This window comes from Castor canadensis, chromosome X (genome assembly GCF_047511655.1).
Source record: "Castor canadensis chromosome X, mCasCan1.hap1v2, whole genome shotgun sequence".
Taxonomy (NCBI): Eukaryota; Metazoa; Chordata; class Mammalia; order Rodentia; family Castoridae; genus Castor; species Castor canadensis.
The window spans coordinates 121,747,963-121,892,141 of NC_133405.1; the positions used below are offsets into that span (position 1 = coordinate 121,747,963).

The following is a 144,179-nucleotide window of genomic DNA, read 5'->3' on the forward strand; positions in this document are numbered from 1 at the left end:
CATTATAAAAGCTATATATGACAAACCTACAGCCAGCATTATACTTAATGGAGAAAAATTAAAACCATTCCCTCTAAAATCAGGAACCAGACAAGGATGCCCACTATCTCCACTCCTATTCAACATAGTACTGGAATTCCTAGCCAGAGCAATTAGGCAAGAAGAAGGAATAAAAGGAATACAAATAGGTAAAGAAACTGTCAAAATATCCCTATTTGCAGACGACATGATCCTATACCTTAAAGACCCAAAAAACTCTACTCAGAAGCTTCTAGACATCATCAATAGCTATAGCAAGGTAGCAGGATATAAAATCAACATAGAAAAATCATTAGCATTTCTATACACTAACAATGAGCAAACGGAAAAAGAATGTATGAAAACGATTCCATTTACAATAGCCTCAAAAAAAATCAAATACCTAGGTGTAAACCTAACAAAAGATGTGAAAGACCTCTACAAGGAAAACTATACACTTCTGAAGAAAGAGATTGAGGAAGACTATAGAAAGTGGAGAGATCTCCCATGCTCATGGATTGGTAGAATCAACATAGTAAAAATGTCGATACTCCCCAAAGTAATCTACATGTTTAATGCAATTCCCATCAAAATTCCAATGACATTCATTAAAGAGATTGAAAAATCTACTGTTAAATTTATATGGAAACACAAGAGGCCACGAATAGCCAAGGCAATACTCAGTCAAAAGAACAATGCAGGAGGTATCACAATACCTGACTTCAAACTATATTACAAAGCAATAACAATAAAAACAGCATGGTACTGGCACAAAAACAGACATGAAGACCAGTAGAACAGAATAGAGGATCCAGATATGAAGCCACACAACTATGAGCAACTTATCTTTGACAAAGGAGCTAAAAATATACGATGGAGAACTAGCAGCCTCTTCAACAAAAACTGCTGGGAAAACTGGTTAGCAGTCTGCAAAAAACTGAAACTAGATCCATGTATATCACCCTATACCAAGATTAACTCAAAATGGATCAAGGATCTTAATATCAGACCCCAAACTCTTAAGTTGATACAAGAAAGAGTAGGAAATACTCTGGAGTTAGTAGGTATAGGTAAGAACTTTCTCAATGAAACCCCAGCAGCACAGCAACTAAGAGATAGCATAGATAAATGGGACCTCATAAAACTAAAAAGCTTCTGTTCATCAAAAGAAATGGTCTCTAAACTGAAGAGAACACCCACAGAGTGGGAGAAAATATTTGCCAACTATACATCAGACAAAGGACTGATAACCAGAATATACAGGGAACTTAAAAAACTAAATTCTCCCAAAACTAATGAACCAATAAAGAAATGGGCACGTGAACTAAACAGAACTTTCTCAAAAGAAGAAATTCAAATGGCCAGAAAACACATGAAAAAATGCTCACCATCTCTAGCAATAAAGGAAATGCAAATTAAAACCACGCTAAGATTCCACCTCACCCCTGTTAGAATAGCCATCATCAGCAACACCACCAACAACAGGTGTTGGCGAGGATGCGGGGAAAAAGGAACCCTCTTACACTGTTGGTGGGAATGTAGACTAGTACAACCACTCTGGAAAAAAATTTGGAGGCTACTTAAAAAGCTGGATATCGATCTACCATTTGATCCAGCAATACCACTCTTGGGGATATACCCAAAAGACTGTTACTCCAGAGGCACCTGCACATCCATGTTTATTGCGGCACTATTCACAATAGCCAAGTTATGGAAACAGCCAAGATGCCCCAGCACTGACGAATGGATTAAGAAAATGTGGTATCTATACACAATGGAATTTTATGCAGCCATGAAGAAGAACGAAATGTTATCATTCGCTGGTAAATGGATGGAATTGGAGAACATCATTCTGAGTGAGGTTAGTCTGGCCCAAAAGACCAAAAATCGTATGTTCTCCCTCATATGTGGACATTAGATCAAGGGCAAACAACAAGGGGATTGGACTATGAGCACATGATAAAAGCGAGAGCACACAAGGGAGGGGTGAGGATAGGTAAGACACTTAAAAAACTAGCTAGCATTTGTTGCCCTTAATGCAGAGAAACTAAAGCAGATACCTTAAAGCAACTGAGGCCAATAGGAAAAGGGGACCAGGAACTAGAGAAAAGGTTAGATCAAAAAGAATTAACCTAGAAGGTAACACCCATGCACAGGAAATCAATGTGAGTCAATGCCCTGTATAGCTATCCTTATCTCAACCAGCAAAACCCCTTGTTCCTTCCTATTATTGCTTATACTCTCTCTACAACAAAATTAGAGATAAGGGTAAAATAGTTTCTGCTGGGTATTGAGGGGGTGGGGGGGAGAGGGAGGGGGCTGGAGTGGGTGGTAAGGGAGGGGGTGGGGGCAGGGGGGAGAAATGAACCAAGCCTTGTATGCACATATGAATAATAAAAGAAAAAAAAAAACCAGAAGTGGTAGTACATGCCTGAAATCTCAGCTACGTGTAAGGCATAACTAGGAAGATTGTGATCTGAGATTGCCCTATACAAAAGTGAGACCTTATCTGGAAAAATAACTGAAGCTAAAAAAAGAGACAGAGGCATGACTCAAGTGGTAGAGTGCCTGCTAATAAATGTGAGACCTTTGAGTTCAAACCCCAGTGCTGCCTGCCCCTTCCCCGAAGAGGAAGCTACAAATTAGCATGGTAAGCATCTGATGCCCCGAGTACATTTGTCAACACTAGGAACCTAAAGTTTGGAGTACTAATGACCTTATATATGTGGAGACAAGATCTTGGGCTTTGGGAAAGGAGTTGGAACTGAGACATCTGTATAAAGTCAGACTCTCAAAGGACAGACAGTAAGGTCAAGAGAAATGGAAATCGAGAGCTAGGGTATAGCTTAGTGGTAGAGCACTTGCCCAGCATGCACAAAGCTCTGGGTTCAACCACAAAAAAAGAAGGAAGAAAGAAAAAACAAATAGAACTAGAAACTAGAGAATGTGGGACAATCAATGTTCTTCAGAATAATCAAAGAACAGAAAATAGAAAATCAGAGAGAAAAGAGACATCAACTAAAAGCAATAACAATTACACTGGCAGCAGCAGCCAGAAGACAGTGGAACAATAACTTCAGATTGCTGAGAGAAAACTACTGTCAATGGAAACTTTGGTGCCTACCTAAGTTTTGTATTTAAGAAAAGGATGATGCTGGGCATGGTGGTACATGTCTATAGTCCCAGCATTCAGGAGGCAGAGGCAGGAGGATTATGAGTTCAAGGCCAGCCCGGGCTACACGGCAAGATCCTGGAAGGAAAGAAGGAAGCGAGGGAGGAAGGGAGGAAGGAAGGAATGGATACTTTCAGAAAATCCAAAACTGAAAGGGTTAGCCCAACAGATGCTCATTAAAGGAGCTTTTAAGAATACACATCAGGATAAAAAATGATCCCAGAAGGAAAGTCTGAGATTTATAAAACAGTAATAATGCCCAACTTAACAAGATAGTGCTCAAGTGTTGGCTATAATCATAACTTGTAACACAAGAGGATGGTGGTTAGCACTCTAAGTTTGGGAGGAGAGGGAACTATTGATTAACTTTAGACTTTAAATACACATACTAAAATTTAAGATTAACTAACTAGAATTGGAAGTAGAGTGAATTTCCTCCAAAACAGTAAGGAGAAAGGTGGAATGAAATGAACAATCTGAAAAAAAAAAGGAATGGAGGAAAGGCAGAAAATGTAGGATGTGTAGCACAGAATAAAATAGTAAAAATAACCCCAAATATATTAACAATAAAATAAAATCACAAGAAAGAATAAATGGACTAAACTCACCACTTAAAAGAAGAGTATCCCCAGAATGGATTAAAACAAAGCAAAACAATCCAGATATTTGCTGTACCAAAGAGGAAACCTAAAACATAAAGACATGGTGTATTGGAATAATTAATGTTAGCTGTTGAAAGAAGTAACCCCTAAGATTAATAGAGGTTAATACAATAAAGTTTCTTTCTTTTTTTTTTAAGCACTGAGCTTAAACCCAAGGCCTCCCACATCCTAGGCAAGCGATCTACTGCTTGAGTCCTCTCAAAGTTTATTTCTTTTTTTCTTTTTCATTATGATCTGATAAGATACAAGAAGCTATTTTGATTTTCTTGTGTTTGCTAAGATCTGCTTGATGGTCTAAAATGTAACCTATGGAGAAAGTTTATTTCTTGTTCACATCACAGTTCATCAAGTCAGGCTGCTGCTCTATCTGTTGCTCCTTCAATCAGTGACATAGGAATCAGAGATCCTTCAATTCTACTTCTACCACTTTGGAGTTCTTCACTTCGGTCCATGTGAAGTGGGGAGGGGGAAAGTAAAGAGCATATACTCTACAGCATTTTAGTAGCCACGCCTAGGAAGTGGTACATACATCACTTCTGCCTACATTTCCTCTGGCCAGAACTCAGCTTACATGGTCCCAACATAACTGGGGGAAAAAAAGCTGGGAAATGTAGTCCTGTGTTCTCAGGAAGAGGAAATGGAATTTGTGAACATTTAACCAGTCTCTAGCACTTGAAAATAAAAACTTAAAAAAAGGATATGCCAGGCAGACACTAACCTAGAAGAAAGCTAAATTAGCTTGTTTATATTGGACAAAATGGTCTTCAAAGAATCATGCAGTATTAGGAATAAAGATAGTAACTACATAATGACAGTAGATTTAATTTACGGGAAGATTTGAATTCTGAAATTATGCATGTACCTAATGATATCTTCAAATAACATCAAGCAAAATTGATAGTGACAAAAAGTCAGCTTTTTGTCACTATAACAAATATTTGAGATAATCAACTTATCAAGAGAAAAGGTTGGCAGTGCTAAGTCTGTGGAGGTGGGCTTTAGGTGCAGGGAAGGAGTTTAAAGAAGCCATCAACAAATAGCACACTTTCCTCACTGCCCGGCATGGGTTTCCCTCTGCTCCTGTGCCTGCTGCCACTCCTGTTCCATCCTTGGTTCCAGCTAGCCTACGTGTAACATTCCCACCTTCATGTTGAATGGAGAAACCAGGAAGGTTCTCATGCTGCCACCAGATGGCAGCACCCAGATGGCTTGGGAAGATGCGGACCACAAGGTGAGCTAAGCGGCACTCGGTACTCCCACAGACAATCCTGGGCCAGATCAGCATAGCCCCCTGGACAGACCGACCCCCACCCAGGGAAAAAAGAGAAAAAAACCCTGAATAATAAGCAATAACAACAAAAAAGACACGTAGCAAAGAGGGCAGGGCGCCCTGAGCACCGAAGAGGTGGGGAGGGGAAATCCCTCACGACAAGCCAGCTGGAGAAGGCAGGAGTGGTGGCACACACCCAGCAACCAGGAGGGGGAAAGCTTGTAAAAGTGGCGGTGGGAGGAAAACTCCACAGGAGAGGGGGGAAAACGCACTTCCCATATGAACTGTAAATAAACATGCCGGCCTGAGAAAGCTGGTGTCACCTCCCCCAGTGTGCTTGGAAAGGGGAAAGCTTGTAGCAGTGGCGATGGTGCTCAGGAGAACTCTAAATAAACAAAGCCTGCGGGGCTAGGTGAGTGTTAAGTTCACTCCTGAGATCTGCATAAATAAAGCCTCCAGCAACAGCAGGCTGACAGCAGCGGGCAGGTGAGCCACAGCCTCAGATAGCCATTCACAGAACTGTCTCCAGACTTTTTTCTCTCTTCTTTTGATGAGACAACAAACGAACTACACCTGCATGCTGAAAAACTTACTGAAACTATATTCCATTTGAACTTGGTAAACTTTGTGGTGTTTTGTTTTGTTTTGTTTGGATTTTTCCCCTTTAATGAGACAACTACAGAACTTCTGAGACACCATCTCCAGGATTGGAGGCTGAGGGACTAACCCCAAAATTATTAAGACTGAAACTTTATTGCATTTGAACTTGGAGATTTTTAAATTTATTTTTGTTTTTTCTTTTTTAAATTTAAAAAAAAATTTATTTATTTATTTATTTTTATTTTTTTCCTCAATCCTCTCTCTGTCTCTCTAATGTCTGTTCAGCTTACTGTTGATTAGTACACTATCTCTCCCTGTTTATATCTTTGAAACTTATTTTGTTTGTTTGTTTCTTTTGGGTTTTTTGTTTGTTCACTTCTTTTTCCCTCTTTCTTTAACTTCTTTGCTTTCCCTCTCCTCTCACCCTTCCATTCTAAATATCACCATTGTTATTATTACAAGCTAGAAAATACTTAATTGCACACAGTACAGGGACAATAACAACACCAAGGTCAATGATGGGAAGACAGAAAAAACAGGGAAACCAGTTTCCCCACAGCAAAAAATTAGTACAGGAACCAGAGGGAAATAAAGAAAACAGATACTCAGATCCAGACTCCAACAAAATGAAGATAACTATGCCAAAGAACCCAATGAAGCCCACAAGAATAATCTAAAAGAAGAAATACTACAGGTACTCAATGAGAATTTTATAGAGATGATACTGGATATGGTCAACCAAAATGTACAGGAGACACTCAAGAAATTCCAAGACAACAAAAATACAGAATTTGAAAAAGCACAAGAAGAAATAAAAGAAACCATAAAAGCATTGTATAAACACCAAAGTGAAACAAAGAACACGATTAACAAAGGGATAAATGAACTCAGGACGAAAATAGACAACATTAAAGAGGAAATGACTCAGGATATGGAAAACCTCAGAAAAAAGAACGAAACAGAACTGCAAAACAAAATGGAAGGCTAATCCAGCAGAATAGAACAAATAGAAGACAGAATCTCAGAACTCGAAGATGAAACGGTAATTAAAGGAAAAACCGAAGAACTATTAGTTAAACAACTCAAGACCTGTGAAAAGAAAATGCAAGAACCTATATTTAAATAAATTCGAAAATCTTAAAGAAATGGACAGATTTCTAGATACATATGATCATCCAAAACTGAACCAAGAGGATATTAATCTCCTGAATAGATCTATAACACAAAATGAAATTGAAGCAGCAATCAAGAGTCTCCCCAAAATGAAAAGTCCAGGACCTGATGGATTCTCTGCTGAATTCTATCAGACCTTTAAAGAAGAACTGATACCAATCCTCCTTAAACTGTTCCATGAAATAGAAAGAGAAGGAAAACTGCCAAACACATTTTATGAAGCCAGTATTACACTTATCCCAAAACCAGGCAGAGACACCTCCAAAAAGGAGAACTATAGGCCAATCTCCTTAATGAACATTGATGCAAAAATCCTCAATAAAATAATGGCAAATCGAATTCAGCAACACATCAAAAAGATCATTCACCACGACCAGGTAGGCTTCCTCCCAGGAATGCAGGGGTGGTTCAACATACGAAAATCAATAAACGTAATAAACCACATTGACAGAAGCAAAGACAAAAACCATTTGATCATCTCAATAGATGCAGAAAAAGCCTCTGATAAGATCCAACACCATTTCATGATAAAAGCTCTAAGAAAACTAGCAATAGAAGGAAAGTACCTCAACATTATAAAAAGCTATATATGACAAACCTACAGCCAGCATTATACTTAATGGAGAAAAACTGAAACCATTCTCTCTAAAATCAGGAACCAGACAAGGATGCCCACTATCTCCACTCTTATTCAACATAGTACTGGAATTCCTAGCCAGAGCAATTAGTCAAGAAGAAGGAATAAAAGGAATACAAATAGGTAAAGAAACTGTCAAAATATCCCTATTTGCAGACGATATGATCCTATACCTTAAAGACCCAAAAAACTCTACCCCAAAGCTCTTAGACAACATCAATAGCTATAGCAAGGTAGCAGGATATAAAATCAACATAGAAAAACCATTAGCATTTCTATACACTAATAATGTACAAACTGAGAAAGAATATATGAAAACAATTCCATTTACAATAGCCTCAAAAAAAATCAAATACCTAGGTGTAAACCTAACAAAGGATGTGAACAACCTCTACAAGGAAAACTATAAACTTCTGAAGAAAGAGATTGAGGAAGACTATAGAAAGTGGAGAGATCTCCCATGCTCATGGATTGGTAGAATCAACATAGTAAAAATGTCTATACTTCCAAAAGTAATCTACATGTTTAATGCAATTCCCATCAAAATTCCAATGACATTCATTAAAGACATTGAAAAATCTATCATTAAATTTATATGGAAACACAAGAGGCAATGAATAGCCAAGGCAATACTCAGTCAAAAGAACAATGCTGGAGGTATCACAATACCCAACTTCAAACTATAGTACAAAGCAATAACAATAAAAACAGCATGGTACTTGCACAAAAACAGACATGAAGACCAGTGGAACAGAATAGAGGACCCAGATATGAAGCCACACAACTATAACCAACTTGTCTTTGACAAAGGAGCTAAAAATATACAACAGAGAAAAGACAGCCTCTTCAACAAAAACTGCTGGGCAAACTGGTTAGCAGTCTGCAAAAAACTGAAACTAGATCCATGTATGTCACCCTATATCAATATTAACTCAAAATGGATCAAGGATCTTAATATCAGACCCCAAACTCTAAAGTTGGTAGAGGAAAGAGTAGGAAATACTTTGGAATTAATAGGTATAGGCAAGAACTTTCTCAATGGAACCCCATCAGCACAGCAACTAAGAGATATCATAGATAAATGGGACTTCATAAAACTAAAAAGCTTCTGCTCAACAAAATAAATGGTCTCTAAACTGAAGAGACCACCTACAGAGTGTGAGAAAATATTTGCCAGCTACACATCAGACAAAAGACTGATAACCAGAATATATAGGGAACTTAAAAAACTAAATTCTCCCAAAATTAATGAACCAATAAAGAAATGGGTAAGGGAACTAAACAGAACTTTCTCAAAAGAAGAAATTCAAATGGCCAAAAAACAGAAGAAAAAATGCTCATCATCTCTAGCAATAAAGGAAATGCAAATTAAAACCACACTAAGATTCCACCTCACCCCGTTAGAAAAGCCATCATTAGCAACACCACTAACAAGAGGTATTGTCGAGGATGTGGGGAAAAAGGAACCCTCTTACACAGCTGGTGGGAATGCAAACTAGTACAACCACTCTGGAAAAAAATATGGAGGCTACTTAAAAAGCTAAACATTGATCTACCAATTGATCCAGCAATACTACTCTTGGGGATATACCCCAAAGAATGTGACTCAGGTTACTCCAGAGGCACCTGTACACCCATGTTTATTGCAGCACTATTCACAATAGCCAAATTATGGAAACAGCCAAGATGCTCCACTACTGATGAATGGATTAAGAAAATGTGGTATTTATACACAATGGAATTTTATGCAGCCACGAAGAAGAATGAAATGGTAAATGGTAAATGGATGGAATTGGAGAACATTATTCTGAGTGAGGTTAGCCTGGCCCAAAAGACCAAAAATCGTATGTTCTCCCTCATATGTGGACATTAGATCAAGGGCAAACACAACAAGGGGATTGGACTTTGATCACATGATAAAGCAAGAGTACACAAGGGAGGTATGAGGATAGGTAAGACACCCAAAAAACTAGACAGCATTTGTTGCCCTCAATGTAGAGAAACTAAAGCAGATATTTTAAAGCAACTGAGGCCAATAGGAGAAGGGGACCAGGAACTAGAGAAAAGGTTAGATCAAAAAGAAATAACCTAGAAGGTAACACACACCCACAGGAAATCAATGTGAGTCAACTCCCTGTATAGCTATCCTTATCTCAACTACCAAAAACCCTTGGTCCTTCCTATTATTGCTTATACTATCTCTTCAACAAAATTATAGATAAGGGCAACATAGTTTCTGCCAGGTAGCGAGGGGGTAGGGGGGAAGAGGGAGGGGGTTGGGGGGTAAGAGAGGGGGCGGGGGAAGGGGGGAGAAATGACCCAAACATCATATGCACATATGAGTAAAATAAAAAAAAAAAGAGAAAAGGTTTATGTTGGCTCACCATTTTGGAGGTTTCTGCCCATGATTCATTGGCCCCATGGTTTGGGGCCTTTGGCAGCACATCATGGCAGCAGCACACAGTAAAGAAAAACAATTACCTTATGGTCCAGAAGCAAAAAAGAGAAGAAGGGGCTGGGGACCCACTATCCACTTCAAGAGCATAGTCTCCAATGACCTGAAGACTTGGCACTGCCCTCACCTCGTTTCGGTTTTTGAGAGAGGGTATCACAATGTAGCCCAGACAGGCCTCAACTTCAGCGTCTCAAATGCTGGGATTATAGTTATGAGCCACCATGCCTAGCTTGGGCCTCACCTCTTAAAGATTCTACCACCTCTTAATAGCACCAAGCTGGGGACCAGGTCTTTATACATAAGCCTTTGGAAGAACTTAAGATCCAATGTACAGCACAAAATTATGAGGAGAACTGACAAGTCCACACCATAGTAGGATATATAGACTATACACCTTTCTCAGTAATTGATGTCACCTAGACCAAAAATTAGTAGTATATAGAAAACACAAACAATACAATTAACAAACTTGATCAAAAGGACATGTGTAGAACTTTTGTTTCCAACTGCAAAGAATGTATCCTTTTCTTTTTTCTTTTATTTTTTTTTTGGCTTTTGTGGTGCTGGGGTTTGAACTCAGGGCCTCACACTTGCTAGCCAGGTACTCTACCACTTGAGCCACTCCACCAGTCCAACTTTTCTTAAGAGTAATAAGAAACATTTATGAAAACTGGTTGTGTACTTGGGTATAAAGGAAGTCTCAACAACTTTCCCAGAATCAGTATCATACAAATCATGTTCACTGATAACAGTGCAATTAGGTTAAAATAAATAAAGAAAAAATTAAAATAGACAACAGATAACCAAAAGAAAGACGTGTATGAAGATGTCTGTTCAGTACTGAAAAATCAGAACCTGAAATAGCCAATGATACAGGTATGGCTAGTTAAATTATGCCTTATTGATCCAGTGGGAAAGCATGTGATCACTAAAATTATTTTTTAAATGGACTATGTTTAAGATATGCTATTAGATGAAAAGTTTAAATCTATGCGTTATCTATGACTACAACCATGTGAAAAATATGTGAGCATTTAGATGGATAAGAAAGGAATAAAAGCTAGGCCTGGTGGTACATACCTGCAATCCCAGCACTTGGAAGCTGAGGCAGGAGGATTTTGAGTTCAATGCTAGCCTGAGCTACATATTAAAGTCCCTGTCTCAAAACAACAACAAAGAAAGGCGTAAGTAAGTGAAAACAGTTGTTATATTATGGTGATAGGACATGTAGAATTCTGCTTTTAAAGGGATTTTCTGTGATGTGTAACTTGTGAGGACAAACAGGTGTTTTTCTGTTCAACCAATGTCTAGTACAAGCTCTGAACACAAGGGGATTACCCTTCTTTTTTTGGATATCAAATGGGACTATACTTATACTAAAGAGTACATGTTTATATTAAATATATTCTAGTGGGAATCAAACACATTTACTTCAATATTCTCTATCATTTAAAAGAATATTTTAGTAGAGGATAAGATCCTTTTATAGGTTACCATGCCTGAGTTGGATTAGCAATCAACCTTATGCATTTTAAATGTTAAGTGAAATAAAAATTACATTTTAAAATTCAATAAATAATTACACTTCGTTTAATTATCACAGCCTCTGGTAAGGTTTGGTATAATTCAGTAGTCTGGATCACAGAAGAAACCAGTAATTTTTACTACATCAGGAATGTGAATTTATCAATTCAAAATGAAATTGATAAATACTCAAAACAGTCAACATACTTGAATAATATCCACAGTACAACATATAAACAGATGCAACACTCTGCCCCAGGAGCTTTCAATGCTCAATAATGATTAGGTATGCTATGCCATGCTTCCTGTAGCAACAAACCCATTATCATTTTATTATAATTCAGAATAGGTCATTCACGAGCTGCTCTGTAAAAACAGTATGCAACAACAACAACAAAAAGAAAAGACACTGGAGACTGACCCACGAGCACCATTTTATCCAGTGAATTCAAATATTTACGCTAAGCATGGTCTGTTCACACACACATACACACACACACACACACACACACACACACACACACACAGGAGGTACTGGGGTTTGAACTCATGTTCTACCACATGAGTCATACCTCCAGTTCCTGTTCAGACATTTTTTAAAGTGGAAAAAAATAAAAATTGAATGAAAATCCCAGGGATTAATTTACTTATCATTTCTTGATCAAAACAGTATAGTGTTAGTTTGAGGACATCTAATAGAAGTAACTGATTCAGGTTAAACTCTGTTAGTAAAAGATATTTGCTTCCATGGAAATAACAAGGGGCTTTTTATATGTCATGCATTTGGTTAAGAGAGAAGACTGAGGATTTATTTTTATTTGATTAGTCTTTATTTATAGATAAACAGGCATATTGTTAAACAACTTTGATTTTCTCTCAATTAGCATGTATCAAGTAATGAAGAATAATCAACATACAAGTCTTGATACCAGGCAAATAATTCCTTCTCTTCTTTTTCAAATTCACTATCTGATGTGGAATCTTTGACTTTCACAATGTCAAGAGATGAGGTAGAGATGACAATCATCTCTTGCTTCTTTGTACTCTGTGTGTCTTTTTGTGGTTCCTAGGCAGAATTATATATAAAAGCACAAAGTGTTTTATATTTGGCTTTTATGACTTTATATTTTATATCTTATTCTTAGTCTCAGTCCCTCTAAATTTATAGTTTTTAAAGTTATAAAGTAATAATACATCAACACATGCTCATTGTAAATATTCCTACAATATGAAAGTACACCCGGAGCAGACTTTACGTAGAACAACTTTTAGTAAGTTTAGATAGAGCCTCACTGGCCTGTAATCTAGTCTCAGCTACTCAGGGGGCTGAGGTGGGAGGATCACTTGCGCCCAGGAGTTTGAGGCCAGTCTGAGTAACACAATGAGACCCCATCTCTCAAAAGCAACATGGTTGGGGATATAGCTCACTGGTAGAAGGCTTGCCTAGCAAGTGCAATGCCCTGAGTTCCATCCCTAGCACCACACAACAAAATTTTAGACAGATGACTTCCATTCTAAAAAAAGCACCATCAGAGAGGTGCTAAATTCAACAGTGTCAACATACAAAGACAATAAGGTGTTTTTTGTTTGTTTGAGGTTTTTTTGTTGTTGTTTTTTTGCCAACTCATGGTTGTGTGGAGCCAAAATAGCTGTTTATCAGAATAGCTACTAATTTTGTTTAAGAATTTTTTTTAGCAGTACTGGGGTTTTGAACTCAGGGCTGCATGCTTATTAGGCAGGTGCTCTACCACTTGAGCCACACCAGCCCTTTTTTGCTTTTTTAGTTATTTTTTTGGATAGGATCTTGCATTTTTTCCTGGGAATGGTCTCTGACTATGATCCTTCTACCTCTGCCTTCCAAGTAGCTGGGACTACAGGGTGCCCAGCCCCTTGTTTAAGAATTTTAAAAATATGTGTTACCAAGATAAAAGTAGCTTTATACCATCAAAGGTGTGGTATGCCAAAGGTGTTTCAGCTTTGAATTTGTAAATTAGGAAAATCTTATTATGCAAGGAGAATTACTTACAGGCAATTTGTCCAAAATAATGAATTCAGTACAAGTTAAACTTACAGTAGTAGCCTTTGAAGCCTTTGGTTCTTTAGGTGTCATATAAGCGTTTTTCATTTTTTCAACTTTCATTTGAGCCTGCTTGGATCGACGACCCAGATGTTTCATTTTATTTTGCTGTTTGTAGGGCCGATACACAGGATGGAAGGATGGATACCTTTAGGATGTTTGTATTATAGACAGAAAAAGCACACGCAGTAAAGTATGAATGAAAGCAAGGTCCAAATGTATTAAAATACTCTCTAGCAAAAATATTTAGACTTCTGTATGTGGAACAAAACTGCATGTAAACTTTAAAGTTACCACTTTAACTGCATAGTATTGTTTTTATCTGGCACTTACAGAGGTGTAAACATGATGATGTTGACAATTATGATGATGATGAAAATAATAAAACCTGGTATCGATTTAAAATAAGCTTTCCTGAGATGGGCACTGGTGGCTTATGCCTGCAATCCTAGCTAGTTGGAAGGCTGAGATCAGGAGGAGCAAAATGGACTGGAGGTGTGGCTCAAGTGGCAGAGCATCTGCTTTGCAAGCATGAAACCTTGAGTTTAAACTCCAGTCCCACCAAAAAATACTGTGTAGTGACAATCTTTTTTAACACCACACATCAACATTAAAAAGTATTGTATTTCATAACAGTTGCAAAAACAAAGCTTTAAAATCAGTGTTGGGATCAGACACAGTTGGTGCCATGCCCACAGTCCTCTTGGCCTTACCACTGCAGGGTACATAAGCCCAATTTCCACTTGCTAACATCTGTATTGCTCAGCCTGAATGCTGTCTTTAAAAACAAAGAAAGGTTGAAACTGCCCAAGAAGTAATACTGACCCTCCTAAGCAACCTTTAACCAATGCATCAATACCCAACTCGTTTAGCCCCTGTTGGGATAACTGAGTTGCATGTTCTATACTGGCTCTGGCATTCCCAGAAGGGATTAAGCTCCAGGTACCTACAGTATAATTTGCTTGCTAACACACACTGTTTTGGCTGCCTCTCCTTTATTTCACTGCTCTACTCCCTCTTATCACTGGTTCTTAAATAAAGTACTCCAACTCAAATCCTGTCTCAGGGTTTGCTTCCGGGAGATTCTAAATAAAGACCACATTTAAAGATGCCTTTATGAAAGTAATTTTCCCTCTTCAACTGATTTAGAAATTGACTACTTTATTTGGCTCTTAAGTGACTCATTCTTGGATAAACAATACCATGAGTCCAAATAGCAAGGAGTCCAGAGTTATATATGGTGGCAAAGAAAATTACATCATTTGTTTGACCTTGGCAGTAATAGGGTTAAGTTCTATATTCAGTGCTCATATGGATGAGTTAGAGAAAATATATTTCATGATAACAGACTATGCCTATCTGTCTGGCAAATATATAGCCTTGATCATAAAATAAATAGGTTAAATTATGTTATTATGTCAGTACTTCTCATTTCTACTCCCGAAAAACCCTAGTATGTTTGCTTGACAGTGGGTATCTTCTTCATGGCCTAAAAAGTCTGAAGGAGTATTTTTCATTTCAAATACGTGTATGAAAAATAAGTCCTCTTAAGTCTTATCATTGCTTCTTCTTAAGGAAGCCAGTATACTTTGTAAATAAGATGGGCTACATGAGTCTTATTAATGAAAAGAAAAAGGAATATCACTGGAGTAGTCACATTCTGTCTGTGTTGTTTCAGATCATAATACATCTATTTTGCTACAACATGCATTTCCAAAATGTGAGTTGGTTCACATGCTATTGGTAAAGAAGGGAATAATGTCAGTGTAATTTATATGCAATTTGTCCTAGGCAAGGAGAGCCAGAATAGCAAGAATACAATCATAGCCTTCAGCAGAAAAGGATAAAGCCCTCAGCTTTGTGCTGCATGGGCAATGGGAGCCCTTTCAGCTGTATTTATGAAAACAAAAATTGGCACCTGCACCTAAGCCTCCACCCCTGTACTCTCCTCCCTGCATTAGATCAGGTTCTTAGTTGCGCTGCCTCTCATGTCTACTTAAAAGGCAGTCATGCTAGCTCAAGGTTCCACTTCCATCTGCACTGTCTCTGCATCCACTACCTGCTCTAATTAAAGAGTTGCCAGCATTTTCCCTCTATTGCTGTACAGTTTCTATATTTACTGTGGCAGCCTCCAGCCACCTTGAGCTGCCCGTCTGTTGGTACAAGTTCTCCCCAGGTACCAAATTGTTCTTTTTGTTAGTGCTCTGTTTATGAAGTTGCAAACATTTTGGGCAATCTGCCCCAATCTTATTTTCCCCGTATGCCCTATTATTATCTTTAGTAAGCTCTTTGGAAAAATATGAACATTTTCAGAACTGCTTTTAGTATTGTAAACCTCAAAGAAAGATCTCTTTTACCTAATTTCAGAAACAATCTGTAGCTGGTGCTGACGCATCTCTACTGTTCGTGGTTTCTGTAACAGATACTTCATTTCTTCTTGTAATCGCTTTGAGATTGCCCCAGTCTCTGCATAATGAACTATGTCATATATCATCATTGTCTTGGGAATGTTTCTGAGGTTTAATTTTCGCCACTGGTTATTTCTGCCACCAGATGATGCAGGGGTCTCATCCATAAGACTGCTATACTGTATGGAAAAAACAATTTGGAATGATTGGTTGTGGGTGCTCTATCATGGTTTTAAACACATTCTCCAAGTTTCCACTTAAATGTCACTTCATCCAAAATGTATTCCTTGGTCTCATCTCTGAACTCTGTCGACCTCTCTCTTCTATGACTCTTTTTGCCAACTAAATGTTTCAGTTACCTGTGTATGTCTTAGCTCCCTTATTGGAAGGCAGAATCCATGTCATACAGTTTCATGCACATAGGACCATAATCACTAAATGTTTATTTAATGTGGATACATTTTAATAACACACATAACTTGGATAAATTAAACTCAGGAAGAGCTGAAAAATTAGTAATAGTTACATGTTCACGTATCTGGTTGTGCCCATTTATGACATGCTTAGGTTAAGAGGACACTGACACAAAACCTTTTAGAAATAATGAGTCCATCTCTGATGTTAAATATAGAATTTCACTGTTTTTATTTGGTGTATTTGTAGAAAACACCCTTTTTCCATTTGGTCTATTTTTTTGTTGGTGGGACTGGGATTTGAACTCAGAGCTTTACACTTGCTAAGCAGGTGCTCTACCACTTGAGCCATGCCTCCAGTCCTCTTTTTTTCAATTTAAAACAATATCAAGTTAGGAACTTAAAAGATAAATGTGTGCTTAAGAGACAGGTATAGGGCAGGAGGAGCTTCAATGCTAGGAAATGTAGGAAATGGAGTAACAATGAGGCCTTTAGGGTAAACTACACACACACACACACACACACACACACACACACACACACACACACTGTCATGTACATACATATATATACACCCACCCTACAAACAGTCCTCCTTTTGTACCATTTTGTCATGCACAAATCTCAATCACCACCATTTCACTGAATAATACCAGCCCCCCCAACAATACAGTGCCAATTTCAACTACCACAGTATAACCATGAGTACTTGCATAAAGTACAAACTTTTCTGCTAGCTCTTTAGTTCATAGGCCAGTACATAAATGACAAATGTGCAGCATGATTAATGACAAATCATGTCACTTGTTTAAAAAAATCTGTCAGCAATTGGTTGGTCACTGTGGATCTGTTATCCAGTTCATTTACAGACAGCAAAGTATGTAGTTGTGTTGTCTTCTTTGTCTCATAGTGATAAACCCACATGACATTTTACAAAACTAGATAATCAAAGGAGGGAATTATCCAGCAAAGAAAAAGTGTTAACACTGGAAGTGAATTGGAATCAAATGTAAATTGAGTTCTAGAAAGAGACAGGTGATCTGAGAGATAGCTGACACTGCTATCATTTATGAGACTATAGATGTGCAGCTAGAGGAACTTGATAAAAGTGAACTTACCAACATAAGTGGCTGTGATGAAAAGGATGAAGTTGTCCCAGAGGAAGTGATGCTGGCCCAAAAAAGCTTTACCTTAAAGGAACGCTAGCATATTTTGCAACATTTAAAATGCAAAGAATAAAATGTTGGCAGCTGATCTAAACTTAGGAGTGTGACAACTCACCAAGGCATAGAGAAATGTTTGCTTCCTACTGTAATTCACATGAGAAGAACAAGAAAGTCAGCACTCTTCAAATTACTCTTAATAAGTTTTTTTTGGTTTTTTTGCTGTGTTAGGGATTGAGCTCTTGGCCCCATGCATGCTAGACAAGCACTCTACCACTGAGCTACATCCACAGTCTGTTTTTTTCACAATTTTATTCAAGGTGTACAATTCAATGTTGCATATTCACAGTTGATACGTTTTTACAAAAAAATAAAACTTTCATTCTCAATGCTTTTAATGTTTTTAAATTATAGCATACTAAATGTGTTGGATTTTCCCATATATTTAAACAGGCAATAGGAGAGTCTTTAATGATTGCTTTTTTTTTTTTTTTTTTGAAACAGGGTCTCACTGTGTATCCCAGATTGCCCTTGAACTCACGATCCTCCTTTCTGAGCCTCCCGAGCGCCACCATATCCAGCTGTTTTTAACGTGCCAACAAAAATAAAGATCATGGGACAATTATAATCTTCCCTGTTGATTATTAAGTTTTTTTTGCATGATTTCAGCTTGTATGGCCATATAGTCCCTCACTTCTGTGCACAGTAAGAATGCCTGTATATTTTATTTTTCAAGGGTCAAGTAGTAAAATGAGTAAACATCTCAGGCATGTCAACAATCTACTTTGCCACTTATTCACTGTGTGACCATGGGCAAATTTTTGGACCGTGTTAAACTTTATTTAACAAGGTTAAATCTGTTAAAAGGTTCACATGATTTACAAACTTGAAGGTTCAAAGAGGTAATATGCCTGTAAAGAGATAAAAGTAGTGCCATGCATGGGCTGAATAAGTATCTACCATCATCTTATCTCTCTCTTCCAATATGTCTATTTGGGTAACCCTCTCTTATGACACCAACTCTTGATATATTCACAATCTGCAAGTATGGGACCCATGTCCTTAGCAAAGATAGTTGGCATCCCCAACACTATTTATTTCCTGATCCAATTCCCTAATTTCATAGGGTAAGTCTGTGAAAGAAAGAAAACGCAACCAGGAGTCCTCAAGACACTGCATTAATTTCATGTGTTATGCTGAAACAACTGAGTGAAAAACTAAGATCGCATATATTACCATTTTGCACCAGAATTTTGGGATTCCTTGTTCCTCTAGAATTGAAAAATGAGGGTAATAACACTACTCACCCACTTTGGATTCTTATGAGAATAAAAGAAATTAGTGTTACAGAAGCATTTGCTATTATTATTATTCAGGTATCTAGTTTAAGGGCCCTGATTCAGCACTGCTATCCATCCAGTTATGCAAACCAAAAACCTAGGAGCCATACCAGACACCTTTCTTTAGCTTTCCTCCCTGTCTGTCACTCAGGCCCACTGTTTTTGCTCTAATTATGTCTTGCATCTAAACCAAGCCCTAACCCAAGCTACCACCACTTCTCCTAGAATACTCAGGAATCTCCAAACAGGGAGGGCACTTTCTAACCCATTCTCTACCCTGCAGCAAGAGGGACCTCTTCACCCTTTAGATTTGATCACCTTATTTCTTGAAGCAATGCAGAAGCTTCTCATTGCATGATCTCTTACCAGCTCTGCAGTCTGGCTGCATATCATGCCTTCTGTGTGCTCTCTTCCACTGACCTGCTTTCAGGCTCCACAGCTCTTCCTGCCATAGTGCCACTTGCTCACCACTAGACTGACATGCATAATCAATTGCCTGCAGTTCTCCCTTGCTCATAGAGTCTGGACATTGTTTTTTCAAGTATGGAACAGGAGTATTCTCAGGGAAGGAGGGCCTCTGCACATAAACGACGATTGTTCTTAATCAATTGTGGGAAAGGATGCTATTTCTCTTTTTTGGTGATTGGTTTAGGGGGAGCATGTGATCCAGTTCTGACCAATGGGGCCTGGACAGAAGTCTGTGAAAGGCTTCTGAGAAAGATTTTTCCTTCTTGAGATGAAGAAAGAAGGTTGAGAGGAGTCCCTGTCTTCTTATCTTTGAATGGAGCTGAAGTCACATGGTAGCAAGTCATCTTGTTACCATGTGAAAGAAGCCAGGTGGACTGGAGAGAAGCTGACTCAGAACCCCACTGTCCCTGAGCTGTTGAATTAGCTACCCAGGAACCACTTATCCAGGGACTTCTTTCACAGGACAATAAATGGTCTGTATTGTTTAAGCCTCTTGTGGTTGGAAATATTCTGTTACTTGTACCAGAAAGAACCCGAACAGTAAGAAAACCCTTCCTTACTAGGTCAAATCCTCATTATGCACTATTTTAGCACCATGCAGTTATTTTTTATTTTGTATTCAGATGAAATTCACATAATATAAAATTAACCATTTAAACCATTATAAAGTATGCAATTCAGTGGTTTTTAGTATATTCACAATGTTATGCGACCATCACCACTACCTAATTCCAGAACATTTTCATCACCCCAAAAAGAAACCCCATATTCCTTTAGCTATCACCTTACCCCAGACACAAAAAGCCATATAAGATATGATTCCATTTATATGAAATATCTAGACTAGGCAAATCCATAGAGGCATAAAGCAGATTGGTGGTTGGCAGGGGCTGGAATGATGGAGGAATGGGGAATGACTGCTTACTCGATATCAGGTTTCCTTTTGAGGTAATGAAAATGTTTTAGAATTAGATGGTGGTGATGGCTATATAACACTGTGAATGCACTGTACTGTGCACCTGAAATTTGTCAAAATGGTGAATTTTATGTTGTATTTAACCATAATAAAAAATGTAAGACTCTTACTTCTTGGAGGACAGAATCAGGAAGCCTTTTTTGTTTGTTTTTCAACATCTAAATTTAAATTCCTTACTTGCAGGTAATCTTGCATGGTGACAATATCTATCTGATCAGCTATTTTGGACTCCTGGAAAAGACGATCATCTTCCATAATTTGCTGATGAAATTTCCTTTTCCCCATGATGTTGCAAGCATCGAGCACTGCCTATAAAGAGAATAAGAACAGGTTTTAAAAACAGTAGCAAAATACTTTTAATGATCAGCATGTACTTTACGTATATTTTTGGACAAATGCATCAAATATTGTTCCTTTCTCTTAGCAGCTTGCTATTTAATAGAAAGGCTGCATTTGCGAAGATGAGATTATATAGAGATTTTTAAACCACTTAAATTTGTTACAATAGTCATAGCTACATAGTTTTAAAATGCAGCTAGAGGAGTTGAGCTCACAACCCTCAAAGGATCAGAGTTTTGTTTTTTCCCTTTAAAATATTCTTTCCCTTTAAAAGCTAAAGAAGCCTATAACCTCATTTGTGCTGTCAATGCAAGGAAAACTGATCTGGTGATTAAACAGGTTGCCCTAGGAACTGCAATGAAAGGTGACTCTCTTTTCTGTGTTAATACATTACCCCCAAATGGAAAAAGTACAGTTCAGGTTGCTTAGGACTCCTTCCTCTTCAGACATCATTCTCAGTAGCCAAAGAGAAGCAAATAAAAGATTTTTCTTTCTCTCTTAAATGTCAACAGTTTATATTCAAGGAAAGCATCTGAGAGGTCAGAGACAAAAGAATCAAAGAAAATACGAGACTCAAATGCTATCTGGCTCTCTTAGTGCCATACCCATCCACATATACCTATCCTTGTGCTAAAAGCTATACGTTAGTACTCTCCACCCTCGCATAAGTATGCTAACTCTTCTAATACATGTTTCTATTATGGATCTGTGCTTTTGGCCACAAAGGGTCTGTTTATGTGGAGGGAGGCTGGCATAGAAGAAAATTAAAATATCTTTTGTTTCCAGACCAGTTTTTTTTCCCCCTTTGCAGCTCAGAATGTAGGGTGATAAGAGGCTGTAAAAGAGTGGTTGGGGGCTGGTGGTGTGGCACAAGTGGCAGTGCGCTTGCCTATCAAGCACAAGGACCTGAGTTCAAACCCCAGTACCACAAAAAAAGGTGGTTGGACCAAGATCAAAACTCAGAATTTCTATTTTTTTTACTTAATATTCAACACAACAGCTAGCCTTTATGTATTTTCTACTTCAATTCTCACTTTTGTTTCCAGAATATTCTTTAATTTCTAAATTCCAAAATATTCTTTGTTTCCAGAATATTCTTTAATTTTCTAAATTCCAAAGCTCTGAAGACACGTATGGAAAATGAAAAAGAAAAAAAATATTCCAGTGGTTGTTTTATTCCTAATGCAGTACATTGAAGGGGCAGAAACAGTTTGCTGAAAATATGAGGAGGAGCCTTCCTATTGGTAGATCATTTTTGCTTTCCATTTCATTAATTTCCTTATATATTATGCATCTAAAGAAAAGATAGTATTGGCACATCTCTCCATTATGCCTTCTTACAATTGATTTCTTATGTGTTCTAACTAACCAGACCTGCAGTGACATTAAAGGTAAAAACAAATTATTGTATACTGCATAGGTATGAAAATCATGTAATTTCTGCTTTAGGAATTTTTTAGGGATAATTATATTTTATTTTAGCTCAAATTACTTAGAAAAGATACCCATTGTCAGTTCCTCCCTCTAGCCCCACTCAGCCACCACTACCAATCTCTCCAAGACCCAGTTTCCTTATTTGTATAGTGCCTAAGTTGTGTAGGGCCCATTCCAGTCCCTTAGCCAAAGAAAACCATACTTGGCAGCATAGGGCAAGCTTTCCGCCCATTTGTAAGAGGGGTTTGAAAAAAGTTTGCTGTCCAATGGCCAGATGTTCTTGTCAGAAATCTGCCATATACGTCCAGATTCAGGGAAGTACTTCTCCATAGGAAGCAATGGGAAGGAAGAGTCCGCCTCAGGAGAAAAGGGTGGGTAAAAACTAGGGAGGATTCCCAGGATGCCAACCAAGGAGAGTAGGATTCAAGGAGCAGGTTTGGTTCTTAGTGGCTGACTCAAAGGCTGGAGTGAGAGCAGCTCTAAGCCTGACACGCCGCATACTAAGCATCACTGTGGCCCAGAAACCCGCACAGCCCTGTTGCTGTTTGCTAGCCAAGATCCACACTTGGGCTTATAAAATTACTCTAATATTTCAAGTCACTTCCCTATTGCTGCTGGATATTTTCACTCATGAAGGTAAGTGATAACTGGTACTGCACTGGAAATTTCTTGCTTTAGAACAATTAAATTCAGGCTCAGAATAAAAGCCCCATTACTGTTGTTTCAACCTTGAAATTGTACACAGCACAACAGAAACAGGAAGAAGTATTTAAGTCTCAGCTAGGCCCTTGACAAGTCTCTCCAAGTTGCAGCTTGTGCATAAGCAAAATGGGAATAATACGTCCCTCACCAAAGTGAATGGAGGGCCGTGATTGAACATGTATGACATAGTTCCTGACCTCAGGAGTGGTTAAGAACATGGGCTTTGGTCTTAGTGCCTTCACCTTCTAGTTGTGAGACCTTAAGCAAGTTACTTGATCTTTTTATAATAACAGAATATACAATATAGTGTTCATGCAAGTTAAATGAAATAATGCACATAAAATGTTTAAGATGACAATTGATAGAAAGTGATTAAGTAACATGGGTAGCTATTGTTACTTTTTCTTATTTATATAAGTAAGCCTCAAAAGGACTGGGATTTAAATGTAAAATAACAGTTGCTGGATGTTAATGGTTAAAAATTATCAACTGGCATCTTTCACGGTTCATAAGTGTGATGATTGGGGTTTCCGCACCATTTCGTGAGATGTGCTTCCTTCAAACATTGCTACCATGTAGACATGTTACGTCTGATGTGGAAAAGAAATGGTCAGTTACCCAGAATGTTTCAGGCCATAGAATGGGAGGCACTTTTAGGATAGCGCTTTCAAACTGTATGGTGCCTAGAATTACCTGGGGACCTTGTTAAAATGCAGATGCTCATTCAGGGATCTGGGGTGGGGCCTGAGACTCTGAATTTCTAACAAGGTCCAGTGGATGCCAGTGTAGGGAACTTTCAGATCACTCTTGGTAGCAAGACTTTAGAAAATTCTCTGGTGGAACAACAATAATGATGACCCTCTATAAATAAGCATTGTTCAGAAAATAGATCATCAAAGCAGGCAAGTGAAATGAGACTTAAATATATATATGACTATCCAACTGTTCTAGTACCATTTGAATAGCTTTGGCACCTTTGAAGAAAATCAATTGATCATCTACGTGTGGGTCTATCTCTGAATTTTCTATTTTCCCCTGTTTATCAATGTGTCAAAGTTTTTTATCTTTTTAAGACAGGGTCTCACTATGTAGCCCAGTCTGTCTTCAAACTTTCCATCTTCCCAAGTGCTGGGATTACAGGCATGTACCACCATGCCTGGCTTGTGTGCCTATCTTCATGCCACCTTTACACTGTCTTGATTATTATAGATTTCAAGTCTTCATATCAGGTAGTTTTTCTCGAAAGCTGTTTAGACTATTCTATATCCTTTCATTTATTTTGCCCTTTATTTTTTGTGAATACATGAGAAATTCAGTTGGAAAATGATAAAGAAATGAAAGTAGAACTGGAAATAAGTTGGGAAAAGATGAAACAACAAAAAAATCTGTGAAACTCCCCCTCCTTTGTTAAGTGAAATTAGACCTAACATTGGACTAGACTAAAACTTACTAATTTATTTCAAATTAAGGAATAAGTAAACTTAGAAAAGTTGGATTGGTTTGCTAAAGACACAATACCTTTGTTCAATGACAAAGGAGTTGAGTAAACTTAGAGTGAGAAAAATTCCACTTTTGCAAGTCTTCTATCAACCATGAATCTACATGTTAGCAGAGCTTGTTCTGAAGCTCAACAAAAGAGATGAAGGAAGCCCAAGCTGTTCCCTTAAGCTGGGTATGTTCTCATCGTTTAAAACACATTATAATGTTCAGTGAAAAGCTCAAGCTGAATAGTATGATCATATTTTTATAATAAGAACAAACAAAATTATAAAATTTCTTTGCATATTTTCATGTGAAAAATGAAGGATACATAACAAACAATTAGCACTGATTACTCCAAGAGAGTGATGCATAAAGGCATATTTTCTATTTATATTTCCTGGTTATTTCCATACTTTTCCAACAATTACTATATAATTTAAAGAAAAAATTTTGCTTCCTTGTCAGGGAACTAAAAACCCCAACAAAAATAAAACAAAAATTTAATGAAGTTATACGCCATTTCAAAGAGTTTAAATGTATACACAGTGAGTTTCTGCCTCTAAGGTTCTCGATATCTCAAGCCTGGGCACAGCTAGGGCTGACAGGCACTTACCCAGGAGAACTTTAGTTCCTGGAAAAGCCCCATTATATAACCTCAGAAAAAGAATCAATAGATGATATTTTATAGGGACAACTACTGGCTTATTCCATGGATGGATGTGGCATGAATTTATCCTTCAAATGTAAGGAAAATATATCCTTACCCATCTGAAGTTAAGCTACATAATGAACAAATATTAATGTTTTTGAAAAAGTGTATTTCATAGTGAAAAATGTAGGTCATTTGATACATGTCTGAAGCAGGATTGATTGTTCTCTGATACTGCCTGTAAATATAAAGCAAAGCAGCCCCTTTTCTTTTTCTGCTACTCTTCAGAGAGTTGTCAGTGCTGCACTTGTGGGATCTGATCAGAAGCTACCAAGCTGTGCAGTATTCTGTCCTCAACACAGGCTAGAACTCATGATTTCAGATGGGCCATACTTTTTGTGAAAAATATTTCCAGAAAGGGATTTTTTTTATATTGCTGAGGAATCAAACCTAGGCCCTTGAACATGCTAGGAAAGTGTTCTATCACTGAGCTACACTCCAGAACAGGAAAATAACCTTTCATGTACAGTTTATTAAAGGCTAAGTATGAGAATGTCCACCTTTTTTTTACTCAATTACAGTCAGGTATAGGTCAAAGGAGTAAAACCTCTGCTGTAGATCCTTGCTATGAAGAGTGTGGTCTATAGATGAGTACTCGTGGCAGCAGTTTAACAAGATCCCCACGTGATTCCTATGCTAGACACAATTATGGTGACTATGATAAGAATTCATGTAAAAAAAGATAAATATTTTAAAAGTACATTTTCAATATATTTTGGCATATTTATTTCTAAATGTTACTAGAATCAAAGAAACAATAAAATTCTATTAAAACAAAGTTGCATCAAATGTTCTGCGTAATTTTAAAGCCCTGACCAATAGGCCACTCTAGTCATTGTTAAAAACCCAAAAATTTAATACAAGAAAACTGATGGATATTTTCTGGAGCCCCTTATATAAGTACTTCATTCTAATTTTTTTAGCTGTTAAGTAGAGACACTTTGAAACATGGTGCTTAAAAAAAAAAAGCTACATTCCTGATCTGTTTAATGGAGAAATAACTTAGCCTGCACACTTTGAATGCAATTCAGATACCACATAGGTGTTATGAAGCTAAATTAACATAAAATGTACATCATGAAACATCACCTTACTCGATGGCTTTAATAAATTTTTCCCACTGAAATACTTGTTATTAGAGCCGTCACCATGTAGAAAGATTTTAAACACAATGAAAGGTGGAAATGTTTCACCATTAAATCTGAAATAAAGACCAAAAATTAGTTACGTGGCATCAGTTTTTGGGCTTCGTTAACTTCTTCCCCTTGTATTTAAGATAGCTCATACAGTTTCTTGAATACAGGGCAAGAGCTATGCCAAGAGCACATAAAGATCTAATAATGGAATGGATCACAGAAGATGAAAGATCCACACTTTGGTGTACTCACAATTATTTTCTACTTGTGTAAAACTGGACATAGAATAGGAGATGAGACCTACTCTCGTGACAATCTTTATTTATTTCTTTATTTTTTAGCAGTACTGGAGTTTGAATTCAGGGTCTCACACTTACTTGGAAGGTGCTCTACCATTTGAGTTACACCCCAATCCCTTTTTTCACTTCAGTTATTTTTGTGATAGGGTCTTGTACTTTTTAACCAGGGCTTCCTGTGTAACTGTAATTGTAGATGTGAGCTACTGTGTCTAGCTAGTTTGTTGAGATGGGGGTCTTGCTAACTTTGTCCCCTGGAACTGTTATCTTCCTGATCTTCCTGATCTCTGCCTCCCTAGGAGCTGGAATTTTAGGTGTGTGCCACCATACCCAGCCCTTTCATGCAACTTTTAGCCAAAGAGTCATGCCTTATATTCTTCATATAACAAACATAAACAAGGACAACACATTTACTTTATAATTATATACTGAGATGTTATGAGGATTTAAAATAATTTCTAAGATGTCTCCTTATTAACTACAAAGTCCTTGAAATAAATCAGCATAGGTATATTACCTGAATCTGACTTTACACTTCATGCTAGGATCTTTGACAAGTTTAGCCTCAATGGGGCTCACTGTCTTCAGTATTTCATGTGCCACAAACTGTTCCTGAAATAAATAATGGTGCTGTAAACAGAAAGTTCCTAGACTTAATTTGCTGACTATAACAGAGGAAGCATGGTCAAGTGATCAGTCCACTGGGCTTGGAGTTCTGAAGAGGCAGGTTTCTATCTTGGCTCCTCCATTTATCATCTATGTAGCCTTGAGTCAGTTATTTAATCTTTTGGCTCTCCAAATTTGGGTGTCTATGTCCCTTTTAGAGATTGCAGGCATTGTTCTTTCCCTATGACAACACTTTTCACAATCTATTGTAATTATTTATAAACTTGTCTGTGTTTTCTACTAGACTTATAAGCATCATGAAAGGAGGGACGTCTCTTCTTTATCACTTTATTCCTAGTATCTAGTATAGTGCCTGGAATACACCAGATACTTTAACAGGTATGTGATATTGAATGAATCATTGTAACATGAGAATGATAATAGTGATAAGTTACTTTTAAGCATCTTTTATATGCCACATACTAGGTTAGCTGCCTTATATACATAACTCATTTAATCTTAACAACAATAATACTATGAGACTACTATCACCCCATTTTACAAATGAGAAAGCTGAGGCACAGGGAGTTTTTGTAACTTACACAACAGCATACAGGTAGTAAATGGGGGAAGTTAGGAATCAAACTAAGATCTCTTTGACTCTAAAACTTCCGCTCTTTCTCCCGCATGACCCCATTTGACCTCATGCCTATGATAATCACATATAATACAGGATAAAGGGCTTTTTTTTTCCTACAAGACCAAGCATTGTTTTTTATCTGGTGGTACTGGGGCTTGAATTCAGGGCCTCATGCTTGCTAGTCATGTACTCTACCACTTGAGCCATGCTCCCAGACCTTTTTGGCTTTTAGTTATTTTTCAGGTAGGGGCTCATGTTTTTGCCTGGGGGCTGGCCTTAGACTGTGATCTTCCTATCTCTAGACTCCTGAGTAGCTGGGAGAGGAGCATGTCACCACACCCAGAAGACAAATCATTATTAATAAGGTGTTACACTTAAAGCATTAAAATAACACATGAAAAGAATTGGTTTCCTTCTTTCTGTTATTAAGAGTCTAAAATTATGAGGAAACCAGGAAGATGATAATTAAAAATGAGCTCTGTATGCAAAAACAATGGATAATGGACCTGAAATGTCAAGAGTTTACCTGGGTCGGTTTTTTCCTGTGGTAGTATACTTTTACTAACATCACAAATAGGGCTGTGGGTCAGATGATGAAGAACACAATGCTCAGACTTTATAACTTTTCAGGACTGCTAAAATTTCCTTAATGTGACTATCGCTAATAATATGCTACTAGAATTCTGAGATATTTTACTGGGAGAATACTTGGACTATACCAAGGAAGGCTTAATAAGTCTGCTGGAATTACCAGAGTTGTTTTAGGGGGAGGGAGGAAGTGCATTTGTTTTTGTTTTTTACTCAAATAGGATTATACTCTTCATACTGTTCTGACTTGCCTTTTTCACTAACAAGCTATCTTGGTTTTCTTCCTATCACAGAATCATGTTAATGCTATGAGGTTTAACACTATGAAGACAGTAATATTTACTTGCTCTTGCAATCAATGCTACAATGAAATTCTATATATTAAAGAATGGACTCTTAGAAGTGAAATTGCTGGGTGGAAGGCAAGGGCACTGTTAATTCAGAGATTTGTTTTTAGTGTTGAGAATCGAATACAGAGCCTCACACATGGTAAACACATGCTCTACCACTGAGCTCCACCCCTAGCCCCTAATTCAGAGATTTTTATTGTTAGAAGATCACTGCTTTATATCTTCAAGTAAGGAATAAATTCAAAAGCAAAAAATGGTATGTTAATTTCAGAAAAAGAAATTAACAGAATTAAAAAGAAATTATTAATTATTTTAAAATAAATCCAGAAATATTCATTTAGGGTTAACAGAAGCAGCAATTTCAGAACCTTATATAATATTATTATATCCAAATAGAAGAGGTAAAGAGGGTTATCTATTCTACCTTTAATTAACAGATCTTTTAACTTGATAAGTAATTAAATCTGGTAGAGAAAACAAAAAGAAATATACATACCGCTGCACAAATTGTATGTTTTAGGAGTTGAAATATTGTTTTGTCCACATGAATGAACCAAGCTCTCTGTATCATTAGAGCTGAAACTTCTCTATTAATTATGAGAGGAAAAAAAGAAGTTAATATTTATGAAGTAGTTATCATTTTCCTAAAATCTTGGAAAACTCTCAATTTATGCTTCCTCTTCCTATACCTTTCCATTTCCCACGTTAAGACTGACCTAATAAGGAACATTTGGATATAGTAATTGGAACTGGTCATTTACAGAATCTAGTCAGAGTGAGGAAATTACTTAAGAATTTTTCCCTTAAGATTATAAAATCCTGGCTACTCATCAAGAGGCATGCAATAAATAGGGCTAGGGTGTAGCTCAGTGGTAGAGCACTTGCCTAGTATGTTCAAGACCCTGGATTTGATTCCCAGTACCTCAAAAAAGAAAGCATATAATAATAAAAAGCGTTAGGACACAAGCATGCTTTCTAAAACATCTATGATCTAAAATGATTTTGGTTACATTAGTTCTTACAAACACTATCCAATTAGTTCAAGTGCAATGAAAATGCTGTGTCTAAGAACTGAAGTTACAAGAGGCCCAGTTTTCTTCTGATGACTATGACCTAGAAAAAAGAAATTCCTTTCTCTGATTTTTGCTTGAACCAGAATCATCTCTGTCAAGTCAGAGAATTATTCTACTTTTGATCATGTCCAAGCAATGGCAGATTGCAAGGGTCTCCTTCTCCCAAACTCTCACACCCTGCCATTATCTCTTATAGTGCTGCGTGCACAGAAAAGGACACCTGCACAATGTCACCCCTAGCTGGAAAAATGCTGATTATAAGGTGTAGAGAAGAAAAGGCCTGACAGCTGGGTGCTGGTGGCTCACATCTGCAATCCTAACTACTCAGGAGGCAGAGATCAAGAGCACTGCAGCTCAAAGCCAACCCCAGGCAAACAGTCTGAGAGACTCTATCTTGAAAATACCCAAAATAAAAATGGGCTGGTGGAGTGGCTTAAGTGGTAGAGCGCATACTAGTAAGTGTGAGGCCCTGGTTCAAAACCCAGTACTGCCAAAAAACAAATAAATAAAGTCCTGACATATGGAAACAAACCTTTGAATACTAACTGATGTCATTTATTAGCTGGTTTAATGTTCTACAAGTCACTTACCTTCTCTCAGTTGCTTCTTTCTCATTTATAAAATGTAATAAAACTGTTTCACAAGGTTGTATCAGGATCAAATAGATGTGTGTTACCATGCTTTGTAAATTACAAAATATTAAAATTATAATAGTTATTTATTTGAAGGTAATTTTAAAGTACAACAAACTTTCAATTTACACGAGAAGTGATTGAAGTTATCTGGGTAAATTTGGGTAAGTTTAGAAACTGTCCAGTGTGGAAAATGACAAAAGGCAAAAGATGGGTACTTACAGTTTTTTTGCCTCCAGCTTTTCAATAGTTGTCATACGTGGCTTTTGGTCTTTTTCTGGCAGTTGCTTATCTGATTTTGGAACATCAGTACCTGTTGCTTTTGAGGGATTATTCATTTTTCCCTACAGCAAAGTAATCTGAAAGTACATAAATTAAGTCTTTAAGGTCATAATCTTTTATTACACCATTTGGACTAGACTCAAATGCCATATTATTTTGCTAATTTTAGAACCCTTTAAAAAGAAAGGCACTGTGGAGCTCTTAATGTTGCTTAAAGCTTACATTCTTTGTGTACCAAAAATAATTGTGTTGTATGTGTGAAAGACAAGTGGATCTACCCATAGCCTTCTAATTGTCTCTCTGTCTCCGATTTTTCCTCCTCCTAGTCATCTTCCACACTACAGCTGGGGTTAACTTTTTAGAACAATAATTCAATCTTGCCGGGCACCGGTGGCTCAAGCCTGTAATCCAAGCTACTCATGAGGATTGTGGTTTAAAGCCAGCCCAGGCGAATAGTTCTGCGAGACCTATCTCGAAAAAACCCTTCGCAAATAAAAGGGCTGGTGGAGTAGCTCAAGGTGTAGGCCCTGAGTTCAAGCCCCAGTACCAGAAAAAAAAGTTCAATCTTATTACTCTCCTATTATTACCCTGATAAACTCACTGAAGGCAGGAGACACCTTGCTAACTATGGAATCTCCAATGCCTTAGCAGAGTGGTGGGTTTTACATACTTGTCTGAAAACTTTTCACCCCAGTTTTATCAAATAGCTGTGAAACTTTGGGCAAATCACTTAACCTGTGCATGGTTTAGTTCCCTCCTTGGTAAAGTGAGAGGGGATGTAGTAAGTTACCTGATTCAGCCTCTAATTTTTTTAATAATGCTTTGAAGCATTACTCTAAATTGGATGCAGATCCCAAATTCTTAGTCATATTATCAAAATCTTAAAAAAAACAAAATTATAGTAATATGTGTCTTCTTTATGCATGAAATAAAATAATAAATCTAGTAACTACTTTACTTTTGAAGTAGTAATGAACATAAATGATATTTTGAGTGATCTGTCATGACTGTAATATGGTATGAAAATATCTGTACTTTCTATTAATGATAAAGTCACAGATACTGCTAATACTACTGTGGTTTGTTGCCTACACTATAATTCAAAGAAGTGCTAAGTTCAGTTAGAGGTTAGTGAAAATGAAGTTGTCATATTCCTCCCATGTGGGTTCATGTACCCTCTGAATTAAGAACTCTGGCTCAAATTTATCACTGTTTCCTAGTTTTATATATGTAAGCCATTTCATTACTGATGAAGGCCTTCAGAGGGTATTAACTATCTCTCCTTGGGGATGGGGATGGCCTGGAATACACGATTCTCCTGAGGAGGAAAGCAGCCCTTAATATCTGGGAGCTGGCCTGGCACTAAGCTGGGCCTTGGTGTTATCACCACATCCTAACAACAACCAGTCCAAAGCAAAATCCTGCTTCCTTGAATTGGTTCCCAAATCACCCAACCAAAGCCCAATCTTATGATAAATCTGACACTCTAAGGGTTGGTGGAGTAGCTCAAGTGGTAGAGCGCTTACCCAGCAAGCCTGAGGCCCAGAGTTCAAACCCTAGTAAAAAAAAAAATCTAACAGTCTCTTACTGAAATGTCCGTTTCCCCTAGGTGTGTTTTTCTTGCAGCAAGAAGAAACCCAACTTCTTCAGTGACAGGTGTGTTCCTAGTAGTCTTTGACCAGAGGACGGTGATACACCACTGCACAAATCCCAAAATGTTCTGTTTTCTTTTTTCTCTTTTGGCAGTACTGGGGTTTGAACTCAAGGCCTCACGCTTGCTAGGCAGGCACTCTACTACTTGAGCCATGTCACCAGCCCCATAAATCTTCTGGATGCCTGTCTGAATGGGACTTCTACTTTCTATGGGATTAGGATGGAAATACAGAATAAAACATGAAATACGCTTTTTGAGACAGGCTAACAATTGTTTAGGCTAGAGCACAGACTTCAAAGGCAGACTACCTGGGTTTGAATCCTGGCTTCCGTCTTTGTGTGGCTTTGTACAAATTACTTAAATTTTTCTATGCCTCAGCTTCTTCCTCTACAGGATGGGAATGAAAATCATGCCCACCCACGTGGTTTAGATGAATAATAATGAGCTTAGAGAAGAGCTGTGCACATAGTCCTCTGTTAGTGCTTGTTATTCATATTAATAGATAATTACTGCCATTATTGTTTAGTTCTGAAAGTATTAAGGGACAAATATTTGATTCCCAGTGAAGGACTTACTCTTAAGCATATTAAAGAGAAAAAAACAACAGAGCCTTTCGTGACTAAACGATGTGGTAAATTAGTTTAAATTTAAAATTGAGAAACGTCCAACAAGATACAAAATCTAAAAACCTTTTGTGAGGTAAATCCAAACACCCGTTAGGCAGCTTCTGGCTGCGAGGCTTTCCAAGCCTTTCTAGGTCCCCCGAGCGCCCCCGCCCGGCCGCCTCTGTGGGCAGAACTCGTGGCCCACGCCACCCGACGTCCAATAGCAGCGGCGAAGGCGAAGGCCAACTTCCCGGGCCTCCGAGCGCCCGGCGAGTCCCTCCTCTCACCCTCGCGTGCAGCCCATGCAGAACCGGCACTTTCTGCCACCTAGCAACAGCCGACGCGGGGGCGGAGCCTCCAGGTGGGCGTGGCTTGCGTTAGCCCGCCATCCGGGCGTGACACGCTGCTGCTCAGCAATGATGTTGCTTCCAGCCCAGGTTGCCTGAAGTAAGACTTTGCTGCATTGAGTCGGCTGTACCGCCGTCATCCGCACCGCAGCCAGCTAGCAGTCGAGAGAATCAGGGCCCTACCGGGCCTCCGTAGTCGCCTTTCTACAGTGGGCGGGGCCGAGGCCGGGGTGACCCTGCCGGAACCGCCGCTGCCAGCGACATGTTCAAGGTGAGAACGTGGAGCTGGGTCACAGCTGTCATCGCCCCCTCCCGGCCACCCGAAGCCCTCCCCACACTCTCGTGGGTCCTCTCCGGGGACCAGGCCTGGCTCGCCCCAAGGCCGTTCCCGCCTCCGGGTCTGCTGCGTCCCGGCCCCGCGGTTCATTCACCGGTCTGCTTCGGGCGAGAGTTGCCGGGCGGAGGCGTGACACCCCGACGGTCCTTGGGGTCGTGGTTTCGTGAATAAAACACTTTGAAAAGTTAAAGTGCCTTCCTCCAAAGAACCCACCTCCCTGGCTGGTGCCCTTTTGGGATCGTGGGTGAGGCCAGCTCAGGATATTGAGGGTTCATGGCTTTGGTTGCTTGGCAGGGTCTGGTTTCAGAACCTGGAATGTGGGTGGGGGAGGGTCACCTTCCGAGTAGCTGCAGAAGGGTGTAGGAGAGGCTGGCATGGGAATGGCTGCATAGTTGGGGTGGCTGGAGCCAGTCGACCACCTTACGGTTTTTGAACTCGTGTCCATCGAAACAAATCGACTTTTACAGTGAAGACTGTTTCAAAAACCTGCATTTTAACATAAAGCCATCATTTTACTTTCAAAAAAGGAATTATTTTCAGTCATAAAAAGGAAAATTTCAGACTACTAGAAATCTACAAAATTGAGTCTTCAAAAAATCCATAAAATAGTGCTAATGGAATCTCAAAATTGTACTATTATTTAAGAGTTTCATTGGGCACATTGTAAGGGCTACAAAATCAGATCATGACCTTCCAATCCTGGTATTGCCACTTTCTAGCTCTAGTGACCTTAGGTAAGTCACTTAACCTCTCTTTGCCTATTTTCCTATTGGTGAAATTAGGCGATAACTCCCATGTTAAAGGGTTGTTAGAAGGAGTAAGTTGGTATATGTAAAATCCTTGGAAAAGGCTTTGGCATATAGAAGAACCATGTAAGTATTTGTTTTTATTTGTTTTCAGGCAGCTCACAGTTCAGTCAGAAACACAGGTTGTTTGCAGCTTGCATTCATTTGATCAAGTTTGTGTTGAACACCTATTATGTGCCAGTAGTGCAGCAGTGTTTTAGGGTTACCAGGATGAAGATGTGCTCTGATCAGTTTACCTGTTTGGGTACCAATTATGTAGTATGGCTATGGCTGAATCTACTTACTCTGACCAGGGGTCCTTAACATCGGGGCCCTTTAAAGGGTCTGTAGATAGAGCTCAGGGGGATCCCTAAACTTTTAGGGGAAAATCTTGATATTTCATCAATCTCCAACTGAAATTAAACATTTCCTTCAGTTATGAATGTGGGTAACGAATCATTGCAAACCATTGTCATAAAACAGTAATATTATCTCACCCTCTGTGAGTTGGTTGGGCAGTTATGTTGTTGTCCCTCAGTGGCTGAACTCAGCTGGTGTCTTGACTGAAAGGTGGCCTCATTCCCATGTAGGGGGCTTTGCACCCTCCATACGCCTAGCTTGGGCTTCTTCACGTGGTTACTGGATTCCGGGAGGGCAGGTACCAGGGCACATGCACTTATCTGCGTTACATTTACTGATGGCAAGCCAAATCTATATAGTTGATATAGTAGGGGACTGAGTATAAAGGGTCATGGATATGAAGAGATGTGGTTAATTGGGGGGACATTAACAAGCTTCTACAGCAAGAAATCACAGTAGTATTAGCAATACGTGTCACCAATAGAAGTGACAGTACCAATGCAAGTCATAGGCATTTTCATATCATGTTGTTACAGATCTCAAAATACCATTTATGCTCACCACTATTTCAAAATTAGGGAAGTTATAAGGCCCACTGCTAGATCTTTTTATTTATTTAATTTTAATTTATTTTTTTGGTAGGACTGGGGTTTGAAAACAGTTGCTCTGCCACTTGAGCCACACCTCCAGTTTAGTTTGCTCTGCTTATTTTGGAGATGAGGTCTGGGAAACTATTTGTCCGGACTGGCCTGAAACCGTGATTCCTCCCACAATCTCAGTCTCTCAAGTAGCTAGGATTATAGGCATGAACCATCAGCGCCTGGCTAGATCTTTTTATTTTATAGGCTAATAAAGAAGCATAAGGGCTGACAAAGTGACTCAAGCCATAGAGAGCTTACCTAGGCAGCATGAGGCCCTGAGTTCAAATCCCAGTCTCCCCCCCCCCAAAAAAAAGTGTAAATTACTGCATCAGAAGTTTGGGTTTTAAAAATATACTTATTATTTTAATATAATTGTTATTTTATGCAATTAGAAGCATTATTTTGAGAAGGGATCCATAGGGCTCACCAAAGAGGTTTATGTCACAAAAGAGGCAGGAGACCTCTAAGGACTTCAGAGAAGGCTTCACAGAGAGGACATTTAAATTTAGTTCTGAAATATAGTAGGAATTCATCAGGTGGATGAGCCTGGGGGTACATCAGCAGTGGTACTCCATTAAAGGAAGTGCTGGTAACTCAGTTTGATGTGTTAAGGGAAAGCTACCTTGAGCTGAAATCATTCCAGGTGAACTTGTACTTTGAATATAAAAGGATCACAACAAACCTTGGAGGACACCAAAATGTTAGGAGTAGGTGAAGGAAGAAGGGAGGCCAGGACTGGAGAACTTTTGAAAAGTAGAAAAGAATGAGGTTTAGCAAATCAAAGGATAAGTGGCAGGGGATGTAAGTCAGTGGTAGAGTACTTGCAAGAGCCCCTGGGTTTGATTCCCAGCATCATGGGATAGGGGAGAAAAAGAAGGGGAAAAAAAGAAAACCAAGGGAGGAAAAGGTGGTCAGACTACATTAGGATGCTTTCACAGGGAAAACTCATTTTCTTAAATAGTAATGAAAATTATCTCACAAAGTTCAGAGGAAGGATGGACTCTGGGCTCATTGGTTCAGTGGATCAACAGTGCCATCAAGGACCTGGCCTTTGGCTCTCTATGGTAATGTTGGTTTCCCTATGGTTACAAGGATACCTGCCAGTAACACACTTTCTCATTCACTAGAGCAAAAGAAGGAGAGAGGATGAAACTCCCACGCTTTGATTATATTCTTCATTTAGGTCTGATTGGACCAACTTGGGTCAGTTATCTACCCCTGATCCAATAGTTACTAGGGAAATGCCATGCTCTGATTGGCTTAGGCCAAACTGGATCACTTTACCTTAATCACATGGAAGAGGAATGAATTCCTGAACACAGTGGAGTTGTTTTAGGAAGGAAGATGGGCCAGTGGAGACTGGATCTGCAACCACCAGTGTCCATGTCAGTGAGAAAATTAGATGGGTTTGAACAAGTGTTCATTGATTTGGACACTTAGGAAAGTACTCATGATCCTGATACATGTAGATTTACCTATTTACCATAGGTTGATGACTCAGAGATAAGTAAATGGATCCAAAGTTTGCTGTCAAGAGGAGAGAATATGGTAATGAGAAGGAAATGTTGGATGGAGATTTTTTTAGACTTGTTTGAGATTTGGCAGTGTTGGGGTCAAGGGAGTTTTTTTTTTTCTTGGTGGTACTGGGGTTTGAACTTGGGGCCCTGTGCTTTCTAGGCAGGCATTCTACCACTTGAGCCAAAATCCCCAGCAAAAGTACATTTCTTTCTTTTTTTGTGCAGTACTGGGGTTTGAACTCAGGGCTTTGTGTTTGCTAGGCAGGTGCTCTACCACTTTGAGTCACACCTCCAGCCCAAGAAGAGAGCTTTCACAAGAGAGAATTCCTTAGCTTTACTAAAGCAGGGAGTGGGGAGGGTGACCTGACTTCTTTCTGTGAGATGGAAGGAAAAGAAGGGTGGGATTAATTGGAGACCACTGGCTCTCAGCTGAATGGTAGCATCGCTTAGGTTATGTTTTGGAAATTTGGGGGGGGGGTTGTTCTTTATGTCTTTAGTTTAGTTGTGCTGAACATGTATATACTGAACTGTAATTCTTGTAAATCTCTCCTTTTGTCACCTTTATGTTATTATCAAGTAGCATGCTGATACTGTGTTTTGGACTAATGTGTATCAGTGGATGATGAGTTTTACTATAGGATAGCAAAAATGGTACCAAGTATTTGTCATAAAATGGTGTTGTTTGGTCTAGTATTTGAGAGCCAGTGCTGTCAAACTTTAATATGCATGTGACTCTTGTTAAAAATCTAGATTCCACCCTCCTACCAAGGCTTGTCTTTGGTTTGCTGTCTTTGGATACATAAGAATTGGAGGCAAAGAAATGTGGATTTGGAGAAATCTGGGGCCAGCTTGCTCCCCGCAGGCTCAAGATCAACCATGCCACACAGAAGCAATGAAAAAAAAATCCAGATTCCAGTGCTGTTGCTCAACCATCACACTGTTTTTTTTTTCTTTTTGGTAGGACTGGGGTTTGAACTCAGGGCTTCATGGTCGCAAAGCAAGGCACTCTACTGCTTGATCCACACCTCCAGTCCCCCATCACACTTTGACTACCTAAGAATTGAGTCAGATTGGAAGTGAATGTTTCTTGTATTTTTGAGACAGATTACTTTATGAGCATGGTAGGATTTGAAAGAGGCACTGACCAAGGAACAAAACAAGCCAGAGGCTTTGAGAGAGCTCTGCTTGAGAACATTACTACCACAGGTTTCTGCTCAGTGGGGATACAGCAAATGGTAGGGTTGCTCTGGCTTTGGGAGTTAACAGCTTGGGGCAACTAGGGCTGGAGGACAGAGGAGTTGATAGTATAGGTGTTGAGTAACTAGTTATATGCATATTTAATTAAAATATTTTAACTGTAATTGTTTTGATTTAGTTATTCATTCTCAGACCAGTAGGGGGCATTCATGGATTAAAAAACACATTTGAAAAACTTAACCAGTTATTTGCAGTCCATTGTAGGAAGCAGCTTTTCCTTGTGCTGCTGCAAGTTTCCCCAGATGTATGTGGCTAGATTTTATTCATTTCACAGATTTTACCACTGGCCAACTATGGACTGGGTACCTTGATGAGTACAAGTGAAATGACTGGTTCTTATCTAGAAGAGAGTTCCAAAATCTGGGCAGGAATCAGAATTATTCAAGGACATAATTAGCTTCCAGGGCCCTGAGCATAGTTCTGATTTACTTTTTTAGGTGGGGTTCAGGAACCTCTAGGCTGAAAAAAAAAAAACCAGATGTTATCAATATAGATATAAGTGCATTACAGTGCAGTGGGTCTCAACCTTGCTTGTTTGAGTCACCTGGGAAGCTTTTAAAAGTCTGGATGTCTAGTCTGGATCCCAGACCCATGACATCAGACTCTCTAAGGGTGGAATATAGTCAAGTTTTTGGACCATTCCTCTAACCTTAAGAACTACTAAACTTAGAAGGAAGAACACCAGTAGGGGGCGTCAGTAGACTTTATAGAAGAGAGTATGCTTGTGCTGACCTTTGAAGCTAGGCAGACAAGGTCCTTTAAGCAGAGGAAAAAAAAAACATGCAAGGACAAAGAAGTAAGAGAATTCAGCACAAGGTTAAAAGCTTGAACTTCTCCATGTTATTGGGAGAGAAGTACTACAGTTCTCTTTATCTGTTGTCTTGTCTGTAAAACAAGGATAAAACTCACACCAACCTCAAATTGTGTAGGTTAAATTTACTCATATGCAAAGTTTAGAACTGTGGTTGGCACAAAGTAAGGGCTGAGGACATGTGAGCTATCAGTTAGTTTTAGATGGCATCTTGTAGGCGCTGCCGAGGTTGTGTTAATGATGATGCACAGTCCCCAAAAATATTTTTTTATTTCAAAACTTAGTAGTTAATCAGAGGTGGCAGAGGAGATTCAAGGATCCTACCTAGGTTTTTGGCTTAGAAAATTGAGTTGTCTTTAGACCTATTCATTAAGATAAAGAAGTGGGGGAAGGCTGAGCTTGGGGAAAGTAATAGTTTTTATTGAACAGGTTTGGCTTATTTAAATGGTGTCTGTGGACATCTAGAAGTGGTGATCCCTTGGCAAAGACACCAAGGGTATGGAGTTCTCCTGAGGAACACGTGGGCTGCTGATTGGGAAATCCTGAGCTGGTTTCCTGCTGACCAAGGCCTCTGGAGCCAGAAGGTGGCCTAGTGAAAGCTGGTCTGAGTCACTTCCTTCCTGAAGAGCAATGATTTGACCTGTGCTCAGAGCATACCACCAAAGGAGCTGCAGTAAACAGCTGTAAGTCACTATTACCTCACATTCTTTGCAGCTTGGTTTAATGCCTATATTGCTTGTCTTTCTTTCTGAAACTAATTTTCTTGCCATGTTACTAGTACAAACTGAGGAGAAAATTACAATGCCAAATGGGAAAGGAAAATCTTCCTTAAATTGGAAGAACACTCTGACTTTTATACTTGATATTATTTTAAATGCTACGTATTTTGAAAGCAGAGATCTTTTTTCCCCTTACAATTTAAGCATCTTTGAGGGAAGTCTTGAGGAATTATAGCGAGCACATTTGTACTTTCATAAACACATTTTTATGTGTAGAATTAGTTGTTTTTTTCCTTTCATACCCTTCAAAGAATTTAAACATAGATCATAAAAACATAGATCACAAAGCTGCCCTGCAGCTTTGGCTGCAGTCTGAAAGCTCAGATTCTAAGTGTTTTGTTTCTGGTTTCTGGCTGAGTGACCTTCACTAGGTTTCTTTTTATTTTTTTTTCCCAGCACCCTGAGTATCCTAAGTAAGCTCTCTACCACTTGAGCTACAGCCCCAGCTCTTTTGTTTTTGTTTTTATTTTTTGAGATAGGGGCTCAGTAAGTTTGCCAGGCTAGCCTTGAACTCTTGATCCTCCTGCCGATGCCTCCCAAGTAGCTGGGATTACAGATGCGTACCACCACACACAGCTTTTGACGGTACTATGAGGATAGTCATTTCCCCCTCCATGTCTCACAGGGTTGTTGGGAGGTTCACATGAGGTGACATGTAAGATGAAGCATTATATGTGAGGTGTTTTCCATCTCTCCTGCATCACATCCATCTTTAAAGTGATTTATGGTTGCACCCTGGACCTAGGACTATAAAAAGTGGATCACACTTGGATGAATTCACATCTTATTGGGAAGTGAATTCTGCTTGGGACACTATAGCACTTTTCAGCCTACCTTCTAAAATGCAAATAAGCCTCCCTGTTGCAACTAGCACTAGAGGAGAAGGAAGTAGATGCATTTAGTGATGCTTTAAAAGAATGGGGAAATCAAAAAGCAAACAAATTATTAAAAAGAAAAGACAAAAGAAAAGCAAAAGACAAAAAAAAGCTCCCACAAAAGCAAGCAAAAAGAATGGGGAGATCAGAAACAAAATGGAGGAGAAAAGTAGATAATTTACTAGACTTTTTGATAAGTGAAATTAGCTGTGAGGCCTGTTAATGTTTGTAGACTATTATGACATAAAACCATAATTTATGATCTATATGTGTGTTCCACACCCATATCCTTTCCAGACCAGAATGTAACTTCTTACAGTCTAAGAAATGAACTTTGATGATATTTGTATAGTACAATTACAATTACTGCAAGTAATTCCAACACTATTCACAATAGCCAAGTTATGGAATTAGCCTAGGTATCCATCAGCTGATGAATGGTTAAAGAAAATGTCTACATGCACAACCATAAAGAAAAATGAAATTAATGCAATTTGCAGGAAAATGGATGGAACTGGAGATAATCATGTTGAACTAAATAAGCCAGACTCAGAAAGACAAACATCAGGTGTTTTCTAGATTTCATATCAAGTGAATCTAGATTTTAAAAAAAAGACATGAAAGTGGAAGGAGGGCTATTTGGGAAGAGAAAGGGGACCAGTGGAAGGGGGCACAGGGGACAAGAGAGGGTATGGAGAATGAATATGATCAAAGTGCGTTATACATATGTATGAATGTGTCATAATGAAACCTATTTTATGCAATTAATATATACTAATAAAAGTACTGCAAGTAACTAAATACATAAGAAATCTCTATAGCAAAATACATATCTGTTTCAAAAAGTTTAAAGTTGACTATAATATGACAAAAAAGTGCCAAAGAGTTTTTCCCCTTTTTCTGGTGGTACTGGAGTTTGAACTCAGGGCCTCACACCTGCTAGGCAGGTACTTTATACTTGAGCCACTCCACCAACCCTTTTTGTGTTGGGTATTTTTGAGATAGGGTCTCTCTTTTTTTCTTTTTTCTAGGGGGCCTGGGCTGACCTTGAACTTCATTCCTCCTGATCTTTGCTTCCCGAATAGCTAGAATTACAGGTGTGAGCCACCAGTGCCTAGCCAGTGCCAATTTCTTGATGTGGTAGCTTTTAAAATTTGTGTTTGTTGTACAGTGTCTTGGAGAAGCAAGAGTTCAGAGCAAGGGTCATACAGCTTTCAATATGCTGGAGGTCTATAACTTTGAATATTAAGCTGTGTTTTTATGATACAGCTTTATTGATAGTATAATTGTATTTTGAGTTAATTTTGTTTTAAAGGCTCTTTAAGTCTTCAGACTTCTTGCTGACTCTTTGAAGCAGCGCGGTATATTTTACTTAAAGCCCACACTGGCTACCACTTATGGGTTCCTTTGCTTGGTTCTGTGAGGACGAGGAGCCCCCTTGAAGCTCGTAGGAGGTTTGCAAATGCATGTTCGTTGCTTTAGCTGGAAGGAATGCCCAGTAGATTCTTTCTCAGATATGTATACTCATTCCTTTGAACGGTCTTTTAAAATAGGATATACGAAAGTGAAAAAGTTCCTTTTTTCTTTTTCCTCGTTCCACACACGTCAGTCCTTGTGAAATAGCAGCTTGTTTACCTCTGCTAGCTGAAACGAGTCTGCTTTCGCACTTGGTGGGGGGGGCCTGATTCACGTGTGTAACGTGACAAAGGTTAAATGGGTGAGGAAGTAGGCACAAAGCAATGTGAAAAGCCGGGCAGGTCTCTCCGATTGTCCGTTGGTAGCTTACGTCACTTGACAAATACTAATTTTGATCCTGTTTGTAGAACCACACTGTTTGGGAGCTCTGTGGAAGTTGCTGTGTATAATCCAAATATTTGTTTTTCTTGTTTTCATTCCTTATTTTTTACAGAGATTTCAACTACAGATTCAGATTGTCATCAGCTGAATTGAGTCTTGCATATGATTTTTTTTGTCAGGAATTTCAGTTTTCTTTTCCCTAAAGAACAAAAGGCGTATGAATAGCCAAGATGAGGTTGAAGTCAGTTTTCTTCAGAGTTCAGATGGTGGTCTATTAGAAAATGAAAGCTGGGTCTAGATATATTTTACCTTGACAAAGTAGCTCTTCCTGTTAAATAATGTTCATTTTTTTAGTTTGTTGAAAACAGAGGTTCGTTTGAAAAGCAAGGCTTGAAGTAAGTAAGTGTCCCCTACAATTTTTTCCTCCCTATATTTCTTTAGCTCAGAAAAGATTGAGTGGATCTTAGGATGCCATTCCAGGAGAGGGAAAAAAACATACATTGACGTTTTCATTGTGCAACAATTTCTGTCTGGATAAGGAAGTTAAAAATAAGTTTGGTATCTGATAAATTATGTATCATCTGTGTTCCAACTCTGTGAAACCAGTTCTGCTAAACTGGATGACTCAAAATCTGCCTAAATGAGTAATTATCTCGCTCTTTGGCCCTGAGGTTTCTTTCCTGTTTATCACACAAGTTTGTTATTTTTTTTATACGTGAATTTTACAAAATTTGATAGCTATTTTTAGAGAATAGAAAATGAAACAGTTAACAGATAAGATATATTTTCTTTGTTTTGTTAGCCTAATTTTTTTTTTTGGTGGCACTGGGGTTGGAACTGAGGGCCTCATACTTGCTAGGCAGGTGCTGTACCACTTGAGCCACTCCACCAGCCTGTTGGCCTAATTTTTTTGGTGAATTCTGTCTTCTAAAGGATAAAATAGAACTTGGTTTTCTGTGAGAAAAAAAATAATGTTAATCTTGAAAACAGGTTCAATTTTTTTCTTTGCTTATCTTTTTGGGTTATAGTCTGTTTACAGTGAAAGAGAAAGAACTAGGGAATATCAATTATTCTATTACAAAATTACAGAATTGAGTTTCATAAAATAGTTCTGTTTGTCATAGTCAGAAGACAGATTTTCTTGTTTAAAGTATGAACTCTTAAAATACTGGCTTTCAGGCAGGAGACAGAAGGATTGCAAGTTTGAGGCCAGTCTCAAAAATATATTGACTTTAAAATCCTCTTTACTCTGAATCAGATTGAAATGATTGTGGTTTCTATTATTGTTGATAAAATTTATATATCTAAATGAGTGCCTATCAAAACAGCCTATCACTGATCAATATTTTTATTCAAAAATATCATTACCGATCAAAACATTTTACCCCTCTTTATTTGGAATTATCTTCATACTTTGTAGCATATTCTTTTTTTTTGTGGTAATGGGATTTGTTTGAACTGAGGGCCATTCGCTTGCTAGGCAGGTGCTCTACCACTTGAGCCACACCCCCCAGCCCTTTTTTGCTATAATTATTTTTCAGATAGGGTCTCACTCTTTTTGCCTGGGCCGACCTTGGACTGTGATCCTCCTACTTATGTTTCCTGCGTAGTTGGTATTACAGATATGTATACCATGCCCAATTTGTTGCTCAAGATGGGGTCTTGCTAATTTTTTGCCTGGGATGACCTCTGTGATCCTCCTGAACTGTGCCACCATGCTCAGCCTTTTGTGGCACATTCTTTAGAATATCCTGAGAAGCCAGCTATTTTTGTTCTTTGCATATTATAAAACAAATCAATATTCATTATAAAAACTTAAGGAAATACATATAATAACAAAAAAATCACCTTTAAGACCACCATCATAGATAACCACTAGTAACATCTTTTCAGACTGATTTCTGAGTGTACTTAAATATATCCTTGGTGTGTAGGTTAAAAAAATTTAATGGAATCATACCATGAATCAATCTCCTTTTCCCCTTTTAAAAACATAAATATCATTTTCTAATATGCTTTTTTGTTCTTATTTTAAATATACTGAAACTGGTTTTCTTGTAGGCTTAAAATTTGATCTGAAGGTATTTGAAATGGAAGCCATGATTACATATTGAAAGTAAATTTCACTTATTAATTTGCTAGACAAATGGTTACAGTAGGCTGGAGGTGTGGCTCAAGTGGTAGAGCACCTGTCTTGTAAGCACCAAGTCCTGAGTTCAAACCTCAGTACGACAAAAAAAGTGATTGTACTAAATTCTGACTATATATGATTTGTCAAGGTTACTTCTCTGAAAAATACCTTTTTTTGTCATACTGGAGTTTGAACTCAGGGCCTCATACTTGCTAGGCAGGTGCTCTACCACTTGACCCACTCCACCAGCACCTTTTTTGGTGTTGAGTATTTTTGAAAGAGGGTCTCAAAAACTCTTTTGTCCATGCTGGTCTTGAACCACGATCCTCCTGATCTCTGCCTCCTGAGTAGCTAGGATTATAGGTGTGAGCCACTGGCGCCTGGCTACTTTTAAAAATTTATAAGCAGCACTGTAATACTTTTTCCTTGTAAAAAGTCAAAATAGTACAGACTACTATTGTCTACTTCTTGTGACCCCTTCCTCAGAGAAAGCCTCTGCTGTGTTGCATGTGTAGCTCTCCATAGAAAGAAAAGCCTGCTTTGTTTTTACGGGGTACAGCTCAGTGGTAGAGTACTCACATATTTGCATGCACATATTTGCATGAGGCACTGGGTTCCATCCCTAGGAAGGTCGAAGGGAAGCTGTATAAAATGTGGGTACCTGCAGGGTGTCAGTGGCTCACACCTGTAATCATAGCTACTTGGGAGACTGAGATTAGGAGGATCATAGTTTAGAGCCAGCCTGGGCAAATAAAGACCTCATCTCTAAAATGGCCAGAGCAAAATGGACTGGAGGCATGGCTCAAGTGGTAGAATGCCTGCTTTGCAAGCATGAAGCCCTGAGTTCAAACCCCAGTCCCAACAAAAAAAAATGAGTACCTACTGAGTACTCATTATGGGGGAGGGTAGTATCTATTTTGGTGTTTCAAGAATTTTGGATTCACTTGAAATGTTTTTTATTTTTATTATTAGTACCATGCTCTAACCAACTGAGCTAACTGGCCAGGAGCTGTTTTTTATTTTTAAAATTCAATTTACAACACATTAAGGTATTCCTTGGGACACCAGTGTAGCCTAATTTGCACAAAATTGTTGATTATTTTCATCATTTATTTTTATTTTTTCAATTCGATTTTATTTATTTATTAGCATTTTTGCATTTACTTACATGTTTATACATTATTTGGGCCCCTCCCCCCATCATTTTGTTTTAACCTAAATTCTTTCAGTTTATTTTTTGTTTTATGTTAGTTGCTTAGAACAGTATTAACCTCATGTATTGTCAGTTTTCAGATACCTTTTTAAAAAATCCATTTCAGATTTTTACCTCCTGAAGATTTTTCCCACCTGAAGAGTGGAAAAAATGTTTTTTTTGTGGTGCTGAGGATGGAGCAAGCAGTGTACCAACCCTAAAAATGTTTTGTTTCAAATGAAAAATGCTTTCAAAATGGAAAAATTACTGCAGAAAAGGTTGAAGATTAAAGAAGCATTGTAGCATTTGGAAAAGAAAGAAGTATGGTTATAAACCTTTCCTGTAAATATAGGAATATCTAATTTTACATGGAATTTATTTTTAGAAAGTTCCTGAGTACATTTATTTTCCACAGAGATTTAAAAATGATCTCACGCAACAGCTTTAGAAAGAGCTGTGCATTTTAATGTACAGGTTATACGACAGACAGCTAAGTTATATAATAGCTTCAATGCAATAAGTAAAGCATGAGATCTGGGTGTGGTGGTACATGCCTGTAATCCCAGCACTCAAGAGGTAGAGGCAGGAGCATCTGAGTTCAAAGCCAGTCTGGGATACATAGTTAGACCCTGTCTCAAAAATTAAAAAACAAATAAAATGAAGAATTAGATTTGTTTATGCAGTTTTTATTTATGGTACTGGGGTTCAAACTCAGGGCCTACACCTTGAGCCACTCCACCAGCCCTTTTTTGTGATGCTTTTTTTTTTTTGAGATAGAATATTGAGAACTCTTTGCCTGGGCTGGCTTTAAACTGCAATCTTCCTGATCTCTGCCTCCTAAGTAGCTAGGATTACGGGTGTGAGCCACTAGCACCTGGCAGCTTATGTAATTTTTTGAAACCAATTTTTTTCCTAGATGATCATTAAAAACCCATCTGACCTTGTTACTAAAAATGAACTTCTTGGTTGAGAAATGATTTGATATTATAGGAGCAGCCATTAAGGAATCACATATTGTTCTATGTCAAGATAAGTACTCATGGGTGTAGCTGAAAAGATTGTAATGTGTTGAAAATCATCCTTATGTCACTCCTGTCCCTTGTCTGTTAGTATACATATCATGAGTAGTATAATAATTTGTTTATTCACCTTATTGCACGTTGGAGGCAGGAAGCACATCTTACTGTTTTTGAAATCTATTTTCATTGTTTCATGAAAAAGTTGTTTTGATGGTATCCTTCATGTGGCTTGTGGGACCATTAAACATGGTAGAGAATCTCAGAGATAAATAGGTTTTTTTTAGACAAATAAGCTCCAAAAGTGGTACCATATCTAATATTATATTATATAATCACTTTAAAACAGTCAGTGTTGGATATGTCCTGTTTGAGGTAGCAGTTGAAAAGCCCAGTTTAGGTGTCCATCAGGGAGTTGGATATACAAGCCGAGGCTTTAGAGAGGCCAGGGCTGGAGATTCTGATTTGAGAATCAGTTATGCATGTGGGAGATAATGACCTACATTTCAATGAAATGAACCTACCTGGAGTGACAAGAGGAAAGTGTTCTATTAGCCTTCAAAGGCTGAGCAGAGGAAGAGAAATCCTGAAAGGAGAGTTAAAGAGTCCCTAGAAGAAATCTTGCAGAATGGAGGCGGGGGTAGAGTAGAATTCTAGAAGCCAAGGAATTTGAGGAGGGTGGCCACCAGTTTCAGGGTACAACCAAAATGACAGCTATCCAGTGGGGCTTAGCAACCGAGAGGTCATTGGTGGCGTTGGGAAATAATTTTGAGTGCTTTTGAGCAGTGAAGGGAGGAGGCTATAAAGTCAAGAAAACAAACTAGTTTATCTTTGTGTTGAAATAGAGATATACAGGAAAATGTGCAGATCATAAGGGAACTTTTACAAACTGAACATGCTAATATTTCTCAGCTTGCTAAAGGTATCCTCTATTTTGCCTTTTTTTTTTTGGAGGTACTGAAGTTTGAACTCAGGGCCTTGCACTTGCTAGGCAGGAGCTCTACCACTTGAGCCATAACCTAGCTCTTCCACTATTTTACCCTCTGATTTTTCCTCCACCCCCATCCCTACAGCTCTGGGTATTGAACTCAGAGCCTTGTGCATGGCAGGTAAGCACTCTACTGCTGAGATATATCTCTAGCCCATCAAGTCTTTTTAAGATGCAGAGGGAGGTAGGAGGTTAAGGTAGTTACTAGAGAGGGAATAAAGAGTGGAATGTTTTAATTGTGTTTGGTTTACGATTGGAGAGGTTTTTTTTCTGGTGGGACTGGGGTTTGAACTCAGGGCTTTGTATTTACAATGCAGGCACTCTATCACTTGAGCCACACCTCCAGTCCATTTTGCTCTGGTTATTTTGGGGATGAGGTCTTGTGAACAATTTGCCCAGGCTGGCCTGGAACTGTGATCCTCCCAATCTCAACCTCAAGTAGCTAGGATTGCAGGTGTGAGCCACCACACCTAGCTGCGAGATTTTCTTGAATGTAAACAAATCCTATAACTTCTCCAGTGGGTGGCCAGTTACTCTGTTTCTTTTTATGTTTTGGATGATTTTTATTTTGTTCTTTAAAATGTTCTTAAAAATAAGTATGTTTGAGTATTTATACCAACTTAACTTGAATACCTGTTTCCTAAGCATCTGCTTGTGGAATGGTGGTTTTCTAGACTTGGCTTATGGTGGGAATAGATTCTTGGGTTCCTCTTAGATTTATTAAGGCAGACACTCTGGGGGAAGGTGCTGGAATCTGTGCTTTTAAAACATTCCCCAGGTGATTCTGAAACCTCTTGTGTACACAGGCCCACAGAGGCCTGTGATTGAAAAGGAAACTGGTACATACTTTAAATGAAAAGTCTACTAAGATAATGGGTTTATAATTGTGGGAGGATAGAGGGTTGCCCTTCTTTAAAATGGGAGACACTATGCACTGGATGCTCTGTAGAGTTGAAAAAGAAAGCAAGTAGTCAGGAATTTGACCCCTGTCACTCATGACACGAGAGTGTCTGAGTAATTCTGGGAGCATCTTGTTTAGCTTGAGGTTTTTGTTTGTCTTTAAAAAATTTTACTGAGCATAATCAGAATGTGGTCCCTGGGCTGCAGATTTCTGGACAGTGTCATTTTAACCTGCAAAACAAAAACAATTTAGCCTTCCGGGTACCCAGAAGTGAGCGTTTGCAGCCTTACCAGATTCATATCTTTGCTTACTTTCCAGGAATCTGCCCTTGATGCTGGTGCTGACAGATAAACTCAATCTTATGCTTGAGTCTTTTTAAAATAGTAATTGTCTGGGCTGGAGGCATGGCTGAAGCAGTGGAGCGCCTGCCTTGCAAATGTGAAGCCCTGAGTTCAAATTCCAGTACCAACAAAATGAAAATAGTAATTGTGTGAGATTTTTTTTTGGGGTAAACTCATAAGCTTTCTGGAAGCTCTGTAAGAGTGTGTAATAAATATTTGTTTTTGATGTGAAAGTCTACTTGACATCTTTTAATTGTTATTCATATGCAATCCTGCTTACCTGACCAGACTGTCTTGCAATCATTAGTTCTTGGCAAGCTTTACTGGAGAGAGAAAGAGAAGCAAATGAATGCCTTTGAGATGAGGCAGCCTACCCCTTTACAGCACTTTTTGGGGCACCATCTAACCAATGCCTGCCCGTTCCTTAGTTTCCATTGTCAAGCCCCATTTGGGCTGTGTAAAACACATGTTGAAAGAGAAGTTCCAGGGTAGAGAATGTACTTTTCTAGGGTGATATCTTGATGGGGAATTGAATCACGTCAGAAAGAAAGAGCCACATGGGCCAGGAAACTTAGCGACACTTCTGAGGTTTGCAAAGCTGAGGGTTGCCAACTCACCTTTGTCTGAGCCAAAGTTTGGTTTTCCTCGTGACTGTGGGTCTTATACCTATATTCAAAACCTCAGACAAGCAACACACTGGGTTTCTTACTTTGAGATCCCCCAATCAGCTGAATTCTAGGAGAGGCATCTAGTAACTGAAGGATATAGTTCAGAGGGCCTGGATCTGAAGAAACAGCCTTTGGATCCATTGGATCTGGCCTGTAACTTCACATTCTCTGAAGATGCAGCCCTTAACAGAGTAGGTTAGACTTTGATCTAGCAAGCTAGACTCACCTAATCCAAAGTAGAGCATATCTAATCAGTTCTTGGAAGGTGCACGTGGACTTATTTTCTATGCCAAGTATCTGCCCTGAGACAGGAGTGAGCCCAGCAAATAAGGGTTCTCAAGGACTGTCATGTGGGACGGGGAGCACTCAGGCCATGGGTACATACCGTCTAGAGGTTCCAGTCCCCATTGCAAAGGTTCAGGGGAGGTCCCACTTCTCAGAACACATATTCAGTCTGTTTGTACCATAATCGGTTGGAATCCCTCATGGAGACAAGGCACCTTTGTCTCATGTCTCACAAGGCAGCTCCACAGGAGTGCTGGCGAGAGAAAAGGAGATAAAAGCCACAGCTTTTTTTGTGATTATCACCCACACCTGGGAAGTGTCTTCCTTCCTTCCTCCCTCCCTCCCTCCCTCTCTCTCTCTCTCCTTTCCTTCCTTCCTCTCCCTCTCTCCAGGGCCTCACACATGCTAGGCAAGCACTCTACCTCTTTGTGTTTTGTTTCTGACATGGGGGTCTCATTTTTGTTCAGGCTGGCCTTAAACTGCAGTCCTCCTGCCTCTATCTCCTGAGTAGCTGGGATTACAAGCATATACCACTACGCCTAGCTGGTTAAGTCTTTCTTCAAGGCCCCAGACTCCAGATTAGTGGTCTTCTCCTGTGAGGAGACAAAAGATTGAAGACGGTTCTTCTTACTGGGTGCCAGTAGCTCACATCTGTAATCCTAGCTGTTCAGGAGGCAGAGATCAGGAGGATCAATGTTCAAAGCCAGTCTGGGCAAATAGTTCTGTGAGACCCTATCTCTAAAGAACCCATTGAAAAAAAGAGCTGGTGAGTGGCTCAAGGTGTAGGCCCTGAGTTCAAACCCTAGTACTGCAAAAAAAAAAAAAAAGAAGAAGGTTTTTCTTTGCCTCCTCGTTGTGCCCTCACACTTTCCTAGGGTAATCTGTACCCATTTTAATAGCCTCTCTGTGGAGAGCGGATTATGAAAAGCCTATGAGAACTGGACTTAAGCAAGGCGAGATGCAGCTTAATTGCTTTCATCTGTAGGCCAAGATAGGCACAGCCCCGGCCATGAAACAGAAAAAAGCAGAACAGCTGCATCTCCTAAGCTTGTGTTCAGAGAAGTAGGACCGCAGGTTTCTCCTGTTACAATGTCACGCTCCTCCCCAAGAGCCTCTGCTCCACCCTGTTTGCCTCTGTTTATAAAAGGCCCCTGAAGGAGGGTTTGAGGTTTTTTGCCTTTTGCTTGATTATTTTGCTTTGAGCCTTTTTGATGTGGGAAGCTTTTGGAAGGGAAAAGAATTGCTAAAGGGAAATTGCTGAAGGAAAAAGTATGGCTAAAGAAGGGTTGATAGAAAGTCTGCACCAAGAATTTTAACATAGGCTTTAGAAGCTAAAGAGAAGCCAAAGAGAACATGGGACAGTGCAAGATAGAGGACCCAGACTTTGCAAGTCTGAGCACCAAGGCTTTAAGAAAGCTATAGAGAGAATGCTAAAGAAAAGCTGCAAGCCTGGGGGCAAAAGACTTTAAAAGTGATTAGGCTAAAGATAAGCTAAGAGAAAACATGGGACAGTGTGAGTCTCAGGAAAGAGGTTTTAAACTAGGTTTTAAAGAACTGCAAGAAGTAAGGCCTTAAAGAATAAAGAAAAGCAATTAGGGTTGGGTGTCTCCACCTGAGTGCCCAACACACCTGACCCCACTTTCTGCCTGTCTGTCTATCCTATGTCTTTTCTGAATCTCCAGTTGCCCCCAGTTAAGCCCAGTTAGGTTCAGTAATAACCAGGAGCTAGAGAAAAGCTCGCTCTAATGAGGGAGTGAGAAAAACAGTGCCCCCTCCACCTCTCCCTTCTGAAATTCTGATATTGAATGGGTTGGCCTAAATACTCATGATCTCTAGTAAATTATGATAGCCACCTGGCTGCAGGCACACAGCATCCAAGACCCCTATTTGTGATAGCAGCTGGTCTGGCCAGCTTCCTCTTTACCATTATACAGGAATATGGGGAGCACGAAGCCCCCTTTGATGCCAAAAATGAAGGCAGACTTTCCAAGGTGTGATGCTTCATTGTCAGCCTTGTCTGCTGTGGAGCTTTCCCTGAGGCTCCTTCCGTGGATTTCCATCCATCACACAGGTCAGTACCACCTAGTTCCATTCCTGTGGTCAGGTGTGTGACTGGTTCTTTCCTAAGAATGACCCTTAGCCCAAAATTCCCACCTATGTCTTGGCATGAACTGGGTAAACATTAGGTGTGCTGGAGGCGATGGAGGTTTCCCGCCCTCCCCAGTACTGAGGTTTGAACTCAGGGCCTCCTGCTTGCTAGGCAGACGCTCTACCATTTGTGCCTCTCTGTCAGCCCTTTCTTGTGTTAGGTATTTTTGAGATACAGTCTTGCGAGCTATTTGCCCAGGCTGGCCTTGAACCACAAGCCTCCTGTTCTACGTCTCCTGAGTAGCTAGAATTATAGGTGTGAGCCACCAGTGGCTGGCTGAGGCTATGTATTTTTAAAGTGAAATTTACATGCACAAATCTTTAAGTTGTACAATCTTAAATGTACAATCTTTAATGTACAGTTTGAGTTTTTACAAATGTATACACCTTGTGTGATCGTACCTCAATCAAGATATAAATCATTCCTTTTACCTCAAAAGTTCCCTTGTACTCCTTTTGGGCAAGTTCACTCCCCCTTGTTCTTCCACTTTTCCTTCAGGTATCTATCACCTTTTAGGTATCTGTCACCATGTATTAGATTTAAGGGTATGCATTTTAAAACATGCAGATTTTCTTTAGATCTAGATGGTGAGCAATGTCAGAAATTATTATTTATTGAAGTAAGTCAGTGGTTCTCAGTGGGGGTGGATTCTCCCTAGGAGGCGTTTGGAGTGTCTGAAGACATTTTTGACTGCTGTGACTGGGAGGGTCTGTTACTGGCATCCAGTGGGCAGAGGCCAGGGATGTTGCCAAACCTCCTACAATGTACAGAACAGCCCCCAACAAAGAATGATCCAGCTCAAGTGTCAGTAGTGGTGAGGTTGAGAGACCTGAAGTAAATCATGTGCTCTCTGCAGGGAGGTTTACCCAGTTCATGCCAAGATACAGGTGGGAATTTTGGGCTAAGGGTCATTCTTAGGAAAGAACCAGTCACACACCTGACCACAGGAATTTCCTGGGGAAATTCATCTGTGGGTCTCCCAAGTCTCCTGGGATGAGGTTTGGTTTTCCTTTGTTTTGTTTGTCTTTTAGGCCACTGCAGGAGCTGACTTTCTTTTTTCTGTGGCCACTGTTTTTGCTGTGAGGTGGGAGTTGGGGGGCTACTTGGGAAGGAAAACTGATAGGAGAAGAGGAAGATGAAGACAACTTAGGCAAGAAACGGGGTGGGGCGAGGTTTAAATGATATTAAAACTAGAAAAGTAAGGAAGATAAGAGGGAAAAAGGTAGAAATTAATAACTAAGAGCCTAATAAATGTTAAGAAAGTGAGTGGCGCTTTAAAATCAAAGATGAAAGGGAGTGAGAATAGTCATTCTAAACATAAAAGCGAGAGCTGGGGCTGGGGATATAGCTCAGTGGTAAGGCGCTTGCCTAGCATGGGCTGGGACCTGGGTTCAATCTCCAGCACCGCAAAAACAAACAGATTTCCCCCCCCCACCCCCGTAAAAGTGGAAAGATGAATACAAAGGTAGATTGTGAAAAGACAAATGAAATTTGTGTAAAGCAGGTAAGATTTAAGGATTGAAAGCAGCAATTGAGAATAAAAAAGGCAACCTGAAGCAATATGTGAAACAAGGATAAAGATAGGAGACACTGAACCCAAGCCATTTAGACATGGGAGGTTCAAGTGGAAGGAGGGGGGCACCAGCTAGAGCAGATAAGGGGGTATCAGAAACAAGGTCCTGGCATAGAGTCAGCTTGGCTCAGTGGAAAGTTCCCATTTCTAGCAGCGCAGTCACAGAAGGCAGAAAGCAATGAGTTCACATCTCCAGATTCCAGCAGCCTCATGTGCTCTTGCTGGGGCACAGGGAAGGGGACTTTTATTCATGGGAACTTAATAGAACTCTGAGTGACTCAAGCCTGAGACAGCCTGGCTTCTTTAAAAGAGCTGGAGTGGTGGAGGAAGAGTTATGGGTTGAGTAATCTAAACTGAATTTAAAAGCCCAGAGTCTTCTGAAGGTCGGAGCAGTTTTCTAGGAGGGGTGTTGCTCTGTTTACACTGGATCAAGGTCCTGCCGAATAATTGTGATGGGCACAAATCACAGTGACCAATGTCAGCAGTAGCTGGCCAACCTTTATCCTGAAAGCAAAAGAAATCTGTAGCAGTATTGCCTTGAAATTAAAACCATTCAACATCAACACTTAATACTTCAGAGTATGTTAATTATTTTCAAAGCAGTTAAGATAATACCCCCTTTTTAAAGATGGCTTTCAGCTTTCTTTGCTTCTGAAATATGGGAATTTCCTTTTTTGTATGTGACTTCAGGCATACATTTCAAGAGATTTTTTTTTATTTAGCATTGTATGTGTTGTATTACAGAGTACCTTAGTCTTTTGCATTACGGGCATTGCAAATCTCAGTAATATGATTTTCATAATGCTAAATCATGCCTAACTAGGTAGACCAAGAGCAACCACTCTTTATTGGTCACCCCTCTTCTTTCCATTTCCTGTGTCTCATTGGAGCAGGCAATGGAAGGACCAGCTCTTGAGCATCTCCTCTGTGCCAAACATAGCCATAGCAATAGGAATGGGAGTAAAACACACTTTATCCTGAAAGGAATTCCAGTCTGGTAGGGAGTAGTTGATAGATGGAAATAAACAAATTAAAAGCTTGAATTCTCCCTGCTCTTAGGCAGTTCTACAGAAAGACAAAACAAGTATGAGATGTTTTAGAGGAATTGGCATATGTGAACCCAGGAAGCCAGAAAACATGAAAAAATAAAGGGAGTTCAAGGTCTGTGGGTAAGGGTAGAGTGACAGAAAGATGAGATTGGAGAAGGTGGTTGTGGCTGATAACAGACCTTCTTTGGTTCATCTAAAAGTCCTAGGTAATAAGTACAAAAAAAAAAGATCTCAAGTAAGGGTAGAATACAATCAAGGTTGTAGTTTAGAAAGATCATTCTTTCTTGTGAGAAGTTTTGAATCCTTAGAGGGCCAGGACACCGGATGCTGCTAGGCAATTCAGGAAAGGGAGAAGGGCCTAAGGAAACATTGTAGAGGAAGATATAAAGAAGAGAAAGTAGAATTGAGATCATTTAATAGGCAGAATTAGCAGGACTTAGTGACACCAATAGGATGGAACAGTCTGTGAAGATGACCTCAGTTTCTTTATTATTAATTTATTAATTTTAAATGGGCAAATAAAAGTCAGATATATTTATTGTGTATAAAACGTGATGTTTTGAAACATGTGTCCATTGTGAAATGGCTCAAGCTAGTTAACTTGTGCATTCCCTCATACACTTATAGCCATTTTCTTGTGTGGAATCTAAAACTGTTGAACTCATGAAAGTAGATAGTAGAATGGTGGTTACCAGGGGTGGGGTGCTGGGGGAGTGGGTTGAGGAGATGTTGATCAAAAGATGTAAAATTTCGTAGGAAATACTCTGGAGTTAGCAGGTATAGGTAAGAACTTTCTCAATGAAACCCCAGCAGCACAGCAACTAAGAGATAGCATAGATAAATGGGACCTCATAAAACTAAAAAGCTTCTGTTCATCAAAAGAAATGGTCTCTAAACTGAAGAGAACACCCACAGAGTGGGAGAAAATATTTGCCAATTATACATCAGACAAAGGACTGATAACCAGAATATACAAGGAACTTAAAAAACTAAATTCTCCCAAAACTAATGAACCAATAAAGAAATGGGCATGTGAACTAAACAGAACTTTCTCAAAAGAAGAAATTCAAATGGCCAGAAAACACATGAAAAAATGCTCACCATCTCTAGCAATAAAGGAAATGCAAATTAAAACCACACTAAGATTCCACCTCACCCCTGTTAGAATAGCCATCATCAGCAACACCACCAACAACAGGTGTTGGCGAGGATGCGGGGAAAAAGGAACCCTCTTACACTGTTGGTGGGAATGTAGACTAGTACAACCACTCTGGAAAAAAATTTGGAGGCTACTTAAAAAGCTGGACATCGATCTACCATTTGATCCAGCAATACCACTCTTGGGGATATACCCAAAAGACTGTTACTCCAGAGGCACCTGCACATCCATGTTTATTGCGGCACTATTCACAATAGCCAAGTTATGGAAACAGCCAAGATGCCCCAGCACTGACGAATGGATTAAGAAAATGTGGTATCTATACACAATGGAATTTTATGCAGCCATGAAGAAGAACGAAATGTTATCATTCGCTGGTAAATGGATGGAATTGGAGAACATCATTCTGAGTGAGGTTAGCCTGGCTCAAAAGACCAAAAATCGTATGTTCTCCCTCATATGTGGACATTAGATCAAGGGCAAACACAACAAGGGGATTGGACTATGAGCACATGATAAAAGCGAGAGCACACAAGGGAGGGGTGAGGATAGGTAAGACACCTAAAAAACTAGCTAGCATTTGTTGCCCTTAATGCAGAGAAACTAAAGCAGATACCTGAAAGCAACTGAGGCCAATAGGAAAAGGGGACCAGGAACTAGAGAAAAGGTTAGATTAAAAAGAATTAACCTAGAAGGTAACACCCACGCACAGGAAATCAATGTGAGTCAATGCCCTGTATAGCTATCCTTATCTCAACCAGCAAAACCCCTTGTTCCTTCCTATTATTGCTTATACTCTCTCTACAACAAAATTAGAGATAAGGGCAAAATAGTTTCTGCTGGGTATTGAGGGGGGGAGCGGGAGGGGGTGGAGTGGGTGGTAAGGGAGGGGGTGGGGGCAGGGGGGAGAAATAAACCAAGCCTTGTATGCACATATGAATAATAAAAGAAAAATGAAAAAAAAAACACTAAAAAAAAAAAGATGTAAAATTTCAGTTAGGAGGCACAAGGTTGAGAGATCTATTGTGCAATATAGCAACTGTAGTTAATCACTATATATTATATTCTTGAAAATCACTGAGAATAGGTTTTAGGTGACCTTGGAATTTCTGATGAGGTTGTCACTGTTCCTGAGAGAGTAAGTAGAGAAAGACAGGCAGGTTTGAGGGAAAGATAATAAGCTGGTTTTGGACATGCTCCAAAGATTAAATTGATATCATGTACAGATTGATATTTGTTTATCTTCTCTTTTTCTTTCTCTGTCTCTGTGTATGTGTGTACATATATATGTATGTGTGTGTGCATATATATACATACATATGTATATAGTATATATTATATATAACATAATATATATTTGCATGTATGCATATAATTTTTTTCCTCTTGAAAGGCTAGTTAGAAAAACTTAGACACTATTATCTTTGGGAAATTAAGATAAAAGTGACCTGAAATTTGTGAGGACCTGTATTTTAAGTTCTGACTTCCTCAGAAATTCAGGAACATTTGCTTCTCATAAAGTGCAATAAACCTTTCAGGTGGGTTATACCTACTCTGTAGTATGAGAGAAGGCTTAAGATTGCTTCTGCTTTTCAGGTAATTCAGAGGTCTGTGGGGCCAGCCAGCCTGAGCCTACTTACTTTCAGAGTCTATGCTGCACCGAAAAAGGACTTGCCTCATAAAAATTCCATGAAGGTCGAAGAGGTAACATGTTGTTCATGTGGTCATACGTTTCGAATGTCTGATTTCGTTACTGTAGGAGAGTTTCTACAAATTATATGTCAGGAAGATTTTTAAAAAATTTTTTGAGGTACTTGGGATCAAACCCTTGCTCTACCAATGAGCTATACCCCTAGCCCAGTTAGAATATATTTAAAAGGAGAAAATATTATTTCCTTATAATTTGTTTTCTTTGTGGAAATTACTAAGGTGTGACCAGCTGTGATAGTGCACTTATGTAATTCCAGCTACTCAAAAGGCTGAGGCAGGAGGATTAAAAGTTTGAGGCCAGCCTTCACAACTTAGTGAGACCCTGTCTCGAAATAAAGTAAGAAGGGCTGGTGATGTAACCCAGAGGACTTGCCTAGCATACATGACAGAAAAAAATTTACTAAACTATAGCTTTTTCAGCAGATGAACTTTAATGGTACTTAGCTAAGGCTGAAAGTAAGGTATACTTTATGTAGAGTTTTTGGTGGGTCTCCTTCCATATCCCAGTAGATTCTCTCAAAGAAATTAAAGAATTAGGTTCTTTCTGCTTCTTGACTGGATTAGACACTCATAAGTAGTTACTTAGTACACACTAAATAAATAAAACAAGACATCCCTCCATTGTTGACATTTTTGTCTGTACTTCCCACTGTCTTTTTGGATATTCAGTTTCTCTTGTTGTATAGATCTACCTTCAGTCCCCGAACAGTTACTTATACAGTGTTTACATAAAGCTAATTAGCTTATCTTTTGCTCTTTACTCTTCTCAGGCTTTACAACAGTGACATTGTTGAGAGGGAAGAAGTCAGCCAGCAGTGGTTGTAAGAAGTTAGTTCTCTGGATGGGAAACAAACCAGCTCTCTTGCTTTGATCAGCACTAGACTGATCATTTAAACTATGTCACCAGTTATTCTTCAATTACTCTCAAGCCTTTTAAAAAACCCCTCCCCTTCAGTGTAATAAAATCTTTTTTCCAAAGTAAGTCTGAGGTGAAATACCAGATCTAAGTATTTAAAATAGATAAAGAGCACTGGGGATGTAGCTGCTTGAAGTCTGGGTTCAATCCCAGCACTGCCAAAAGTAAACAACAAAGGGGAGCTGCTTTGTTTGCCATCATGGATAGGGAGGGGAGAGGACACCTTGTAGTTCTGCCCTCTTGGCCTTGTCCTTGCTGATTAAGGAAGCAAGGTGCAAAGATCATCTGAAGTCAAGTTACAGGTTGTGTGTAACTCTTAGAGTCACTGTCATTTACAAATTATTAGAAATATTATACTTATAAATTTAATAATTTGTTACATGGTTTCATTACTGTTTATACTTTTTAATTTTTGTTTTAATATGTACAGCTTTCACTCTACTCGACTCCTGAAGGTCAATCTAAGTATGTGGAGAAGCCAAGGACCCAACTTGAAGAAAGTATCTCACAGCTCCGACATCAGTGTGATCCATATACAAGTTGGTGTCAGGTACAGCTGTTTAGAGTCAATAGTGAAAAGTCTGTACTAAGAAAAAAGAAGGAAAAGTCTGTATTGGCTGCAGGTTTTTGGAAAAAGGCATAATAAAGGGCCCCAAGTGAAGAGTGCTCAATTTACAGATGTTCATCAGTGCTACTTGGAGAGCAGATGCGGTGATGCCCCTAGCTTCAGAGAGAATTTCCCTCTTAGCAGGCAGGGTGTGGCACCTTGACTAGAGAGCAGAGGGCTAATAACTACCTTGTTGGTTGCAGTTATAAAAACATTGTGTCTACCAGGGAACACATGGAACTCTAATGAAAAGAAATGGACAAAATGTAAATGTACATATCAAAACTGAGATGCTTTCCTCTCCTAGAGATTCTACAAATTAGTACAGGTTGAGTATTCCTAATTCAGAGTAATTTTGGATTTTCAGATAAGAGATGCTCAACCAGTAGTCTATGCAAATATTCCAAAATTTCCCAAATTCTAAAATATAAAGCACTCTGGTCCTAAGCACTTCAGATAAAGGATATCCAACCTGTACCACTTTAAAAAGGAATGGTTATAGTGCATGTTGAGTGCTAAAATAGGAAGGTAGACACCAAAAGAGGTAGAATTAATGTATTTGCTCACTGAACTGTTGCCCCAATGACCAAAGAACTGATTGGCTTCTGTCCTGGCTCATGTTTTAGGTCAGTCACTTGTCATGGTGGGAGTAAAAGTATTTCTGTCATTTTTAATATCTGAAACCAGAATTTAAAATCTACAGAATGCTTTTGTTGGCTTTGATACATGTTTGCCATAACTGATCTTGATTTCAAAAATTGAGGACAAATGAGTAAAAACCAATACGTGGATGTATGTGAAATGGTCCAGGTTTACTTTGCTTGAGATTTGCAAATTCAATTTTCATCTAAAATTTCTTTTAAATTTTTAAATTTCCACTCCTGAATTTTTGGTCACCAATTAAGAAATAAAAATATGCTTGAGCTCTATCAATATAAGCACCCTAAGCACACACTGTACCACCGAGCTACACCCCCAGTGCAATTTTTCTGTAATGATACTTTGTTAGCCAGGTGTCGTGGCAAACCCTTGTAACTCCAGCACTTGGGAGGCTAAGGCGGGAGGACCACAAGTTTGAGACCAGCTTAGGCTATAAGATGAGACACTGTCTCAAAAAGAAAATATTTTGTCTCTTTACCTTTCAACCTAAGGTTGCTTTTGTTTTTGCCTTGTCCTTCTATGTATGATAGTTAATAATAAACCTCTATAGATGATAAAGCAGTTATCAACATGTTTATTTGTACTACTTCTAAATAAAAAAGCTTTCTTATATGTACAATGGTTTTATTTTTCTGGGTAGAATGAAACCTCCATGAATAGAAACATTTCTCATTTCTGACTTCTTTTCCAGATCAACAATTTCTAGTCCTGTCTTGATTAATTTTTTTTTTGACAGTACTGGAGTTTGAACTCGGGGCCTCATGCTTGTTAGGCAGACACTACCACTTGAGCCACTCTACTAGCCCTTGATTAGTTTTTTAATAGTAAAAAGATTAAATTAGCAAAAAAGTAGGCTCTCAATCTAGACATCAACCTGTGGGTTTTCTTTCTTTTATGGATGGAAAAGAAAAGACCCATGGGTTTTTTTGTTTTTTTGGGTTTTTTTGGTGGTACTGTGGTTTGAACTCAGGCCTTCATGTTTGCTAGGGCAGGCACTCTACCACTTGAGCCACTCCACCAGCCCAATAATGGATTTTGATGAAGTGATATTCAATTCCTTATGTCCTCTCCCAAATTCAGCATTTATTATTTAAGGCCATTAAAAAAATGAGAATAACTTGTTCTCACCTGAACCAAATTACATAAAACAAATCCTTTTCAAGTGGCAGCTAGTTCTGATGTATTCTGATAGCCCTGTATCTCTGTCCATCTTCACTACAGAGTTCTCAAAAGTGGGCCTCAATCAGGCTAGTTCCTCATTTCCTTTAGGATCATCTAACATTCATGTACAAAGCCATTTTACTGTTGTTAGGAAAATGCTGATATTTCATTTGCTTTAAGATTGGGGTGTCCCCCAAACAGAGTTATCTGTTCCCCTGTCCTATTATAGTTGGCCACTCCTGCGTCAAATGAGCATTTTCCAGATGTAAGTGCTAAAATAATGGCAGATCAGGAAATAGGCATAATATGAAAGACAGATTTAATCTTCTCAGGAAAAAGGATTGCTTCTGTACTTCTCAAGAGTATTCATTTTTAGTCTGTTTCTTTCATTTAAGAGAAGACTGGGTTGTCAAAGCCACTGTACTTGGAATCTTTGCTTCCTGCAGTAGTAGTAAGCTGTTCTTCTGAATGCAGTGAAAGAGAAATGACAAAAAGAAAAAAAAAAAACCAAAAAACCAGAAAGTATATCCCTTTATTCAAAAGCTGTTAATAGCTGAGGGTGTAGCTCAGTGGTAGAGTGTGTGCTTAGCCTGATGGCATTCTCCCCAGCACCAAAAAATGCTAATACCTTGATAATTTATTCAGTAAAAACAAGTATATTTATTTTGTTTCTTTCTAGCCAGCAAATCCTACTTATTCCATTTCTTCTTTTTTTCTTAGGAAACATATTCCCAAACTAAGCCCAAGATGCAGCGTTTCTTTCAGTGGGGGTTAGGTAAGTTGATTTTTAATTAGGCATAATCAGTTACTTCATTAGCATTGACCTATTTAACTGGGGTTCTATGAACTGTCTGTGGAGATCTCTGGATTCCTTTAAATTGTATGCAGAATTTTAGAGTTATATGGATTTATTTGGAAAGAAGACCAGTTGTTTTTATCAAATATTTCAGAAGACTACTATCAACTAAATCTCTTCAACAGTACTATGATTATTAGGCTAGCAAGTACTGATGCACTGGATTAAAAAAAATTAGGCCAGGTGTGGTGGCTCATGCCTATAAACCTAGGTACTCGGAAAGTGGAGATCAGGAGGATCGAGGTTTGAGGCCAGCCTGGGCAAAAAGTAAGACCCCATTTCAAGAAACAGGTATGGTGATACATACCTGTAATCTGAGCTACACAGGAGGCATAGGTAGAAGGATTACCATCTACTGCTGGCCTGGGCAAAAAGCATGGGACCCTATCTGAGAAATAACCTAAAGCAAAGAGAGCTTGGAGGTATGGCTCAAGTGAAGCCCTGAGTTCAAACACCAGTACTGCCAAAACAAACCCCCTGAGGGTTGGGAATGTAGATGAATTATTTTTTGGTGGTACTGGGGTTTGAACTCAGGACTTCATGCTTTCTAGGCAGGTACTCCACCATTTGAGCCACTCCGCCAGTCCAAGAGCTGGGGTTGTAGCTTGGTGGTAGAACACTTGCCTAGCATATGTGAGGCCCTGGGTTCAATCCCTAGCACTGCACATAAAAAGTCAATTTGCAGGTGCAATGTAGTGCTCTAACTCATCGATAGATTTTCAGAATCAAAATAGCTCATTTTACACTGGCTATTGAAGTTTAGAAGCAGGAGAAGTTTGGAGCTGATATGCCTGGGAAAGGTCTTATTGCATAATTAGTATTATTCTTTCTTTTTTTTTTTTTGGCAGTGTTGGGGTTTGAACTCAGGAGCTAGGCAGGCACTTTACCAGTTGAACCACATCATCATCTCTTTTTGCTTTGGTTATTTTTGAGATTGATTATCACTTTATACCCAGGCCAGCTTGGACTGCGATCTTCCTATTTATGCTTCCTGCTTAGTTGGGATGGCAGGCACATGCCACCATATACAGCTTTTATTGACTGAGACAGGGTCTTTAGAATCTCTTTCCTAGTCTGGCCTCCAACTGTGCATCATCTTCGACTTCTGGGCAGCTAGCATTACAGGCATGAGCTACTGCACCCAGCCTCATTTGGCTTTTTTTGTCCTTAATTGTTTCTCACATTTCAACCACTTACCACATGCACTCATAAACTGAGTTTGCCATCTATGTTCTGATTAATTTCATTCAGGAATTAGTAAATTAATGGAGATAGTGAATATATTTCATTCCCCTTAGTGGGCATCTCAGCAGTCAAAATCTTGTTTTTACAAGGGTTTGTTTTCTTGATGGAACATAATAAACATGTGTGACTGAAGATGTCTCCTCCTTGTCACTTATCATTTCCCATTAATTCATAGTGGTAGATAATCTGCAGTATTTGTCTTTTTTTTCCTTCTCCTGGACTCATAATTACCACAAAGACTCTTAAGTACTTAGGAACATTCCATGAGGGGTTGCGTTACTGTCTACCAACACTGTCAGTCCGTTTTCCAGCAGTCACATCTAAGGCATGTTACCAGAGGCTGGGTTTTGGCTTCAAGTACAGTCTTAAAACATATCTTCTTGCCAGGTACCAGTGACTCACGCCTGTAATCCTAGCTACTTAGGAGGCAAAGTTCAGGAGGATCTCGGTTCAAAGCCAGCCCAGGCAAGTAGTTCTTGAGACCCTGTATCAAAAAACCCTTCACAAAAAATAGGGCAGGTGGAGTGGCTCAAGGTGAAGGCCCTGAGTTCAAGACCCAGTACCACACACACCCAAAAGTCTTTTTTCCCATTCTTTGTGATTTGCCCACTTGGGCTCAGCTCACCAAAGCCATCTGGCTGTCCTCCTGTCAACTGGTGCATGTCTAGACTTGAGCAACACTGTATTGGTAGGCAAAAATAAAAGGAAGTAGGAATTTGCCTAAAATGACCCAGACTGGAGAATGGAAAGAAAAAACTAGGTTAAAGGCAAAATAAGTAATTAATGCAAATATAACATAAGCCCTATAGTAGTGTTTTAAATGACTGTCATATTTCCCAAAGAACCCAGGAAAAGGAAAATCATCATGTATCTGGTATTACCTGGGGGAGAGAGTTACTGAGTATTCTAGTTTATTAGTTCAGTTCAGCATACATTTGTTAAGTCACCATCAGGCTAGTCATTGAAGATCAAAGTTAAGATAGCAATCAAAGCCAGATACCATGACACATGCCTATATTCCCATCAGTCAGGAGGTGGAGGCAAGAGGATTGCGAGTTAAATGCCAGCCTGAACTATATAGCAAGATCTGGCCTCAAAAAGGGAAAAAAGGGGGGGACAGTGGTCATAACCTCTGAGATACATGTAATAAATTATTTAATACCAGTGCAAATACAGAGGCTGTCACAAGGTACAGAGGAAGGAGACTAGTTGAATAGAGATTGGGGAGACAAGAACAGTTAGGAAAGGATTTCTGAGATGAATCTTCAAAGAGCAGTGTCTGCCACAAGAGAATGTGGGGGTGAGGCTGGGCAGCAGTCCACACAGCAGGCACAGTATGATCGGGGCTTAGAGGAGGGACTGTTAGCAAATAGTGAGTGCTGAGTTTAATGCATTTGGTTCCTGAAATAATGTTTAAAAGAAGTGTATTAGCAGAGCCAAGCATAGTGGTGCATACTTATAATCCCAGCACTCAGAACGTAGAGGCAGGAGGACCATGAGTTCAAAGCCACATTAGGCTACATAGGAAGACCCTGTCTCAAAAAACTTAAAAAAAAAAAAAACTAAAGAGAAAGAATGTATTAGCAGAAAGCAAAGAATGCATGGCTTTAGCGGGTTGCACTTTGAACTTTAACCATTCCTGATTCTTTTTGCAGTATAAAACAGATGCTAGCACTTATCTTGACTCATTTTACCTCTGGCTTCTAAATAGGAACTAGATACCTATACTTTTTTGAAAAAGGACAAATGTTTGAGTACCAATAACTGAGCAAATCTGTTTTAGTAAATCTCTAAAAGTGAAAACACTGATCTTTGTGAATAAATCGAAAATTCTAAATTTTAAACTATAAATTTCTCTCATTTCTAAAACATTTAAAAATTTTAAATGTTATTAAAATGCTTCCTGCCATACTGTCTTAGGTTATATTTCCCAAGAAGGAGACCCTGAGTAAAATGCTTTAGTACTAGTAGTTAACTTGGTTAGTAACCCTAAGAAAACATTTGTAAGGGGGTGGAGAAGTCAGGCTGGAAGGAAAGGAAGCCAAGGAAGGATGCATTGTGGAGCTGATTATGGCTGCAGGCAACTGGGACTCAGTCCTGTTGGAGATCTCTGGCAAACAGAGTGGAACATAGTCATCTTGTCCTAGGTGTGAGAGAACCAGGGCACTTTTCCCACAACTGCTGTCAGTCAATGATTTAAGAAAAAGAATCGGTGATGTTTAAAACTCAAAATGCAAACAGTTGGGTGATTTTTTTTTTGGCATGTGATTTTTTTAAAATAATAAAATTTGTTCTAGGATTATATCATGCATTTCCTTTGAATTTTTAAGTACCTTCCTAGAAACAATAAAAAACATTGAAGTACATCATAAAATGTAATAAATATGGTGATTTAAAAAACAATGTATGGCTTGAAACACATTTAATACTATATATCCTAGCTATATGTAAGACTTTTGTTCTGTTTTTGATAAATGATTTATGGAGTTGTTTCCTGATCTGGTTCTATTGTAGACAGCTATGACTTTCTCCAAAATGCACCTCCTGGGTTTTTTCCGAGACTTGGTGTTATTGGTTTTGCTGGCCTTGTTGGACTTCTTTTTACTAGAGGTAGGTGCAATTTTGTGGGATTTGTATTTTAAATGGTTAGTTCATATGGGAGAGAGGCTGTATGGTTGGTTTTTTGTTTTTTTTTTATTTTTACTTTTATAGTTTTTAGGATAATGACTTGGTTCCTGAATATGGCCTTCTTAATATCTAATATGCTTGTTTACTCCATTGTATTTGACTTTAAGCATATAATTGTATACTCTTGGTAAAACAAAGAAATTAGTTATCCTTAGTAAGCACATTTACTTTCTTAAATCCCTATTGCTTTTTGGTACAGTGGCTAGGGGTGTATCTCGGTGGTAGACTGCTTGCCTTGCATACTTGAGGCCCTGGGTTCGATCCCCAGCACTGCAAAAAATAAAAGTAAATTTTAAAACCAATAAATAACACTTACATTATTAGAATTGTGTGTAAGTAGCTTTAACATACATTACTCTAGCATCTGTAGGGGTCCCATGTCAAAAAAAAAAAAAAACCTATGACTCTCAGCAGAGACTATTTTTAGTGTCAGGTAAGTCCATGTGTGGTCTCCCATTTCACCCTGTATCAATTTTTTTACCTTATTCTCAGGTTTCTCCAAACTTGGCATCTTGTATATTTTGTCCATTCCCCTTTCCCCCACAGTTCTATAGTCTTCTGCAGCCCAGTCTGAGACTTCAACGTAGATGTTGTAAAGGGACTTTTCTTTGGATTCTCAAAATTAAAACCCCTTTTCTGGGCTTCTGTGTCATCTTCACCTTGTTTCACTCAGCCATGTTGTTGAACTACATTCTTAAGTCATTTTAAAAAATGTGTGTGTTGGAGAGAAATTTTTCAAGACTTTGACTATCTGCCCTCAGACCAAGTGGTAGTTTGGATAGTAATAGAATTTGTTTTCCATCAAAACTCTGAAAGCCATGCCTTCTAGCACTGGCATTGTAGATGGATAACCAGTCTGGATGCCTTGTTGCTTCTGAAGTGACTCTTTTTTTTCCTGGAAGCTTTTAGGATCTTATTTTATTATTTCATGTTCTGAATTTCCATGGTGCTGTGACTTGATGTAGATGTTTTCATTCCTTGGTTAGACATTTTAGTGGCTTGCAGCCTTCAGCTGAAGGACACTATCTGGTATTTCTTTGAAGATTTATTCTCTTTTTTCCTTTCTGAACTCTTATTAGTTAGCAATTGGGTTATTTTAAAATTACCCTGAATGTTTCATATTTTCTTGATTATTTCATTCCTTTTGAATTTTTTACTTTGTTCATTTCCATGAGCTTTTTCTTGTTCTCTGAATGTTCTTTTTTTTTCATAGAATTATTTTTTCTTTTAATGAAGTAGCTTCTTGAACTTATTTGATGATACTTAATGACAGGTTTAGTTTTGTTTTGAAGTTGTTTCCCGTAGGGTCATTTTTTCTTCTTGCTTGTCTCGATCTTTCTCTTTTATGTTTCAGGCTTTCCTCCAATGTCTGGTGATCCTTGGTTGTCCGGTCATGTTTCAGAATGAGGCAATTGAAACACTAGTAAGAACTGTTTGTGCATAGATGGGGCTTGCTGGCAGGCAGGTTCTACTTCAGAGTGAGCTGGACGGGAGTCGACCTTATATGGGGATGCCTGTGCTCTCAGGCACTAACACACGAGCACGCACACACAAACACCTCTCTCTTGGCTCTAAGAAGAAAAATCCATGGAATTTCTTTAGTGATATCCTACCTGGTTATTAAAATTTGGCCTGGCATGATTTCCTAGTCATGGACAGTTTTGCACTGGGATGGCATGGGGGAAGGAAGGAACCACGTGGTCCACATACAGGACTTGCACTTGTCCTGTCTTTTTTTTTTCCTTTCTTTATTAGAAAGAAGTCTCTCTCTCTCTCTGTTACTTTATGCAGCTGTCCTCCTGTCTTGATCCGTGGTTACCATCCTCATTCCCCAAAGCACCTGCCAGCTCTGCCTGGAACATATCTGCTCCCTCCTTGGCTCCAGTCCTTCTTCAAGACTTCAGCGCTGATTGGTCTCTTGTTTTCACTCAGGCTCCGTTTTGGGAAAATTGGTTGACATTTTTTTGTGGGGCTGGTGTTTGAACCCAGGGCTTTGCTCATGCTAGGCTAGTGCTGTAACAGAGCTACACCCCCAGCCCTGGTTGATACTTCTTATCTGCCAATGGCCCGTTTACACATTTTCATTGTAGGTTTATTAACTTGTGTTTTGTTCTTTTTTTTGTTATTTATTAATAATAAATATTTTAATGAAATCTCAGGAAGGAGAGGAAAGAAACAATTGTATTTAGTATTTAAATAGGAAGGCAGTAAGTTTGGTTTAAAAAAAACATAAACTCTAGAAACCAAAATATGGGTTGGTTTGTTTTTCAAAATAATCTTTTTTTTTAACCCCAGTACCACCAAAAAAAAAAAGAAAAAGGAATAATGGTTCTCAAGCTGGGTGTGGTGGTGCATGCCTATATAATCCTAGTACTCAGGAGGCTGAGGAGGGAAGATCATGAGTTTGAGGGCTGCCTGGGCTATATAGTGAGTTCCAGGCCAGCCTGGAGTACATAGTGAGTCCCTACTCAAACAAGCAAACAAAAAGAAATGGTGGCTCTCTTGAAAACATTTGCTGAGTGAAAGAAGCCAGTCACAAGGGACCATGTGTTATATAATTCCATTTGTATGAAATGTCCAGAGTTGGCAAATCCATAGAGAGAGAGAGATTGCTGTTGGCATAGGTTTAGGGGAGGGAATTGGTGAGTGACTGCCAATGAGTGTGGGTTTCTTTCTTTGGTGCTGGGGATTGAACCTGGGGTCTCATGAATACTAAGCATGTGCTCTACTATTGAGCTACACCCCTAATTCAAAGGTGGGGGTTTCTTTTCAGGATGATAAAATTGATTTTGATGATGGTTGCACAACTCCATGAATATACTAAAAGTTACTGAATTTTGTACTTTTAAATGGATGACTTGTGTGAATGAGATCTCAATAAAGCTGTGGAAAAGTGGTGTTCCTTTTTGGTATTCATATTATTATTAAGTACATTCCCTCAATTTAGGGCCAAAGAAGTCTTTTGCAGTATTAGTTGTATAAGGTAAATTGTGATGGTAAGGATAATAAATCATCTGATGGTGTGTGCTGCCTTTTATTTATTAGGTTCAAAACTAAAGAAGCTGGTTTATCCACCTGGTTTCATGGGATTAGCTGCCTCTATCTATTACCCACAACAAGCCATTGCGTTTGCCCAGGTGAGTTAGGTGTAGTAAGATAGGAAGTTCTTCATTCTTGCATATGTGTGACTTACGAGTTTGCTGCTTAATTTTATTTTCACTTGCAGTGTTTCAACACCAGACTAAGATTTGTTTGCACAAACAGATGGACTACAGCAAATTTAAATGTTTTTCCCCGCTGTGTACCTTACTACTGGCCCTCCTTTCAATAATGCCAATGCTCAGAAAATGCATGCTAATTTGAATATTAATCCAACAAAATTTAAGACATCATTTTTGCATGCTTACATAGAAGTCTAAGGACTCAAATTCCAAAGATGATAATTATAACACCTGCCTGCCCTCACTGGCATTATAGGCACAAACTTTGTTCTGGTCTCCCTGCCTTCTCCCTGGTACTGCTGCCACCTCAGCTTGCTGGTGTCATGGCAAGTAGGTAGATCACAGTGACTAAAGCCAGACCAGCTCTCCAAGCACAGTTCTCCGACCAGACCAGTAGCAGCATTCCCTGGGAACTTTTTAGAGATGCAAATTGTTTTTTTTTTTTTTTTTTTTTTTTTTTTGGTACTAGGAATTGAACCCAAGGCCTTGTAGGGTCCTCGCCCATGCTAGGCAAGCACTTACCACTTAAACCACACACCCAGCCCTTTTTTGGAGATAGGGTCTCCCTAATTTTGCCCAAACTGGCTTTGAATTTACAATCACCTATGCCTCCCAGTAGCTGGGATTGCAGTCATACAGCCACCATGCTGGGATTAGATAGATATACAAATTCTCAGGCCCTGCCCTAGGCCATCTGAATCAGACATTGAGATAAAGGCCAGCTATCTGAGTTTTAGCCAGGTCTCTAGATGATTCAAATGCCTACAATGTTTGAGAACCAGTGATGTAGACAAGTAAGTAGACTTAGGGGCTGGTGTTTGGAGTTAGTGGTTCTCTAAACATAAGAGTACCTGAGAAAACTGATGAGAGCAAAGCAGGCTGTAAGTTTTGAGGTCCTGGGCAGCTTATGGAGATAGGGGCCCCATTGCCAGAACTGCCATGGAGACACAGTCCTAGGAAGGGACAGCAGTGCATTTGCCAGAATCAGGGTCTGAGGACTCTGAGCCACACTGACTTGACATTGGGCTCCCTGGAATCCTTATAACAGAATTGAGTCCAGATTTCTAGACTGGGTTGCACTTGTCAGGTGGGAGTCCAGTGGCCCCAGGTGTGAGAAGTTGATGCCATTGGTGGTAAGCACCAGCAGAATCTTTTCATCGTTAGATTGGTATTGTTTGTAACAGTCCTGGAAGCACATAATTAATGTTTCTTCTCCCTGCTTTGGCCCCAACTCAGAAACAGTGAGTAACTGCTGACTTCCCTAGATAAAAATAAATAAATGTCATCACAGTCTGTTACAGTTAGAGTAAATGGCTGGGTGGGCTGCATCGCTTTTTTGTCTTCTGTGCCTCTGCATATATTGCAAAACATCTGTATTCACAACCAAGATGGTAGGATGCAAATCTTGAGTGCATTTTTATTTATATGTAAAGTCAGTAGGAAGGAGTTTTGTCTTTTATTTTGTACCTAAAATAAGCTAGAACAAAACAACTTTATTATCGCTAGATATATAAAATATTAGTGATCTGTTTGGAATGATGAAAAAGTTCAAAAGTGGTTGTGGTGAGGCTTGTACAATGTTGTGCATATATTTATTGCCACTGAATCATACACCTAAAATGCTTAAAATTGTTAAATTTTCTGTCGTGAATATTTTTTTCTTAATTTTCACTTATTTTCTTTTAAAAAATTGTGTTATGCATTTTTTTTTTCATTTTTCTTTTATTATTCATATGTGCATACAAGGCTTGGTTCATTTCTCCCCCCTGTCCCCACCCCCTCCCTTACCACCCACTCCACCCCCTCCCGCTCCCCCCCTCAATACCCAGCAGAAACTATTTTGTCCTTATCTCTAATTTTGTTGTAGAGAGAGTATAAGCAATAATAGGAAGGAACAAGGGGTTTTGCTGGTTGAGATAAGGATAGCTATACAGGGCATTGACTCACATTGATTTCCTGTGCGTGGGTGTTACCTTCTAGGTTAATTCTTTTTGATCTAACCTTTTCTCTAGTTCCTGGTCCCCTTTTCCTATTGGCCTCAGTTGCTTTCAGGTATCTGCTTTAGTTTCTCTGCATTAAGGGCAACAAATGCTAGCTAGTTTTTTAGGTGTCTTACCTATCCTCACCCCTCCCTTGTGTGCTCTCGCTTTTATCATGTGCTCATAGTCCAATCCCCTTGTTGTGTTTGCCCTTGATCTAATGTCCACATATGAGGGAGAACATACGATTTTTGGTCTTTTGAGCCAGGCTAACCTCACTCAGAATGATGTTCTCCAATTCCATCCATTTACCAGCGAATGATAACATTTCGTTCTTCTTCATGGCTGCATAAAATTCCATTGTGTATAGATACCACATTTTCTTAATCCATTCGTCAGTGCTGGGGCATCTTGGCTGTTTCCATAACTTGGCTATTGTGAATAGTGCCGCAATAAACATGGATGTGCAGGTGCCTCTGGAGTAACAGTCTTTTGGGTATATCCCCAAGAGTGGTATTGCTGGATCAAATGGTAGATCGATGTCCAGCTTTTTAAGTAGCCTCCAAATTTTTTTCCAGTGTGGTTGTACTAGTCTACATTCCCACCAACAGTGTAAGAGGGTTCCTTTTTCCCCGCATCCTCGCCAACACCTGTTGTTGGTGTGTGTTATGCATATTTTACCACAATAAAACCAAACCAAACAAACATCAGCTATGGAAAGAAATCTTTTGATACTGTTTCAGTGTCATTTAATTTTAGTTCCTGTCTCAGTTTAGTTTTCTTTCTTATAAATACCCTGACCCAAACAAGCCACTTAACCACTTATGTTCTGATTTCTGTTTAATAGTGTGTAGCTAAAAGCACTATAAGAAACCCCTCAGATTATGGAGGGGATGTAGCTCAGTGGTAAAGCACTTGCCTGCCATGCACAAGGCCCTGGATTCCATCCCCACCACTGCAAACAAAGAAAAGAAAACCCTGAGAATGATGGCGAATGTTATTTTTCTCTCAGAAATTTGAAACACTGGGAAATACTCTATGTCTACCAAGGGGTGGAAGAATCATAGTAAAGCATATATTTTAAGAACAGTAGGAGCAACTGAAGAATATAACTTGCAGAAATCAGCATGCTGCAAAGACCATTGGTTTACTAACACTGTGACCTTAGACAAGTCTCTTGGCCTTTAAGTGTTTTCTTGCATTCTTTGTGTCCTTGCTGTTATATAGGATCGAGATTCATGTGAAAGTGCTTTATAACCAAACACTACTATACAAAGATTAGTTATAAAAATTAGGAGAGAATGATAACTACTTTCAGGAATTTGAACTATTAGCGTGGAGAAGAGCAATCAACATTCTTTGTTGTAACTAGAACCATGAACACAAATTATTAGCATTCTTTTTGAAAGCTCAGTACTTAAAAAAAAAAAAAAGGAAAAATTTCCAGCAATTCAAGGCAGCTAGCCAAAGAAGAACAAGTACATTTTAAGGTCATGAGCTCTCTGAGCCTGGGGCCTGCTTCTCAAATGTTGGAGGAATGATTCTGGATTATGTTACCTCCCAAATCTCTATAGAAATTCAGAGACTTTGTCTTTGGAGTGGGGCTGGAAAAACAGGATCATCATTGAATTTACTTTTTTTCATGTAAGCCCCTAAAATGAATGATTGATTTTCAACTTGATTGCCTGTAATGTACCAGGCAGGGTGCCATATGAGGTAGACAGATGCCTGATTTTTTCTTTCTGTGTCTGATTTTCAGGAATTTCCCCTATCAGCAATGGTCTCCTACATTTTTTCTTTGAAGTTCTGAAAGTTTAGGATGTATACCTGTTGGGGTATAGCTCAGTGGTAAAGAACTTGCCTAGCATGTATGATGCTCTGGGTTGTATCCCTAGCACCACACACAAAAAAAGATATATACCTACAATTTATAGCAAGTTATTGTAAAAAGAAAACTATATGTGGCCAGACTATTTTTTCTTCTTAATCTGCAATTCTTGCTGTGTTTTTTTGTTGTCTCTGTTCTTTTTTTTCTTTTTTTCATTCTTACTGTCTTACTTGCTTATATTACACAATTTTAATGTGTATGGCCCAAGTCTTACATGTGCCTAACTGCAGTTCTTTGGGAAACAAGAAGAAAGAAAACAGAATATTCTCTTTCTTATCAGTTACATATGGAATAGAACAGGTCTTTTCTGTTTTGTTTCAAGGTCAGTGGGGAGAAGTTGTATGACTGGAGTTTACGAGGATACATAGCCCTAGAAGATTTGTGGAAGGAGAACTTTCAGAAGGTGAGCAACACCTTTTTCACTATCTTTTGGTTTAAATATGTTTTTATTTTATATATTATATATGTATGTTTATATTTTATATATATTTAAATATATTTTGGTTTAAGTATCTTTTGGTTTAAATATGTGGTTTCTCTAGGGTATGTAAAATACTTGATAACCCTGTTGCTTTAATGACTTTTTCTATTTGTTGTTGTTGTTTTTTTTAAGTTTTAGCAAGGATTTATTTTAGTATAACAGGATAAAGTATAGATGGCAGGGAGGACATTTCCTGTTTCCCAGGAAATGGGAGCAAAGACTCCTTTCTATTTGATTTTAGCTACATTTCCAGCTCAGATTTTCTAGTGCCCTTTTTGGAGGAAAGTAGAACTTCTGAGCATTTGGTCATTACCAGCTGTGTCAAACAAGTGGTGACCATAAAATTCATTCCACCTCATCCTTAGACCACAGTTTCCACTCTATTCTATTTATAGTTTGCTCAAAGAATAGCATATTACCTAAAAAGATTTTATCAAAAGTGAATTCAAAGGGAACATACTGTATTCCCAGGAAAAAGATATAATTGAGACTCCCCTCTTCTTGCTTTGTCACTTATCATAATCTCTGTTCTTTCCGTTAGCAGGACTGTATCTGTTTATCTCCTAGCTGAGGCATGAGCTATGGTGTGTTGGGGACCAGCTACCAGCCACAGGCCACATTCTTTGTGCCATCTGGTGGATGAGCAACAGAGGGAGGAGGTTGTATAATTTTGAGGATGTGTCACCTTACATCTCTTCTCCTAGCAACATAGCTGATTGAATGTGGCCTGTGTTTGCTGGAACGTTCTCCTTTTGTCCTGATAAGGAAGAATGAGTTCATAATAGGGGCATCTGGTCTCCTCTAAGTATTGAGAGGCACAGCCAGCTAAGGGAGAATTAATGTTCTTGTATTAATATACCTTCTGCATCATAGATTGAAAGAAGTTCATTTTGACTGTATTTATTTTAAATGAAAAATGGGCTGAGGATGTAGGACAGTGGTGAAAGTGTGTGCTTAGCATGTGCAAGGCCCTGGATTAGATTCCTAGCACCACTCCCCCCACAAAACTATCTCCCAATAAAATCCAGAATTTTGAGCTAGAATTCAGAAATAGGGCTATAGAATAAATTATAACTCCTCCTAATTGTGTAATAAATAATCTTTCAGTGAAATCTTAAAACTAATTTTTGTACCTGTTGTTTCTAAAGGGATCATTTCCTCTTGAGCCCATTTAATCTAGCTCTTGAGTGGGAAGTTCTTTATCAGTATCACATGTCATTGGAAAGTCCTTTTAAAGAATCAATGCAGTTTTATTTTCACTTCTCTGACATTTTCTTTGGAAGCTCTCTTTCCTGTTTTAAAATTTTCTTAACAAGTCCACACAAAATTTTATACAGGAAAGGAAATAAAATGTGAGAAAATTATAGACAACCCTAAAAAGAAGTGTGGAAAGTGACACTAAATCAGCTTCCATTTGGAGTGCTTGCTCTCATGTGACCACAAAGGCAGAGGGAAGTTCCCCAGGAGCCTCTGTGAGGTTCTGTGGTGTCAGCAGACATGCACGCATACCGAAGCTAATGTGGGGGCCACTTGGAAAAACCTTGCTCTGACTTCTCAGAGAATTCAACCAGTGCAGGACTGTGGTAGGGACATAAAAACAGAACACCATTTTGTGGTGATTTGAAAATCCTAGGTATTAAAGCTACTCAGATTTATATGCGAGTGTTTTGAGAGTGGGGTGGCAAAGATTTTTAATTAACTCATGGTTGGTTTGCAATTCCATCTCTTGTCTGTTACACTTTGGCCCTTTTCAAAGTCAATGAGAACTTCAAATTTTCTCCCATTTGTTTACCCTATGAACATGATTTTCCTGACAGCTGTGTGTTCTCAATAGAAGGTAATAAAATTGATGTTGAGTATGTTCAACACTTACTACAAGTATTTCTTTTTTTGGTGCTACTATGGTTTGAACTCAGGGCCTCATACTTGCTAGGCAGGTGTGCTAACACTTGAGCCACTCCACCAGCCCTTTTTTGGATGGGTTTTTTCAAGATAGGGTCTCAACAAACTATTTGCCTGTGCTGGCTTTGAACCACGATCCTCCTGATCTCTGCTTCCTGAGTGGCTAGGATTATAGGCGTGAGCTACCAGCACCCAGCTACTACAAGTTTTAAATGAGAAATAGCAGAAGGCCCTATTAACTCAAGATTCAACATTCTTAAATTTCAGAAATTATTGGATAATAAAATGATTTTTGATGATGTCCCCTTATGCCCACCCCCAGCACCTTGGATTTCATGGCCTTTTTTGTGGTTTTTTTGTTTCTTTTGGTTGGCTTGATTTTTGTCTTGGAGTTTGAACTCAGGGCCTTGTGCACCTAATTTGGTTTTGGTTTTGAGACAGGGTCTCACTTTGTAGTACAGGCTGGCCTGTACTCATGATATAATCCAGGTTGGCCTTGAATTTGCATCCTCCTGCTTTAGCCTCCTGAGTGTTGTGTGCCACAGTGTCCATCCTTGTGTTTTTTAATGAGAATAAAGATTTAAACTACCTAAAACAGGAATCTTGTTGGGCCCTGAAGCTGAGTATCATTTTCTTCATAGAATATCAAATCATTAAATATATACCAATAATTCATAATCTAGTAAAGGGGATAAAGTATATAACCAAAATACAAGGCAAAACATGATAAATACCAAAAGAAAGACACAGAAAAAAAAGCAATAAGATTTCTGGATGAAGAAAGCCTTTATGAGGGGAGATTTTGTTTCTTGTGTTGTTTGGAAGTTGGTTTTTAAGTCAGTTTTAATTACCAGCCTCAATTAAGTGTCTTCTAATTCATATTTCTTTGTTCTCTAATGATGTTACACATGTATTTGCTTTTGGTTGTCAAAGAAATTTGTGGACATTATATTTAAAATAGGGCCCTAAAAATTTAAATGATATGAATGATGACTCAGTTTTGTTTTGAGACAGGTTCTCACTATGTAGCTCAGGCTAGCACCTTGACTTGGCGATCCTCCTACCTCAGCCTCCCAAGTAGCTGGGTGTATAGGTGTGCAACCCCAATGGATCAGTTCTTTTTTGGGGGGCGGTACTTGCGTTTGCTAGGCAGGCGCTTTACCACGAGTCATGTCCCTACCCTGATGGGTCAGTTCTTAATTGTATTGATTCTCGTGTGACTATAGTGCTGTCAAGTACCCAGAACAAGTCTGTGGCCTTTTGTTGCTTTGCTAGATCCCTCTCCCTTTTAGGAATTGATTCTGAGTGTTTGCACTGTGTCTTCTACTAGCAGTTTGGATGAGAACAAGTTTCAATCTGTCAGTGTCATTTGTCATGTAAGGAAAATTTACTTCAGCTAAAATGAACTCTGTCTAAACTGAAGTGAAGATAGGTATATCTAGAAATATTGTCATCATAGTATGGTCTAGGCTTATTTGGTTTTGTATTTTTTCTATAAAAGAATATATAACGTATGTATACAACTTTGAATTCAACAATATAATGACCTCACATATACCAAGCATCTGTCTACCTTTAAAAACAGGAAATTTCCAATGACTTCCAGGTCCTCCATAGGTCTTTCTGTCTCCTCAGAGGGAACCAGTATCTGGAATTTTGTGGTTTTCATTCCCTTGGTTTTCTTTAAACTTGTCTTTTAGTTTAACTACCTATGTATATATTCTAAAACATCATAGTTGAACTTGCTTGTTTTTCCTTTGTGATATAAAGATACCAAATATAAGTATACATACATATGATATTTATCTTGCCTGAGTCTTACTATATGTGCTGTTTTGCAAATTGTTTTGTTTCCTGAACATTACATTTATGGGTTATGCATGGCAGTCTTGTATTCATCTTCACTGCTGTAGCCTATTTCTTTGTGAGAAAAATACGCGTGCTAATGGCTAGTTGGGTGGTTTGTAGTATGATGTTATCTCACACAAAGCTGTGAGCTTTTTGTATCTGTTTCATGGTTTGCGAAGAGTTTTCTAGACCAGGATCCCTGCATCATCAGGTCTGTGCACCTTCAGGTTTTCTAGATGATGCCAAGTTGTTCTTTCCATTTTTGCCAGTCTGGTGACTTTAAAAAAGTATTTTGGCCAGTGCCGTGGCTCACAACTGTAATACCAGCTACTTGAGAGGCAGATATCAGGAGGAACATGGTTTGAGGTGATCCCTGGCAATAAGTTTGTGAGACCTTATTTCACTCAGTAAACTGGGCATGGTGGTACACACCTGTAATCCCTGCTACAGGGAGGCATAGGTAAGAGGATCATGGTCTAAGGCTGGCCCCAGGCAAAAACATGAGATCCTATCTGAAAAATAACTAAACCAAAAAAGGGCCGAAGGCATGCTTCATGTGGTAGAACAGCTTCCTAGTAAATGCAAGAATGTGAGTTCAAACCCCATTACCACCACAAAAAGATTATCATTTTGATGTATGTGTGTGTGTGTGGCTTTATTTTATTCCCCAAGTTTTATTTTGAAAAAGTTTCCAAACTATTGATCAGTTGCAGGACTAGTACAATGAATGTACCATTCACTTAGATTCACTACTTAGCATCAATTACATTTGTCTTATACACACATGGTGTTCTTACACATGTATGTATTCTTTTTCAGAACCACTTGAAAGTTCTAGATATCATTGCACTTTGCACCCTTGTCTAATTCAGTTTTTATCTCTACAGAACATGGAGATTCATGAGTTGTTGGACTTTTGGCAGTTCTGGGGCTCGAATTCAGACCCTCATGCTTGTAAGGCAGGCGCTCTACCACTTGAGCCATGCCTCTGACTGGAGATTCATTTGTGTAATCACAATATCATTATCATACTTAAGAAAGATAATGTTTCACTGTATAATGTTATCTATATATAGCCCATATTCAAATTTCCCTAGTTGCCCCTATAATGTTCTTTTAAAAAACATCTTTAACTTTTTATAGCTAAGTGAATTATTATAAGACAAACACCCTTGTAAACCATTGTCCAAGACCAAAAAGTGGAACTTAGCAATCTTCCCCATTCTGTTCCATGTAGCCCATCCCAAGCACAGACCTCTGTCCCAAAATAGCTGCTGTCCTGACTTTTAAAAAAGTGGTGGTGCATGTGCTCACCTTGGCAGCACATATACCAAAAAACATGGTGCATAAATTCTTTATTAAACCCAACATGATGCAGTCATTTAGTATCTGAAAACTAATACTTTACAAGTATTAGGCATGGTATAAATTTTTACAAACTGTATATATTTTAATTACAATCTTTAATTTAAAAAACTGGCAGTTTCAAGTTATGGAAACAGCCAAGATGCCCCACTACTGACGAATGGATTAAGAAAATGTGGTATTAGTACACAATGGAATTTTATGCAGCCATGAAGAAGAATGAAATGTTATCATTCACTGGTAAATGGATGGAATTGGAGAACATCATTCTGAGTTAGGTTAGCCTGGCCCAAAAGACCAAAAATTGTATGTTCTCCCTCATATGTGGGCATTAGATCAAGGGCAAACACAACAAGGGGATTGGACTTTGATCACATGATAAAGCGAGAACACACAAGGGAGATACAAGGATAGGTAAGACACCTAAAAAATTAGCTAGCATTTGTTGCCCTCAACGCAGAGAAACTAAAGCAGATACCTTAAAAGCAACTGAGGCCAATAGGAGAAGGGGACCAGGAACTAGAGAAAAGGTTAGATCAAGAAGAATTAACTTAGAAGGTAACACACACGCACAGGAAATCAATGTGAGTCAACTCCCTGTATAGCTATCCTTATCTCAACTAACAAAAATCTTTGGTCCTTCCTATTATTGCTTATACTCTCTGTTCAACAAAATTAGAGATAAGGGCAAAATAGTTTCTGCTGGGTATCGAGGGGGTGGGGGGGAGAGGGAGGGGGTGGGGGAGTTTAGGGTGGGGGTGGGGGAAGGAGGGAGAAATGACCCAAACATTATATGCACATATGAATAAAAAAACTGGCAGTATTTCATTTATTTATTTTTTGGAGAAAAATAATGTAGCCCAGGCTGGCCTGGAACTCATGATCTTCCTGCCCCAGCCTTCTGAGTGCTAGGATATTCTGACTTCTAATTGTAATGACTTTTCTTGTCTGTCTTTATGGATTTAGCACCTAAATTCTCATCCCAGTCACTTTAGTTTAGTCTTGCCCAATACTTTTGACTGCTATGCCATTAATTAACTTTTTTTTTCTTTTTAAGTCTCTCAATCCACAGGTGTATCCCCCACCACACCTTTTATTTTCCTTATAATTTGTCTGTTAAAAGAACCTGGCCTACAGGGTTTCTAACAGTTTGGGTTTTGGTGATTGCACACTCATGGTGTAGTTAACATGTTCTCTGTGTTTCCTGAAAATGGGCAGCTATCTCCAGAGGTTGCTTGAGCTGGTTCATGTTGGATCCTTTGGCAAGGCTATAGGTCTCTGTAAGCACATAAGTCTGGTTTTTGTTTTGCTTTGTTGGTGTTAGCAGCTGTTGATAGATAACCCAATACCTAGATTCACTGAATCATGGGGGTTGGAAAATGATGATGTTCTACTTCTTTCATTTCATTTATACATATTAGCTGTAATGTGTTGACAAGCAGTTCCCCTTCCCTCATCTACTAGTTACCCAGTCATAGGTTATATAAAAAAACCAGGATAAATACTTTTGTGTTGTTACAAAGTAATAAATTGGTTCCCTTTCACCCTCAGAATGTCACTAGTTTTTTTTTAAATATCATCATGAATTACAGATTTAAAATACTTGATGGGTTTGAATCCTTTATAATTCTTATCTCTTATTACAGTTCACATTGTCCCATTTTGTTAGAAGTTGGCTCTGAGTCCTTTTGATGTGACTCCAGTAGTCTGGGACAGTTGCCTCACTGTCTGGCATGTCAGAATGTTCCCAATATTTCTTGTCGTGGTTTCAATTTACATTTCCTGATTACTAATGAAGTTGAAAATCTTTCCACATGTTTATTGATTTCTTCTTATTGAAATGCCTGTTTTAAGACTTTTGGCCATTTTTTTGGTACAGTTCATTCATCCCGTATTGATTTACAAGGAGCTCTTTATCTTTCCTAGGTATTAATTAATATTTTGGATGCATGTTTACAGATGTCTTCTCAATTTGAAGCTTATCTTTTCAGTTTCTTTTATTTTTTGGGAGGGAGTTGAGACTGCATCTTGCTTTTTTTTTTTTTTTTGCAGTACTGGGGTTTGAACTCAGGGCCTCATGCTTGCTAGGCAGGCACTCTTACCACTTGAGCCACTCCACCAGCAGAATCTCACTATATGTAGCCCAGGTTGGCCCCAAACTAAAGATCCTCCTGTCTCCACCTCCCTAGAGTGGGGATTATAGGTATGTATCCTATGCCTGGCTGTTTTCTTCTTTTGATGGTCAAAGGTTCTTCATGTAGTTGACTTATTGATCTTTTCCATAATGTTTTTCACTTTTTTACTCCAAAAGCTTAATAAAAAGCATGAAATATTTATTGATTGTCTATTGCTAATCTGAAACCCTTTAAGAATAGTCCTAGCCTAAGGTCTGAGTATCAGAGATGGAGACTAGTTGCGTGCATTAGACTTTAGGGTCTTATAATTAGCAACAACAGTGTCTCAATAAATGTTATATTTTAGTTTTCACTTGGTTTTTAAAAAATGTAATGAGTTACTATCAAAGAATTGTAGAATGACTATTAAAGGCTAACAATAATTAATTACTTGAAGGGCAGGACAATACATACAAGAAACAGAAACCTGTGCCCAACACGAGAACTTGTAAAGCTGAGCTTTTAAGAGTTTTATTCAGGGCCTTGCTGGCTCAGCAGGAAAGTGCGAGGGAAGCAGCAGCCACCACCCTGAGTAAACATGCTCTGCTTTCTCTTCCTCCATTCCAAATTCCAAGCTCTCTAAACACATGTGTTTAGCTGAAAGTAAGTTATGCACTCTTAAAATATTTGTCTTCGAAATAAGCCAGGAATGAAAGGACAAATACTGCATGATTCCATTTATGTGAGGTGTGTAAAATAGTCAAGCTCATAGAAGCAAAGAATACAATGGCAGTTGCCCAGTGTTGGATGGGGGGAATGGGGAATTGCTAATTGATAGGTATAAAATTTCAGTCAAATAAGATGAATACGTTCTAGAGATTCGCTGTATAATATTGTATCTTTACATGACAATACTGTGTCATACTTCAAAATCTGTTTAAGGGCTGGAAGTGTAGCTCAGTAGTGGAACACTTGCCTAACATATGTGAGGCTCTAGGTTCCATCCCCAACACACACACACAATAACATAACAGTTTATATATACATATATATATATATATGTAGAAGATTAATTAGTAGTATAAATTAAGAGTAGTAGATTTTCCATAAAGCAAACATTGTTCTGAATTTGTGCCTTTTTTGACAGTCTAAATTATAAGAAATAATGGTATTAGGTGGTGATTTTCTATTTTTAAAAAACATCATTTAGCAAAATAAAAATATAGAAATCTTAGGGATGGGGAAATCATCTCCTTGAGGTATATGTTTTTGGTACCAGAAAAGGTTGGCTGGCAGATTACAGTGGCTTAAGGGGGTGGACTTGGAACGAAGTACCCAGCTGCTATACCAACCCTGTTTCACCCTATCCTTGAAACCTCAGAAGTTACTCTGGTGCTCCAGGAAATGAGGATAGTACTTTCTGGTGCTGTTTTGAGGATTAAATGAGTTTCTCCATGTTCAGAAAACATAAAATGGATGTACTCTAGCACACAACAGCCATCAAACACCACTCATGTGGCACAATTTTGTGTCCACCTGAGAAGATAAACTGTACTGATATAAAACAACCGTAGGGCTTGTCAAGTGTCCTTAGCCCAGTGTGGGAGTGCACAACTATAATGCCTGCACTTGGGATTATATACAGAGTCCTAACATAATTGTTTTGGTTTCCTATTGCTGTAGAAACAAATGACTATAAAATTTTCAGGCTGAAAATAATACAAATTCATTATCTTAGCTCTGTAGGTCAGAAGTCCAATACTAAATTGAGGTGTTTTCAGGGTTGCATTCCTTTCTGGAGGCCCTAGAGCAGAATTTCCTGCTCATTTAGGTTGTTGACAGAGTTCAGTTCCTTGCTGTTGAAAGCCAAGGTCTGTTTTGCTAGCTGGCAACTGAGGCTGTCCCAGCTCCAAGAGACCTTGACTTCCAGCAACCTTCCTCCATCTTCAAAGCTAGCAGCAACAGGCCAAGTCTTTTTCAAGTCCCCTCTGTCTGGCCCTTTTCTTCTGCCTCCTTCTTAGACTCTGTTAACTCTTAAAATTCAATTGGGCCCACCCAGATAATCCACAGTAATCCCCCCATTTTAAGGGTAGGTGATTATCCACCTTAATTTTAATGCAGTCTTAATTTCCCTTTGCCATGGAAGGTAACACAGTCCAGGTTCTGGAATTGGGACACAGCCATTTTTGGTAGGCCACTATTCCACCTAGCACATTCCAGTGAACTGGAATTTTGTTGAGGGTCTTTAAGAGGTCATTTATCCTTACCTTCTATTTTTTTCATAAAAAAGTGACCTACCATAATAAGAGTAGGTAAGGTTTATTGAGGCTGGCCTTGAGTGCTACGCTCTTTGCTCAAGAAAAGCCTGCCAGGCAGATTCTGTTATCATTCACATTTCACAAGTGAAGAAACTGCATTTTGGAGTAGTAGGTAAGTATTTGATAGAAATATTTCAACCAGTGGGTGAGGTGCAGTAGGCTGCTGTACCCTAAAGGTTTGGCTTGGCAATTCCCCATCACATGGCTGTGCGCAGTCACTCCAAATAAGTGCTTGATTAAAAAATAAGGTTTCAGTTTTGCTAACAAAGATTGTTATTCATGTTCATGGGCATGGTAAGAAAATAAAATTTAAAACCAAAACCAGATATGTGTTAAAATTAGATTATAAGGAAGATGATTGAGTTATAAAATATTTTAAAAATAAAACTATTTCTCTGAAAACAGAAAAAAAAAACCAAAAATGCAAAACCCTAGACTTTTGGCTTGTGCTACATCGTGAACTGCCTTTGGAAGTGAAAATGTTTTCTCTGAGATCATGATGATCTGTGCCAAGAGAGCTTGAATTTGTAATAGGGTGGGTAGATGGACCCAATATTTTTTTAGTGAGATATTTGACTGTCATGTTTTGTTATACTGTAAGAGGTATGCAACCAAACAAAATTCTCCTAGCAACAGAGCTGTTTTCCTAAATCAGAAGAACATTTTGTGTGCTTATTTTCCAATTGTGTGAAAGAGAAAAAAGGCTTATAAATTTAGCATCTTATTTTTTTTTGAGGTTGAGATACTGGCAAGGTATAGATTATAGAGTGTCCAAGAATCTCATTAGACGTACTTGGCAAGTATTATGTTAAGTTGAGATCTAAAATGTATTTAGATAGAGAAGCACATTGCTTTCATGACACATCCAGAAGTTAGCTATGGTTATTTTCCTCACCTTCATAAGCCTCTTTTTACCTCTTGTTCTTCATGGGTCACACAAACTTTTCTTTTGAGACAGGACATCACTATGTGGCCTAGGCTGGCCTTGAATTTAGGATTCTCCTGCCTCAGCCTCCCAAGTGCTGGGATTCTAGGCATTCACAATCATGCCTGCCCAAAACTTATTTTTATACTCATCAGATCTGCAGATTCTCCCTCATTTTGTTTGTTTATTCAATGAATGTTTGAATATTGTATGCTAAGAGGCCCCAAGGAATGTGACCTCATGAAGCTCATAGATTAACAAAGGATTTAAATATGAAGTAACTATACAGACCAGGAAAGGCATGGGTATGAAAGTGAATAAAAGGTTCTAACCTAAACTAAAGTGAATAAAAGGTTCTAACCTAAACTAAAGGGCAGAGTATAAAGAAAGTAAGTCTTGAGCTAAAGAACGAATCCCATGTAGCCAGGCAAAAATTGGGATTGATCACACTCTAGGCCAAAGAGTACATTTTTGCAAAAGACACATCCTAGGAAGGACCTTAGCAACTTTGAGTAACAGCAAAAAGGGCTGTGGGGTGTGTGTGTGCCTGTGTGTATACATACATGTGGAGGCAGCCGTGGGGAATGACTCTGGAGGTGGTAGATGAGGTAGACAGGTACTGACTCCTCTTGCAAGCCCTTCCGTAAAATGGCTTGACCCCTCCCCACCCAGAAAATAATATGTAATGTTTTACTCAGCTGAATACTGAGGACACTTAGTGGAGTTTCACTATTTCTTTTCAAACTGCATTAAAGTTCTCACTTTTGTTTTACAAGCCAGGAAATGTGAAGAATTCACCTGGAAATAAATAGAAAACTCCATGCTCTGCCCATTTTATCAGGTAAAAAATAAGAAAATTCTGTTATTTTCAGTATTGTTAGTGCCAACTGAGATGGCTTGTCTTTAATTAATTTTACTTAATTAACTATACCATTTTCACCTGATGTGTCATTATTTTTATTACATCTTCAATTTCTGGGCTAAAGTGCTGTGGCTTATTTAATTGTGATTGTTCTCAAGAAGTACTTGGGTTTTTAAAACTATGACCAGACAGATGTCAGAAAATCAGTAAGCTTTCTTTCGATCTCATACTCAATTCACTATTTTCATTTACTTGTTCAATATTTACTTCTCAAGCAACTTCTAAGTACAAAAACACTAGTTATATTAATATTTTGTGAATATATTAAAAATGTATAACAGCTATGGTGCTTTCCTGATAATTAGAAGAATACTTTAAATTTGTAAATAACCTAGATACTCAATTATAGGAAAATACTTTAATTATGGTATATCAAAGAGGAATATTATTGTTTCAGTAATATTTAATTATATGGGAGCATTATACAGTTACTATTAAGTGGAAGAAAAAAGGTAATATGATACATTGTTAAATCAGGAGATATAATAGAAAAAAATTGGTAGTTACTGGGGTTTGAACTCAGGGCCTCACTGTTGCTAGGTAAGTGCTCTACTACTTGAGTCACATCCGCCAGCCCCAGAAAATTTAAGTGTGTATCTTTTGGGTAGTAGGATGATTTTTACATTTTTCTTTTTTGCAACTTTGTGTATTTTTAAAATTTTCTGTAGTGAATGAATTTTCTCTTACAATCAGAAAAGGTTTTTTGTGGCTCTGGGGATTAAACCCAGTACCTCGCACATTGCTAGACAAGCACTTTGCCACCACTGAGCCATACCTCCAGCCCATATAATCAGAAATCAGAAATTTTCTTAAAAATCAGTGCTGTATTTATTATAAATCATGGCTACTATTTAAGATTCACGAAACCCCCAGATTTGAGGTTTTCTTTCTCAAGCTGCCTCCGTATTTTTAGAGAGCTTGAAAGTCATAAAGCATAGAATTTGAGAGACCATCTGGCCCAACCTCAGCCTCAAGGAGAATCCCCTGAAGCCCTGTATATTCTTGCTTTTATACCTCCATTGATAGGAATCACCCCCACAGAGCAGCCGTCTTTGAGCAGTTTTGGTTTTGAGGAAGCTGTTTCTTATACTAAGCAAAAAATATGTCTCCTTGTGACTCCTATGTAGTGGTCCTGATCCTGCTTGAGAGGTCACAGAAAACAATTCCAGTTCCTCTTTCACATTATAGTAACCCAACCCGGGGTTCAGTCCCTGGCACCACAAAAAAAGTTAGTAGCTCTCAGCTACTGTTATACAAACGACTTAAAAGACTTACCCCAGGATTTTGTTAAAAAGCAGGGATATCTCTGAGGAGTGGAGCCAGATGTGTATGGGATGTGCCAATATAAGGGAAACTCAAGGGTGAGCAGCCAGAGAGCCTCTAGAGACTTCACACTGAATGTGGTTGTGTTTCTGTAGAGCAACAATGAGATATAAAATAAAGGGCAAGAGTAGGTATTATATCCATTTCAGTTTTCAGAGATATTTGGGACCAGAGTTCAGCTTACTCTATATACAACCTTGATTTCATTCCTGATTTTTTTTAGATATTTATTGGAGGTGTAGTTTTTAATTATAAATCAATGCATGTTGTTAATAAAACAAAAAATGTTGTTAGATAATTTTTTTTGCAGTACCAGAGATCAAATCCAGGGCTTTGCACACGATAGGCAAAGGCTCTACTGTTTAACTATACCCCAGCCCCAGATAAATATTTTTAAAGTTTGTCTTCTCTGTTTCTTTCCCAGAGTTAATTTCTATTCGTAGTTTGGTACATCATTTTAGACATATATATATATATATATATATATATATATATATATGTATATTAGCATATGTGTTAGTAGACATTTAGTATATATAGAGAGCTGATACACGTATCTGCATAACACATGCATGCTTTTGTTCTTTTTGACAAAATGAGTTCATAGTCTTCATATTGTTCTGCAAGTACACAGAAAACTCCTGAAGGCACATTATCATAATTTTCTTATCATACCTAAAGAAGTTAACACTCAGCCAGGTCCTGGTGGCTCACATCTGTAATCCAAGCTACTCAGGAGGCTGAGATCAGGAGGATTGTAGTTCAAAACCAGCCCAGGCAAATAGCTTGCAAGAGCCTATCTTGAAAATACCCAACACAAAACAGGGCTGGTGGAGTAGCTCAAGTGGTAGAGCTCCTGCCTAGGAAGTGTGAGGCTCTGAGTTCAAACTCCAGTAGTGCCCTCCCCCCACCAAAAGAAGCTAGCACTCTTTTCTTAGTATCATCTAATAACCAGTGTAGGGATTTTTCTGTTTCTCATAAAGAACTTTTTATAGTCATTTTGCTTGAATCAGGATTCAAGCAAAGTCTTCCTTGCTTGACTGATAAATCTTAAGTCTCTTTTAAACTCTTATGGTTCCCCTGTCCTTCATTTGTCCCTTGCAATTTGTCTGTTGAAAACTTGGCTTATTTGTCCTTTAGAATTTGCCATGTTCTGACTGTGGCCGAATATATTCATTTAGTGTCACTCCATTTGTTTCTTGGCTCCTTTATTCTCTGTATTTCCCACAAACTGATAGTTGGATCTGAAGGCTTAATCAGTTTTAAGTTCCATTTTTTTGGTAAGAATAGTTTGTAGACAATGCTATATTTACCATGATGAATCAATAAATAACCTTGCTTTTTTCACTTAATATATTGTACATATCCTTCCTTGTCTGTACTTCTTTTGTTCCTTATTTACTGAATGATTTCCTAGTCTGGACTAGGTCTACTTAATCCTTGTTAATATAGGTTATTTCCAGTTTTTAACAGCTAAAATAGAAAAGACAGGCTAGTCATTTACATGTTTAATTAAAAATTTTTTGGTTTTATATTAAAAGACCAAGTGAATAGTCATCGGCCTCTAAAATATTGAACTGGGATGTAGTGCAGTGGTACAGTGCTTGCTTAGCATGTGTGAGGCCCCAGGTTCCATACCTAGCACTGCAGAAAATATTTATAAGCCTCTAATTGCTAAGTATATTCATTACATATGAGGAAACAAGCAGTCTGGAAGAGACTTGGTTTGGTTTTGACGTGTCTTTGAATTTATGTGTGTTTCATTCTGCAGAAGAATGATGGGGTGATGTAAGGAAAGGCATTCAGCAGACCGAGGATGATGCAATGCCCTCCTCTAGCAGATCTGTGCAAGTGTAGTTGTTTGATCTTCAGGGGGAGAGATGCGTGGTGTGTGCTATGCTGTTTAGGCATTTACTTTGTATTTATTCATGCATCCATCCATCTGTTTAATTATGCTCAGATACTCAGCCAGTTGAGAGTCTAAATGTAGTATCGATGAACACAAAACCTTTCTGAGTTCTAGTTTAACTATCTATGAAATGGCAATAGTTACAATTGTCTCTGGCTTATGATCCTTATGGTCCCATAATGATAATGCAATATTTTACATGGTTTCCTCTACTTAAACCTAATGAATTTTCAAAATGCAAAAATTTAGTCAGTTTTATTTTGTCTGGCCCAGTTTACTTACATTTTTCTTTCCTTTCTTTTAGTCATAGGTAAACATTTGGAAACTCCAAACAATCAGTATTTCTACAGAAAAATGGCAGAAAAGTCAGTATTGAATATAGTAAGCTGGCTTTCTTCTTCAGGAAAAACTGTACCAGGCCTCTTTGTTATCTTGGGTGATGCCATACTACAAGCGGACTAATCTGAAATCCTTTCACCTAGAGATAATGTACAAGCCTTAGAACTCCTAGTTCTCATGTTGCTATTTATGTACATAATTAAAATCTAAATTTAAAAAGGTGTCTTGCTTTCTTTACTGATACCATAAAGTGATAGTTCAAACTCATGTGTGTGGTATGTGTGATTAGCATGCATGGTGTGTGTATACATGTGGGGTGCATGGTGTGCACATGCTGAAGGCATCTGTTAACTCTTCTTAGTACAGTATACCAAGAAGAAAGTAGAGGAGAGGAGCTTTGGAGCTAAGAGATGATGCTTCAAAATCCAGCACAAGGCTGGGTTCCTATGGCTCACAACTGTAATCCTAACTACTCAGGAGGCAGAGATCTGGAAGATCAAAGTTCAAAGCCACCCTGGGCAAATAGCTTGTGAGACCCTATCTTGAAAAAAAAAAATCACAAAAAAGGTCTGGTGGAGTGGCTTAAGGTGTTGGCCCTGAGTTCAAACTCCAGTACTGAAAAAAAAAAAAGCCACAAGGGACAAAACTCAAGTACCCCAGATTGCCTGCACTAATTAGAGAACATACAAAAGAAAACCATAACAGTGACCTTTGTTGTGGCTATCACCTCTCAGTTTGTACAGATCTTCCAGTTCTTGAATGCCAGTGAGAGATTCCTAATGAAGTGTAGTGTCTGTCCTCTGCCAGTAGATGAATGGGGATGTGGCTATGTGTATTGACTCTCCATACTATGTGGCCTGTGTCCCCCTTTGGGGCTCCTGAATGCACAGCTCATGGAACTCTATTCCCAGGGCAAGTGGATCAGCAGGAGCTTTTTTGACTTCTCAGCCAGCTAGGAAGGATGGCAAGGACATAGTATGTGAAAAAGATTTTAGAATTTCAAATTTTAGTCAGACTTGAAAACTATAAGCCATTGTATTCTGGTGTCATCAGTTTAATTCTGACCTTCCAGAATTGAGAGCAACTAAGAAGATAGCACTTCACTAGTGGACATACACATGTCCATTACTTTGAATAGAGCCAAATGGCAGAAACAGTGCTACTGTTATTTCCAGATTAATGAGCTGAAGCAAATCTGTCTCAGATAATTCTTTCTTTTGGGGGACAGAGGGAAGTACTGGGGTTTGAACTCAGGGCTTCATACTTGCTAAGAAGGCACCCCCAGCCCAATCCCTAGGGTAATTCCCCTAGTCACCAGGAAGTCTTTTCTTTTATTCTGAAGCACTTTTGTTTTACAGGAGTGATTGTCTGAATATATTAAAGCTGTGCCTAAATTATAAATATGCTATTATTTTAGTCCTTCTCCATTTGACTTGGCTTCCTATGCCACCTCCACAAAGTGGAGATGCCATAAGTTTCTTCATTGAGATTGCTTTATTTACAGAAGATTGTGAAGAAGTGGCCTATACTTCTTAACCAATAGGTAATTGTCTCCTAATGTAAGGTATTACTTCCCATTGTTAACCCTTCAGTCATTGTTGAAACTTCTTAACTCCTGCATGGGGTGGTGGGGTCAGGCATCACAGCTTAGTATGTGGTTAGTACAGCAGAGGAATTACCTCTCTATCAGAATAATTGAGTTGCCTTTTGTGGCTCTTTGTATCCAGTGCTATTTTATTTTATATTTATCATTTTTTGCATGCCTTCCTTGGATCCTGAATTATAGGGAATATAGGACTGGGGGTGTAGCTCAGCACATAAGGCTCTTGGTTTGATCCCCAGCACTGCAAAAAACACATATTTTAATATCTTGCATTTCTCTAGCCCTTTATATTTTCAAAGTGCCATTTTATATCTTTCCTCCCTTAGCTTATTCCTGACCTCAGTACATTTGTACTCTGTCTTTTCTGTCCCAAGGTACTACTCTCTATTTCCCTTTGCACTGTGTGTGTGTCTGTATATGTGTTGCAGCTTTTGTCTCAAATGCAATGTTGGATCCTGGCCCAGCAGTGGCCCATATAATGCAAAGCACTTACCCTAATAAACCAATGATGTTATATTTGTAAATGGCCTAAAGAAAATCCAAACTATAGGCAGAATGCATGTGTTCATATATACAGATGGAAAAATGTGCCTGCTCGAACTTAAGAAATCAATGACAGTTAAAATTAGGTCATGTAGTGCATATTACTGAATTTTTGTGAGTGTAAAAATACTCAGAATTCTTGAATTCAGGGAAAAAGTGAGTGGGGCTTATGTTGTCATTGTCCTACTTAGTGAATACACTTTACACTTGTCATTGGAAGAACAACTTTTGAAGAACAATTTTATTTGTAACCAGAAATTTTCATGCTTATTCTGTAAACTGATTTACCATGAGTATGAAAGTTTTCACTTTTTAGGGCTGGGACATGGCCCAAGTGATAGAGCTGTCTAACAAGCGCAAGGCCCTGTGTACAAACCCTAATACCACCAGAAAAATGTTTTCACTTTTCAATTCAGTGCATTTAGCCTAATGTAGCAACCATTTGGGAGGACCAGCAATATATTTGTGGGACTAAACTGCCTTTTAAGCCTTAATTTTCATTAAAGGTAAATATTTGAAATAATGGTTTTGTTTACCACTCGTTGAAAGAAACTTGCTTAATTTAAGGTTTTGGTTTTCATCTTGCAAATCCCCTATCCATTGTTTCCTCTGTTCAAGTTCCAAGTCAGCAGTTAGCTAGCACATAGTACTAAAGGTACAAATTGGGTCAAACTCCAGGCGTAGCCAAAGTTGAAACTTATTTAAGTTTTTGAAATGATAACCAAGGAAATTTCTGGGTAGGAGAAAAGTTTATTTTTATAAGCAAGCATTTTCATTTCAGATTTTGTTCAATTAGCAGAGCTGAATACATCACTTATAGTTCACATTTAAGGGCCTTTATTCTTCTCAGTCAACTGTAGGGCTTTGTTACAGATTCTGGAAGGTACTAGCCAAGGAAAGACTTCTTCCCACCAACCCCAACCTATGGAATAGCCTGAGTCAAGATTCACACAGTCGTATGAAAACTCCTGGGAGGGACACCTCTAAGACTCCCCTTTCAGCACTGCCTTCAATGGCATTGTAGAAGACAGGTAGAAGAAAAGATAAAAGGCAAAGATAGAGAAAAATACAGGATTCAAAGACTACTCCCCACCCCCACAAATAAAGTCAATGAGTTCTTCAAATGCTAGGATGACACAATGTAGGGATTTTTTTGAGGAGTGACCCCAAATTTGTGTAGTCAGAATGATCTTAGATGCCTTGTTTACTATAGGGAAAAGATGAACATTTAAATATCAGCCATCTAATTTATCTTCTGTATCTCTTCTAACTTAGGAGAAAAAAGCCTCCGCGTAATGATGGTATCTGAAGAAATACATTGCTTTCCCCTGAAATCCCAGGAAGACGAGAGGAAAGGGATTTTAAAGATGGCATTAGCACATGGAGGTGGGAGAGATGGTGACAGGTTCGTGGGTACTGACTTACATTAGGATCAAGAAATTCTGTGCTACTGCACAGTAGGGTGACAAGATAACAGTGTACTGTATGCTTCAAAAAGCTACTAGAAAAGAGTTTGAATATTTGTACCACAAAGAAATGAGAAATGTATAAAGAAGAAATAAGAAATGTTTAAAGAAATAGATATATTTACCTGATTTAGGCATTATACAATGTGTACATTTATCAAATCAACACATGGTACCCCATAAATATGTACAACTTTTATGTTTTTTACATATCAGTTAAAAATAAGCCAGGTGTAGTGGTACACTCCTATAATCTCAGCACTAGGTAGGCTGAGGTGGGAGGGTCATTAGTTTGGGGTCAGCCTAGTAAGTTCCAGGCCAACCTAGACTACATAGTGAAACCCTGTCAAAAAAGAAAATGACAGCCAGGCTTGGTGGCTCACATGTGTAATCCTTGCTGCTTGGGAGATAGAAATCAGGTGGTTTGAAGCCAGCCTGGGGAAAAAGTTTGTCAGACCCCATCTCAACCAATAAAAGCTGGGCACAGTGGTGTGCACCTGTCATTCCAGCTACTTGGGGAAACATAAACAGGAGGATCATGGTCCAGGCTGGCCTGAATATAAACGTGACCCCATTGGAAAAATAGCTGCAGCAAAAAGGGCTGGAGGTATGGCTTAAGTTGTAGAGTGCCTGCCTAGCAAGCAGGTCTTACCTCATACTGGTAATCCCAGCTACTCAGGAGGTGGAGATCAGGAGGATTGCAGTTCAAGGACAGCCTGTGGACAAAGTTAGGGAGACCTAACTTTTTGTTTAGAAACAGATTCTACAAAAAGCAAGGAAGTACGTCTCATATTTATTTTGCTGTCATGTGTTCATTACTGCCTTTCCTATAATGAAGGCATATGAGGAAATATACCTCCCATTTTTTTCCTTTCTTTGTGATACTAGAGTGTGAACTCAGGGCTTTAAGCTTGTTAGGCTCTCTACCACTTGATCCATGCCTCCAATCCTTTTTACTCTGGTTATTTTGGAGATGGGGGTCTTTCTTTTTCCCAGGCCAGTCTGGACCACAATCATCCTATTTTAAGCTTCCCGCCAGTAGCTGGGAAGACAGGTGTGCACCACCACACCCAACTTTTTCCTTGGAGATGGGGGTCTCACTAACTTTTTTTGCATGGGCTGACCTGGCTTTCCCTCTTTTCCTTTTTGTTTTTTGTTGTCATGTGGTGCTGGGGATTAAGACTGTGGCTTCACACATGTTACACAACTACTCTACCACTGAGAAACACCCCCAGCCCTCCCTATTTTTTAAGTTTTAGAAGGTTATAGTATGTCTTAGTTTCTGTGGCATTTTGTTACTCAAACCTGATTTATTTTCTTAATTTTTGGTAGAATGCAACCCTTTATTACAGTACTGCTCACAAGGTAGGCTGTGACTTGTTGGGGAACACGTTTTCCAGCATTGGGAGTTGTGTCACTTTGTGAAGAAAAGCAGTGATCCATAGTATATTGTTAGCCTTGCCAAGGCTGTGCAGAACTGGAAGTGACTGTGGTGTTCCCAGGGCCTTTCCTGCCTCATACACTGTGCTCGTCCCCTGTGTCTGAGACTGGAGAGGAGAACGTATCTCCTTTCCATACCTCTTTTCTATCTCATCAAGCCACTCCTCACTTTCTTACTGGCCCTTTGTGGTCCTGCTGACCTAAATATGCTCAACTTATTACAGACTTCTTTGTGAGATCACTGTTTTTCTTTTGGGAGACCTCCTCTTTTTATTTATAGGCAGTATGTGAGATCTAAGAAACACTTGAATCCTTTCAAACCGCTCTCTCTCTCTTCCCCCCTCCCGTGTGTGTGTGTGTGTGTGTGTGTGTGTGTGTGTGTGTGTGTGTGTGTGTGTGTATGTGTGCGTGCGCGTGCATCACTGGGGACCAAACCAAGGGCCTGGCACTTGCTAGGCAAATCCTCTACCATTAAGCTACACCTCCCAGCCCTCAACCTTTTAAAGTATTTGCACTTCTATTAAATTCACTACTACTCATAGCCTTTTGAAGAACTGACTTTGCAGACATGAAAACCTTTTCTGTCTGAACTCCTGGACCCCTTTGTAGATTTCTAATGGCCTCATAGATGCTCTCCCCTGGTAGACTATAATCTCCCTGAGGCCAGGCAGTATTCCCACCATGCCAACCTGATATCCTGGTGCTGTTTCAAATGGGTGCTGAGTAAATTCTTGACGATTGAGAATTGCGCTAAAATTCTGTTTCAGTCAGAGCCTTTGGAAAGTATCCATAGGTATTTGATTTGTTTGGTTGCCAAGGTCAGAGTATGTGTCCCTGTCTTTCTTACAACCTCCTTACAGAGGAGGTTGGCTTAGATGCTTCCTGAAGGCCTTCCAGCTCTGTGACTTCTCCCCCTGACATTTATTAAATGCCCACTGAATGCACAGTCTATATAATCTGTTATAATGGGCAGGGAAGAGAAATACTATTCACAATTTGAATTTGAAGACAAAGAAGTACGTGAGACAATGATTACAGGGCAGCAGCATTATAATGTACAAATCAAATATCTATGTTAGTGGTTTCATGTATTGGTTTTATCCAAAAAAGCAGCCAAGGATATTTGTCTAAAACATGAATGTAACTTATCTAGGCAACAGTTTTACATCTTGGGATTCACTTACATTTTGGGTAAAACAAAGTAGGATGACTTTACTAAGTTAGGACTATCTCATGTGATCACTTTTTCCCTAGTAAGTCCAGCAAGGATTAGCCCAGGGATGGGCTTTCTTTTTTGGACTACTGGGGCTTGAACTCATGGCCTACATCTTGAGCCACTCCACCAACCCTTTTTTGTGAAGTATTTTTCAAGATAGGGTCTTGTAAAACTATTTGCTCAGGCTGGCTTCAAACCACGATCCTCCTGATCTCTGCCTCCTGAGTAGTAGGATTATAGGCATGAGAGGGATGGGCTTTTGATGCACCTTTGGTGTATCCCTCTAGCTCATGTATTAATATTTATTAATGTTATTATATATAGAAATAATGTATTATTTTCACATATTAACAGGAATTCGAACATCTGACTAAGAGTAGTGCTGGTTGAATCTGGTATTTATATGAATATTTAATTTAGAATTAATATCAGTTTGCATAATAACATAACCACTTTCCTTTAAATATCTCCCCTGTTCCCGCTGGATCGCAACAGGGTCTCTCTGTAGCCCAGGCTGGCCTTGAACTCAGGATCCTCCGGCGTCAGCCTCCTGAGTGCTGGTATTACAGATGTGCACCACCATTCCTGGTACCTTAAACATACCACTAGACAATATTTGCTAGAGTAATATACTTATTTTTTTAAACTCACAGATAGGAAAAACTTCAGCTTACTGAAATTCCAAATTCAGAATATTAGAAAAATTAGATTTGAGTGTTTCCTTAGGTAAACCTAAAATATGAGCTTGTATGTGTGGCGTGGCATCTGTGCAGAAGAGAGTTAACATAGCCTGAGCCTGCCATCTTTAGAAAGGCCTACTTGCAGGGAAATGTCCCCTATGCTCATAAAGCTGAGCCACTAAGCCCTGCTGTGTCAGGTCACATAGATTGTTTGCACAAATGATGCAAGTTATGGCAAACACCTGGCTTCCTTCTGGGGGTCTGGACTTTTGCCAGTTGCTAGGAAAAGAACGCTTATGTGACAATCCCAGTAAAATCCTAGGGTTCCAAGTCTGGTAGGTTTCCCTGGGTGGAAGCATTGCACACATGTGACTACATTTTTGCTGTTGAGAGGGAGAAAGTATAAGAAGCCTGTGTCCTTTTCCTTTGTTGGTCCTGTTGCTGTAAATGCTGAGTCCTGAGTCATTTTGGTAAATCTTGGCAACCCCCACCTCCCAAAATAGCTGATTAAGATGGTGTTTGGTTCATTTATGTTAGGCCATCTTCCCCTCCACTTTACAGGAAAACTATAAATAAAAGGACTTATATTTACATTAAATATTTCCAGGTCACAAGACATTAAAAACAGTTTTTATTCATCTTCCTCAAGCAAAGAGAAAGTAGTTTTTGAAAGCCACAGAAAACTCTTGAACTCCTTTGTTTAGACCAAATTAGTGATTTTTTTTTTCTGATTCTCACAGTAGTCTTTCTTCCCTTCCTCATGCTATGGAGGCAAGCTGTTTGGGCTGGTTCGTAAGTAAATAGGTCATAAACCGCACTCCATTCAAAAGTGATGTCCTTATGAAAGCATTTATTTGTCCTACAGAGAGAGCACTAGCTCATTTCAAATATTGTTCTCAGTCAAGATCAGAATGCTAAAGAGCACACATTGCACATTTTATTTCAAACACAATAGTGTAATTGGTTTTTTTTTTTTGGCAGAACTGGGTTTTGAACTCAATGCCTCTTGTGGAGCAGATGCTCTTACAGCTTGAGCCATTCCACCAGCACTAATTGTTCCTTTTTTGATGGTGCCATAAATATTTCCCTGGGAAAGCACTACCAAATAGGTAAGACTTTAAGAAGTCTGTGTGGGATTGTGCACCTCAGTGTCAGAGCTAAAACTACAAGACTGTCAGAAGACAACATAGAAATAAATCTTAATAAAGGAATAAATCAGGACCTTGGGTTGTATCTAAGGTAATAACAACACTAGAAGCACAAATGACACAGTAGATAAACTGAGCTACTGCAAATGTCATAAATAATGACCATCAAGAAAAAAAAGATAATCTGTGGAATATATGAAAATAAGTATTTGCAAGTCATATGTCTGATAAGAGACTTGTATCTAGAATATAGAAAGAACTTTTACAACTCAACAGTAAGAAAAATAACCTAACTAAAACTGGGCGAAGAATTTGAGCAGACTTTTTTCAAAAGGAGATATACAAATGACCAATAAGCCCAAGAAAGGATGTTCACCATCATTAGTCAGTCATCAGGGAAATACACATGAAAACCACAATGAGAAATCACTTCATACCACGAGGATGTCTAAAATGAAGAAAAACTGTTGTGAGGATATGGAGAAAAGAGTTTGGCAGTTCCTCAAAATGTTAAGCATAAGCCAGATATGGTGGTGCATGTCTGGAATTCTAGCTGCTTGGGAGGCATAGGTAGGAGGATCATGGCCCAAGGTCAGCTCAAACAAAATCACGAGACCCTTTCTGAGAAAACAAACTAAAAGCAAAAGGACTGGGGACATGGGCCATGTTGTAGAGCATTTGCCTATCAAGGATGAGGCCCTACATTCAATCCCTAGTGCCACCAAGAAAAATTAAGCATGGAGTTCTCTGACCTAGAAATTCTAGTCCTTTATACATACCAAGAGAAATGAAGACATATGTCTACACAAAAATTTGTACAAAAATTTCCGTAGCAGCATTATTCACAATAGTCAAAAATAGTGGAAACTGATGAATGAATAAACATTATTTCCGTACAATGGTTTTACCCAGCCATAAAAAGGAACAAGTACTTGAAAACATGCTAAGTAAAAAAAGCCAGTCACAAAAGAGCACATGTGTGGCCCCATTTATTTGAAGTGTCCAGAATAGGCAAACCTGTGAAGACAGAAAATAGAATAGTAGTTACTTAGGACTCTGGGGGTGGGTGGGAGAGGACCGAGTTTTGAGTTCAGCTAGAGAAATGGAACAAGTAGGAGACATATACCAAGAGATTTATTGCAAGGAGTTGGCTTAGGTGAATGTGGGGCTGACTAGTGAGTCTGCAGTCCATAGGGCAGGCTGTCAGAGCAGAATGGAGTTCTGAGGCCTGAGCTGAAGCTGCAGTCTACAGGCAGAATTTCTTCAAAAAAACCTCAGTTCTGTTCTTACAGCCTTTCACCTGATTCAATCAGGCCCACTTGGATGAAGTCAACTGATTATGGACTTTAATCACATCTACAGCCTTCATACCAGCACCTAGATTAGTGTTTTGATTTTGTTTGTTTGCTTTTGATACAGGGTCTCTGTGTAGCCCAGGCTAGCCTTGAACTCTCTATCTTCCTGTCTCTGCCTCCTGAGTGCTGGAATTACAGGCATTGGCCACTACGCTCAGCTGGACTAGTGTTTGAATAGCTGGGAACTGTAGTCAAGTTGAGATAATGAACTGACTGTGGAGAAGGGGGGATGGGGAGTGACCTCTAATGGGGTTTGTTTTGAAGGAGTGATAGTTGCACAACTCAATATATTGAGAACATTGAATTGTACACTTTAAATGGATGAATTGTATGGTATGTGAATTATATGTTAATATTACGTTTCAAAAAGACTGTGTTTGCAAATCTATGTTCATAGCAGCCAAGAGGTAAAATCAACCCATATGTCCATTGCCGAATGAACAGTATATACACACACTGTAATCTTATTCAGTCTTAAAAAGAGAAGTTCTGTCACATACTACAATATGGTTGAATTGTGTGAACATTATGCCAAGTAAAATCAGCCAGTCACAAAAGGACTAATTCTGCATGCTCACAAGTATATGAGGAATCTAAAGCAGTCATATTTAAAACTAAAAGTAGAATGGTAGTGATCAGGCACCGGGGTGTGGGACATGGGGATTTATTTTTTAATAGGTATATGGAGTTTCAGTTTTACAAGATGAAAGACTTTTGGAGATCTGTTGCACAGCAAGGTGAATATACTAAGAGTATTAACTGCAATCATAAAAATGATTAAGAATGTATGCTTAATATGCCCAAAGTCCAGGATGTGATGCCCAGTACCAAAAAAAGAATAATAAAGGCTAACATTGTTATGTGGGGTTATTTTTTTGGTGGTACTGTGATTTGAATTTAGGGTCTCACATTTATTCCCAGGCCTGCCTGGACTGTGATCCTTCTATTTACACCTCCTGTGTAGCTGGGATGACAGGCACACACCACCATGCCCAGCTTTTATTGGTTGAAGTGGGTCTCATGAACTTTTTTCCTGGGCTGGCCTGGAACCTCCATCCTCCTGATCTCCACCTCCTGAGTAGCCAGGATTAAAGGCGTGAGCACCTCACCCAGCCATGTTGTTTTTTTAGCACAATTAAAACCAAAGACTCTGTGTTCCACATTGCTGAGCAGCACCCCTGTTGTGCCCCTACACCCTTTCCTGTCCCATGTACTGTTGTATATAGTCCCTAAACAGAGTGAGATATTTCCTCAAAGTATAATCAAAATATACTTAGGAAGTTTAAGTGACACTGCGCAATTGATTATCTCTTTGTGGCTTATTTAATTTCATTAACCTCTACCTACGAAGTAGATAGAGGCATTGAATTTGGCAGGACAAAACTTGAGGTACAGTTGTATTTATTTTTTCAACTAGTAAGACACCTGCTAAAAGCAACTCAAAATCTGCTCTTGAATGATCAAAAAGTGGCTGCCTGGCCTTTCTCTGAGTTTGGTGGGCAGCAAGGGGTCTTCTTCAAGGAAGCTACCAGAGCCCAGACCTGTGGTGTCCACCAACTGTGGGTCCTGATATATTCTGGGACTGTCTGGCCTGGTTCAGACTGTGTGTGGGGAAAGAAAGCAGCCCACAGCTGAAGTGTTGAAGCAGCAAGTATCTGGCCTTTTAGGCCAGTCCCACTTCCTTGTTTATTATTACCTCTTTCCTCTTGGAGCATCAATTGCCACTTTGTCACAGTAGGTAAATTCACCCAGAGGGAGGCAGAGGCAGCTGGAGCTGGCGAGGCCAGGCGAGCCTGGGCCTTTTTCCTTCCTATGCCTTCTGCTGGCAATGCCCTTGCCTTGGGCCAGTGCTTCTCAATCAGAGGATCTCCCCCACCCCACTGGGCATTTCTGCTTGTCTCAACTTGGGAGTCTGCTACTGGCATCTTATAGGCAGAGACCACAAATGCTGCCAAACCTCCTATGATGCACAGAACAGCCCCTCAACAAAGAATGATCCTGTCCAAATGTCTGCAGTACTGAATGTGAGCCCTAGGCCTTTGCAAGACTAGCTCTTTGTTATCTGGGTCCTGACCTGAATCCATCTCTAGCTGGTGGGTTCTGACCAGCCAGCATAAGCTAGTTTTATTTTTTATTTTCCTTGTTGCATCTTCACTATATATTTTGCTTATTTGTCTTTTATCTATACCATCTCCCCTACCCCCCCCCACAGATAATACATTAATAAGTAATGCAAATTTCAAATGTCTACAAAAACTAGAGAGCTCATTTCTCCTCACTGCTGTATCCCAGCTTCTTGTCTAGTGCTTGGGACCTAGTGAGAAGTAATGAATGTATGTTTCATGGATGCATGAGAAGGATTTAACTTCCTGTAGCAACTCAGCCTCCAAGGCATGCCAGCTCCTCACTCTGGGCCTCGGCCCCTTCCTGCCTCCCCAGCTCCTATCTGCCCTGATGGCCCCAGAGGGAGGAGTGAAATCCTTTGGGGAATAAGCCAAGCTGCCCAAGCTGAAGGACATCTCAGGAACATTGCAGTCCTATAATCTGAGGAGTATGAGGAGAGTAGGTCTCATGGGAAATAAAAAGCTAAAGGGGGAATGGGGAGGTGGGGGAGTCCATGTGTGCCTGGTGGGAAAGAAAGGAAGTAACATCTATGGCATATCATCTAGATGCATAGCAAAATAATTTCATTTAATCCTATTAATAATTCTGAGATGAAGACACTAAAGTGGGGCACAATTAAATGCCATATGTAAGGTCACACAACTAGGAAGTGGCAGAGTTGAGATGAAGTAAAAGGTTCTGTGATTCCAAAGCCCAAGCTTTTCTCCGGGAGCCACTGGTTTGTTTCCCCCATGTTGTTACATCCTTTGGGGAGACCAGATATGATGGACCCTGTCCTCTTAAGAGTTCCTAACCTGTGTGTGTGAGAGGGGGTAATAGGCAGGCACACAAATCAGCACATTAAGGTTGAAGTAGGTGTGATCTCTTCTCTAACCTGGAGGCACAAATGTCACTTCCCTATAATCATACTAGTTGCTCAAACACGTACATGCCCAAATTAGTGGGCAGACCAGTGTTGTGCTTGCTCTCTCTCAGCACCCATCCCCACCAAACTGTGCTTAAGAACCGTAGGGGTTTACCAGGTCCAAATGAGTCAGTGCTAAATGAAAGATGGCCAGCACTTGGATACTACTGAACATAAGCCATTCCAAGGGCTGAAATGGTGGCCCAAGGTTACCACTCTATAGTTGTATAGTTGATGTGGACTCATTGATTTAGTCATTATTCCAGAGTCATGCTCGGGTGAGTCCAGTCTCAAACACATGCTTGTGACCCAAAAGGGCCACAGCAGTATTTCTGGTTCCACACATTCTTGTAGGAACTTCTCACCCCTCCCACTCAAAGGTGAGGTCTAATTTGCCTCCCTTTGTATAAGGTTGACCTTAGTGACTTCCCCCAAATACGCTGGATGCAGAAGAAGTGACACTGCATGACTTTGGAGATGAGGTCATAACCTTTCACTGGTTGCCTTTCTCAGCATGCTTGCCCTTGGAACCCAGCCACCATACTGGGAGGAAGTTCAGACCATGCAGAAAGGCTCTGTTCAGGTGTTACACCAATAGGTAGCACTGCCTATCTGACATGTGACTGACATGTGACTTAGTGAGCCTTGCAGTGATTTTAGCCCCCAGCCTTCAGGTCTTCCAGCTGAGACGTTTTGAGCAGTGACTGCTGTCTCTGCCATGCAATCAGAAAGTCCATTTGTGTCCTAAATGGTTGTTTTTGTGCCTGTAGTGTGGAGACAATTTGTTATGCAGCTGTAGTAAGTAGACCACTCTCCTTTCCACCTGTGACTTCCAGCTGAAAGTTGACTTTTAGGTCACAAGTCCAGAGACCTCTGATTTTGCTGTTTTTAAGGTGTCAAAGGTCAACTTTTGTGCAATCTTTGTGACATCTTCTAAGGAGAATTTGGGTGCTTTTCTTCTGTTCCAAGACAGCATTTGTCATCTTGTATGTAATCTACTTGTCTCTGCCTCCCAGGTTGGCTGTGAACTCTCTTGGAGGACAGCCCATTCTGTATTACCTCTTTGCCCTGACACCTGATATGTGATGAAACTAACAGCTCCTTAGGTATGGACCATAGTCAAAATTCAACCCCCCTTTACAGTATAAGATGTTTTCAGTAACTTCATCTCAGTAGCTTTATATGTGCATGGGTGTGCACACATTTTTTCTTTAAAAACGATTCATACATACACACTCACACACACACACTATGGACTATTATTCCACCTTAAAAAGTGAAATTACAACACATTCTAGAACATGACATTTGCAGACATTATGCTAAATGAAACAACCCAGACACCAGAGGACAAATACTGTGATTCTACTTATATGAGGTATCTCCATGGGTCAAATTTGTAGAGACAGGAAGTGGAATGGTGACTTCCAGAGGCTGGGCGGGGAGGGGAATGTTTAATGTGTACAGGATTTCAGTTTGGGAGCAGGAAAAAGTTCTGGAGATGGAAGGTGATGATGGTGTGTACCTAATGCCATTGAACCATATACTGAAAATGGGTTAAAGTAGAAAATTTTGTGTGATGTGAATTTTACCATATTAAAGAAAAAACAAACCCCAATTCTTTTTTTAAAATCTTCAATTGTTTTCTTACAGTGCTGGGGATGGAACCCAGGGCCTTATGGATGCTAGGCAAGAGCTCCACCACTGAGCTACACCCACCCATTCTTATACTATCTGTGATTTCTGATTCTCACCAAAAGGTGTGGACCTGTACCAGAAGCTCAGGCCTGAAAGAAGTCCTAGCAACACCTTCTACGTGGTTTCATTTCTTGCTCAGGAGGCTTCTATGGAAAGGAGAGAACGTGCAGGATGTGCGCAGGACATGAGCCTCATTCCTTCCCTTTCCAGTCACTTGCTGATCATGATGTTCTGTTGCAAGTTCATCCCACAGTCCTTTGCACATGCACCCGTCCTGTGGCTTCCTGTGGCTCTGGCCAGGCACAGGCCTCACCGTCCACATGCTCTCCCTGGTGATCCCAGACTCAGTGACACCCATTCAGCCAAAGGTGCTTGAGAACCAGCTTTAGAGGTAAGAATGTGAGGCAGGAGCTAGGAGGCCTCCATTCATGTCTCAGGTCTGTGCCTCACTGCCTGTGCGGCCTTAACAAGTGGTTTCACTCCCATGTTCCACTGCCACCCCTCCCCCCCAGATTTCCCATTCCTTTTGTTACAAATGCATTCAGAATTGTGTACTTGGAGAACGCATGCATGCCCACCATTCTCCCTACATGGAGACTATAAGTCATTCGGTCTCTTACTGCAAATTAGTTTAATCAGATTCTGAAGGGGTGGAGAACAATGTTGCCATATGGAGAAGGTAGGCCTAGAAGAGGTCAGCAGTGAGGGAGGTAGATAGAGAAAGGGGAATCTTTGATAAGAACCATGGCACTATTCTGGCTTCTGGAAGCAGGGGAAAAGAGTCAGGATCTGGGAGACTGACTGCCTATTAAATTAAACTGCCTTCACAGTTACATAACAATATGTCATGAGGGTTGGGTGTGGTGCTTCATGCCCATAATCCCAGGTACTCAGGTGGCAGAGATTGGGAGGATTGTAGTTTGAGACCAGCCCTGGCAAAAATTTAGCAAGACCCTATACACTATACCAAGTGTAGTGGTATGCTCCTGTACCACCAGCTACTGGGAGACATAACTAGGAGAATTATGATCCAAGGCCAGTCCCATGCAAAAATATCAGACCCTAGCCAAAGAATAACTAAAACCAAAAAAGGACTGGGAATGTGGCCCAAGTGGTAGAGTGCCTCCCTAGCAAGTATGAGGCCCTGAGTTCAAATCCCAGTACCACCAAAAGAAGAAGAAATCATGAAAATGGTCCAAGCTGCCATGCCTTAGGGAGGTAGAGGACTGGTACACTTTTGAACTGAGTTTGATGGCTTGAAGTAAAGGAAGGAGGGTCTGTGGGGTCTGAGAACTCTCTCCTAGTTCTGTATTTTCTTAGACTACCGTTATATCATTTGGGATTACGTTCAGGTGTAATAGAGACCCTAAAACTAATCAATAAAATGACACTTTATTCTTTAAAGCTTAGAAATAAACAGTCTAGGGCTGCTATGATATCTCCATGGACGTAAGGGACTCAGACTTCTAGCTTTCCACACTCTTATCCATAGGCTATGGTCCTCATCCTTAAAGTCTAACATGGCTGTTATAGTTCCAAGTATCATATCATAGTTCCAAGCTGCAGAATGGAAAAAGAGAGGAAGGAGTACATGTCACCTCCCTTCCAAGACTTCCCCAAAGTTCCACACAATTCTTCACTGACTGTAACTTAACCAATGGAGTCTGACAAATGTAATCTTTGAGTTGGGAAACAAAGTGCCAAGTGGAGAGCTGGCATTCTTTTATTTTGAGAAAAAATTATAGAGTAGATATTTGGGAGGCAGCTAGATTCTGTGCCGCAACTGCCCAAAAGTCAACATGGGCTGATCAAGTTCATTCAACTATGGTCCCTTAGCAGTCATAATTCGACAGCATTATGTGAAACTTTGAGCTTATTGCAACAGTTACTCATTCAACAAATATTTCCTGAATGTCAGTAAATGACAGCCATGGCACTTGAGATGAAAAAGATGAGTAGGACATGGTTATCCTAAAAATCTCACAGTCCAGTGAATATCTGCCTTTTCTGTCTTCCCAGGACTCCTTTCCCCTTCATCTGATAAAAGGAACCCTCTTTTCACTGAGAGACACATTTGCAAGATCAGGCTGAGTTTGACCTCACTGTTTACCCTGGATCTAGTCATTAGCAAAGCCAGATCCATCTAGGACTTTTTACTTGTTAGGAGCAAATGCATTCCCTTTTGGCTTAGGTGTGTGAGGCAGTTTTTATCATGTGCAACCACAGGTGCTGTTTAATCAGGTATTTGCAAAGATGGAAGTCATTGCACTGAGGGACCTCACCTGTCCTCTTTGCCCTCCATTGTTGTCAGTTCCCATTTTAACCTACAAGTGGATTAAGCCCGAAAGATGATTTTTGCAGATTTTACCCACTTCCCAAATTCAGGCCTTTCTTCATTTTGTGTGTGTGTGTGTGTGTGTGTGTGTTATGGGATTTGAATTCAAGGCCTTGCGCTTTCTAGGCAGGCACCATACTGCTTGAGCCACACCCACCCTTTTCTTCTTTAGTTAATTTTTTTGGATAGGATATCACTCTTTTGCCTGAGCCAACCTTGGACTGTGTCCAATTTACCTCTGCCTCCCTGGAGGCTGGGATTATAGGTGTATGCCAGCACATCTGACACTTTCCTTCACTTTATCAGTACTTCTCATACAAGGCAGATTTGTGCCTCTTACCCCAACTTGACCCACTGGTGTCCTTAAAACAGCTGTGACGCCCCTTTCACAGAGGGGGATGTGTCCATCATATCCTGTGGGGGAAGATAGGAGGCCATGGTATTTTAGGCCACACTGAGAACCCAGCAAACACGGAATGCAATGTGACTATCTATTGTTTCAAATTGAAAGAAACTATTTCCCTGAAAGGGGAAAAGTTTGAATACTAAGAATAGAGCAAGAGAAACAGCAGCCCAATGCCTTCATCTGAGAATGAATGTCATTAGAGCCACATTTATTGTCTATTGTTCACATTGGCTGTTCTGGTTGGGCTGAGATCCGATTTCCCTTCAGTTCTCACAGTGGCATTATTACTTCCCTTTGTGTGACTTTTGGGAAAAAGTTCAGTATGAATCAGACTTTCTTTTTAGCTCCCATCAAAAATACTTCAAAAAAAAAAAAAATCCAGTGAGAACAGAGTCAGGTCACAATCCTGATGTCCCAGTGGAATATCTTTGTGGTGTGCAGGGGTCCTTCTGCAATGGTACGGCTCCTCCCCTCCCCCCAACTGTTCGGTGTGCACCTGCTGCTCTTTGACTTCTTTGGCTCAGGCTTCCTCTTTTCTGTTGTTGATTCTTAATATTTATAACCCTGAAATTTATTACTGGATGCCTCCCAGTCAACGGACCATGCAAACCTCCCAATCCTTAAGGGAACACTCCAGTGTGTGGTTCCCAGTCTTTCTCACACTTAGGTTGGACCTTCTGCCTTTCCAGAGATTCTGAGACTAGTAGAGAGCCTTCTAAACTCTTCTTCCCTTAAAATACCCAGATTCTGTTTCTGATGTTTGAAACCGAGATGTTTTTACTATGGTTAAAAAAACATAACAGCCAGGTGCCATGGTTCACGCCTGTAACCTTAGCTACTTGGAAGGGTAAGAGCAGGAGGATCACAGTTCAAGGCCAGCCAGGGCAAGTAGTTCCAGAGACACCCCCCCCCACCACCATCTCCAAAACAACCAGAGCAAAGTGGACTAGAAGTTTGACCCAAATGGTAGAGTGCCTGCTTTGCAAGCATGAAGTCCTTAGTTCAAACCCCAGTCCCACCATAAAATAAAAAACAAAACAAAATAAACATAAAACTTAACATCTTTTTTTGAGGGAGGGTGCATACTAGAGATTGCCTCACATATGCAGGAACTATACCCCTGAGCTACATCCTCAGCCCTTTTTAAGTTTTTATTCATTTATTTTTGGGGCAGTACTGGGATTTGAACTCAAGTCTTCATGGTTACTAGGCAGGCACTCTACCACTTGAGACATACCTCCAACCCTCTCAGCTCTTTTTAAATTTTATTTTGAGACAAAGTCTCACTAAATTTCCCAGGCTAGCCTTGAACTTGTAATTCATGGTCTATCTGCTTCCACCTCTCCAGTACTGGGATTGCAGGCATGCACCACCATTCCCAGCTTAAAATTTACCATTGTCACCATCTATGCATTTACATTTTAAGCATGTTAGTGCTCAGTAAATACACGTTGCTGTGCATTGGATCTTCAGAGCTTTTTCATGTTGTAACACTGAAAATCTCTCCCACTGAGTACTTCCCATTCCCCCTTCTCTCAACCGGGGCAGCCCTGTTCTACTTTCTGTGTCAATGAATATGACCACTTTAGGTACCTCATAGATGGGGAATCAGATGCTGTTTGTCTGTTTTATGCCTGGTTTATTTCACTTAGCTTAATGTCCTCAAGGTCCACGCACCTGTAGCATGGGACAGAATTTCCCCCCTTTTAAAAGCAGACTAACATTCCACAGTGTGACACACACATTGTGTTTATTCCATTCATCCAGTGACAGACACTGAGCTGCTTCCACCTTGCCACTGTTGTGAATAGTGATGCTATTGTTGTAGGAAGGCTCAGACAGAGACTGAGAGGGCACCAAAGCTTTTGGGAAGCAAGTTTATTAAGCAAGTTGGCAGTGACTCAGCGGACTCATGTCCAAATGCTGAGCACTGAGAACAAAGGGGGCTTTCCTTATATACCATTTAGAGCAGGTTACAGAAATGGGGGGGTACAGCTTGTTCCATACACAATCACATGTTATTTCATTTGCTATTTTAACCTCTGGGGCGAGGTGACCCTCCTCTTGTCTCCAGATAACATTCCCGAAATCTGGTTTTCCTTTGTTTTACTGTAGCACTCATTAATCTCTCTTCCCACTCCCAGCCTTCCTGCCATATTGCCCCCCTTGATGCTTGGACCCACTTCTGGGTCAAAGAGCATCATCTTAATAAAGACCACAGTACGTATCAGGGATTAGGCAGGGTAATATCAGGCATGCTCTTAAGACAAGGAACATTGTTTCTATTAAGGTCTTGAACCCACCTGGGGTTGAGAAACAGCCCCCAGTAGGTCATTGGGACTTTATCCCTTTCAGGTCTGCACAGGGACATGGGCAAGCTTTTTTATCTTGCCAGTAATCTCTTTAATTACCTTTTCTTCATCACCAATCTGTAAACAGCAGTTACTCAGATTGAGATTATTCCTTCCAGGCTATTGTGGCCAGTGAGTGAGGTTGGGGCTCCATGTGATTGGGAGCCCCCCTCCACCACTGAGTCTCCTGAGTAGCATCATTGTAAAACTTTTGTCCCAAGCAGATCAAGTCCCCTACAGGGGTGGAGAATTGGCCTTTTGAACAGGAGATACAGTTATTCCCAATAATAGAGGTTTTTAGGAGCCAAATGCTCTCCCTGTGGCTGGGAGAGTGGTTTCATTAAAGGACTCTTGTGGGTTTAGCACTTTTGTGTCCCGTGGCCAAACGTCTCTCATATTCGTTCCTCCACAAACATAACACGAAGTTACATTCAGAGTTTGTGCTATGGACTCAGCTAGTGAGAGGAACAGGTTTTTGGTTGAAACTGAGATGGGAAACTCACTTTGTATCTCCTCATAAAAGGAGTGAAAGGCCTAGGGTGAGGAGCTCTCATGAGTGATCACGATGAGTTGAAAATGCAGCAAAGTAGTGGGGTCTGTTTCTTTTTTATAGATTAAAATGTCACCTTCCCAGCCTGTTCCATTGAGGTTGAAAATAGTGAAATTTACAGGGTTGCAGGCACCAAGAGTGCAGTAAGTATTGATTTCCTTTTTGTAAAAGACTGGCAGTTCCATGTGAGATATGGACCTCCCCTTTTAGCCAAGTTGCCCACCTTTCACAACCCCAATAAGGGCAGTAGAGTTGTTCATAGTATGCACAACTGGATGTCCCACTGTTATCTTTTGGGCATATATACTTGTCATTTAACCGGTAGGTTCTTTCCCAGGCTATCCCCCAACAGTTGCCCTAAGGCCCGATGTTTTTAGCTATTGTGGCACACACATCAAAGTATGTGGACACAGGTTTGTTGGGGTCATTAACCTGGATGCAGTTAATGAGCTTCCCACTGGTGAAGCTTTGGACCTCTACCCATTGATCTCAAGGGTGATAAAAGGGGTTAAAACAGATATACTGACCATCATGAAAGCACACTGAGTAGGTGGTATGGCTGTGGGTGCATGACCCAACAATGGTGCTTGCACAAGAATAGTAAGTATAGAAAACCAGAATTTTGGTAACAACACTCCCTGCTTGGGTAGTGCACATATATGAGTCACAGTCCAAAGCCTGGGGGTCCCCAGGTAGAGAGCTGACCAAGATTAGTAAGAAGAATACACAGAATGGACTTATCCTCAAAGGTGAGATGGGTGAATCCTCAAGCTTCTCAAGCATAGACTAGTCAGCTTCCAGAGTGACTAGAGCAGGGCTGATGTCTCATCATCCATGCTTTCCTGTTGTCTCCTGGGAAGCAGGGTCCTGTTGGGGAAGGGCTCTAGTGTTTTGAAGGTGATCTTGTATGGTGAGACTGGGTCAGGGATGCACTCCATTTTAGGGAAGCTGGCTTCACTTGGCTGTGGGGATCCAGGGAACGATCTCTGCTACCTTAACTGCTGTGGGGGTGGACCAAAACAACAAGGAAAGGGCCCCTCCAATGGGGCTTTATGGTTGAACATTCCATTTCTTTACCCAAACAGCATCCCCTGGTTTATAAGGGTGCGTGGGAGTTGTCAGGCTAACAGGGAGTCTCTCTCTTACCCAGTCATTGATTTTTGAGAGAGTCAAGGGCCTGTATCTGTTGTCTCAAGGTGAGGTCACATATTTTCTTAAGGTCCCCTCACAGGCCCTTGACTAAAGGGGATGGATGCCAAAAAAGCATTTCAAAAGGGGAGAGACCCATCTGTTTGGTGGGGCTTAACCTAATCCCAAGCAATGCTATGGGCAGTAATTGATCCCATAGTAGGTGGGTCTCCTGGCATATTTTTTAATTGTAATTGTTTAGAGTCCTGTTTATGTTTTATTTTTCCTGAACTCTGGGGTTGGTAGGCCATGTGTAGCTTTTAAGTTATTTTTAATCTCTTAGCCATTAACTGTACCACCTCAGCCACAAAGGCCAGCCCATTCTCTGACCCAATAAACACAGGTATTCTGAATCGAGGGATGATTTTCTTTAACAGGCACCTGGCCACTCTTTGGGCTTTCTCAGTTTGAGTGGGGAAGGCTTTTATCCATTCTGAGAGGTGTAGACAAACACCAGCAAATATTGGGGATTGTTTCTGACACACAGAATGTACCTTTCACATACTGTCTTATGCTGGAGAGCATGGGGACATAAAAATGCTGGGCCAAGGTGGTCTCAAGAGCTACTTTTCCTGAGTGAGTTCCTTCATGGAACTGTTTGACAAATGTGGGAGCCAGTGATTCAGGTATGGCAATGTGGCCATCAGTAAACTTCCACCATGCATCTGGTAGAAAATTTTCTCCTTCAGTCTCAAGCCAAGCCTGTTCTTGTGAAGTATACCGTGGATCCCATTCAGATAAGGAACACAGGAACAAGGCAGCTGCCAGTGAGGCCAAGGTTTGTCCTCCTGTGAGGACTGCTCACTTGGCTTTCCTATCAGCCTTTGGGTTTCCCAGAACAGCTGTTGTCTCCCCCTTTTGGTGCCCTTGGCAGTGCATGACCGCTACTCACTTAGGGGCTCATACAGCTTTTAGTAATTACAGAATTTTTTTGTCCATTTTTAACACTTTTTCTCCTGAGTAAGAAATCCCAACTGGCAGTGGTTGTGTTGGGTTTTTTTATTCATTTATTCACATGTGCATACATTGTTTGGGCCATTTCTCCCCTCTGACCTCCACCCCCTTCCTCTTCCCCCACCCTTCTTCACTTCCAGGCAGAACCTGTTCTGCCCTTTTCCCCAATTTTGTTGATGAGAAGACATAAGCAGTAATAAGAAAGACAAAGTGTTTTTGCAAGTTGAGATAAGGATAGCTATACAGAGAGATTCCTAGCATTGCTTCTATGCACAAGTGTGTTACAACCCAAATTGATTCATCTCTCCCTGACCTTTTCACTAGTTGATTTTTTTGTTTGGATGACCTATCTATTGGTGATAGGGGGGTATTAAAGTCTCCCACTACCATTGTATTGGAGCTTATATGTTTTTAGGTCCTTCAGAGTATGTTTGATGAAATTGGGTACACTGACGTTGGGTGTACATAGGTTGATAATTGTTATTTCCTTTTCCTGTATTTCCCCTTTTATTAGTATGGAGTGTCCTTCTTTATCTCGTTTGATCAATGTAAATTCAAAGTCTACTTTGTCTGAGATAAGTATTGCTACTCCTGCCTGTTTTCAGGGGCCATTGGCTTGGTAAATCTTCTTTCAGCCTTCACCCTAAGCCAGTGCTTATTTCTGTCAATGAGATGGTCTCCTGTAAGCAACAGATTGTTGGATCTTCCCTTTTAATCCAGTTTGCCAAATGGTGTCTTTTGATGGGGAAATTAAGTCCATTAACATTCAGTGTTAGTGTTGATAGGTATGTGCTGATTCCTGTCATTTAGTTGTTTTTGTTGTTTAATGGTTTGATTGTGTGCAGCAGAATCAATGTTACTCTCTACTTTCTTGTCTTTTCTTCTTCTGTGGTTTGGTACTGCCTGTCCTTTCATGGTTTTGTTTGCTTTCATTTTCTGTGTGCAGAATTCCTTGAAGAATCTTTTGTAGTGGTGGCTTGGTGGTCATATATTGTTTTAGTTTCTGCTTATCATGGAAGACTTTTATTGCTCATCTATTTTGAATGATAGTTTTGCTGGGTAGAGTATCCTAGAGTTGAAGTTATTTTCATTCAGTGTCCAGACTACCTCACTCCATGCTCTTCTTTTTTTAAGGTCTCCATTGAGAAATTGGCTGTGATATTGATGGGTTTACCTTTGTATGTTATTTGTTTTTTCTCTCTTACAGCCTTCAATATTCTTTCTCTATTCTCTGTGCTTGTTGTTTCAATGATGATATGTTGTGGGGTAGTTCTATTTTATTCAAGTCTGTTTGGTGTCCTGGAGGCTTCCTGTACCTGAATGGGCATAACTTACTCTAGATTTGGGAAATTTTCTGTTATTATTTTGTTGAATATATTACAGATTCCTTTTACTTGCACCTCTTCTCCTTCTTCAATGCCCATGATTCTCAGGTTTGGTCTTTTGATGGAGTCAGTGAGTTCTTGCATATTCCTTTCACAGGTAGTGAGTTGTTTGACTAATAGCTCTTCAGTTTTTCCTTTAATTTCCATTTCATCTTCAAGTTCTGAGATTCTGTCTTCTGCTTGTTCTAGTCTGCTGGAGTGGCCTTCCATTGTGTTTTGTATTTCTGTTTCATTCTTTTTTCTGAGGTCTTCCATATCATGGGTCACTTCCTCTTTAATATTGTCAATTTTCTTCCTTAATTCATTTATCTCTCTATTTATAGTGTTCTCTGTTTCACTTTGGTGTTTATTTAGGGCTCCTATGAGTTCATTTATTTGTTCTGTGTCTTCTCATATTCTTTATTTTTGGGGTCTTTGAATTTCTTGAATGCCTCCTGTACATTTTGGTTGACCATGTCTAGTAACATCTCTATGAAATTCTTATTGATTACTTGCAGGATTTCTTCTCTGAGAATATTGTTGTGGGCTCCATTGGGTTCCTTGGTGTCATTTATCTTTGTTTTGTTAGAGTCTGGAACTGGATATTCATTTTCTTCATTTCCCTCTGAATCCTGTATTAAATTATTTTTGAGGGGAGAATGGTTTCCATCCCTTTTTCATCCACCCATTGTTCCACGTGGTACTGTGTAACTATGTTCTTTATAGAGTATTGGTGGTTTCAGTCACCTGTTTTCTTTCTCTTGGTTTAATATTGTGTTGGATTTTAGGTTAGAGTATGTACGCTGTTTCTGTCCCTAGTCTGTGTGTAATTTAGTATTGGCTAACTCACAATAGTAAAACTGACAAAACAAAGAAAGAAAGAAAGAAAGAAAAAGAAAACCAAAGAAATCAACAGGGAGAGGTGGTGGACAAACAAACAGGGAACAAAACAAACAAAAAAATTTAAAAAAAATTAAAAAAATTCCAGGTTCAGGAACAATAGAATTTCAGTCTTAGTAGTTCTGGTGTTACTCCTTCAGCATCCAGTCCTGGTGTCAGTATTTAAGCAGAAGCTCTGTCTTAGTCTTGCCAGGTGTTTGGGGAGACTTGCTAGTTTTTTTTTTTTCCTGTCTTTCAGCAGCAGCTGCTTAGTCAACTCCTCCCTCAGTGAGGTGTGGCTTGTCCTCAAGTTCCAGAGATCAGCTCTGTGGCCCACTAGCTGTCCTACTTTGGAGTTGGGTTTTTGCTGTGTTGGTTTATTGGTGGCTTGTTTCTTTGCCTTGTCCCCTTTCTCTGGGGCAAGGTCAGAGATTCGTCAGGTGGCTCCCTGCTGTCAGCGTGTTGTGATGGTTTGCTGATTGTTTTTCAATTTTGCTGCATCATTTGACTTTGGATGTTGCTCGCTGGCTCAGGAGATGAGCTTTGTGGACCGCTATCTGCCCTATTTCAGGCAGTGGCTTATCACCCACCTGCTATTGGCCCTTCTGCCTTTCCAGTCTTTGTTTACTGAAAGTTCACATAGAGATCAGTTCCTTGCCCTCCCCCCATCTCCAGTGCACTTACAACACCCCACCCCCTCTGCTGCGTGTTCCTTTTCAGTTCCTTGTTTGTTATTCAGTTTTTTTTGTGGGGCGGGGGAGTCAATCTGTCCAGAGGGCTATGCTGGTTTATCCATGGGTGGCTGTGGGAATACCACATGATGCTTATTTGCTTACCTGTTGGTCTGCTGGATGTCTCCCAAGCAAGTTTGGAGCCTGCGTCTGGTGGCGCGGGAGCTCTCCTGTTTTCTCAGTGTAATGTGGCATGGAGAAGCTTTGTATGGGCTGGGGGTTCAAGGTGTCAAAGTTTTGATTCTTCTTGGTGCTTTTTTTTTTGCCAAGAGTGGCTCCACCATCTCAGCAAGATTTTTGACTTATGGAGCTCACTCTGTCTGCTTCAGCACTGCAGTCGCCATCATGGATCCTCCAGTGGTTGTGTTTTTAATGACAGCATCCAGAGTCACTACTGCATGTCTGGCAAAACATGTGTCTTTTCAGACAAAGCTGTTGCCATCTGTGAAATATTCAATGTCCAGATGACTAATGGGCTGGTTGGTCAAGCCTGGCTGGCTGGAGAATACCTCATCCATAATCTCTAAATAGTCATGCTCTGGTGGGCCTGAATTAACCCATAATAGGGTGGCTGGGTTTAGAGTCTTAACAACCTCTAGCTGGATGTGCGAGTTTTTACATAACATGCTTTGATATTTGACTATTTGGGAGTTTGTTAACCTATAATTTTCTTTATATTCCATGAGAGTCAAAACAGAGTGGGGAACTCAGACTGTGAGTTTTTGTCTCAAAGTAAGTTTGTCTGCTTCAGCCACCAAGATGGCAGTAGCTACCAGGGCACACAGGCAGGCTAGCCAGCCTCAGGAAACTGCATCAAGTTACTTTCATAAGTAGGCCACTGGGCAGTACCAGGAACCTAGCAGCTGGGTCAAGACTCCTACAGCAACCAGTCTCTCATGTACATATAGGAAGAAGGGCTTTATCATATCTGGCAGGCCTAGAGGAAGGGTATTTGTGAGTGCCCTCTTAAATTTTTTTAAAGGCCTTTTTTTTTGTTTCTCTTCCCATACCATGGGCTCCCGCTCTCCCCGCTTTGTGGCTTCATAAAGGGGTTTTGTCAAGAGAGAGTAATTGGGGATCCAGATCCAGCAGAAACCTGCAGCTCCTAGAAATTCTCTAATCTGTACAGTGGCACATAAGGGGGGTGGGAACTCCTCCAGGTCCCCCATTGATATGGGCTTCTTTTGGCTTTTTACATTCTCCCCTCTACTTGGAAGCTGCTGCTGCCCTGGCTACCATAACCTTACATGCTTTCTCTAGGTGGGGCTTTAGCCATGTGGGCTGACTGAGGACTGCATCCTGCCAGCAGTCAATATAAGGAACCATCTGGGTATTTCAGTCTCCCTCACCACTTTAAAAACTCTATTGACTATGACCTTATCTAATGACCCCTCCAAGGGCCATCCTATACCAAAAGCAGGAACTAAGTTTGTCAGGAGTCAGTTTGACCCTGTAATCTCAATTAAATTCCCTCTTAAAGTTCTAGGGGGTGTTCTTATTCTGACCTCCTCTTATTCCTCCTGTTTGGTAGACAACTAGACAGAGACAAAGACAGAAGGGATGAGGGCTGTGGAGAGGAGGTAATGAGTCCTCCTCTCCAGCACACAGGGGAAAACAAATAACACCACTCACTTTGTCCATCTCCTGCAGCCCCCCTTGCAGGGATTTAGGTGTCTCTTGGCCATAGCGAGTCTGTATAAGCCCCAGACTGGAAGCCCTAGACCATATGGGTTTGCCAAGGACCCACAGATCAGGACTCCACACTTGCTTTGTAACCAGGCTACGTCTCAGGCTTGCACTTTCACACACTCTTACACAGCACAGTACTTCCACCCCACTCCCTGAACCTGGAAGACACAGTTTCACCCCCAAAAGGGCATTACTTGGGTGCCTTTTAAGAGTTGATCAGGCTCCCCTTCTGCCTCTGAGGCAGGCCTGAATTTGAACTTGGGTTCTTAGCAGTCTGATCAGCAGGGCTCTCAGGTTGGTTTCTGAGCCTTTCCAGGTTCCTTTGTGCAACTGGAATTCGCCTCCTCAGCTCGCCAGGAAAGAGGATCCCTCCCTTGGATCAACATGGTCTAGTGGCACCTGGCAGGGGCAGCCTTCCCAGTGGGCCAGGGACGTTGAACCAGTAACAAGGAGGTGAAAACACCACCCTCCAAATCCTGGATGACATCCCCAGAAATATTGCAGGAGGGCTCAGACAGAGACTGAGAGGGCACCAAAGCTTTTGGGAAGCAAATTTATTAAGCAAACTGGCAGTGACTCAGCGGACTCATGTCCAAATGCTGAGCACTGAGAACAAAGGGGACTTTCCTTAAATACCATTTAGAACAGGTTACAGAAATGGGGGAGGGGTACAGCTTGTCCCATACACAATCACATGTTACTTCATTTGCTATTTTAACCTCTGGGGCGAGGTGACCCTCCTCTGGTCTCCAGGTAACATTCCCCAACTCTGGTTTTCCTTTGTTTTACTGTAGCACCCATTAATCTCTCTTCTCCCTCCCTGTCTTCCTGCTATACTATAAACATGGCTGTGCAAATGTCTCTTTGAGATCCTGCCTTCAACTCTTTTGGCTACATACCCAGATTATAGATCATGTCATATTTCTATTTTTAATTTTTGAGGAAACTCTATGCTGTTTTCTTCTTTCAGCTTTAACCCAGAAATATGTAAATTTTAATGTCTGCAGATTAAGGAAACACCAATGTTTGTGACAATGATAAAAAAGGGCAGAGCAGAATTTATATGACATTGAATTTACAAATTGAAGTTCTAGCAAAGTCACAACAGTAAGCCTTTCATTTTGAGATCAGACTTTTCACAATTTATCTTCATTTTCTTTTTAAAAACATTTTTACTAGTTTATTAGTTGTACAGGGGGGTTTCATTGTGACATTTCCATATATGCTTATAATGAACCTTGGTTAGGTTCACCTCCTCCATCATTCTCCCTCATTCTCCTTACGCCTACTTAAAACAATTTGAACAGGTTTCATTGTTCTATTTTAATACAAGTATATAAAGTACATCAACCATATTCACCCTCCTTTTCCTCTCCATTCACCCTCCCCCTCCCACTATTATCCATTCCCTAAAGAGAACTGTTTTGTTTTACATGCCTGTCCTTCATTTTTAAAGTATATATTCTTGTTCAAAGGGGTTTCACCATGGTATTTGACCTGTGAATATATTGTACTGTACTGAGATTAACCCCCTTCATTTTCTTTCTTCCTTTTTTCTTTTTTGCAGGGGTGGCATTGGGGCTTGCTAGGCAGGTGCTGTACCACATACCACTTGAATCATTCCATCAGACTTTTTTGTGATGGGTTTTTTCGAGATAGGGTCTGGTGAACTATTTACCTGGACTGGCTTCAAACCCCGATGCTCCTGATCTCTGCCTCCCAAGTAGCTAGGCTTACAGGCATGGGCTACCAGCACCCAGTGACTTCCATCATTTTTAATCTGTGATTCTCACTGCTTTATGCTGGTTTTGGCCTCTTCTCATTGAGCCTCATTTCCTTCACTAGAATGAATTCTCAGAAATCAAGGAATTAGAGAGCCATTTTTCTCTCTCTAAACTCTCCTGAAGTATTAGACAAGTGAAATAAAGCCAGCTAGAAAGCACAGCCCTTGAATGCTTGCCATCACATAGTTATTTTATGGCTAAAATTACATGTACTTTTGTTTAGTTCGTGCTATCAAGAAGTTTCACACCAAGTATTGCACTACATCTGTACTCCAAAGCACTCTTGTTATACACCACACACACACACACACAACATGCACACACACAGGATTTCTTAAATAGTCTATTTTTTGGGTGGCACTGGGGCTTGAACTCAGGGCCTTGTGCTTGCTAGGCAAGTGCTCTAACACTTGAGCCACACTACTAATCCTTTTGCTTTTTAGTTTGTTTTTCAGATAAGGTCTTATGCTTTTCCTGGGCTGGCCTCAGATAGTGATCCTCCTATTTCCACCTCCCATGTAGCTGGGATTACAGGTATGTTCCACCACATCTAATCTATTTTTGAACAGTTTCTTTGGCCTAAATGGTGGAGGTAAGCAAACCCAGAATGACAGATGTCAGCCATAGATGCTTCTTCTATACTGTTTTCTCTCAAACATGGAAAGAATGGGAAGATTAAATGGTGTTATTAGATGTCCACATTTCTTGACTTTCTGAGGACACATCCTGATGTGGAGGGTACTAGACTAAATAGAATAGGATCAGCACTGCAGATTGTGCCTACCTCAAGAAATTCCCTTCCCTTCTGAGCAGCTGCCATGCTTTCTAAGCACTCCAGAAGACAGTGATTCTTGCCCTTAACAACACATTCAAGTTGTCTGTGGTGATTTTAAAAAGTCCAACTGATTCTGGTGTCCAGAAAACACCTTAGCCCAATAACAAGAGAATCGTGGTTGGGGGGGAGTGGGGAGGGGATGGTGGGCATCAGTATCTTTGTAATGTCCCCAAGATTGTGCCTCAGAGAAAAAGCAAATTGCTACGGTTTTCCACCCCCCCCAGCATCATGGCTTTTAAATTTACCATTTGGGGGCTGGTGGAGTGGTTCAAGTGGTAGAGCACCTGTCTAGGAAGCATGAGGCCCTGAGTTCAAATGCCAGTACCACCAAAAAGATTACCATTTTTAATCAAAGAACAACATACAGACTTAAGTACCACATAATCCTTGGCACTTACCTGTTAAGTGTAAGAGTAAAGTTCCCTCAAGAATCGGTCTCTGTACAAGAAAAAGCAAATCAATGTGTTTCCAAACGAATTTCCAAGAACAAAACTGTTTTCCATCTTACAACTGTTTGACCTTATTCTGGCTCATGTATTGTCTATCTCATTTATGTAGAACTTCATACTTTTCAAGGAGCTCTGATCTGCTCTTCTTTGTGGGGGGTCAACTCATAGGTTCCCATGTAGTTTTGTTTCTAGTGATTCTACTGGTATTGAATGCTTGTGACTCACTGGAATGTTTACTCTTGAACAGTCAGCCTCCTGGTCTCCTTCTACCTTTGATGTTAACTGGCTAATGCTCTGGTTCATTTCCTGTTATTTGCAACTTTGGAATTAAATGCACACATGAAGTCAAAGCAAATGAAAGACCCAGATCAGTTGTCCTGTTTAGGGCTACAGCTGTGGTTTTGGAAGGTCCTAGTCCAACATTGGCTTGTCCTCCCGCCTCCCACCACCTAAATGGAGGCCTTTCCTTTATAGGTGGGGTTATTACACTGGCCTAGTGGTTAGTTTTTCCTATGCTAAATCACATACTTTGCTGCTTGGGAAATGTATTTGACAAAACTCAAGTGGAGAATTTGTCTCAGTTTATATAGCATGTAAGGCCTTGCCCTTGAACATCCTTTAACCCTGACATTTGAGATATAATAATACGGTATAAGTTTGCTTGTTGGTTGGCAGGAGAGGGTAAACAAGAGGAATTATGGGCTGGTGGAGTGGGTCAAGTGATAGAGTGCCTGCCTAGCAAGTAGAGTGCCCACTGAGTTCAAACACCAGTACCACAAAAGAAAAAAAAACACCAAGAGGCATTGAGGGTAACTCTTATGTGGAATTTGCAGTCAGAGATACCTGCTTTCAATTCAATTTCTATAACTCAGTTCAAAATACCAAGGTCATAAACTTGAACCTCATGACTGTTGTGCAGATTAAACAAGATCGTGAAAGTTGTACACAGTAAATGTTGTTCCTTAAGTAGCTGCCTAAATGATCATGTATTTTAAAATCTTGGTTTTATTATGCTTTCTGTCATAAGGAAAAAATTGAATTTACCGTATCTTACTGGCTACCCTACTACATGGCAGTCTTGTGCTGTACAAGTTAGAAGGCAGAAAAAAACCATAACATGACCTGCTAGCTAGCCATTTAGTAGGACCCAGGTGGGGAAAACAATGACAGCCAGGTGACCTATTAAGTAATATGAAGCAGTGAGTAAGCAGGGGCTATATTATGAGTTTGGATGATCCCTATGGGCTAGAGTGGAGCCTTGGGCTACAAGTTCAAGGACTCAGAACAGGGTAGGAATTCCTGGAGGGAGAGATGCCTGGCTCTGTTTCTCACAAGTCTTGGCTGTGGAGGGGAGTCAAAACTCTTCCCCCTTTTAGGGTCCCTAGCTTGGTGTGAGAATTAAGTTGACATAAAATTGATTAACAGAAGAGCACACAAGAATGTTTCTTTTGTCCTGGGACAAAGTGACTTCTTTCCACAGGAGGTTTTAACCCCTATTTTCAGGAAGAAAAGGCAGATTAGACTGCCCTCCTTGCATTTTCAGGTGACTTTGGCCAAAGTCATTCTTATGTCTTTGGCATTCCGTGAGGTGGCATGTTGTGTCCCTTTCAGGTGAATTTTGCCGCCGGTGCACCCTTGAGCCAAGGAAGATGGCAGCCAATGGCCCCAGGCTACAGCCTCCTGCTTGTGGGTTAAACCCTTGGCTTCTTTCCCTATCCCTGAGCCAGCTCCTGGGGGTAGGTATCACAGAGACAGGAGCTTTGTTACTGGACAGCTTACCAGGACACCATACAGGTGGTACAGGAGTTCCGCAAGCAAGCAAAAGAAGAGAAATGGGAGGAATCAGCTGGGCAAAGTATAGCCCTACAGGTCACCATATTTGACTTTTTCATTATTTATCTTCTAGACAGAAAATGAAAAATCTGAAGTGTTTGATAAAATAGAACAAAATACAGAAGCCAAACAATGCATATGTAGTTCCCCTACACCGTCTATAGGATTTTGCATTAAAGATAATGTCAAACTGACCCCTGTGTAGACACTTCAAAAATGTTATGAGCCTGCATGGTGGTACACGTCTGTAATCCCAGCACTCAAGCTGAGGCAGGAGAATCTTGAGTTCCAGGCCAACCTGGGCTACATAGCAAGACCCTGTCTCAAAAAAAGTTCATTGTCTTATTCATCTCTCCCCTGCCATTCAGCATGTTATCTCTAAGATTTCTCACAAGTCCTCTGGTTTTTGGTCTCTCCCTTACCCTCCTTGCAAATCATGTGATCTATTGTAAAAGGCTTCCTCTTTCTCATCTTCCTTATCCTTTATACTTACCACCATGTCTTGTTTTGGCCTTTTTCTAAAACAAAACACTAGTAATGAAAATCTCTCCTAAAAGTTGTTAGTATGTGTGCAACATATACTGAAAAACCTGGCAGCCACCCTAGACCTCTCTCTCAGAGTACAGGTGACAGTATGTACTCTGTGAGGATAATATGATCCTGTTTCATAAAAAGAAAGAAGTTAGGCATAAATCCAATAGCACCAGTCAGAACACTTTTAAAGAGAAGACTTCCATATAAATACTTCTTATTAAGATAGAATTTGGTGGCTGGGGTGTAGTTCAGTGGTAGCTAGCATTCACCAGGACCTAAGTTCCATCCCCAGCACCACAAAGAAAGATAATCTTTGGCTTTCTTTCCTCTTTCTTTGTTCTTCTAAAGAAAGAGAATTTTTTTAGTCAGAACAAATAATCCCTTTCTCAACCTTTCATCTTAAAAACACTGTTCTCACAAATATACATGTGTGTTTTATATTCATCCTTTGTTTACTTTCAGTAGTCAAATAGTAAAGGTAAAGGTTTATCTGAGTTCTGATGATACTATTCCTTAACAGGAAACGAAACTGCCAGTGTTTCATAAAGCAGACAAAGTACTTAATTTGATGAAGACATCCTGCTGATTCACCACAAGAAAATTGTCTTAAATGTCATCAACTGAATGTTTGTGTGCAAGTACTTTTTAAATTAGATTGACTTAAAAATCAACTTGCTTTATAGAAAGTCATGTAATGGTGTGATCCACAATTTTAAATGTATTTTAAGAATATCTGACTTACCACACTTCTAAAGACTAACTTACCAGAGACACATTAAGAAATTTTGGGGCTGGCAGAGTGGCTCAAGTAATAGAGCTCCTGCCTAGCAGGTACGCGGCCCTGAGTTCAAACCCCAGTGCTGCCAAAAAATAAATTAATTAATAAACATGGAGCTGGAGGCATGGCTCAAATGGTGGAGTACCTGCCTAGCAAGCGTGAGGCCCTGAGTTCAAACCCCAGTACTGCCAAAAAGAAGGAGAAGATGAAGAAGGAGGAGGAGGAGAAGGAGAAGGAGAAGAAGAAATAATTTGGCTGGAGTTGTAGCTCAGTGGTAGAGCTACAACTCTACCACTAATTACTCATGAGGCCCTTGCCTCATTAATAATTTCTCCATAGGTAAGCAAACTGTTTCTGTGTGATGTACATGAGGTGAGCACAATATAATACAAGTGAGCCCGCTATAATGTGATTATCAAGACAGTAACAACTTAAAACAGGGCTGTGACTAAAAGAAGAGGGGGATTATAAAAAAAGAATTTCTAACTTACTTCCACCGCTCAGGAGGCCGAGGCAGTAGGATCTCAAGTTTGAGTCCAACCTGGGCTACCTATGAAGACCTTATCTAAAAAAAAAGAATTTTTGACTTACAAAGGGATTAGAAAACATGCAAGTCACAATAGTTTGACATTTTGAGATAGGGCAGTTGGAGTTGGAAGTGGGAACAGAAGTCACTGGAAAATTTTAATAAAAGTAATGTCCAGCCATGTCTATCGGGGCCTTGCATTTGTTAGACAGGCAGGTGCTATTCTACTTGAGCCACACCACCAGCCCCTTTGACTTCAGTTATTCGTTGAGTAGGGTCTTGCATTTATGTCTGGGCTGGTCTGGACCGTTATCCTGCAATTTGTGCTTCCCCACATAGCTGGGGTGACAGGTGTGCACTACTATGCCCAGCCATTCACTGAGATGGGGTCTTGTGAACTTTTTGCCCAGGCTGGCTTCAGATCTCCATTCTCCCAATCTCCACCTCCCAAGTAGCTATGATTATAGGCATGAACCATTCACCTGTAGTCTACTACTTTTTAGTTTTTTTTTTTTGCCAACTGTTTTCCCCTTAACCCAATTAGAAAGTTGTGTACTTTACAGTGTCAAAGGTTTTAGTGAGGTTGTTTTGTTTTTTAAACAAATCCTTGGTTAGCTGATTGTTTGGTTTATGTCACAGTCTTCTAAATTGCTTTTTTCATTGTAGCTTGTAATTCTTGCAATATACACTTTATTACTTTGTTTACTTTATACCTGTGACTTTCTGTGCTAGAGAAACTGAAAAACAAAATACTAGGATATCCAGACTTCCTTACAACCAAATTTTGACATGTAACACATTTCAGTCAATGAAATGTCCCCGGAAATACTAAGAGATGACTTTCTTCAGAATTTAAGTAAAGGTCAAACTGGGCTGGCGGCTTGGGGTACATAGCTCAAATGGTAGAGAAATGCCTAGCAAGCTCAAGGTCCTGTGTTCAATCCCAAGTACCACAAAAAAGAGGCAAACTAAGTCAAGTGCTGGTGGCTTATGCCTATAATCCAAACTACTTAGAGGCTGAGATTGGGAGGATTGTGGTTTGAGGCCAAACTTGGGCAAATAGTTTTTGAGACTCCATCTCCAAAATGACCAGAGCAAAATAGACTGGAAGTGTGGCTCAAGAGGTAGAGGGCCTGCTTTGTAAGTGCAAAACCTTGAGTTCAAACTCCAGTGCTACCAAAAAAAAAAAAAAAGAAGAAGAAAGAAAAAAAGAGGCCAAACAATATGAGGAAAGGCTGCTTTTTCTTTTTAACCCTTTGCCTTTCCCCATGTAGAAAATGGACACATTGGGGCTGAGGGTGCAACTCAGTGGTAGAGTGCTTGTGTAGCATGCAAGAGACCCTGGGTTCAATCCTCAGTACTGCCAAAAAACAGGAAGGGAAGAGAGGGAAGAGTAGAAGGGGCGGGGAAGGGAAGAACACATTTCTTGGAGGTCCAGGAAGTGACCATAAACTGAGAGCTAAGCCAGGTTTGGTGGTGCACGCCTGCATCCCAGCACTTGGGAGGCTGAGGCAGGAGGATCTCACATTTGAGGCCAACCTGGGCTAAATATCAAGAACCTGTCTCAAAAAAACAATGCAGAGAGCTGAGGAAGAGTAGGAGTTAATTAGGTGCAGGGAATGGAGAACTTCAAAGAGCAATGGTGCTGTGCCAAGAAATTATATTTAATAAAGAATGATTGAAGTACTGAATATCTGATGTGTCTATCTTCGAGTCATCCAAGGCCAGCTCCATGGATGGTACTCCGTCTCCAGCAGGCAGAATTAAGAGCACAGTTAGATGAATGGGAACAACAGAGGGACACCTTTCAATACCATGCTCGCCAAACCCTTTAACAAATAGAGCTTTTAAACACTGCTTTGCGCTGTCATTACATAGTAATTTCCCCATTGCTGGATATGTCCACGCAGATGGTGCCTGACACCCACCCAGGAACACAGGAATGGGAGTCTTGCGTTAATGAAGTGACTATACCATTTCACTTTCTTTTCTTTTTGGGGGGCTTTACTGGGGCTTGAGCTCAGGGCCTCATGTTGATTAGAGGTGCTTTACCAGTTGAGCTACTTCACTAGCCCCCATTTCACTTTCATTCAAATATTTTTGCTCACACGTGTCCTAAAAGAATTTGAACTGGGTACCCTTTTGCATATTTTGCCTATCTAAAATTTCATCTGGGGGCTGGGGACATAGCTCAGTGGTAGTGCACTTGCCTGGTATGTGTGAGGCCCTGGGTTCCATCCCTAACAACCCCCAAAACAACAACAACAAAAACAAACAAAACCAATCAGTCAAATGAAACTAATTTTTAAAAACTTTTGCAAAATGTTAGCCCTGTTCACCAAAGAATGGGGGACCTAAAACCAAGCATGATTTTTGACTTCATGAAGCTTGTGCTCTGGTGGAAGAGAGAGCTTAATTAAAGAATTTCCCAAGTAAGCAGTTAGCCACAAATGGGAAAAGTGCAATGAATGGGGCGCTAGTAGAAGGTGGAGGTGGATGGGTGGTCTGGGAAGGCTTCCCTGAGAATATGACATTTAAGCTGTGGGCAGAAGAGAGATGCAGAAGGGAAGGTGTGACTTAGGTGAAGAGCATTGAAATGTTCAAAGAAAATCCAGCTTTTCATTTTTAACCATACTGGGGATTAAATCCAGGGACTCATGTTTGCTAGGCAAGTAATCTACCACTTGAGCCCCCAAATCCAGACATTATTTTTCAATTCAAATAAAAATTAAATGTAGCTGGGTGCTGGTGGCTCACACCTATAATTCTAGCTACTTGGGAGGCTAAGATTGAGAGGATCGAGGTTCAAGACCAGCCCAGGCAAATAGTTCTTGAGACTTCATCTCCACAATAACCAGAGCAAAATGGACTGGAGGTGTGGCTTAAGCAGTAGAGCACCTGCTTTGCAAGAGCAAAGCCCTGAGTTCAAACCCCAGTCTCACCAAAAAGAAAAAAAAAAAGAAATGTCTCACTTTTGCTTCTCAAGCCTAGATAAGGCAGTCTGTCAATAAGTTGCCACATCTTTCAATTTTTCTTTTTTTAATCAAAGCTCTTTTTCAGGTCTTAAGAAAGAAAATTGTCCCAAATGTAGGCCAGGATAGAACATTTTTGCCTGACATAATTTGCAGTCTATTTGGGGAGGTAATGAGCAATCCTGTTGAAATGCTTGAGTAAGCTTTTTCTAGAAAGTTATGGTCACCTCCCAGCTGACTGACTGCTGACACGGTAACCAACAACTCCCTTATTGCAACCCTTCATCTCCAGCAAGACAGTAATCTTTGGATTGCCTGGCTGTAGGGCCTCTTTGTGGAGTTTGAAATACAACCTTGAGTCCTAGTGCCCTGGTGCGTGCCTGTGGTCCCTGCTACTTTGGAGGCCCAGGCAGGAGGACCTCTTGAGCCCAGGAGTTCAGACCAGCCAGGGCCAACATGACGATATTCATCTAAAAACAAAACCAAGCCCTGGTGCTGTGTTCCTATTCTCCTGTGCAACCTGCAAAACCAGCGTAACTGTCTAGAGACTGTCTCCTAGGAGCTGTAGTTCCTGAGGTAGTCCTCTGTTTAGTGCCTGGAGGGTTTTACCCCTTGGTGAAGCACACCTGATAAGATAGGGTGGTGTCAACTGTGAGAAGGGCTCTTATAAAGGGGGAGATAGTCAGAGTGTGACCTCCTTACCAGGAAAGCATTTTTTTTTCCTTTTATTATTCATATGTGCATACAAGGCTTGGGTCATTTAGGAAAGCATTTTTTAGGCAAGTTGTTTCCAGAAAGAGTTATAAGAAATTGGGGATTTGAACCCGAATCTCTTAAAACTCATTCCTCTAGAAAGTTCTTGTATGTTTTAAGAGGCAAGTGTTTCCAGTTTGACAGCCCCGAACTAGATGACTGCTAAATTGCTGGGGGAAGAAGCTTACAGAAATGACTCTAGAGTGACTTACCTGAGTCATGTCAAGTGATTCCTCTGAAGGCTATTGCTACAGGGAGCTATATTCTTTGAGGCAGCACCCTACATCTTTTTGTTTCCCCTGTTGACACTTGGAAAACATTACCCCACAGTAGGCCACTTTGCAAAGCACACTGAGTACTTTGAGCAGAAGGACATTGCAAGGGCCTCAGAAGTAGTCTCTTTCTGACAGTATGCCTTTCTCTCTTCTGCTCTCTTTTCTCCCCCAAGGTGACCACAGAAACTACGGCATCTCCTCTCCAGGGTAGGGCTTCGAAACTAGAACTTCTCTCCCCTAAAGCCAGCCATAAAACCTAGATGTATTTCTTTAAATTTCCCCCACCTTTCTATGTTAGATGTGGCCATGAAAACATCTTCTGATCACCTCATTTGATAGTACACCATAAGACTCATTCCAAAACCAATCATGCTCTGTGCTCAGGAGGAAAGAACGCTCACAGAAAGGCCAAGAACAATCTGCACACCAGGGCTTGGTGGGTCCCCTCAGTCTATTGGCATTAGCTCATACCCTTTTTGTCCAGTCACAGTTCTACATGGCTGTCCATGCTCATTGAACCTATGCATAAAAATATCTAGTTTTCAAGCCAGGAGTGGTGGCACACGTCATCTCAGGAGGCTGAGATGAGAGGATCATGAGTTCCAGGCCACCCTGAGTTACATAGAGAGAGCCTGTCTCAAAAACAAAATATAGCCAAGCATGGTGGCTCATGCCTATCATCCCAGCTACTCAGTAGGCAAGAGATTGGGAAGATTGTGATTGGAGGCTAGTCCCTGCAAAAAGTTAGTGAGACCTCATCTCAATGAGTAAGCCAGGTGTGGTGGTACACACTTGTGGTCCCAACTGCATAGGAGGTGTAGGTAGGAGGCCTGTCTCAGGTAAAGATGTGAGACCCTACCTGAAAAATAACTAAAGCAAAAAAGGGCTGGGAGTGTGGCTCAAGTTGTAGAGCACCTGCCTGGTAAGTGGAAGACCCTGAATTCATAAGCTAGTACCTCCAAAAAAGGGAGGCACTGGAGGTGTAGCTCAAGTGGTATCATACTTACCTAGCAAGTGTGAGGCCCTGAGTTCACACCCCAGAACAGCAAAAATAAATAAATAAATAATAAAATAGTTTTCCCCAGATCTTCGGGTCTCTATTTCTTGAGGCTCGTGTACATGTAAAACTTTGATTTATTATTCTATTTTCTTATTTAACCTTTCTTTTATTATAGGGTGAACCTTATGATGGATAAGGAAGCCTGCCCTTCCCAATGGCTCTTTGGAGGAAAATGGAGTTATTATTATTCCAGAAAGAACATGTGGTGCTCGTCAAAATCGGCTTTAGAAGGCAGGCCTTGATGGATTAGACTAGAAAGAAACAAAATGTTCTTTTCAGAGAAATAGGCACCTCTGAAACCTAAGGGTTTGTTTTAAAAGGTAAATCTCAAATGATTATTGTCCAAACTAAAAGCTTGAATATATTTTATTAGAAGAAAGGCATATTCTTTATAAGAATTGTGATTTTGTCTTTTTATCACTTGCAAATGTCAACTTTAAAAGCTCACTTCCTGTGTTGGTCCAAATCTTAGGAAGATATCATTCTTTCCTACAAGTCATTGGCCGGAAATACCTAAGTTTAAAAGGTACTGCTTTTTCCCACTGAGTTGTAGCTACAAAAATAATAAACTTTATGAAATTCAAACCTAAGACAATATACTCGGAAAAATACTAACACAATAACATGAGTTGCAAAACTTGTTTAGCAAGTTTTAACTGGAGGTTAATTAAAACCTGCTTGGAAACCTCTGAAAACCCAGTCTGGAACGAAAACCACACACCACCACCTAGATTCTTCCCTGGGGAGCTTTCTCCTCCCCACTTCCCTGAATTGCAGTGGGAACATTTCCCCATTGGCTGAGACCAGTATCTGCGACCATGGCACAAACCTTGCCCTCCCCCAATCTCAGGGTTGGAGCAAGAGGACTGGGACTCTCTAAGCCTGTCCTCAGCAGTTCTACCCAACAGAAGGCCTACTGCCTCCTTAAGCAATTTAGCCCCTCTGGGAGGTGGAGTGGGACTGGGGTGAGTGTGGGGAAGTGAAGGGTTGTATTTTCCTTAGTGGTTCATGTTTTAAGTCTCCATGTTTTGTTTTGTTTTTTCTTTTGGTTCTGGGGATTGAACACTGGGGCCTTACAGATACTCTACCACTAAGCTACACCCCCAACCCCTAAGTCTCCATGTTTAAGATACAGAAGAATTAAGTGACATTGTTCTGGACAGGACAAAAGAGCACAAAGAGAGAGCAGGCAGAACAGGAAAAGTTTGATGTTTGACTTGCCTATTAGAGAATATTGAACTGGTAGAACATTCTCAAACTTTAGCTGTATGTTCCCTCAAAAGTTCCTCAGGTTACCGCTATTACTGTGTTGGTCCAGGCTTGTTCAGAATGATTGTCAGCTAACACCCGGTTGGTAGATAAGCATCTGCGTGATGTGCAGGAAACAAGGCCCGGTGTAATTATAACATAACGCCATAACAACATTGCTCAAGACTGCCTTAGTACTATGTGCCAGGGTACATAATGACCAGCTCGCTGACAGGCATTTGGATGATGATTTAGTGTTGGATCTCATCTGAGAATCAGGCTTGCAGCCAGAGAAACTGGCAAATGATTTTTGCTTTTTAACTCCTTGGAGGCTTGTGTGGAAAACTGAAGAGAACAATTTTTTGGTTTCTGCCAACAAAACTCAGATACAATTTGAGGAAGAGCAAACAAGGTGGAATAGTTCCTGAGCCACTTGCCTTGCCTTGAGACTGGTCTTTCATGGAAAAGTAGATTTTCTTGCAGAGCTGACTGAGAAGTGTTGCAGTTCTGAGCAGTGTTAATGGGAAGCCTGTGTTCCTCCTGGTTCCTCCAACCTTATGGAAGCACAGGCAAGACTTTCTCAGATTTCAAAGAAATAGTCTCGGCTCTAAAGCACCAGAATATTTAATGACAAAAGGCCACCATGTATGGTTAAACTAGACAGTGAGTAGTGATTCATGCTGTATATGTGGAGCCTGGTTGCCCAGTTCATAAAATAAATGGCCTGCTTTCCTCCACCCTACCTTCCTTATGCTTAAAAGAATGGCTTTGTTTTAAGGATTGAATGACATAATCCACATATAACATGTGGGATGTAGAAAGTGCCTGATCATTTTTAGGTTTGCTTCTTTCAGTTGAATTGTCTCAAAATGGTGTCTATTACAAGTAGAGAATGATACTAGAGCTGGTTTCTATCTCAGTTTCCTCCTGAAACTGGGGCTGCTTTCTTTCATTTATTTAATGAATATTTATTAAGTACCCACTGTGTGTGCCATGCGTGGAACGAGGAGGCCCTGAGGACACAATGATTATGAGACATGGTCCTCCTTCCCAGAATTTTTACAGTCACAGGAGGTAAATATTTTTGTCCATACTTATACCAAAAAGCATAAATAAATAAATCAGTGTGTTATATAGTATAGATCAACCACTTGGAAAGGTGGCAGTAGGGCAATGGAAAAGCATACATTTGATGAGGCACAGACCTGGTTGAGCCCAGCCTGCACCCCCTGCAGTGGATCAAAGTTGCTTAACCTCTCCATTTACGTATCTTTAAAATTGTTCTGACTTAGTGGTGTGCTGAAGCCGACTTCTGCTGGTTTAGGAGAGTGTGTTGTTAAGGACAGTCTTGAAAAATTTTGCAATGATTATTAGAACCAGTGGTATAGGCCAGGCATGGTGGTGCATATCTGTAATCTCAGTACTCTGTAATCCCAGTACTTCGAAGGTTGAAGTGGAAGGATCAAGAGTTCAAGGCCAGCCTAGTCTGTATAGTAAGACCCTATCTCAAAACAAACAAACAAAAAGCCCATTGGCAATGTATTTACTCTGTGGAAATCAGCAAATTCTACAAATCAAGGCTACACCTTGGTAATGTAGGATTACCAGAAGTACATCCCATAAGATGTCTTAACAATGTATGTCCATCTTCACACTCTCATTTAGTCCTTACAGCCACTCTGATGTTTATTTTTAGTCCCAGAAATGAAGTTTATTTTTATTTTCGTAAATGAAAAAGAGCCAGGATCTAAGTCAAATTTCCTTTGACTCCAAGTCAAATGTTCTCCAGACCCAAACTGCCTCTGGACCATGTCTCTCTACCAACAAAGAACATTGTTATTGTGGGTTTAACTGTATTTATTGATTTAGAGATGGGGGTCTAGCTGTGTAGTCCAGGCTGGCCTTGAACTCTCGATCCTGCTGCCTCAGCCTCCTGACTGCTGGGATTACAGACATCAGCCACCATGACTGATTTAACTGTTTTGAAACTGCTTTTTTGTTGTTATTGATTCTCTGGATGAAAGAAAGCAGTTAACTAATAGGTTCCACAGCTGGTTCCCTCAAGGAAGCCTGAAGTGACTGCCACCACTCTTAGCCTCCATTTAAAAGGCTGTCCCTGCTGGGCCTGTGTCATCAAAACAGAGAGCTGTGAACACCACCTGCTCTTGGTAAATGTTTCCCCTGGGAACCTCTGAAGCTCTGAATTACCAGCCATTGATGTCAGCTCTGAGGAAGGAAGTGTACAAGATGAACCCCAGACAATTTAACAGCAGGAAGCTAAAGCTAACTTTAAAGCATCTGGGGTCATGTCCAAAGGATTCTAGAGCCAACTTGAAGAAGCTCTCACTAGACCATTAGGGAAATCTGAGTTTCAATAAGAAAAATAATGGCAATGAATTAAGACACAAGAAATTGCTAAAAAGCCTATGAGTTAATAATGATACTTGAAAGAAGAAACAAAAAAAGTCTAATTAGAAGATGCTGGGGAACCCAATTTTTTTTTGACAGCTAGTAAATAAAAGGGAAGAATTAAGCATTTATCGTGCCTTTACTGAGTGGATTATACTGAAGGATAACAAAATATGAGAAGGGGAAGGTTCTCCTTTTAGAAGTATCCTGTCTCATAAATGAAGAAAGAATGATAGACATAGAATATCACCATTTTGCAACTCCTGATGAATCAATGGACTCAGGAATTGATATTAACTATTGGCTCTTAGCAGCAAAAAAGAGATGTGAGCCTTTAGCTGCCTCATGATAGAAGAAACATCACCTATCAAATATTCTTTTCTTTCTTTTTTTATTGTTGTGCTGGGGGTACATTGTGGCATTTACAAAAGTTCTCACAATATACCAAATATATCATATTTGAAATTCACCCCCTCCATCATTCTTCTTTATCCTCCCTTCAAATATTCTTTTTAAAAAAATTTTTATTAGCATACATTAATTGCAGAAAGGGGTTTCATTGTGGTATTTACAACATGCATACATGTACTTTGATCGAATTTACCCCCAAATGTTCTTGACAAATTAATCAAATCTGAGCTGAATGCAGTGGCTCAAGCCTGTAATCCCAGCTACTCAGGAGGCAGGGATCAGGAAGATTGATGTTTAAGGCCAGCCCAGGCAAAAGTTCGAGAGACCCCCCCATTTCAACCAATGGCTGGGCATAGTGGTGCATATCTGTCATCTCAGCTACACAGGAAGTGTAAATAGGAGTATCACAGTCCAGGCCTGCTGGGCATAAATATGAGACCATATTAAAAAAATAACTAAAATAAAAATGGCTAGGGTGTTGCTCAAGTGCCTAGCAAGCAAAAAGCCCTGAGTCCAAACCTCAGTACCACCAAAAAAAAAAAAAAAAAAGGAAATCAAACCTGAATCTGATAACTGTTACCTGATACCTGTTACCCTGTTAACTGATACCTCTAATAACTGTTGACACTTTCTTTTTGCAGTGCTAGGAATCAACCCAGGGTCATGGGCATTCCAAGCCCACACTCTACACTGAGCTGCACCTTCAGTCTCCTGACACTTCTTTTTAACCTAACAGAAGTAGGTAGTATGGCATTATGGTTACAGCAGTGTTTCTCAAACTTGAGCAAACCCTTTAAAGAAAATAGAATTTGCACAGATCCTCAGTGGTGAATGGAGTTACTTTTACTATGTTACTGTAAACATACAGCTAGATGTGACTATTTGATGTTTACTCTTCCTATACAACTGCACAAATCGAATACAAACAAAATTACCTGGCTGGTAATAGTCAAATGAATAGCACTGATTTAATGGGAGGAAAAGACATTTTGCTGAAGTGAAGTTGCTGCTTATAAAGGAACATGGTGCCGACTGCTAAGGTGGGCATTCTTTGGTTTTTGCACTCTGTGGAGTGGGACGTCACAATTCTCCCAACCCATTGTTCTCCAAAATCTCTTGAGATGTTCTCCTTCATGCAGTGTGCTGTGACTCACTTGGTCTTTGCTTGGAGAGGGCTCACTGTTAACCGGTGCCAAGGTGAGCAGCGTGAACATGAACTGAAGTGGTTCTATTTCAGTTGTGACTAGAGTTCGGTTACAAATTGATTATCCAGCCCTGTAGGTCTCAACTCTGGCTTCACTTCGGAATGCACATTAAAATATACGTAAATTTGGAGTCTCTTAGGGTAAGGCATTATTGTTTTTAAACATCTTTCTAATGGACAGCCAGTGCTGAGAACCACTAACTTTGATGTTCCAGAAAATGCTTGTATGTATTGTTCTTGAGCTTGCAATCCAAAAGAAACACCAAATTCAATCATTCTGAAAGAGACCGTGGGTTCCTCTGAGGATGGGCAGGAACCCCGCTGAGGTTTGAGAAATTTGGATTGGAGCTTGATTCCCAGGCCTAGTTTTGTGGCCCTGGGCAACATAACTTCTCTGAGATTTAGTTTCTCAGAATAAAAGAAAGCCTAATAAAATAAGATGGACTTGGTGGTATGAGTCTGTGGTTTCCAGCTACTTGAGAAGCTGAGGCAGAAAGATCACTTGAGCCCAGGAGTTGAAGGCAAGACCTGGTCTCAGGGAAGAAAAAGAAACAAATAAGAGTACATAGGGTGGTTGTGAGAATTAGATAATAATGTATATAAAACATTAAACTTAAGCCAGGTGTAGTGGTACATGCCTACAATCCTAGTGCTTAGGAGGCTGAGGCAGGAGGGTCTCACATTCAAGGCCATATGGACTACATAGTAAGACCCTGTCTCCCAAAAAAAGTAAAAAAAAACATTAAATTTAATGCCTGGTTCCTGGTGAGTACTTAATACACATAAGCTCTTTTTGGTAGTAGTGGGGTTTGAACTCTATCACTTAAGACATACCCCCAGCCCTTTTGGCCTTAGTTATTTTTCAGATAGTGTCTCGTGTTTTTGTCTGGGGCTGTACTCAGACAGTGATCCTACCTATGCCTCTTGGATACCTGGGATCACAGATGCACACCACCATCTATCACCACACTTGGCCCATGTATTGAGTTTAAACCCCAGTACCGCTGAGGTGGGGGAATGTTTGGAGAATATTATGTGTTAGGAAAACGCCACACACTGCACACAAAGGAGGCTCACGAGAGGTATCTCATGTCCAAAATTTAATAAGCAGGCTGGCTGGCCGAGAAAAAGTGGCGCAGCAGTTTCTCTCAGCGGGTCTGGCCTTAAGTAGCATTTGGGAGAAAGCAAGGGCTAGGGGCAGGCAAAGGGAGGTGGCAGGAGATAAGGGACAGTGGGGCTTTGTTCTGCAAGGGATGAGACCAGCGGCCGAAGCAAGGGCTAGGGGCGGGCAAAGGGAGGTGACGGGAGATAAGGGACAGTGGGCTTTGTTCTGCAAGGGATGAGACCAGCTGCGGCTCAGGCTGCAGAATGGTGGCAAGGGGCAGTTCTTATCATTCCCCCATTTTTTGTTTCTTAGAGAGGGAGAAGAAAAGGGTTGGGTATTGGGGCACAGTTTGATCCTCTGGCTGCTTCCGGCTGGCTGGGGGTGTTGTATGGGGTAGGATCCTCAGGCTCCTGTGTCCTGGTGGGGGCCCTCATAGCAGTCCTCTGGATGGTTTTGTAGAGGTTGATATCCCTGGAGGTACAACTGGTTAAACTTTTGATTAGCAATAGCAGACATGCAGTATGATACAAGGGAGGAAGCTTAAGAAAAGGAGAGCAAGAAACATAGGCATTAGGATGGGCATCGGCCAGGAGAACTACTGTGAAATGTTGTTCCCTAGACAATTTTAAGAGTCTTCCAATTCCCTTTTCCGTTTTTTTAACTGTTCCTTGAGAGGTGCTGCCATTGGGGGATCCCATTGAGCTTGACAGCAGTGGATGTCGTGAGAATGACCAGATGAGGGCTGGTCCACTGAAGTCTCAATGGAGAGGGTAGAAGTTCCTTTTAGGAGAATAAGATTTCCTGGTTTAATAGAAATTGTTATAGGGTAGGGCAGGTTCTGGTCTGCATGCTCTCTGAGAAGTTCCCTGAGAAGGTTAATAAGGTAAGGCAGGTAGTCAGCCAGAGGAGCAGAGTCTGTTGGAGGCAAGTTTTTTAAGAGAAATGGGTGGCCATACATTATTTAAGACCCAGATAGGAATATTAGGAGTAGAATAAAAAGGTATCTGTTAAGGGACTGCATACCTAGGGATCTAAATTCTGCAAAATCCTGTAACTCCCAAGAAAGCTGTAAACTGCTTATGGTATGGAGGGAGGGAAACAGAAGATTGGGTCAATGCACTCATTACTCAGGGAGTGAGTCTGTCCCTTTAAGGCCACACCTAGGTAGGTGACCTGTGGGAGGCAGGGGCTGTCAGGATTTAAATGTAACACTCTTGGATAAAAGAGAGCTTTAGCTTATTATTTATATAAATTGACACTTTTAACTTTATAAATGTTTGTACCATATTTAGATAAAGTACAACATAACACTGTTACAAGGTGGTTATTTAAGACGCATAAGCAAATATGTGAATGAACTCTGATTTAGTAGTACTGAAAGCTTGACAAGATCAGCAGAAAACACAAATAATTTCTTTGATAAAGTCTTTTTCTGTAACGTTTTTTTGTAGGTGTTACTTAGAGCAGAACAATATTAAGATAACCTTGTTATTTTATAGACATAGAGAATTTGATTTTAGTTTGATATGACCCTAAAAATCTTTTAGGCAACTCTTAGATTATACTCAACTTTAACTTTATTATATATCAAAGCTTTTTATTATACATTTTTAAAACTTACTCAGACCTTTATATAACATACTAAACCCTTTGATGGCTTGTCTTTATCCCTCCTATTTGAAACAATCTTTAGGACAAACCCTTCTTTATTAGATCCTTTTTTATTTAAAAAAATCATTTCTTTTTCCTTTAACTTTTAAAAAATATATCTAATAACTAATCTTTTTTAGTTGTTTACTTTGTAACTTGTATTTTAAATTTAACTTTTTTTTTTTCATTTTTCTTTTATTATTCATATGTGCATACAAGGCTTGGTTTATTTCTCCCCCCTGCCCCCACCCCCTCCCTTACCACCCACTCCACTCCCTCCCGCTCCCCCCCTCAATACCCAGCAGAAACTATTTTGCCCTTATCTCTAATTTTGTTGTAGAGAGAGTATAAGCAATAATATTAAATTTAACTTTTATAAGAATTTTAAATTTATTATAGGGGCTGGGGCAACCAATTAGTAGCCCTTGTTTTTAAAGGAATTTATGATAGGCATAAGGCCTTATTGTTCCTCAGAGGGGCTTGAGGGGATATTGTTTTGGGTGTGAAAATTGTGAGGGATTTTTGAGTTTTATTTGAATAGGGAGGTCCATCTAGGCTCGCCCTACACTCATCTCATCAGTCCACACTGTGGAATCTATTTGTTCCTGAAGGAGGGGGCAGTAGAAATAGCTGCCTGGGGGGAGGAGAACTTGAGCTTTTAGTTGAGATAGTAAATCCCATCCCAGCAGGGGCATTGGAGTTTTAGATATTATGAGGAAAGAGTGACAGAAGAGGAGGTCTCCCAAAGAGCAGGCCAGAGGCCAGGTAAAATAGTGCTCTAGGGGCTGGCCAGATTTGCCCCGAATAATAACCTTTGTCATTGAACTGGGGACCAGGAGAGAAAGGTAAGACAGAGAAATGGGCTCCACTGTCTAGGAGGAAAATGACCTTTCACTTTTTTACCATTATGACTACCCCAAGGCTCCAAGAAGTGGAGTGTGGACAGGAGGCTGGGATCCATCAATCCCTAGGAGGCAGCACTTGGCCTTCCATCTGGAGATGGGGGCACTTAGACCTCCAGTGGTTACCTTTGCAGAGAGGGCAGGGTCCTGGTTGGGGGTGGGGCTGTCTCCCGGGCCGTCCCCCCTTAAGCATTCTCTACAGAAGTGCCCCTCTTGTCCATCATGGTAGCAAACTCGAGATGTAGGCCCCAGTTGGGTGGGGGCAGCAATGAGGTCATATCTCTTATCTTTCTCTCTGTTAGTAATGTCCCTGTTATAATATATGGACATGGCTAGTGGTATTAGTTGATCTAATGACTTTTCTCCTTTAGCCATAGACTGAGTTTTTTTACAAATATCAGGGGCTGACTGTTAGAAATTTATCTTTGAGAAGAACTTCTCTCACCTGTGACTCTGGGTCCACTGTGGTGTGCTTTCTAAAGCATCCTTAAGGTATTGTAGAAAGGTAAGGGGATTTTCTTTAGGGCGTTGCTGTAAAGCAAAGTTGTTATTTTACACTGACGCCCAACACTTTGGAGAGCAGGTCTCTGAACTGTTCTGGGCCTCAGTTTCCTCATTTGAAGAATGAGGGATCTGGTCTAGGTTAAACTACTTTCTTCCACTATGAGATGGCTGAAGTGACATTAATGCCAGTTATCTTTTTTATTATTATTATTTATTTATTTGATTTAACAATGTTGGGGAATTGAACCCAGGGCTTTGTACATGCTGGGCAGACATTTTTCCATTGAGCTACTTCCTCAGCCCCAAATACTTTTTTTGTCTTTGGCTGTGCTGGATTTGAACTCAGGGCTTTATGCCTGCAAAGTGCCACTCTATTGCTTGAGTTGTATCATTAGTCCCTTTTAGTATGGATCAGTTAAGGGGACTGTCTGTGCCCCTATAGGTAGGTGTATTTACTTTCTCATTTCTAGGTGTCACTAGTATTGGGGCTTATTGTAAATGGTAATCATTTTTAACCTGAGTGGCCTGGGCCAGAACCCATTGTTTTTCTAATGAGAAAAGAGTCTGGTCTAGTAGAAGCATAATATCCTTTTATGTCAATTGAAAGGTTTGGATCACAGAGGTAAAGGCTTGAATGTATTTGTCTGGGCATCAGTATAGCTGTCCAGATGTTTTTAAATTTCCCTTAGATCTGATAACTGGAAGGGGACATAAGATTTGTCCTCTTATTACCATTATCTGTTGAAGGGGGAAGCACCCATTAGGAGGTTCTGGATATTAGGGTGGTTAGGAGGTAGAAATTTGTATAGGGGACCTCAGTTTACTTTTTTTTAACTTTTATAGAAAAGGTCTAATTGGAGTATGGTATTGTAATTTAAGGAACCCTGTGAAGGCCACTTCTCTTGGTCACCCAAGTCATATTGAGGCCAGGCCTCAGTACAAAGCTTTCAACATCTACCAGTCAAAAGACTGGAAGGTGCAGATCCCATCTAGAAAAAACAAAACGTTAGGATCCTGTCTTTTAGCTAACAGCAGGCAGCCTCTTTAATAAAGGCTACCTTTTTAATGAAATCATTTGTAAAGTTAGAGAAGGGCATTCAGAGGGCATTTTGGGCCAATAACAGTACCATATGGGACAACTAGTGTTAATATTTGGAGGGAAAAATTTATGTTGAGGCCAAAAGTGTAGAAAATTTTAAATGAGAAGTTTAGAGACCACAGTAATGTGGTATTTCTGGGACTATACCTTGAGTTAACAATTTGCTTATAAGGGCTGGGTCTGGTGCCCTGAGGTGTGAGATAGGGCTAGGAGCAGGGTGTGTGCAAGGCACCAATGCCCTCTGCATACACCGGGAACAAGCAAGCCTGTCTGCTTAGGCCTGATCCTGTGTACTCAGTGTGCGTTTATTCTAGGGGAAGTGGCGGTGGGCTGCAGCCATCGCCACGTGTAACTGGTGGCCCAGGATGTGCTGGGTCCTCTCTGTGGATTTTTTTAGCTATGGCAGGCGTTTTTGCTGTGTCCAGGAGCCGGCATCCTGTGCACAGGTGCGCCTGTTTGCTTTCCCTCCTCCCCTTGTGGGGTTGGAGTTAGGTCGTGAGCGTGGCGGCTGCAGTTTTTGTAAGTGCTTTTGTAAAGCAGCTGATTTAAAGTTACTTTAGATTGAGAAGCCTGGAAAACTAGTTGGAATAACTTAAATCATAAGGTACTATGTTTGAAGTTTTTCATGGGAGGCAGGGTCCCAGTAAGTCCAGGGAGGGGAAGGTAGACAGAGACAGAGGACATGTGGTGAGATCATGGAGGAGGCAGAAGAGGTGTCCTGACATCTTAGGTAAGGGAGGGGAAGGCAGAGCCTGGAGGCATGACACACGCCTGAGGAATTAGCCATCACCTGTGTCTCTAGGTTGCTCCCATTGACTGGTACTGGAACACTTTTAGCAACATGAAACCTCCACTCTCTGATTGCTGTCTCAGGAAAAAGGGACATTAGACAGGAGGGGGGGGAAAGAGAAGCAGTTGTCAGATGCCATAATCAAATAGGACTCCCCCAACGTAGCATGATGCATACCTGAATAAATCCCAGGCTTGGTCTCAGCCCACAGAGAGGGAGCATGAGCTCCCCAAAGCCAGAAGGACTTGGGCAGGGGAGCAAGGGGTACAGAGAGAAGGTAGCCCAGAGGAGCGTCTGGGGGAATTTTGGAAGGTTCAGTCCCCATGGTGAGACCCTCCGAGGAAGAATGTGGTGGGCATCCCCAAGATATTGCTTTCCTGGATGAAACAGAGGAGTGGAGGACCTCAAGGGAACATCTTCACCGAGAGGATCGTCCACACACCAGGAACCCGGTTCCTGGGGGGAGTGAGCTGGGACCTAGTACTAGGATTTTGACCGAGAGAGAGAGAGAGAGAGAGAGAGAGAGCCATGACTCACAGCGTGAGGGAACTCACCAAGGGAGGACCGAGGAAATCAACTGGTGTTGGGCGAGTAATGGGAGCATACTGGCCTTGAGGAGTATCCCTGTGAGCGAGAGTGGTGATGGCACTAGTCTGGAGTCAGGGGTCCCGGCAAAGCAGCTCAAATCCCAGTAAGTTTATCCAGGCTTAAGGAAGGCAGCTCCCACCTACATGGCTTTGGCAGGCCAGTATAATCCCCCGGACAGGCACCCCTATATAGGGGATGTCTGCCTTGTGGCCAAAGTAGGCTTGGGAGTGTAGCGTACATCGGGAGGACCTGAATTTATTGACTGGGAGAGCAAGATCAATGCCAGAAGCTCACCTGGATCCTAGTCATGGCACCAAAATGTTAGGAAAATGTCACACACCACACACAAAGGAGGCTCATGAGAGGTATCTCACATCCAAAAGTTTAATAAGCAGGCTGGCTGGATGAGAAAAAATGGCGCAGCAGCTTCTCTCAGTGGGTCTGGACTTAAGTAGCATTTGGGAGAAAGCAAGGGCTAGGGACAGGCAAAGGGAGGTGGCAGGAGATAAGGGACAGTGGGGCTTTGTTCTGCAAGGGATGGGACCAGCAGCTGAAGCAAGGGCTAGGGGCGGGCAAAGGGAGGTGACGGGAGATAAGGGACAGTGGGCTTTGTTCTGCAAGGGATGAGACCAGCTGTGGCTCAGGCTGCAGAATGGTGGCAAGGGGCAGTTCTTATCATTATGAGGAAGGGTATCTGGTGGTCTTTGATTGGTAGGACAACAAAGGCACGATGATGGGGATAGGTGAGGTAAGGGTATGGACTGCCTGTCAGTCTACACAAAGGAAGGGTATGAAAATGAATCACAAGGTCACCATGAGGTGACAACTTACAGAAAGATATCTTAAGGAGCAAGAAAACAAGATGACACCATTCACACAAACAGGATTCTAGGAGCAGACATGGCCATCTGAAGACTCTGAAAGGTAGGCCATGCCTGCCGCGGTTAGGGAGGAGGTTGCCTTGCTCCTAGTGGAAGATAGTGTTGAGTTTTCAGGTCATGGTCAGGTCTTTCAGTTGCTGCTGGGTATCCAGTGGAGAGGAGCCTCCCAGAAGGTATAGAGTGAGTCTAAAGCATTCATGAAGCATTAGGTCTCTTCTCAAGTGTTTCTTCTGCATTTCTGTAAGAAAGACTCTAGTTTCATTCCCTAGAGACTGTCCCTTGTAATCTAAGCAGTTTGTGATCTTGGGCTCTGGTTCAGGCAATGACAGCTCTACAGTCAACCCTGCAATAAGATTAATAGTAGAATGTCTTAAGCATATGCCTAGATAAACCTACCTATTTTCTGCTTTAAAATTATCAAATTTTTAGCTGGGCGACAATGGCTTAACCTATAATCCTAGCTACTTGGGAGACTGAAACTGAGAGGATCTCAGTTTGAGGTCAGTCTGGGCAAATAGTTCATGAGACCCCCGACTCCGAAATAACCAGAGCAAAATGGACTAGAGGTATGGCTCAAGTGATAGAGCATCTGCTTTGTAAGTGCAAAGCTCTGAGTTCAAAGTTCATTCTTACCAAAAAAAGCATCAAAATTCTTGGTTTTTATATGTCCTTTAAGGACATGATAAACTTAGCAAATAACATTTAAAATATCCTGATGTAATAATTGGCAACTAAGTAGGCCTGAAATACTATTTTCCCAAATGACTGTGTCAGGCATAATATTTTAGTAAAAGTAATTTCAAAGTTATCTTTACAAGGGTGTTGCTTACATGGACTTGTTTTTTTTTTTTTTCTTTTCCAGGTTTATTAGTTTGTTGCTTCTTTTTAGATAATTTTTCCATAATCTGTTTTCTTACCTGCAGGTGATTTCAAGCTTTACAGATTTGTTTTATGTGTGTATTTTAAATTAGTTTTTGGAGACAGGGTCTTGCTATGCTGCCCAGATTGGCCTCCCAGACCCAAATGATTCTTTTGCCTCAGCCTCCTGAATTGCTGAGACTACAGGCACGTGTCACTGTGCCCAGCTAGATTTGCTTTACAGCTCAATTTTTAAAGAGGTGTTTTTGTAATTGAGTTGAACATTCAGTGGACTGATGTGTGGTTTTAGCATTAAAATTTTATACTTAAGGGACTCCTCTAAAGTGTTACAAAAACTTTTTAAAAAAGTTTTCATCTTGACAACACTGGGCCTTTAAGGCTAAGCTCTAAGGATGAGAAAAACAAAGACTTACATTGTAACTGACTTGGTTAATTTAACTTATTCATGTATTTAACCACAGTCAGCATGTAGTTGTTTTCCTCTAAAAAGCCCAGTTTCCAAAACACAATTTTCAAAATATCTTCCTTCCTCACAAGGCTCTTTGTGTTTAGTTACCCTTTTACTTTTGCCAGCGTTTCTGTCACTTGCTATCCTAGCAGCACCGGGTTGAGAATTGACTCTGTAAGTCTATTTTCATGGCTCGCTCTCTGAGCCACTAATAAATCCCAAAGCACTCTTGTGTTAAATACAGTACACGATCATGTAATGTAGGATGCTGTAACAGATACTCATACCAAGGAAAATGGTAAAAAGCAAAATCCTCTTCCTTTGGACAGCCTAGTATTTATTTTCTGGAGAACACAGAAGAGATACTGTTTTTCAGACTGCTTTTGGAAAACATTAATCTTAAACACAGTGGTTCTTATAAACTGTAATTTTCATTATCTGGAAATTATTGAGTTCTGTAATGAGTAATAAGAGCTCATGTCTAAGGAGTAAACTGTCTTCCCTTTGCCTCTTAGGTTTCATTTTGTCCTTGAGAGAACATTTGTTTACTTCTCCCTGGTCTCTGAAAGGCTCCTATTGTTTGTCTATTGTAGAACCCTAGTTATGTATGTTAACACAGTACTACAACCTCACTCTGCAAGTAGGATGCTAATTTATCTGATTTGTCCGTGTCAAACTTTTTGTTTGCCAACTTTTAAAAGTTTATTTGTTTTTGGTGGTACTGGAGTTTAAACTCAGGTCTTCCAGCTTGCTAGGCAGGTTCTCTACCACTTGAGCCACACTTCCAGCCTCCAATTTTCTGTTCTTTTTTTAAAACTACTTGTGAAAAAAACCCTGCAATTGATTGGTAAAGTAACATACTTGCTTTATTTTCAAAAAGTATTTTGTGTGGGATGAGGTTCTTGGGGACAAGATTTTCTTTTTCTGATTTTCAGTGCTTACTAATCCCTCCTCCATGTTTCACTAGTACAACAATGGGCTTATTCATTATGGGCCTCAGTTCCTTTATTTTTTTGTGCTGGGGATGGAACCGTGGGCCTTACTGGGCAAGGTACTCTACCACTGAGCCCGAAAAACTGTTTTGAAGCAATTATAGTTATCCACTGATATCTGTTGGCCATTTTTATCTTACACTTCACAGCAAGAAAAAAATATGTAAGAAATAAAGGAGTAGTAAAAACACACCAAACATTTAAATCAAAGAGTAGTTTATTAAAAAAGGAATTAAAACAGAAACTCTAAGTACCAGTGTGTACATTGTACACATTTAAATGACTCACAAGAATGAAGTTTTTCATATATATTAAGATCACACCACCTATTGTTTGTCAAAAGATGTTCAAGGAGAATCCTGACTCCAAACTGCATATCTGATTGCCATTTTAAACAGACCGCATTTCAAACATGCAACAACGCCACTGGTAATAAAGCTTTGGAATGGGTGCTCATTCTATTATTTCACTACGAATAGGATAGAAAGCAAGATAAGATGAGAATTATTTTAAAATAGAATGGAGGTTATCATCGTCTACACCCGCACTCCTCACTCCTCTGCTGCCATTTTTAGCAAGTACTCCTTGTCAATCTTGAAGAGTCTCCATCCCTCTTCGCTGGACAGATCAGAAGCACCTCTTCTTTTGTAGAAGTTGATAGATGGTTCATTCCATTCTGCTACCAAGAAATGCATGCTGCTGCAGCGACACTTCATGGCAACCTATTATAAGGGAGAGAAAACACAAGCTCAGTGATAGTTCACCTCCTTTCTAAGACCCAATTACAATACATTTTATGATACATATTACAATAATCCAGTAACCCTTACATTCAGAAAAATAAATCTAGGACATACCTGGCTTAGATTCTTCAAAATTTCTGATCCTATACCAAAGCCTAAAAGAAAGAGAAGTACAATTTAAAGTCATCCTAAGGACTTATGGCCCTGATTTTTCTTTAGATGTCCCCGTCCTCAGTCCCCAAATCCTTCAACTATACCTCTATAATCACTCATCACGAAGAAATCTTCAAGATACAGTAACTTGCCAATCCATGGGTCATAGGTAAAATAGTACATGGCAAAACCAACAATGCTGTGTCCTGTAAGAAGAATATCACATGAGATATACAGAAGAAAAACAATCCATTAAAGTTGTAGCGGCAGAATCAGAAGCCTATCATAGGTTTTAAAGAAATATACATGCATGTAGTATAGAAACAAGTAGCCACTGAGCTGGACTGCCTCCTAACTTTTACCCTAGTGCAGTCCAGGCCACTGTTGGACAATCTCTCTGTTCTCAGACACGTATTTGCAAAAAGCACACATTAGAGCTAGCCAAAGCCAGGCTACAGCTGTGGACTGGATATTCTGCAGTCTGTGAGATCTCCCACTCAGGAAGTGAGAATGCTTTCATTACTTGCCAGAGCAAAACTGCTATGGTCTTAAAACTAAACACACACATTATTCACATGCTAATGATATACTGGTATGTCGACTTGGGAGTAAGTTGGGTTTACACGGCAGTTCAGAATAATAAATATTTGTAGTTTACCAAGTCTTGCTTCCTTAAGATCAGAACATCAGTCCAAAAGTACAATGTTTAATTTCAGAACTTGCCTTCCAGTTTATACATTTTCAATTTGCTCTCCCCAGTTTTTAAGCCAGAAGAAGCAGCAGAACCCAGAAACAGGTGTCATGTAACACCCACATAACTCTAAAAACTACCTCACTCCTTATATTTTCTGCTTATTTCTTCTAGCTTGGGGAACAGATGTCAGAAAAAAAAACTTAAGAAAGCACCCACCCAAACAAGTTCCCCTTTTAGCTGTCTTCTGACCAGTGAACAGGGGTCAGCAAAAAAAAAAAAAAAAAAAAGACACCTGACTCCTTCATTAGGAGGTGTCTATACAATTCCAAATGAAATGGAGGCAAAGGTTTCAAATTAAACTTTTTAGCAGACAGACAGGAAGCGAGTATTGATTATAGTTTCTGATCTACCGTGTTTTAAGTGTGTGATAATCGGGCCTTACCTCATTTATCATGATCATCTACTTTATGTGTAAAGGATCTTTTAGTTACCTCCCCGCCCATCCATGTACACGGAAGGGCCATGTACATGGCGAAGCTAGAGACTGTAACCTGAAGATTGGGACAAATTAAAGAAAAAAATGTGATTTAACACAATAACAAAAAAGGTTAGGTTAGGGTCAAACAAGAACCATTTTATGAAACTGAATTACATTAAACGACATTCTACCTAAGTCTTCCGGGTCTCCACAGCACTCTGACACTTCCTTTAACCCGCCCTATTATAAAGTGCAGCACATCGACTTTCTTTCTCCTCTAATTTGAACACTGGCTGGCTATTATTTCCGGCAAACTTCTCAGTAAGTAACTTCGGCCTGTGTAGTCAGGGGGTCTACAC

At 40.0% G+C, this 144,179-nt stretch overlaps 3 protein-coding genes and 2 non-coding genes across 7 annotated transcripts in view; 3 read left to right on the forward strand and 2 right to left on the reverse strand.

The window, feature by feature from the left end:
• Positions 1-12,391: 12,391 nt before the first annotated feature.
• On the reverse strand, positions 12,392-33,310 carry CXHXorf58 (chromosome X CXorf58 homolog). Its single transcript, XM_074062291.1, has 9 exons — positions 33,172-33,310; positions 30,566-30,702; positions 29,135-29,225; positions 26,972-27,066; positions 26,112-26,223; positions 20,534-20,665; positions 15,946-16,175; positions 13,583-13,736; positions 12,392-12,577 (listed from the first exon to the last, which is right to left on the reverse strand). The coding sequence occupies exons 2-9, from the start codon at positions 30,679-30,681 to the stop codon at positions 12,392-12,394; spliced, it is 1,116 nt and encodes a 371-aa protein (XP_073918392.1). The 5' UTR covers positions 30,682-30,702; positions 33,172-33,310.
• On the forward strand, positions 23,326-23,427 carry LOC141420201 (small nucleolar RNA U13). Its single transcript, XR_012444869.1, has one exon. It is a non-coding gene; the product is annotated as a small nucleolar RNA U13 (small nucleolar RNA).
• Positions 33,311-33,334: 24 nt separating the features above from the next.
• Positions 33,335-88,440, forward strand: Apoo (apolipoprotein O). 3 transcript variants are annotated; one of them, XM_074064382.1, is made up of 10 exons: positions 33,335-33,502; positions 39,369-39,622; positions 57,439-57,546; positions 58,899-59,018; positions 61,617-61,671; positions 65,512-65,607; positions 68,731-68,822; positions 73,096-73,176; positions 84,503-84,567; positions 88,185-88,440. In XM_074064382.1, exons 3-9 carry the CDS (start codon positions 57,532-57,534, stop codon positions 84,536-84,538), a joined length of 495 nt encoding a protein of 164 aa, XP_073920483.1. In that variant the 5' UTR covers positions 33,335-33,502; positions 39,369-39,622; positions 57,439-57,531; the 3' UTR covers positions 84,539-84,567; positions 88,185-88,440. The 3 variants fall into 3 exon arrangements, with proteins under 3 accessions (XP_073920483.1, XP_073920482.1, XP_073920484.1); XM_074064383.1 differs by having other exon boundaries at positions 33,342-33,502; positions 39,405-39,622; XM_074064381.1 differs by lacking the exon at positions 39,369-39,622 and having other exon boundaries at positions 33,337-33,502.
• On the forward strand, positions 37,628-37,758 carry LOC141420139 (small nucleolar RNA SNORA38). Its single transcript, XR_012444825.1, has one exon. It is a non-coding gene; the product is annotated as a small nucleolar RNA SNORA38 (small nucleolar RNA).
• A 53,511-nt stretch (positions 88,441-141,951) lies between the features above and the next one.
• Sat1 (spermidine/spermine N1-acetyltransferase 1) overlaps positions 141,952-144,179 on the reverse strand; it is a 3,023-nt gene continuing 795 nt past the window's right edge. Inside the window, exons 4-6 of the mRNA XM_020177613.2 lie at positions 142,753-142,854; positions 142,610-142,650; positions 141,952-142,474 (exon numbers count right to left, since the gene is read on the reverse strand). Of these exons, the coding sequence (XP_020033202.1) occupies positions 142,304-142,474; positions 142,610-142,650; positions 142,753-142,854 (314 nt within the window). The 3' untranslated portion in view covers positions 141,952-142,303. The remainder of the gene's footprint in view (positions 142,475-142,609; positions 142,651-142,752; positions 142,855-144,179) is intronic.

Bases quoted from the DNA above. Each gene is read 5' to 3' on its own strand.
- Apoo (XM_074064381.1), top strand. The intron at 57,547-58,898 runs GTAACATGTTGT...TAATATGTACAG, and splicing joins ATTCCATGAAGGTCGAAGAG to CTTTCACTCTACTCGACTCC. The intron at 68,823-73,095 runs GTGAGTTAGGTG...TTTTGTTTCAAG, and splicing joins AAGCCATTGCGTTTGCCCAG to GTCAGTGGGGAGAAGTTGTA.
- CXHXorf58 (XM_074062291.1), bottom strand. From the start codon at position 30,681: ATGAATAATCCCTCAAAAGCAACAGGTACTGATGTTCCAAAATCAGAT. The intron at 27,067-29,134 runs GTATGTATATTT...TATTTATTTCAG, and splicing joins AACATACAATTTGTGCAGCG to GAACAGTTTGTGGCACATGA. The intron at 16,176-20,533 runs GTAAGGAATTTA...TTTTCCATACAG, and splicing joins CCATGCAAGATTACCTGCAA to TATAGCAGTCTTATGGATGA.